The 131939-nt window shown below is 41.7% G+C and overlaps 4 protein-coding genes across 11 annotated transcripts; 2 read left to right on the forward strand and 2 right to left on the reverse strand.

Annotated features, from left to right (window-relative positions):
- The first annotated feature begins 6069 nt into the window (after positions 1-6069).
- Positions 6070-9470, forward strand: pts (6-pyruvoyltetrahydropterin synthase). Its single transcript, XM_029527919.1, has 6 exons — positions 6070-6172; positions 6964-7043; positions 7130-7152; positions 7710-7766; positions 8623-8693; positions 8792-9470. Exons 1-6 carry the CDS (start codon positions 6081-6083, stop codon positions 8913-8915), a joined length of 447 nt encoding a protein of 148 aa, XP_029383779.1. The 5' UTR covers positions 6070-6080; the 3' UTR covers positions 8916-9470.
- A 5432-nt stretch (positions 9471-14902) lies between these two features.
- On the forward strand, positions 14903-59755 carry LOC115060098 (myosin-16). 7 transcript variants are annotated; one of them, XM_029527927.1, is made up of 25 exons: positions 14903-15091; positions 15231-15311; positions 21742-21921; positions 30424-30651; positions 32080-32184; positions 33983-34066; positions 35621-35760; positions 37381-37471; positions 43704-43760; positions 48335-48421; positions 49203-49448; positions 49534-49651; positions 52054-52181; positions 52282-52478; positions 52574-52706; positions 52790-53006; positions 53400-53536; positions 54694-54797; positions 55045-55237; positions 55324-55527; positions 55621-55746; positions 55823-55993; positions 56965-57165; positions 57240-57386; positions 57755-59755. In XM_029527927.1, exons 1-25 carry the CDS (start codon positions 15008-15010, stop codon positions 57905-57907), a joined length of 3612 nt encoding a protein of 1203 aa, XP_029383787.1. In that variant the 5' UTR covers positions 14903-15007; the 3' UTR covers positions 57908-59755. The 7 variants fall into 7 exon arrangements, with proteins under 7 accessions (XP_029383787.1, XP_029383786.1, XP_029383790.1 ...); XM_029527926.1 differs by having other exon boundaries at positions 33980-34066; positions 57755-59754; XM_029527930.1 differs by lacking the exon at positions 21742-21921 and having other exon boundaries at positions 14904-15091; positions 33980-34066; positions 57755-59752.
- Positions 59756-59803: 48 nt separating this feature from the next.
- gas7b (growth arrest-specific 7b) lies at positions 59804-109607 on the reverse strand. 2 transcript variants are annotated; one of them, XM_029527934.1, is made up of 16 exons: positions 109236-109415; positions 99588-99602; positions 98578-98608; positions 91397-91471; positions 84679-84756; positions 83358-83446; positions 80851-80904; positions 77959-78048; positions 75847-75962; positions 75541-75615; positions 70612-70690; positions 68537-68665; positions 67876-67999; positions 63098-63177; positions 62366-62464; positions 59804-61391 (listed from the first exon to the last, which is right to left on the reverse strand). In XM_029527934.1, exons 1-16 carry the CDS (start codon positions 109413-109415, stop codon positions 61278-61280), a joined length of 1428 nt encoding a protein of 475 aa, XP_029383794.1. In that variant the 3' UTR covers positions 59804-61277. The 2 variants fall into 2 exon arrangements, with proteins under 2 accessions (XP_029383794.1, XP_029383793.1); XM_029527933.1 differs by lacking the exons at positions 98578-98608; positions 99588-99602 and having other exon boundaries at positions 91397-91514; positions 109236-109607.
- Positions 109608-115271: 5664 nt separating this feature from the next.
- Positions 115272-127993, reverse strand: LOC115060483 (myosin heavy chain, fast skeletal muscle-like). Its single transcript, XM_029528407.1, has 38 exons — positions 127790-127993; positions 127499-127642; positions 126403-126559; positions 126292-126319; positions 125678-125792; positions 125500-125592; positions 125335-125398; positions 125158-125256; positions 124972-125075; positions 124763-124901; positions 124527-124645; positions 124054-124203; positions 123802-123972; positions 123410-123716; positions 123197-123294; positions 123034-123121; positions 122832-122949; positions 122637-122760; positions 122300-122436; positions 121909-122164; positions 121576-121818; positions 121321-121497; positions 121097-121242; positions 120925-121015; positions 120440-120829; positions 120232-120358; positions 120035-120153; positions 119105-119301; positions 118836-119019; positions 118596-118761; positions 117882-118006; positions 117490-117798; positions 117205-117408; positions 116831-116956; positions 116530-116700; positions 116233-116433; positions 116015-116146; positions 115272-115289 (listed from the first exon to the last, which is right to left on the reverse strand). Exons 1-38 carry the CDS (start codon positions 127991-127993, stop codon positions 115272-115274), a joined length of 5841 nt encoding a protein of 1946 aa, XP_029384267.1.
- Positions 127994-131939: the final 3946 nt, after the last annotated feature.

Here is a 131939-nt window from a genome sequence, read left to right on the forward strand (position 1 = left end):
TAGCTAGCTTGCTAAGTGTCAGTTAACATATTAACTTGTTGTTCATGAATGACATGTATTAAATTGTCGTCTCATACCTCCCTAAAACCGGGCCCCTGTTGTAGAGGAGGATTAGGACAGTTAAAACAGAAATATATCGTCCATTTTGGATTCTCCGGTTCCCTCAAAAACCAGAGGGAAGTGCTGCCAGGATAATTACCCATCAGTCAAGATTTAATGAGGTAAATACACTAATAGCAGTGACTGTGTTGAAAAGAGTTGAATCAGCTACAAGAGAGTGTATTTAATGCTGACCCTTCAGGCCTCTGAGCCTGTGTGCTCATATTGCCAGTTGGAATTTGTTATCCAGTGAGAACATTCTACAAGTTGTATGAAGTTGTACGATATCAGCTCTTTACAGTGATGTATTTCCCGTCAAGTCATACCGACAAATAATTGATGTAATAATTTTACATCAGAGTTATATTGAGGAGGGCAGTTTGTGAAGATTCGCCTTTTGGGGTCAGAACTTTAACCTCTATGATGTCCTGCTAGTAAAAGCCGTCAAAGATGTGAAAGATCCTATTTCGTCTGATTTCTAACGGGAGCCGAGGCGCTGAGGAAGGAGTGGGAAGTGGCTAAGATCGGGCCAATGACAGCTTTTCCCCCTACGCCTCCCTTTGAAAAAAATGCACATGTACAATTTCTAGTACACTGTGCCAATCCCAGCTCACTCTGGGTGAGGGCAGGCTCCGCCCTGGACAGGTCACCAGTCCATCACAGGGCCAACACACAGAGACAGATAGAGACCAACAAACCTTGGCAGACACGGGGAAAGCATGCAAACTCCACACAGAAAGGCTCCAGGCCTGGGAACTGCACCCACAACCTTCTTATTGTGGGGCAACAGCACTATGCCCGAATGTATTTTGCATCGATTTGCCTGATTACTGAGACTAAGAAACACATTTTTAACAAAGGTTTACCAAAGAATCAGATTTAAAACTGAGAGTAAAGCATTCTCCAGGATTGAATATGATTTAAATTTACATGTGGTTCAGGATTAATAAAGTACAGCATCTATCTATTTATCTATCTAATCATTGCATTTTTCCGTAACCCAGGTCAATCATCTACAGAAGCTTTACTCTTAAGTTAAACTGTGAAAGTTCTCTACAGTTATACCATTAACATAAAGTACATCCATATAACAGACATTTAATATGCACTGTCCTTATTTACGAACAGTGAGCCTCAAGCTACACAAATTAAACAGTATCATCAAGACTTTATAGATTTGTGCGTTACTTTCCATGAAAACAAAAAACACAATACAACTTCCATCTAATACAACATCTGGACTGAATCATCTGAACTGAAAATATTTGTATAAATACAATGTATTTGTTGTCTAAATATGAATAATGAAGCTCTGTGTGCGTCAGAATTTGCAGGTGTTAAATGTTTTCTATTCTTATGAAGCTTAAAATGCATCCAATGTTTTGCTGTACAAACTTTCACAGAAGTTGTACATCAAGTCTCACAAAAAATGTATGTGCACAAATAAAAGAGATGTTTAACTGTAATCCTCCTCCTCCTTACACAGACTGGGATCTTACGGATCTCTTTGGATGAAGGCATCTGCCAAATGAGTGTATGAATGTAGCGTGAATGTAAATGTAATGAGTCCGGGTAGATCTCCTCTGAAACGGGTGTTGATCATATGCACCAACACGGCAAAAAATGATGAACCTCTGCAAACTACATCTGGATGCAGAGATTGCATTTACAGTTGTTTTTTTTTTTTTTTTTGGACAGATTTTTCTGTGGTGTTATTGTGGTTCAAACTGTTCACTGGCTGCTTTTCCAGATGGTAAAGTGTCCCTGGGGAAAAAGTGCCACCATTAACGGGCACATAAAAGACATTAAAGTAGAAAAGTACAATAAAAGTATAGTTTACATTTGCCTTTAAATGTATTAAAGAATTTTGTAATATCAGGTTGAAAACAATATTTCACTGTCCTTTTTTACGCCTTTTCCATTAAAATAAGCAGCATTATCTGTTCTCTATATTTTCTTAATCCAAGTGAAACCATTATTAAAAGCAATTTGATGGTGCCTAATCCCAAAATCAACACATCTCTCTCCCTTCGGCAGGGGCAATATTTTACACCTGGCTCACACTATAGGATTTAAAAAATCTTAGAAGCTTCTGAAATCGGGTTGTATCCCACACTTATGGGGAATCTTATAAGATTATATTATCCTATATCTTAAACATGCCCAGGCTGTGAAATTTGAAAATAATGACCAGCACACACTACAGGATTTCATCTAGATCAGCGGTCCCCAACCCCCGGGCCGCGGACCAGTACCGGTCCGTGGGTCTTTTGAACCGGGCCGCGCAGAAAGAATAAATAACATACATTATTTATGTTTTATTTATTATCTGAATCTGAGCTATGTTTTATTTTGAAAAATGACCGGATTCTCTCCGTTACATCCGTCTATGACTCGCTCTTGAGCTTGTCTCGGTCACGTGATAGGTTACCGCTAAAATTAAACCCACAAGCTAGCGAAATGATTAAGAAAGGATAGTTTCTTTGTGAAGGGGAAAAGGCCCAGTGAGGAGACAGAAGAAGAGCCTGTGACTTCCATGAAAAAGAAAGCTGCATTTAGGTTCGGGGTTAGGGGGCAGAGAGGATGTTACGATGACGCTGCTAATAAAGTTGCATACGAGTGCACAGTGGATTCACGTTTATTATGACATTTAGAAAATAGCACAGTTTTTATGCCGATCGTATAATTTTATTTTGTTGCATTTATACGCCACACCTTAAAGGCTGGTCCGTGGAAATATTGTCTGACATTAAGCCGGTCCGTGGCACAAAAAAGGTTGGGGACCGCTGATCTAGATGATCGGGCCGGAGAGCGACACATCACGTGATCTTACGTCATATCACATGGACGCGAATTTAGCAAAACCACAAAAAATGGAGCCTAGTGAGGTGCTGCTGGCTGTGGCAAATATTTGTAGTGGAAAAAGGAAATGGGCTAAAAGAATCTGGATGAAGAAGTGGTTGGGGGACATGGATTGTCCATTCTACTTCCGATTATCACTTCCGGTCCTTCTTAGGCGGCTCCCTGTGTTGTTCTCTCAGTTGGCTATTGTCGTCGTCAGCGAAAATGAAAGTCGTCATCGCCCCGATAAAATTCAAACGTGTTTGATCGTGTTGTTTAAAACACTACAGACACTACAAGATAATCTGGCCCGACAGTCGTGCCCGATCTTGGTACGAGTCCAAAATCGGGCCCGATTGTCGGTAGGGCCGAATCGGGGTCAAATCGGATGGGAATCCTGTAACTTGGTCCAGGTTAAGGAGAGGGATTAGTGCTGGAGTTTGTGTTCTCTCTGTAGTTACACCGGAGTGACACATGGTTGATTTGGGCTGAGCAAAGTTGCCCATCAGGGTGATGTGACATCACATTTTTCTGCTACTGAAAAAAATATACCCCGAAAACTTTCACGGTTTCAGAAAAGCATAACAGTAACGGTGGCATGTCTGCTGCACCATCTGGTATATTTACTGTCTGCAGGTGAAAAGCTTTAAAGGCACATTAGAGCAAAATGCTATGTCTCGGCAGCAGTGTGGAGCTACTGAACCAGACTCTGGAAAGTGTCAAAATAGATGGTATTTGACACTTTGTGACATGTTCAGTTATAGATAAATTAATTCTTGCCTTCAGCCACCAATAAACAATGTAAGATTATGTCTGAAAACTCAATATAATTGACATTTAGGAGCTCCAGCTCCTAATTAGTTTGCTTTCAGCAGAAAATCTAATTTGCGCATAATTTTCAACAGTGCTGCTCCAGTGATCACACAACTGGCTGGACTTCCAGCATCAGTCCTCCTCCCCCAACATCCCAGGAACACCAGATTATTCCCTCTAGCTATATGGCTATTGATTGTACTCTATGACCACCTCCGTCTTTGTCGTAAAATCTGACACGTCATATTTTTAGAGGTCCAACATATTTTTAGAGGTCATTTCTCCTCAGCGCACGCAATTCTGAAAGCAGCTTTTGTAAAACCACATTGATCATAGTTTATTACACCATAAAACAGCAGCGCAATTACATCTGTTACATGGTCCTCCTGTTCGTTCAGACAGGAAGGTGTGGACTCTGCGGGTGCAGATGGTGCTCTGAAGCTGACAGATCAATGTGTCACACGCTGTCCTTTGAGGAGGAATCCATTATTATTAAAAGAGAAAGAAAGAAGAGAAAGGATTTAAGTCTGTAAGATTACAGAGGTCCAGAGATAATGACAGAGGCCACGGCTCGCTGGTTGGCATGCTTACATCAGGCAGACAAGCTTTAACGTTGTTAGTTTCCACCTCGGGAGACAGATGTTGGTGTAAAGGAATGAATGTTTGATGTAGAATTCACAATGTCACTTCATTGTAATGGGATATAAACAGTTGCTAATGCTAATGTTAGCTATGGAGCTACTTGCAAACAGCTCATTTAAGGTTTCTCATTTTAATGACATTAAGTTTGTTTTTTGTTTTCTTTTTCGTCACATTGACATGCATGGTTATCCATATTACGCAGATACAGCAGCAGCTCCGATGTGCTGGAAGTTTAATTATAAAGATGTTGCATATCTTAAAGTGTGAGAATGTGAGATAAATACACGCGCACACACACAACGTTGAAGTCCCCTGCTATATTAGTGCAAAGCCTCAGTCAGTGATTTGTGTCGGATGTTTTAAGACATATCAGCACAGTGGGAGAGACACGCTGACAGTCATGTCGAATATCACTTTGTTTTACTGCCTACTATCTGAATGACATCACTGGTATTTTAAGTGGTTGTTTTGTTGACACATCCTCCATCATTTGGACACTTTAACGTGATGTTTCAAGGCTGCAAAGTTACACAAATGAGCCCAAACATGCTCAGAATGATCAGCAAATTCCTCAGGAAATCCAATTTGTTATCTTTCCATATGCTTCAGTGTTTCCTCATCAGAGCCTGTCAGGAGGAGCTGCACTGACTCTCAGATGATGTACATATGACCCCAATGACTGTCATGTGACTTTAAAGGTGATCAGCCCATCAGTCTGTCAGGGTCAAAGGGGCTGTAGGAGACTGGAACCTTCATCAGTAATGCTGTTGCTTACTCAGTTAGTTTGTTTTTCCGAAGATGACAATAAATCACTATGTATGTAAGAATATTTACTCCAGTATTAATGTTTCATTGCGTGTTCTTTTCACACAGGCCATCTGAGCCAAAGCACACAGTTTAATATCCATGCTACATGCACAGACACAATTTCTCTGCTTTTACTTTTACTTTTGATAACAGACCAACATGTTTTATGAATACATTTTACATATGTATTTTTTTAAGTGTCTGAAGTTTGCTTTTGAAATAACTAAATAATTTAGTGAGATAACAGCAAATTTGCTACTGAGACAACATTAATATTCATTTATTAATAAGTCACCAGTCAAATGGACATTTCATTGAGACCACACTTTCCTGAGGCCATGTTCATCTTCTATAACCTTTAGTATGACCAGAATGGTGGGTAAATTATTAATTTATTAATCATTTTAGAGCAATAACTTAACTGCTTGCACTTAAAAGTGTGAATAATTTATTCATAATGGCGCAGTTATAGTAATTAATACCATTATATCAAGTCTAACTTGATGTATTTCCACACCTGGGCAGATCCAGCTGTTATCCTCAAGTCCTGACAGCTGGAAGATCATCTGTGTGTGGAGCAGCATCTGATGATCGTCATGTTTTTGGGCAAAACTATGGACCAGCTGAATAATGCGCTCCCGGCATGAGCTGGCTTTTACTGTGTTTTCTGGTGATCTGACCGAATGCGTTGTCCGTTTCTTCCCGTTTCTCTTGGAAAAGAGTAACTCACATGTCACGCATCCAAACGGGCGAAACGAACAGCTGGGGCACATGTGAGTCGTGTTCACGCCCTGGTCTGAGCCAATGGCCGCGCAGCCTCAGTCAACGGGGCTGGAGCATTTAGCGGGAGTTCCGGGCTCGTCAGTCCCGACTCCACCATGGCAGGATCCGCCGCGAGTGACTGCGTTCCGGACCGCATCGGATACATCACCCGGGTCCAGAGCTTCAGCGCCTGTCACCGCCTCCACAGGTACGGACCACCAGCTCGGTCCCTGCCGGGCCGATGGCCGAGCGGCATTTGTCCCGGTCAGCGCGAACCCTCACCGGGCTGCAGCTGCAACGACTCGGCCTCTGTTTCCCGCTGGCTCACACAGGAATTAGATTTGAGGGATTAAAGGATGCAGATGGTGGGATTTGTAGTCCGTTCGAAGCAGCGAGTGGACTCCCTGTACACGCATCGCTGCTGCTTTCAAGTGCTGTCGTAAAAATACCCACTTTATTCTGTCTACAGTCCAATCCGCTGTTGTTGGTAACTAAACTCATAGAGGCATATAGGAGCGGCACAAATTCAAAGAACACTGGCTAAAAGTGTCAAGAATTATCAATAATAATATTGTTTGATATTATTACGGGAGTGATACATTATTTATGTTGCAGAAAGGCGAACTTTTTTTGTGAACTTATATTATCACATTACAGTTTGGCCTTTTTGTTGTTATGATAATAAAAAGAATAAGAATAAAAGAATAAAATAAAAAAGATAAAATTATCCTATTATAAACAAGGATGCTACTAAATGACAGCTCAAAACTGACAGAAATTATTTGACAAAATGAATTTGTTATTACCACAAAGTGGTAATAACAAATGTACAAATGTACAAATGTACAAATGTCAGTGCCTCATGTACCTGAAGGCAGCATTTGTCAATAAACCCATGGCACAGTTTTCTTATTTGGCTTATAAAGTCATGAACCCAAAGTGTAAATGAAAACAACTCAGGCCAGCACATTTTACAACTGTCTGTTGTATCTTTTTCAGTGTTCACCTGAATGATGAAGAAAATAAAGAAGTCTATGGAAAATGCAACAATCCCAATGGACACGGACACAACTACAAAGGTTTGTAAGAGCATTACAGAGTGAAAACGCTGCACAGCTGCTGTTTGTACGTATCCCATTCATTCATCTCTCATCTCTGTCCACAGTGGAGGTGACAGTACGGGGAAAGGTGAGTGTCTGACAGATACACCCAAATACCTTATTGATGGAAGAGTTCAGAGGAGAAAAAAACTGACAGAAAGGGAACAGTAACTGAAGTAACCACGTGTTATAACTGAGGTATGGAGCTCAGTGACAGGTGTAGCCTTGGAGCAGATGGGCTACAGCAGCAGAAGCCCACATCCGGTGCCATTCCTGTCTGCTAACAACAGGACACTGAGGCTACGATTTGTATGAATCCAGCTAAATTGGACAAAAGAAGAAAATCTTTGCCTGGTTTGCATAGTTGTGATTTCTGCTGTGTCATTCAGACGGTAGGGTTCAGGTTAGTGGTGGTGTAAAGGTGTGGGGGAGATCTTCACAGCACAGTTCAGGCCCTTTTGTACCAATCGTCAACCTGAGTATTGATGTTGACCATGCCCACCCCTTTATGACAGTGTACCATCTTCTGATGGCTACTTCCAGCTGGACAACACACTACTGTTGGCTGGTGAAAGATTTCGAAGCTTCCATTTTTATTTCACGCAGTACTTCACACTGAAACAGATCCTGTGCTTGTCCACACAGATTGATCGTCTCACTGGCATGGTCATGAACCTGACGGACCTGAAGAAATGTATTGAGGTAAGATCAGCACTGATCTCATGTCAAGTGACAATCTCTCACTGAAACTCGGGCATTGAATCAGTTATAAATAAGTTATCAGTTATGTGGTTTCTGTCCCCACACTGTCCTGCCACAATGTTAATCAAGGTGTGATGGGAAATGAAGCGATCAATAAAATTAACTGTGCAGCAATAATAAAGTAAAAATGATACATGCAAACACGTAAAAAGAAGAAGAAGAAGAAGAAGAAGAAGCTTAGTTTGGGAGCAAGGGTGCAGCCATTTTGCTGTCAGAACAGTGCGAGAGAGACCTTGAGGATAGAGACAGAGTCAGTGAGACGGAAATACATTGAGTAGACAGATTGAAGCAGCTAAATATGGAGTCCAAAGAGGCAGGAAATCAGAGAAGACAGCATTGGTTTTGTCCTGGGTGTAAAAATTACTTTTACAAGGTTAACGCCAAGGATAAAACAGTCCATTTTCTCAATTGCACCAATTGTGCTACAGCTCGTGGTCTAGTCACGTCATTCAGACCACAACACAAGAAACTATGATCTTCCTCAGATAACCATGCTATTACTTTTTTCAGCTTTTCAACCTTGTTGCTGTCTATAGCCGTTCTGCTGCAGTGAGATAGCTTGTATTTGAATGTACCTGCAGTGACTATTATATAGAGCTAATTACTTTTCAATATGAGGGCAACTGCAGAACTGGTGAACTGGTGAACTTCATTTAATATATCACCCTGTGAATTATGTTTTCTACATTTAATGTATCAGTTCTGTGCCATCTTATGTGTTTTAGTCCTTTCAACTCTGTTGTACTTGATGGTGTACTACAAGTTATCCTAATTATGAACTGATCCTGTCCTGCAGGACGTCATCATGACTCCACTGGACCATAAAAACCTGGATAAAGATGTCCCTTACTTTGCCAACGTTGTCAGGTGAGTGTCATCTCAGTTGCTTTGAACACCTGGATTACATGTGTGTCTTTGTTTGCTGTTTATTCTGTTATTGTTTTTTACTGTTTATTCTGTATCAGCACGACCGAAAACCTGGCAGTTTACATTTGGGACAACATGGTGAAGGCCCTGCCGCCAAAGCTGCTCTATGAAATTAAGATCCACGAGACAGACAAGAATATTGTCATTTATCGAGGAGAGTAGTCGTCTGCACCTGGTAACTTCAGTTTCTGCTCACAGATGAGTAGACTCCAGTTAGTTAGTCTGATGCTGGGCCACAAAGATGGATACTTTGGGGTCAATACAAAATTAAGATTTAGCTGTAAAACCTATATGTTCAGTATTTTTCTTGTAATGGTCAAAATGTATTTTATTTGGATCTTTTTCAAAAGTCCAAGGAAATTTAAAGACCAACAAAAAGTTACTTTAAAAAAAAAATCTATATATTTATTGCAAAAAATTTACCTTTTTGTAATTTTTCATCTGGGCAGCATGGCACCATAGTTGCTAGCATTGTTGACTGGGAGAACATGCAAACGCCAAATGGAAAGGAATCAAACCGATGACCTTCTTGCATGTGAGGCAACAGTGCTAAGCGCTATGCCTCTGCGCTGCCCTTCATTTGAAAAATTATTTTTTATTATTGAAAGTGATGGTGACATCTAGTGGTAGAAACTGCCTCAATAAAACCTGACTGTGAAGCATTGGTGTCTGTCAAATGGATTCTTGTAATAAAAATAAAAGATTTTTTTAAGTGAAGTGAGTGAATAAATGATCTGTTCTGAAGATCAACGAGTGAACAGTTGATTTTTGTGTGGCCATCTCTCATTATTAAACATTAAAGGGGACATCCAGGAGTTTACTGTTGGCTGTCTGTAAACTGAAGTCTCTGAAGAGACACAAAACTGTCCAAAAGGCCCAAAAGAGATATCTTTCAGTATGAAGTAAACTCCAAAATCACTGGATCCTACAGTTCCCATGGTGTGATTCTCATTATTCAGTTTTTATCCTCTTTCTACTCCATGATCATGCTATGTTTATGTTATTTGAATAGATCCAAGTCAAATCATCAGCATCTTCTGAATGTGATTGTCTGGTTAGTTTGTATTGCTGATACTCAACCACTAGATGGCGATCTGTAGCTTCTAGGTCAACACCACATTGACGTTTTGACTCCAGGCGTTATTGACAGAGGTGAACAGGGTTGACTCATTTTCTGAGTGAATCAAGTGTGAATACTGACAGAGCAGAGAGTGTTAAACAACAGAAATGTGCTTATTTCATTTCCCATTAGTCCCATCTCTTCCCACACACTCACATATTCCATCCTTGAGAGACAGACACATTTGATTTATGGGGTTAATTCTCATTGTAATGTTAAGCAGCAGGCAGATGCTCTGTCTTCCAGACATCATATAACATATGCAATCTGATTCATTACCCATGGTTCACTGCAGCGGATATTTACTCTGCTCCTGTCATCTCTGTGGAGTTTGACGAACACCAGTGACAAATCACAATGTAAATACAACTTATCATGGAGTGAAGGATGCGTTATAGGCAATGCCGTTCCACGTCACTCTGTGTGTTGTCTGGCTCTACCAAGTAAGATATCTTCATCAGTGAGTTTTAGAGATTCTGGTTACCTTTAGACAGAGCCACGCTAGCAGTTTTCCCTTTTCCACATCCTCTGCTAAGATAACCTGACTGGCTTCAGGCTGTAGCATCATAAGTGTACAATCAGAAAATCATCCTAAAAGTTCATGTTCAACAACCTGAAACCTGTGTGATGTCGACAAAATAGTCACGGCTCTCAGCTTCTGCCCCAAGCCAAGCTCACCTCCACCCACTATCCAACCTAGCAGGGCTGCTTATGTGAAATCTGTTATATTTTTAATTGGATCCCCCAGAAAACAAGAGGCCAATCAGAAGAGAAGTTCAGATCCTTTTGCTTCCAAAAATTATACATAAACGTTAAAATACTTTAGAATATGGGAAATTTAGCTTCAAGCACACCCTCATATCCTGGCTTACTGTTTATTAGTGTGAGCCCTTTAACACCTTTGTGAATTTAGACCACAGCATGTGTGAAATGCCACTGGTTGTGGGGGATGGTTGGTCCCTCGTTTTTGTGGCAAAGTTGTAATCTTTTTGTCAAGATTCACTTGCCAACTAAAACCTTTAATTAATCAAATTCCATAAACATGTGTGTCTTGCACAGACAGACAACCTGCTACGGACAAGCCAGAGCAAGACAGGCAGAGACTTAAAGATCTGATCCTAGATCAGAATCAGACTTATTTATTTCTTCATCATCCCCTCCTCAGGTTCCATTAAAGGTTGGCTGAACCAAGCCTAGCTATGTTGGCAGACTTCAGATTTGCTGGTAGATAAACTACAAATCAATCTCTATAATTACTCTCTGATAGGAGGCAGCTGAATTACTGCAATTAGCAGGTGAAAGCCAGTGATTATCCTGAAGGGAAAAGTATTCCTCGCTGCACCTTATGATCCCGAGTTAAGTTTGCTTTTATCTTCTGACAGAGGCAATTCTGTGCTATACTGTTTTATGTCTATTGCCCACAGCAAGACAGATGAGTCAGATTACATGCCCTAATTGTCTTGGCAAATGTCCCACCACAGGTACAAAGGGTAGTGCTTTTATTTGTAGTTGCAAGGATGGCCATTGGACGACTACTTGATGGCCTCTTTCAAACAACAGTAGGTGGCTTTCTCAGAAAAATGGCACTTTGCCAGAGTTAATCCCTGCCAAAGATGAGCTTTCCTGTTCTGCTAATGGTGCAACCCAAACGTCCTTCTCAAATTTGAAAATAACCTCACCATAAAAAAGAATGCTCTGTTGGGGGGGGGATTGGTATTCATTCTTTAGTCAAGGGAAGGTAGAGGAAAATGAGCATTTTAAGCTGTCAGCACTTTTTCTATGTCATGTTATAAGTACACCTGTTTTTTTCCACTTGTGATGTTTAAACAGAAGGTGAGAGTGTCTAGTTGTAGCGTGTGTAGTCAAGATCACATCTGGAATGAATGGTTGGTTTTTTGGGCCCCTCAGCAACATTAACATGACAAAATTTGCCTGAAAATTCTCTTGAATAAATATTTATAGTTTCAATTTTGAAGCTGCACTTTTTTGTCCAAGAGAAGGCAGAGCTTTAAATTTTATCCTACAAAGATTGAGTAATCCTAATACTGATTTACTTCAAACCGTAATCTTTTCCTTTACCTAATGCAGTTTTTGTGCCAAACATCAAAACAGATGTGGCCATTTGTAATCACAATCCTGGCAACATGATTCCAATACACTGCCATTGGTATTCTCCATGAATTACTGCCACTGTAGGTGTGCTGGGTCAGGACACACTTAGGTTAGAATGACTGAACTGTGAACTTGTTTTGATTAACATATGTTGCTGGAGCTCTAAATGTGTGCCTAATAAACTTCTGTTGTCCTTTGATTTTTTTTTTTTTGTGTGTGTGTGTGTGTTATTTAATCTCTTCCACTATAAGTCCATGCCAATTCAACAGAATCAATTTGCAGAAAGATGCCATAACTGTCAATAAAGGCAGGCTTGGATGCTATTCTCTGGTCTAGCCATTAGGAAGACCGCAGTAAAAGTAAACTCTGTTCTTTGAGCAATTATTTATATTAAAATATTGATTAATCAAGAAAACTGAGTACAAGTTGCAGTGATGTGGCACTGTTCGGGAAGATTCCATGCTGCACACTCAGGTAAAGAATGAATTAACTTTGACATACAGTACATTTTTCGTGAGCACAGGGTCAAATTCTTGAGCTCTGCACTTACACTAACATCCGCTTGCCTTGTTGCTCTGTGCGAAACACAAGCCAGAAACTGTCTGTCATCCGATCCCCTGTCATGAACAATAAGGCTGTGAAAACCCCAAGTTTCCACCACCAGCCTGATTAAAAATTAAATGACCTGTTCCCTTCATACCCCCAAGATGAAACAGGATAAATTACCCTCTGCTGTCATCTTCCCTCAGCTGTAAGGTAAACATATCATTTTGTGCATGATTTCCTCCTGCCTGCAGCCAGTGAACGCCACAGGTTTTCAGTGAGGAGATGATTGACTGACACATCGACACATGCAGGCAGACGGGCAAGGAAATTAAAAACACTGGAGCAGGGGCGGAACATTATTTGAAGACTCCACAAATTCCACATGAATAATTAGATTTTATGGGATTTAAGAAAATACTGCCTCTGAAAATTGACTGGTTGTGCAATTTATGGGGTGTTTTTATGATTTTATGAAATTTCTTTAAAACTACTGAATACATAGATTGATTCTGTGCATAACTCCGTCTATTTTCTTTTGAATGTAGTTGCTGTATGAACATAGTATAATGATGCCATTATTGTTCCAAAAACAACAATTACAATACATAATACAATTGTACTTTTATTTAAATAAGATTTTAAATGCAGTGTTCCGGTCTTTATTGTATCCTGCATGTTTAACAAAAGCTGTTCAATAAATGTAATGAAAGTGGAATTACTAAAATAGAAATACTTCAGTGAAATATAAATATATTTGAAGTAAAATTCAATAGCTTAACAAGGTAATATCTATCACAGACGCTAAAATCAAAAAGGTAAAAGATTAAGTAAACCAACAACAGCTTAAAATATATGAACTTCTCAAATGAAAAATTACAAGATAACACAAGCTCAGTGTTTTGCCAATTCATAATTTAGAAGAACGAGTTCAGCGTTCGATTTATACAGATTTAATGAACTAGTTGACGTTCATGTGTTTCATTTTCTAAATAAATCAACCAGTATTTTCTCAGTAATACCCCTTACTACCCATCCATCCATCACCAGCAGCCAATATTTTAACTTAAACAGATTGTGGCTGTTTAAGTCAGCAATCACACTCAAGAAAAAAAAAAAAAAAAACAACGTTGTGATTGATTATATTTTTACAACTTCAATGTGTCACCAAGACCATATGGAGATTGTATAGAGAAAAAATAAAAACGAGATGCAGTATATGCAATGGATTTTATTTAAGCAGCATTGACAAAATCATGGATTTAGCAGTTTTAAACAGTAAACACTAAATTTGTTTGCTCATAAAAATCCAAATCCGATGAGCAACCTGCTCCATCAGGACTGGCATCGATAGCATTAGCCATTCTGGACTTCGATGCTGGGCTAAAATAGTTGTAAAGCCTGAGCTTTGTCGCGAGAGTTTCCGAACGGTGTCCGAGAACAAGAACGCGAATGCCGTTCTCTCTCTCGCGAGAGTTAACTCGCGTTGTAAAAAAACGAACCATTCAGCCGGTCACAAATCTGTTAGTGTTGATTGAACGCGTTCTTGCTCAGCACTGCTAGCTAGCTAAAATAATCTGGAACTGTAAATTATCACAAAAAAAAAAAAAAAAAAAAAAAATCACACAAAACGAAACAGAAATTGGCACGCTTTGTTTTACGAAACCGTGACTTAAAGATGCCGTTAGTTAGCCAACAGAGTTAGATGCCGTACATTCTAATTCAGAAATTCCGACGAAATAAAAGTAAAGTTAAAGTGCATTAAACATCAGAAGAAGCACTGATGGAGGCTGGACGACATCAAGCTTTGTGCGGGTGTGTGAGATAGTTTTACAAGATTTTTCCAGGCACATATTGTAAATGTACTGTTTATTCAATACCAATCCCCCCTCACAGCTTGAGCGCTTTAATGAAGAAAAGTTTGTGAATTGATTTTGGTTCAACGAAGTTTTTTTTTTTTTTTTTAATGAGCAATTTTGAGGGTGGAATACTTAAAATGGAGTGTGTGTGCGCGTGCATGTGTATCAAAACCAGGAGGAGGAAGTACATTTTTTTTAGGCCTCATGGAGACCAAGGTGTTAGAGGGTTCAGAGTATGTTGAGATCAGTGTGTGTGAGTTTGAATAGGCTGGCAGTCTGTCTCCTGTGTTGTGAGACAGTTGTGTGGCTTGAGGCAGGACGGAGGTGTGTGTGTGTGTGGCTGTTCAAGCTCGCTCACGTTTTCTTTGTGTGCGTTACCTCCCTCTCTGCCCCCCTCCTGCTCATCAGGTAACAGGCGTAACACACTTTCACAGACACTCACACACCCTCTCCCTGTCTCTTTCCCCCTCTCTCTCTCTTTCTCTCTCTCTCCCTCTCTCTCTCTCTCAGACACACAAACAAACCCACAGCCTCAAGACAGCTCACACACATACACACGCTTTACTTCCTACCCAGAGTCATCTTGCTGAAGACAGTATGGACGCTTGTTAGCAGTGAGGATGGAGAAGAGAGTGTGTGTGATCCAGACTGACTTTCACCAGTACAGGCCCACCATCGCTCTGCACAGCAGACCATTGGCACATGTAAGGAACCTGCCTCTACTCCTCTGCCCCTCCTCTTCCCCTTTTTTTTTTTTTCCTGTCCCTGACGCTTTGCCTTTGACTGTCTCCATATTTACTCTTCAGCTCTGTACATGAGCTTTCACTCTCTTTCATTCTGCAGACCTGCTCTCTGTCTGTCTCCACCATGCTGCATGACTGTAACAGGAGCCGGGGCCCCTCCTCACTGCAGGCCCACACCTCTGTAAGTGTGGTGGTCTTCGCTCAACAGGGGGTGCTAGAGTGTATAAGAACATTGTTGACTGGTAGCTTTCGATCTTTGTGCAGCATCTACATTTTTGTTAGTTTCGTTCGTTTTTAGTTTCCTATTATTATTCACCATTTTTCTGTATCTGGATAAGAGCAGCTCTTCTAGCCAAAGAGTTTCAAAAGGTTGACCATGCCTAACAGACACAGACACGCACACATGCACATAGAAGAAGAATGCAAACGTAGACAATCATCAGATACACTGAAAAGACAAAAACAGAGTCTGGCAAAGTGAGTAAAGGTACAACTGACACATAGAGGTTATCCATAGCAAATGTTACACTAATTGGGCAGCACAGCAGCATAGTGGTTAGTGCTGTTGCTCCACAATAAGAAGGTTGCGGGTTCAGCAAAGCAAACGGATTTTGACTATCCAGGTTAAACACCTATGAGTACTGTTAAAAGTGCTTTATAGATTATATTGTTAATATAGTCTTTAAATAAACAGTACAGTCATAAGTGCTACCAACTGTTAGCATCTGTCAACTAACACTGTTTTACATGTTGTTAGAGAAGTTATTATATATCATAGGCTACACTTCACCTTTGACCCTGCATTGTTTTTATTTCAGTCTGTATAAGACTGAAATAACAGGGATAAGTTGCAAAGAATGAGGAACCACATAACAACAAACATCAACTTAGTTTACACAGTTGTGTTCTCTATACTTTATTTTGATTGGTTGCTGTCAAACTGTGTCACAGCTTGTTACCATAACTTAGCATGGGCTTGAGCTTTTTCTGGCACCCACTCTGCCAACAGGCATACCACCACTCTCCATCAAGACACGCTGGCTTAGATAGAAAATGAATGATTTAGTGTCACTTTGACAATCTCTGTCTGAACACAGTTACTGTGGATCAATTATTCATTTTTATCAGCTTTATTAACTTTTGTCACGTATTTCAGTTTGGAACGTCTTTCTTGACACTGGAATTAGTGATTTGACACAAGGAGAAATAAATCTCTCCGTTGCAAGTCCTGTTCTGGCCTTCTCTGAAGCTTTCAGCCTCATTTCACCAATAGTTGGATTTTGTTTAGTTGTCATGGAAATGGTTTCACAACTTTTGAACTTGGTCACTTGATATCAGTTGGTTGCATGTTGCTATCGGAGATGTTGGGGGTTGGTGCAACATGTTTATGCATGACCTTTTATATATATATATTTTGCATGAAAAAAATCTCAAACAATTAGTGAGTATCAGGAAGAAGTTGTTCTTAAAAAAACGTAAATATTTATCCCAGAAAGAACACTTTTTCCAAGTTTCCAAGTAATGCAGATGGGACTATACTGACTGGACCACCTTAAAAAAAAAGTTGCTCGGACTTCCCAACCTGGAGTCTCGTCCACAAAGAATCAAAATTTTCCTGAAATGATCTCTAGATTGGGACACAAGATTATCATTGCTTTATTATTTCATTATTTGTAACAAATAGGTTCATTTCAGCACTTTAGGTGGTTAAAAGAAAAGCACATACATATATTTGCAACCCATATATATTTCTTTGCAAGGGGTCACAAGACAAACATGTTGGTAGCTACTTTGAAAATAACCAATTGTATTCATTATTTTATTAAAATGTCCACTAGCCACTGCTGTAGACAGCATGTTTTTATCATCTGGCTGTTTATGATATTTTTGTGACGTTGAACTCCTTCTCTCTATCACAAATAATTTTTTAGGTGATGCTGGTATAACCTCTCGCTCTGTGTTTTCACACGCACGCACGCGCGCGCACACAGACTTGTAACAAACAAGAACATGAAAAATTGTGTGGTCTTCTCCTTTGAGGAATCTACATGTGGGTCATCATTGAACTTTGAACACGTTGTGTCTACATGTGTGTTTCATCTGATGATAAATTTGAAAGGTTCTAAATTTAAAGGAATCCTGCTGATGCACTGATAATGCTGAGTTTGTTCCCTCATTTGATCATAGTTCACATTGTCTTTGATCTGCTGGTACTGTCGTCCAGCTATGTCAGGCATTTCAATCATTCCCATCAGGACAATGACTGGCATTGAAACCCTCAACTGTGTTTATAATGTCAACAATCATCTCTTCCGTGTAATTACCTGACAACAATCACATCTCTGATATGATTTATAAGATAGTATTATTATTTTACCTGACCTGCAGCCAGTCGACCACAGCAGTCTAAGTGAGCTGTGATGTGCTTTGCTGATCAAAGCCCTGGTGTCTGCTCCTCCATGATCTGGATCCAGAGTTCAGCCAGAGGCCAGCCTTCACCCTGCCATCCCTTAACTGGGGAGCAGTGTGTTTAGTTTTAAAGTACAACACTGCTCCTCTATAGAAACACAGAGCAGAAATACAGTAATGATAAAGTAGCTGACACCAAGGCTCTGATGGAAAGATACTGGGTCAGCAGAGCCAGACAACAGTTCTGATTTCCAAACAGTTCCATTAATATGTGTGTTTGCTAATCTCTGGCATTGAAAATAAAAACTGCTGAAGTCACAAAAATTTGTGCCACCTGCAGTCAGTAAATCTTGCAGCTGCACTTTATATATTTTTAGAATTTGAGATGAGGTCACTCCCATTCCGACAATGTACATAAATTAAAGAAAACAAGCACAGCATACATACATTACACAATGTACAAGTAAGGAGTGTACTGTAAATGAAACTCTGTAGCAACAAAATGTATTTAAAGAATATTTGGAGGAATAGCAGCACATACTGTAATTTGTCTTCAGTTAAGTAAATAGGTTTTGTCCAGTGACCTAACTACTCTGCCAACACAGCCCATACTTGGGACACATGTTTGTATTCTGGGCCAGTATATCATTTCTACTGACTAAATCTTGCCCAGATACAGCTTTATTGTCAGATGCTACACACGCATCTGGATTAATTCTACCACATACGCAGATAATTGCGCTTTTAGTCAGCACCAGAAGGTAACAGCCAGGATCTGCCCAGATGTGCAAGTATATGGGCCAGACTATGATGAGGAGGCATATGAGGCATATGTTGGCATTTAGTGTTTCACTAATGATTGGTCACTAAGATTCAAATCTAAACAGAGGCTTTTTGTACTTGATTTGACAGCAGCTTTGTCTCTGAAAATCCTGTGCAAAAAATGTGCCAATACTTTGATGTGTGCTTTGGGCATACTTTGTCATTTGCGAGTTATTTGGGACTGAGGCTGCAGCCAGTAGCATCAGAACCACCTGCAGGTGTGAAGTGGAGCTGAGGTCGTGAGCAGCTGTTCAAATAAAAGAAAGGAATGGAGATCATGGGATTAATCTCTCAGATATCTCCTGGGGACATCAGGACTCAGAGGAAGAGGCAGTTACTTGGAAAACAGAAAGAAAAATCATCTTAAACTCTGTTTTTTACAGATCAGACATTAGGAAAGTTTTTTTGACTGTTTTTGCTCTGCAGGTTTGATCACTCAAAAATGTCTGCACTTCAAGTCAAGACATGAAAAGTCTGCTTATGTAACTTGTATTCATCAAGTAAAGAGGGATTGAGCTGCAATAAAAACGGTCTTTCATTTGTGCCTTCTTAACAATAGCACTGGCTTAAGTGGTTGAGCCCTGTGATCATGGTAAAGGTGAACCATTGATGTGTCACATTCATCTTCCTCTGCCTTTCTGGCATCAGTGTGCAGAGTGATCTTGAGTGCGGCGGTAAATCCTGCTGTGGCAGGTAAACATATTGCGTGTTTAAACTGACTGCAAGGAGAGGAAGTTCAGGTGTGTCAGCAAGCAGAGCCTCATGAAACACGTCCTAAATCTTATTTGGACAACATGGCAATTAAGAAGACACACGTAAGAAAGACGATACCACATTTCCCTGTCTAATTTCCCTTGGTGTGTCAGGTTTGAGTGGTAAAGTTGCTGTCAGGGTTCAGAGAGCTGAACTAATGACAGCTCTTTTTCCAATGGCACAGATACCTATATTCAAGCAGCAGCAGGTTTGTGTGTGTGTTCGTATGTGTGTATGTATGTGTATATGTCATTCAACTTGTCTTTCTATGACAGAGCTTTCCCTTTTGAACTGCTTATTCGTCTTCCTAAGTCTCACTGGAAAATTGGTTCACATCTGTTTTTCCAAGGAAGGAAACTGCACTCTGTGTTTTGGAAGCTAAAAGACAAGATTACTTGTAGGATCTTGTTGGTGTATATGTGGAGAGAAAATGATTCTGACTTTGACTCCAGCAGACAACTACTCTCTGCAAGATGCATTAGCTGCTTTGGATAGTGCATTCAGGTTAAGGGTGTTTGTAGTAGGTTTGGCAATTCAAAGCATATGAGCTCTTGAGGTGTAAAGAAATAAGTGACGCCTTGACATTAGGTCCGTTTCCATTACCCCCCCCCCCCCCAGTAATGTGCAAAACCTAAATATCACAATAAAAAACTGGTAATGGAAATGCCCAAATTTTGAAAAACCTCTGAAACGTCACAAAAAAGTTTTCACGCTTTCATTAGGTGGTTTTACAGACGTGCCACTATTTACAACTTGACAGACATGATGTAGAGGGTCACATGACCAGTTCACTGCAAATCATGGCCCCAAAACCATGAAATGGAAAATGCTTTCATTGATCTTCCTCAAATTTGAGATTTGTGGGAGGAGATTTAAAAAAAATTAGGGGATGTTGCAAGACTTGAGAGTTACGGCTCATTTGCGAAACACTCTTAAATGGAAACACCTGCAAGCTGCAATTGTACTTTGTCAGGACATTGCTCTGTCTGCATCGCTCTCAGAGCTTGACATCTGTTTTTCTTGAGAGTCTGCGTTGAAGTGGTCTGGTAAACTGGTGGCCTGGTGCTTATGATAGGGAGTGTTGGTATTAGACCTGTTCTTCCTTGCTACAAAGTAAAGCCCACATACCAACAACATTTTCACTTCACTCTCTGCCTCTGTTCAACTAAACACTGCTGTCTGAACCTTTGAGCTCTGGCCTCTGTACCATGTAGAGATCTGGCTGCAGTTCATAGTGTTTAAATGGGCATGAGGTACCAGAGAGGTGGAGGTGTCTAGAGCGTTTTTGTAGCAATCTGCTTTCAGACTCTCACAGGTGATTGATCAAACGCAATATTCATTGTATATGTCAGCCATAGTCATCTAGCACCTGTGTGTACTTTACAGTAAAATACACTATACTGAAAACCTAAGCCTGTCTTTGTCATGACAGTAGTTCTAAATGCTGGGTCGCAATGAATATCAGAAAACTGCAGCACGTGATGTTCATCTTTGACCTTCTGGATGCAAAATGTGTTTTCATGGTCACTTTTACCATTAATCCAAAATTTGCATACTTGCTTCCAAATAAGTGGGTCAAATTTGAAGCTCTTATTTCCCCTCATTGGCTTCTTGAATGTGATTTCCTTATCAAACCAATCATTATACCGTATACTTGGCACGTTTTTATGCTTCCTTTCCAACAACAATCAAGAATAGAGGAATAGTGTTTCCAGGTCAACCATCCAATTTCTTTCAGTGTGTTTCTCCAAATTGGCTCAAGTAGTCAGACTCAAACACAGGCAACTGTACTGAAATGTCTTTGAGGGTAAAATCAACAATTTTATATAAAAAAAAAAAAAAAAAAAGAAGGTCATTTTATTGTGACATCACTGTAACTTAGGAAGGAGTTATGTCTAGGCTGGTGTTTTCGGTTATCTGTTGCAACACAGCTAGAGGTACTGTAATGACAAAGACGAGCTTAGTTTTACAGTATGGTTTTATGTTAATTATACACAGGTGCTAGATGAATGTTGCTGGCAAATATGACAAATATTACATTTAATCAATTCATCCATGAGAGTCTGAAAGCCCCTCTGATGTATCTTTATCAGTAGCAGCCCCTGCATGTTGGATATTTAGTCTACAGACCATCCATCAGAACAAAGCCTTTCCCTGTGCATTTTATGAACTCCTCTCTGTTGTCATGTCAAAATGTAACAAGCTGACATTTGTTTTTATTCCGGTGCAGAGGTGTTTATTTGTAAGTGCAAGGGCCACAGTTTTAGCTTTAAAAATGTTGTCCCCATATTGCTCATAAGTCGGGGCTGAATGAAAGTGAAGTTAGTTTTGCTTTATGAGTCTTGAGCCCTGAGCAGCAGCAGAAAAGAGGTTCTACTTTGTCACTGAAGACAAGTGAGGAAATGGCTTCACACGTCTTCATGCATGCATATGGATATCTATTAGAGGACAAAGCACTTTGTGTGTGTGTGGATGAAGGAGAGAAGAGAGAGAGAGGTGAAGAAAAGTGAGACAGACTTAGTCAGGGAGTCAGCGATCCAGGCTGAAATATCAGGCTTTCTGTGTGTGTGTGTGTGTGTGTGTGTGTGTGTGTGTGTGTGTGTGTCTGTGTCTGTGTGTGGTTCCAGGTCGGGTCTCTGTCATTGCAGCAGCACATTCACACACATTCAGCAGGGATGAGGGAGAGAGAGGAGCTGAGCAGAGCCATAGAGCAGAGTGACCGGCTCCTGTCCAGGGTTCAGGAGCTGGAGGAGCAGAACTCTCAGCTCCACAAGGAGAAGAATGAGGTGTCCTCTAGATGCCAAGCTGTAAGTCTGCTCCTCTTTGCTTCTCCTTCTCTCAGTTTTTCCCCTTTGAACAAATCTTTCCTCTTTAGTTTCTCTCACTTGATACTTTAGAGCTCACATGATTTGTGAACATGTCTGAGTTTCTGCTCGATAAGGGATTTTGAACGTGGTCATTATACCAACCCTGGTTAGATGAAATTAAGTGGATAATGATACCCTAGCAGAGGGAGAGAGAGATGCAGACACCATGGCAGTTTCTGTGTACATCCCGCTTGTTTTAATGTTGCGGTTTTTTACTGCTGTGTTGACCATTTTGCAGCTGATCGTTTTATTGAGAGAGCAAGTCGAGTGTGTTTTTAACTCGCCTGCTGTCACGGTGTTGTGAGCCACTGTGCTGTGTCCTGGCCTGAGGCGTGCTCTGTGACTGGTTGGTTTACTGCAAAGATGACCATGTGTGTGGTGCACCCCCTTCTGCAGAGAGGAGGTGTTTCCACTAGTGAAAAATACAAATGGGCAGTCTTGTTTAAAAGTATACAAATTTCTGCACTACCCGATTTTTGCTATAGAACTCAACAGCAGACCAGTTATAGTTCTACTGTTTCACAGTCACAGCTCTCATGAACTACTGACAAGATGCTGGAAAAGCTTTGGTTAATTCACTGTGCACTTCAGACCAATGTGACCAGCTTTTAGCAGCTTCAGAGCGAAAGTCTTCCTCTGGAAGTGGTGGAGACAAACACAAAGCTCAAAGAAGAGTGCATATTATGCAATGGTGGTCCCTGTCTGCTAGAGTCAATGCAACTTCATGAGGTGATAATACAACCACCCCCCATTACTACCTCCATCCTTTCTCCTCTCAAACCCAACAGGTTGAGACCTATATGAATAAAAGTAAAATGAGTAGAATTAAAAAAAAAAAAAAAAAACTACAATGTCTAGCTGTTTTAATTTAATTTCAGAAGATTTAAAAAAATGAACTACAAATTTGTCAAAGTTTTATAAACTTATTTATTACTAGAACTGGGCTGCAGGTTTAGTGGCTCATGAAATTCTGTATTTTGGTGTAGACTTATGCCTTTTGGAAATGTAGAGGTTAGGTAGAACTTTGTTTGTCCCAAGAGAGGTGATGAGTTATACAGCAGTAGTAACTCAGGATCAAAAAATAAGCAAAAGGTGTTTTGTCGTATAGTAAGTGCTTTTGGTTTGATAGGAATAATTATGTTTGCCTCATTTTCCACAAGTGCAAGCATGAGAGAGCATGTTTTCCTGGAGGCAGAGGCTCTAGAATGAGAATGTGGAGCAGCACTGGTGTTGCCAGTGTTTGTGGAAAACACTGTAGGATGGCCCATGGGATTTGGTCATTACTGGCTCTGAGTGTCTTAGCAGACTGTTCAGACGACTTCCATGGAACACATCATAAACCAGCTCAAGGAGTTCAATTCCAGCTCTCATCACTCCTCATTTTCCTACTGCCTGGATGTGACAATTTCATGTGCCACGACTGTTCTTTATCTATGGTCAACTTTCAATACAGCAATCATCAGCAGGTGCTTTCTGCACATTCATGTCTTCTGGACAGCAACGATCATCCCTGAATCACTGCCTGTTCCTGATCTAAGTTACTGGAGAAAGTGGGTTACTGTGGCTTTTGATCTGTTTTTCCTCTGACCCACATTCTTCAATTTGAATAGAAGTAAAATATTTAGTCTATAATCCTTCGTTCTCTTTTTATTACCCTTATACAGACAAAAATAACTTTTTTATTGAAATCACCAGGTGTTCTGTTGCTCCAACTGCGTCCATTCTTCTGCTTCTGCTTAGATTAGTGGACCATAAACAATGAAGTTAATCTGTGGAGGAGACAGATCAGGCAGCATAATTCATACCTTGAAGCCCTTCTGATTTGACTGCAGTTGGAAATGTGACCCCCATGTCAGAGCTATTCAGTGCTGCTGCTTGCAGGACATTTTCCAGTTTTCCAGGGGAAGTTGGTCCAGTTCCTCATTATCCTCATTGTTTGGTGAGGCTGTACGGATATCTCACACATCTGCCATCAGGGTTTACACTTCAATCTTAGCTTCATTCTGAGATTTGGGAGTGTGTGTGTGTGTGTATATATGTGTGAGAGTGCATGTAGAGTGAAAAATGTGTAGTTTCCTTGAACCACAATCATCTAATGTGTCACTATGCTCACTGTAGCATCAGCTGTAACTGACAGGTGATCAACAGTTCATCCTTGGAGGGCCATGAATACCTGTATCAAACAACATGAAAATCTGTTCAATAGCCATTGAGACACTAAAAAACAAAAAAGGTAAACTTAATGGTGGCTTTAAAGGAACCGTTTTTGGCCAGTCGATCAGAAGATACTGGGATAATGAGAAGTCTGAACTGCTGTAGACGGATCAAGTTAATCAAAGGCACTGTCAATATGAAATAGCAATAGCAAATAAACTACAATTTAAAAAAATTTTTGTTAATTTCTTTTTTTACTAAAAATGTCCGAATCATCAAAAACACCAGGACTCATTCCCTGGGAACCATGAACCATAGCAATTCCTAGTAGTCGTTGAGATATTCCAGTGGTCTGCGGAGGAGAACTGACCAACCAGAACAGCCATCCACAGCCATGCCACTAACAGCGTACCAGTGCCATCAAGAGAAAAAACACCAGGGGAAAAATATGTGACAATACCAGCCAGTCTGAATGATTAACCACTTATATTCAGGAGCGCAGCACAAAAACGGCCATAAAAACAAACAATAAAACCAAATGAGGAATTTGAGGATGACCACTGAAAGTAAAAAAAAATTCTTTGCTTTCACTGTTGTTCCAACCATCTTCCGTACAAATGGATATAAACAGTGAAAAGTCCACTGATTACCGCTCAATTGCTGTTAATGGGAAATAAATGTGCAGCGTTCCTGGTAGAGCTATGCAGATGCCCCAGTTCTGCATCTGGAAAAACTTTCAGTTTGGACTGGCTCTGAAGTTTCTGGGGCCCAAGGCAAACTGTGGGACAAAAGACTGGCAGGGAGAGACAAATGAGGGTGGAGAGGGGAGGAGAGTGATGGGTGAAGAGAGGGTAGGCAATGGAGGATTGACTTAATGCTCACAGGAAAAGGTAAGGAAGCAAATGCATATATGAACTAATTGGTGAGGAGAGATAAACTGCAAGCAAGCCACTGACAGCTTCTTACTGGGCTTCTATTCACTGAAATTGTCATATTCTCTCTTCTGCTGCGCTGTCAGTTTTGGTTTTTTCTCTGTTATTGAAAAACATTCCCTGTGGAGCTTACATTTAGAAAGGACAGAAGCATATTGAACACTCGCGGCAGCCTTTCCAGCTCAATAACTACCAGATTGAATGGTAGATCATTTTCTATATATAAGTAAGACAGAATAATCGGATGATTAGTCATCCCTGTATTCCCATCACGAGGTGGCCATTTTTGTTGTAAACTGAAATGTCCCAACAATCATTTGATACAGAATCAATAGTACGTTTTTATCCTGCACCTTCAACAAAACAAAGTTGTGGTTTTTCCGGTGTTTGGTTTATGATCAAGTACAGTCAGAGCTTACAAAGATGTGCCACTACAACCACAATCTTTGACTACCAAAGTCTAATCAGTTTTGTCCTTGAGTTGGAGTTCTGTGAAGCATTACTGACAGATTGTTTCCATAAGAGTGGGACAGACAGAGGGACATCCCGAAAACCTGTTAAACATCAGTTTATTAACATCTTCATCACCGTTAGATATCAAAGAGACAGAGCTCATTGGTGAAATGGCAGGGTTTTCCTTTTGACTCTGTAATCTCTATTAAATGAATTAAGATCATTTGAATGACTGAATAAGACTTAGAAACAGCAGTGTTAACAGGAAAATGCCTGACCCCTCCCATTGTTCTTGGTTTGTTGCATCTGAGTTGGTATGAAGAAAATCTGGTATGTGTTTTGATTAACTGTATATCTCATTCACTGGCAGCCTTCTGGTCAGATATGAACGTGTTGGTGTTGGACATGACGTGGTGTCTGGAGAGGCAGCCTGGGCGAGCTCAGTGTCTCTGACATCTCCATGTCAAGTGGGAGTTACAGAAAGAGGTCTCTCTGTGCTGCCTCTCCGCACAAGAACCCAGACCGCATTGTCAAAATAAAACAATGTGAGTTCTCAGAAATCCTTTGTTTTCATGTGTTTTTGGTGGCTGGATGTCCTCCATAGTTCAGTGGCATTGGCACAGTGCTTATCCATGGTCGTATAACTGTGGGCACTTTTGGGCCATTTTAAAGCTAGTGTTATTCTAACTTTATGTAATTTAGAAAGGTTGCATTTCCAAGTTCTGGTGAGACCCGGTGTTGCTGTTCAGTTGGTCTCCTAGAAATGGCGCTGGCTTGATGTAGATTTTAGGCTTTGGCCAAGATATGATCATATGTGAAGATTGAATATGGCACCATTTGGCCAATCATTTGCAATATTTTTCACATATATATGCTCTAAATATATTTGTTTATTTTTTTGATTAATTTCATTAATTTTTTTTTTAAGATATATTATCATCTATATGTTTGGACAGTCTATCCCCATGCAACAGTTGTTTAGGGACAGCACTGGTTATACCTTAAAGGTAAAATACAGGTGCTGGACTGGAATTTTGGACATCACCCAAGCCTAGTAGATAATCATGTTTGACAAAATGACAGATTAAAAACAATTAAAGTGTATTTATCTTGAAGGTCAGGAATTTTAAAGGCCAAGTATATGAGTTTTAGACACTGTGGAGCTATGCATGTCATTAAAATGTAATCTTGATCTTCTTCTTTCGCTAATAGTGGATCTTCATTGTATCATTTCTACATGATTTCTTACTGGCCAATTCACAGTCATTTGGCTTGGCAATGCTACAGCTCTAACCTTTTTTTATACACTATTTATACACTTGTATCAACATTTTGCAGATCTTTAAACTACTTCTTAAGGTCTCAGGGGATGAAGGTTACTTTGGCTTGGTCACCCATTGGCTTGAAAACATGAGTTTGCCATTTGACTATTGGCTATCTTGGTTTTTTTGAAACCAGTAAAAACCATATTTGGAGAAGGAGGTGGAGCTGAAGAGGATTTAGGACTGGATCTGATCTGCTCTGTAGTCACACAGAAGCCACATTCTAATGCATCCACTGATTATGCTCTATTTTAGTCTTAGTGGGACCATCGATTAATGTGAAGTGACTTTTTGAAACCATTGGAATGATAACCCTGATGTTCCCTGATGAGAATCCAGGTTTAAGGTTTTTCAGAGTTCAGAATTGACTTTTATACTCTACACTGTTAATCTCAGTTAATCTCATTAAGTCAAAGATACTACATGATTTTTTATGAATTCTTGCATGTTTTGCAGATTAAATAATACATTATTAAATGCCCATCCTATTTTAGTAATCATCCCATCTTACAACACCATCTGATGTTAACTGTAGATTTGGTACATTTCTGGTCTATGTGTGTCTTCATTCAAGAGGAACACTTGAATCTATAGTACAATATGCCTCGTTGTTCTTGCCAAGATGAATGCCGTGGCATTGTGGGGGACCATGTGCATGTGGGCGGTTTATGTCAATTATAATGCGAGGAGAAAAGGCATTTTTGACTCTGGAATAGTGCCCTTGTTTTTTTGTCCTTTTGTGGTGTCGTTTTGATGGCTATGCTGAAAGCTGCATTTCTGTGGCAGAGCAACACAACATCACAGGCTTTTCTCCTGACCTGACATTCTACACCAACCACCAGCCCTGTGGGACACCTTTGGATCCCCCTGATAATCTGGACAGCCACCTGTTCCTGGGGAGGAGACAAGCAGAGAGGAGAGAAGAAGGGAGAGGTGGTTATTGCAGAAAAGTGTGGACTGAGCTGTGGTTACCTGCACGGGATTAGCAGAAGCAGACTTCAGTCTGGTTGGAGGCACGTATGCAGGCATGTTTGGATTTCAGTACAATACCAGCACACCCTAAAATGAAAGGATGAATGGGTGATTGAGAGGACAGAAAGAGAAAGAGAGAGAGGGAACAAAAAGCAGAGACTCACAGAAAAAAAGGCAAAGAAAGAGCAGAGCTGAAGATGTGAGACGATGTGAGACTGATCCTCCTTCTGAAGCCCACCTGGAGCAACCAGCCAACCAGCTGTGCAGCAAACGAAAGCAGAGAAAAAGAAGTGATTAAACCGCTTCACACGGTCATAGCAGGCGGGCAAGTTGCTGCATTTCCACACAGGTGAAGTTTCCACAGTAAGACAGTGAACAGACTGAAGGACACATCAACATGATATCTTTGAGACATCAACAGCACTGCTGCTCTGTGTCTGATAACTGCGAGGAGGCCAGTGGGAACCAGGTAGATTTTGGACCAGAACCAGAACCTGAAGACCTGGACTGGGATAGTTATAGCACCACACTGGAACACAGATTAGCAGCTGTGGGTAACTCCTGTTGGTTTTAATATATTGGTATCGTATGTGTGGCTGATGGGGGGAAAAAGAGGGCAAAGATCTCTGTTCAGAGCGGGAGTAGTTCAGATTTTTTTTCATGTTGAAGTTGATTTTTCCTTTTTCTTTTTTTAAACATTAATAGTTGTAGGGTAACAGTTTGTGGGAACATGGTAACTAATGTTCTGTCTTATTGTCAAACACGAACAATGTCAACATGTGTCAAATGTTTAACATGTAAGCTGGCGTGTGATGATCTGCATTCTGCAAATGGCCTCGTCAAATGGTCTGTGTGAGGCCCTGTGGAGACGACCACAGTAAAAAAAAGTCAAAATCTATTCATCAAGAGCAAAAAAAAATAGATCAGCTTAATCAAAGTTTTCTTGAAGCAAATCCCAATGGCCGTTTTTAACATGTGGGTTATTATTACAGTTTAACAGCATACAGGACGACTAACAGCTAGGACAACACAATATTCAGATAAGACCACTATACAGGGTGCTACATTCACTTGCTTTGAGGAAAAAAAAAATAAATCCAAACAACTTCATTCCTTTTTTCACTAACATCTTTTCTTCCAGTGAATTTAGAATGCTAACAAGCCAGCCAAATCCTGTCCAAATAGCCCTTTTACACATCAACTTTATACGGAAACTTTTACGTCACAACTGTGATACTAAGACTTTTACGTAACAACTGTGACACTCAGACTTTTACGTCACAACTGTGACATTAAGACTTTTACACTACAACCTCTACACAACGATTTTTGACAACTTTTACACAAAATAATTTACTCTACGACTTTCCACTACAACCATTACGCTAAGACATTTTTAATTAGACTTTTTCACTAAGACTTTAACACTACCTCTTTTGCACAAAAACATTTACGCAAAGACTCTTAACACTTGTGACAGATGTCAGACTTTAGATTTCTACACCCTACTTCGCTATATTTCGTATGCCGTGTCAGTCTCTGGTTATAATGTAAGGGCAATCTCTATTCATCTCTGCGCCTGAACACACTACTGTTCAGACACACAGATCACAGATCTACTGATCTGCTGTTGTGCTGCTCTCCCTTGACATTCATGCAGAGACTATGATAAGTGCAGCACCAATCTTTGCGGACCTACACATAAACATACCTGTGTGTACAGACCTGAATTTGCTTATACATGCTACTGAAGCTGTCATTTATCCCCTCTTCCACTTACTCGCTCTGTCCTCACTGGGGGAAAGTGTTAAAGGTGCAAACAGCTCAGCATAAAACAGAAAACTGCCAGTTTCAAAAAGCCACGGAGCAAACTCAAATCCAAGTACTTTTATGGAAATAAATGCAGATGGAAATGTGGTTGCCTGATCATTTCACAGATGCCCAGATATTTGGGTATGCTATTAGCTTGTTCCAAATGCCTTGCCCATGATGACTGGTCCATAAGTAACACTAACAACGGGAGCAGGCGCTCATTCAGGTCCTTTCCCTCCTGTTATGGATGGCTGTTGACTGGGTGATCTGGTTTTTGGTAGAGCTTGCTTATCAGGTTAGCACTGTACGTCACTGTGTTCAGCTCTGCTATATTAAGACAAATGCAGACTAATAAAGACAAAGTTTCTTCTGACTTGGGGAAGATAAGTGTGATCTCAGGCAGAACCTGTGGTAAGATACCCTTTTTGTATCAGTTCATTATCTTTGCTTCAGTTTCTTTCATAAAACGAATCCCTTTACGTTAATATTTTTTTCACTAATCTGTCACTAACTCTCTTTATTCCTGTCCTTACTTGACTCCTTTCCTTTCTCTTCTCTGAAAATGAATAATACTTTTATAGAATGTGGAAAATTTTAGATGTAATGTATCTTGATGATTGTTTATGGAGTGATAGAAGTGTAAGACACACTAGATTTGTCGTACATTTATTAGGATTCAAGACTTGACACATCAAAGTGTTACAGCAATTAAAAGGAATAACTATTCATAATTTATCCACAATCAGTAGTGCACATGCAGTGCTGTAAGTAACCAAGTCCTGTTTGCTGACCTCCAGGAGCAGGAGAGTGCCCAGGCCTCTGAGCAGCGTTGCATCCAGCTGGAGAAGGTGCAGCGCGAGCTGGAGCGGCAGCTTTCGGGTCTGTCAGACCGCCTGGACGAGGAGGAGGCCTGCTCGGCCCAGCTGGTACTGCACAGGGACAGGCTGGACGCTGAGTGCAGCAGCCTCAGGCGACACCTGGATGATCTTGAGAATGCCCTGGCTGCAGCTGACAAGGAGAAACAGGTAGGCCATTTGGGATCTCCACTACAGGACAGACCTCCGGTTCTGATGAGGCCTTGTTACTCTCATGGCTGTCAGTCTGTAAGTTCGACAGTCAATTTAAGGACACAAATGAAAATTGCAAGTAGATACTGATGATGGAGGTTGTTCTTTGATTCTTCATGTTTTGGATTTTGTGAGGGGCAGCTGTTGAAGCTTTGTGGCAACAGGCAAAGCACCTCAGGTTCCAACAACAGAAAGAAAGAAAGGAAAACAGGAGATGTTGGGGGCAGAATATGAAAGTAAGGAATGGTTGAGGTGTGGTCCTGCCTTTAAAAAAGTTGCTATGAGTTTCAATAAGTCAGTGTTAAACTTCGTCTTTGGCATCTCCAGGTTCCACATCTCTCTGTGCATACTGTCTGGTCTTGTCCTCTTTGCACTGTCATATGACCCACATAAATTTTTTTTTTTTGTTTGTTTTTTTTCCACACTATTTAAGCTTAAGGTGGACTGAAAGCATCCTCATCTAATGACAGAAAGGGATGTTGGGTAGATGATTCTATGGTGGTTTTACTAAATGTTACTGCCGTCATTCAGAAACAGAATGGTTCAAGTGGTAAAAAAAACCCCAAACACATTACATGTTGAAGGATGAAGTACTGTCTCCTCTGTGTAAATGGTAACAAAGTAGAGCCGCTGACATCTCCACTATAACCCCTCACCTAACCCATTTATCTGTCTCACTGGGGTGTATTAAGGGATTAAGATGTTATCTCAGCCGAGGAATGTCTGAGGAATGTACTGTACTCTCTGTATAGGAAGGTGGAAAAAAGAATTTTTACTGGAGCAGTTTGTTGTTCTCTGGTTAATTTGATGAGGATCATGAGGAGAACAACTTGATCCTGTAGTTTTATGAAGATTTTCTCAGCTGATTGGTCTCCCAGTGGTGAAGATACTGTATGAGAACAAGAACAGGCCTGTCTGAAAGTAAAGGTAACAGGGCTTTGGGGAAAAAAAAAAAAAAAAAAAACCCAGTCTAATATTTGTAGTTGTGCTCTCATAACAGTCATTGAGACTGGACATGATGTGTTTGATGTGAAGGAACAAACGCTCATCTGTCCGTTTTGCAGTTTATTGTGAGCTAACAAAGCTCCAACAGATTCTCAACTATTACACACGTCTGGCATGTCAACCTACAACAGCAGTAGCAAATTCCTCATGCTAATGTAAAATTGTGGTGTCAATGAGAAGGACGTAAGTGGCTGAAAAGTCAGAGCCTGCAAATATTCACAAGCTTTCATTACTGCCTAATAATAACTACAAGAAGAAAAATACATCTGTAAGTGCTGATAAATGTAAAAAAAAAAGCAAAAAAAAAAAACTTATTTACATGTTGGCATTGAGATTGACAATATGTATCATCCAATGACTTCTCTTTCTCTGTTTCTCCAGTCAACAGACAGTGAGGTGAGGAGGTTGTCTGAGCAGCTTCTTCAGAAAGACGAGCTGGTGCACAAACTCCAGAAGGAGAAAGACCATCTGTTGGACCTCAGCCAGGTGAGAGCGCAGGGAGTTTTGTAACAGGGCGCGGTCAGATATGGCCTTACTGTATTGCCATAGTGCTATAGGGCCAGGTAAGCAATATAATGTTGCACGGCTTTGGGGAGATAATATGAAGCAAGTGCCCACCCTGCCATGTTTTATTTTTAAATGTATCTCTCCTTGTAGATTCAGTTTCAAACTCATTTCTCTTTACGTTTTCATGAGCTTTCATCTCATAATTCAGAAAATTTTGAGAAACCGTTTTAATTTGAAAACTCTTGGGTTGTGTTGTGTCTGGACAGAGACAAACTGAGACAATGATGTAGACACACCCGGTCACACACTGCTGAATCTTATCAACCCCCGAATACCAGTGGGGAAGCTTATAACATAAAAATTTTGTTAATAAATCAAATGAGTCCGATTCCTTCAGCCTACCACCAGAAAAGTAAATCTGAAACTGCAACTCAAACTGGATCAAAGTCAATATTGTGCTTTTGTCTGATAACTACAACCCTGTCAGATGAACAGAGAGGATAAGCCATCACTAAAATTTGACCCAAACCCAAAAACATTTGTTTGGTTGGACTTAATTGAAATCATACTTTTTGAATAACTATTGTGATATAAACTTTAATTACAACTACATACACATATGCAGTAAACATTCAATGTTTCAGGTTTTACTTTTTTGGCATTTTGCAAGAAAATGATCTGATAAAAATTTATCAGCTTGTCTCCTTCAGTGACCTTACATTAATTTAAAGCAGTTTTTACTCCCATCTACACCCCACTGACTCATCTCCCTCAAAATAGTGGACACTCGTGGCCTTCTTACTTGATTTTCCTCCTGATTTCAAACATGTGCTGGCCAGGCTCTGGCATGTTGAAAATATTTTAGTTGTCATCACATAGCTTCAGTATGTAACTTCAAAGTTCCAGACTAACCACAGATGAAGACCATGACATGTGGCTGAAAACTCAAAGTTAGGAATGAGCTGTGGTTGTCTTCTGTACTGTACACCACAGGGACAGTGATGATAAAGATTTACGTTAGGCTCAGTGTAAGCTATACAGACTGTACTCAAACAGCATGTCAGCTTGTCTTATTTGTGATTGTATATTAGTCAACAAAGATAGCTCACTTTTCACCGAGACTGAAAAACAAGTTGAAGAAATCAGCCATAAACCATAAAGGAAAAAAACATAAGGCTGGAGGTCCGGCCCAGAAGTGGCACTCATGATGAATGTTCTCCCTATGACACACAACATCGCGCTCTCGAAGCAAAGCAGATGCTTTGAAATCTTCAGAAATCTTTATAAACCTCATCATGCTCTGTGGCAGCTATAAGAGGCTCTGCTCACTAATCCCTCTCAGATGCTTTGATGGTCAGTGGCTGCCTGCTTCGTTGTGTAATCTGTGGTAGCAATTTAGCATCAAACCTCATTATCTCCCTGCTGTTTGTTTAACATGTATCACATTATGGATGTAGTGTGGAATACAAAGAGAAATTTTTCAACTGTGGATTGTCTCTGCTTTTCCAGCTGTTTTACTGAGTTCAGGCTCAGAGTCACTGAATGTGGTTGTTCCAGGGCTTTTTTTCCCAGTTGATGGAAAGACAGGGAGAAAACCTCTGATCCATTAGATCAAACTGGTGACGACTTTTGGCATTTTCTTTGCAATCAAACAACTCCTATCTCTCCAAGCTGCCAATGTGGCAGACAGATGGATTTGGGGCAGTGTAGTGGAGGCTCAGTGATTGAGGGACACATGCACCCCAGATTTAGAAATCTTGTTTCATCCCAACAGCAGGCCATTGAGGACCTGCAGAGTGAAGAGGAGAAAGTTAACCTACTCACCAAAGAGAAAACCAAGATACAGATTCAAGCTGAGGATGTAAGTACATATGTTATATCTATATTTATCAGCAATTATGTATTTGTACAGTATTTGTTTTCATTCTACATTTTCAAGCCAAGCATTTCATTTACTATTGGCATAACTCATCTCAACATAAAGCTCTGCCCACCCCTGTTTTTCTGTAATTATGGTTCAAATGACTATCTTACATTTACAGCCACCCTTAGCACTATGGGCTGTTTTATCAATTTTCAGCTGAGGTTGAGCATTGCTTAAACTTTTTTTTTCACCCACAGTGGCAGTTGTTTTTAGCAAAAAGGCTCCTGTAAAATCAATGTACAAAACCTGTTTGGTTCCAAACAGCAAACAAATGAAGGAACTAGCTGGTTAATGTAGCAGAGGATTGAGCCAAAACCAAGTGAATGCCAAACATTGCTCTTTTAATGTAGATCAGTCAGGTACTGTTCCTAGGTGGCAATACCATCTATCAATACAACTTAACTTGAGGTGTGTTCACTGTGGGGATAAGAGCACTGAGATGTTTATCTTTGGTATGTAAATAGAGAATTTACAAAGTCAGCAAGTTTAGTGTAATGCCAGGTACTCTACAATATCTATCTGTAATTTTGTCCCCTTGGAATTAGAAGCGTCTATTTTTTCTTTTTTCTCTCACCCACATCGCAGCTAGAAAAATCTATTAAACTGCAGTCTTAATAGATTTAATCTCCTCCAGTGTTATCTTAAGTGTTGATCCAAATCCATAAAAAAAAGATATATTTGGAGTTTTAAGAGCAAACAACCAACTCAGTACATATCCTCTCTTGTGATTGACTCACCAACTTGATCAGCCAAATTAGAAAACAAGATCCTGCAAGGATGGGTGGTGGGTCCAGGTGTGCTGGGCTTGTAGAAGGCAGTAACTGCTTTGCTGTGGTATCACAAAGGTTGAGTAAGTAAGGCTCTTCTGAATACATGCTGTGAGCATTTCTCTGTGGAGTAAGAACTTAACCTGGTTTAACTAAAGACCACATGGATGATATGATATATGTATGTGACTGACTCAATCTATTGTTGTAATCAAAAGGAATATAAATAGACTTCATGTAATATAACTTTAATTATATATCGTAGTCTTTTAAAAAGACTAGAAAAAGAGAATAGCAAAAATAGTAACAACAGCTTTTCAACTATATTTTTGTGCAAGTTGCACACTAAATGTACTCTCCTGATTTTTAATCAAAGGCCAATGTCAGCCCAATATATTGGTCTGTACCCAACAGAAACACACATGCTGCACATGTTAAATGCTGTAGTAATATGAAGGCTAAGAACTGACTCTTTGACAGTAATATGAGAAGCGGAAACTTAAGGTTATTTGACTTAATTGTAACCTTGGTAGCCAATAGGCCGGGGGAAACACTGAAGACATGTAATTTTACACATTAAAATGGTCAAGCATAATGACTGGTCGACATAAAGGATATTGATCAATGACACAAAATATTTTAACTACTGGAAATTACATTTAAATAATATTAGTGTCCATTTCAGTCTTCAGTTGAACCCTAGTTTAAATCGTTTACACTGCAGTTGGAGTATCAGCTGGAGCGCCTTCAGCGTGGAGAGCTGGAGAAGAGCCGCAGGAAACTGGAGGGCGACGGCAGATATACACATGACAGTTTGGGGGAGATGGAGAAGATGCGGAGTGGTCTGGAAGATCTCCTCAAAAGGCCAGTCAAAGACACACGCACGACTGATGTCACACAGTGTATGCTGTGTGGAAAAAGCCTGAATCACAAAATGAATCAGTAGAATGTCCCATCCAGACAAACCAATTGACACAGGAAACACTTCTGCCGGTCAATAGCTATAGGTCTGTTTCAGCCATGTTGGCAATGTGGCTGTAGGTCTGACTGGAAACATCAGCCCATCACTTTTCTTCAGGGCGAACTCTTTTACATACATTCATGGTTCCCAGAGGATTACATCTTAAGACTTTAACAATCATTTGACTTTTACTGTAGAGACACCATGGTGTTGACATTTTTATGTTTTAAAAATGTTTTTAAATGAGTCTGATTTTGAATAAGAACAATCTGATATGTTGTTATTAAATTGGTTTATAACGTCATCGGTCCCCGAGGATAAGACCTGAACATTTTTCTCAAATACCTCAATGAATACTGAACGGATGAACATCAAATATTGGGTTGCTCTAAAATTTATTTGAAGTTCATGGTCCCTGTCAGGATAACCACTTAGCTTTTCATCAGATTCATTTTTTTATTACTTTATTCTTTGGTTTTTGCCGAAGATCTGCAAAACTAATGGATCTCCTATCAGCCTTAGCTGGACTTTTCATTTAGTGCAAACTAGCTAACATGCTAAACTGAGATGGGGCAATTAAATGTGATAAATGAAATAAGGACACACCACTCATAAATGTTTGAAATATATTTATGTTTGTAGCTTTACCTCATAGTTGGCCTAAATACTTATATATGCTATAAACTAAGCTCATAAACATTCATGGTCAGAGTGGATACATGTGACAGCAGGTCTGATGCACAGCTGCCTGTGGGCCAAATAGAAGCTGCTCTTATCGGATCCCATACCAAAAAAGAAACAAACTGATGGACACCATAGCTAGAGAGTTAGAAATATGTTCTATTCCTACCCCTTCCCCCTAAACTCCCCCCTCACCTCTTACCTCCACCTTCCCTTCTCCTTGCTGCCACTCTCACCTCCACCATGTTCATTTACTAAAATCCCAACATGTTGCTTTCTGCCCTGGAATCACTAACTGTATTTCACCTCGCAGCAACAATCAAATGAAGACAAGAACTGGCAGTGAACACCCACACACGTGTACAGTGGGGAACAATATGACCTCAGAGGTTAATACTTGTACTCTTTGGCATCATGAATCTCTCCAACATCAATAAAGACAATGACTCACCTTGTTGCTAATGTGCTGTTTTTCCAACAGTATATCAAGAGGCTGTCACTCACTTTATATTCAATAAATCTTTATTAGCATGATGCTTTCACAATAGGTATTTTGGCACAACTTATACACAAACACAGTAATACATTATATGTGTGTATAGTAAATGGAATGGAACAACAGAAAGGAAAAGGGACAGTTCTTTCCATCACAGTGGAAACAATTCAAGTTAAATATACTGCTTCCATTTTACAAAGTTAAAGCTCAGAGTTAACCTTGTTGATTCCACCTCTTCACTGATATTACTGTAAACATGTGGCTAAGTTAAATGGCCTGTGTAACACTTCAAGGGACTGGAATCCATCTGCTTTTTTTCATAGTCTCTCTCTCTGTCCTGCTGCAGGAAGGATCTGGAGATCAGCAGCACCAACTCCAAGCTGGAAGCAGAAGAGGCCCTGAACATTGGACTGCAGAGGAAGAGCAAGGAGCTGCAGGTCAGAGAACAGAGAAAAATTTTTGGTGTGTGTGTGACAATAGCACAGCAGAGAATCTGCAACAGCAAACAAGCTACAGGCTGCAGGCACAATGCAAGATTAATCCCATGGATTGGGATAAACTGGTTTATGCTGGTTGCTGAGAGCCTTCAGCAGTCCCGTGTAATCTTCAAAGTTGTGTAATATCTTAATTATGTTGGGCTTGTTTGATTATTTTTTTATCAAGTCTAATTTCCTCATTACAAAGACAGAATGTACATCATGTAAAGTCCTTCCCTGTCATCTGCGTAAAAGCAGGAGTGGTATGTTCCTTCTGTCTACAGCCTCTAATTTGAAAAATATGGTCACAACCTACAGCTGAATTTCAAGACTGATCATGAAAAACACTGACTGTGGCATCTTCAGTATAGGAGCTAATTCTATAACTTGAAGCTGCTGGGGTGTTCAACCCTGGGGTGCCTTGACTGATGCTGATTGTTTGTGGGGTGATGTGCATAGCATAAGGGTCCAAACTGCCAACAAAATATCTTGTTTGGTTCCAACACTCATGATACAAAGAAGAGGAAAACTCCACAGAAATGCAGCAGGAAAAGATACACAAGGAACACACGAAGTGACAAACTGTGATTTCCTTTAAAACTCCTTTAACCATAAAGGATGAATTAATCAGTATTACTGTGACAATATTTGGTCAGAATGGCTGGAAATCAGGGACCTCAGCTGTAGCTTTGAGATACATTCCTGCCTTTCAACAGAGCTTCTGGGATCTGCTCTGTGATTGGACGGGTTGGCTGTCAGGAGGAGGTTAAAGCTCACCGCCTACATCCAAGTTGATAACAATCTCCTCCCTCATGGTGTCACTAGATGCAGATGGGGGGAGTTCAAGTAAGCAACGCTTTCCTCTCTTTGGAAGGCCAAGCATAAGCTCACAAACCAATGGATGATGTCAGGGCGGGTTGCCAAAATCAATGATGTTCCCATCAGTCTCAACTTTATTGTGTTAAGTGTTGATGTTGAGTTACAAATATGGGATTACATCTCTGAAAAGATCACATGGCACATCTTCATTCACTATTTAGAGTCACCAGTTTACATGCATGTCTTTGAACTGATTGAAGAAGTCAGAGTAGCCAGAGGAAATGCATGCAAGCATGGGGAGAACATGCGAACTCCACACATAAAGTTCTGAACCTGTGACCTTCCTGTTGTGGGACGACAACACTAACCACAATGTCACTGTGCTTCCCATGTAGCACACAATCACTGTAAAATTATGATTAAGAGCCTTTAATGTGTTTGGATTACATTGGTTTTCGTTGCTCTATTTACTCCAGTGTTTAGTCTGCCTCTATAAAGAAGTCAGTAAAGTTTACACTGAAGCTTTTCATGTGAACTCACTGTGGCTTCCTGATGGAATCAAGGAAGTTTGAGGGTTTTTATCTGTGTCATTGGAGCATGCAATAGATAATGTGTTTTGTCTGTGTCTGTCCCTTCGATGGAGCAAAAGCAGTGGAGGGGGGGTGAGAGAGAAAGAGATGCATCAGGTAATGGTAATGGTACTTTTAAAGTTGAGGTGTCTGTGCCTATGCCTCTGAGAGCCTGATGTTTTCTCCAGAGGTTCACCAGGGAAAGAATAATGACTGTCTTTGTTGAGTGAAAGGCGATCTGTGTCTTTGAGGTCGGACATGTTTTCACATCTCCAGTAGCCTATCTCACAATGAAGCTTTTATGTGTGTATCTGTGCCTAGGTGTGTGTGTATGTGTAAAGATGTAGGTGTCCGGCCAGCTGAGAGGACTCAGTCTTGCTTTGACGTAAAGGTCACATGACTGTATCCACACACTTCAGCAGAATGACAGAGATGCTTTGTCTGTCTTTAATGATGACATCACTCACCCCCCCCTCTTCTCGCTGTGATGTAACTCAACTTGGGGGGAGGTAATGGGGGTTAGTCTGCAGTTCTGGATTCTTAGAACGGCCCTGTGCTTCTTAGTGGTTTTATTACATGGTTGTTAAGCAGTTATCGTTAGTGCTGTAAAGTGTCATCACAATCTGAGGAGCTGAATCTCAGTCGTGCCCCGAGGTTTGTTTGCTATATACCAGATGTTTCACTGGAGGTGTTTCGTCACACTGGTGATAACAGTCTAACCTTCAGGTGAAGCTTTTCATACTTTCTCGTTAAGCACTCTTTTGTTTTCAAATATCGGTGGTTTTGACTTTCACCAGTACAAATGGAGACAAATAAAATTTAATTTAATTTGATGGAAGTGAAGAAATACAACACAACACAACGAAACTCAGAAGCTGAGACAAAATTTCTTTCCTGAAACTGAGCATGCTCTCTCATGTGGGGGATGGGGCTATAATAAACAACAACTGAGGGCAAATTCTAATTTAAAATTAAATTTGTCATGCATGCCACTGAGCACAGACCTCAGTATTTTATAGAAAATGAACATGGTGTGGGAGCAGCATGGTAACATAGTGGTTAGCACTGCTGCCTAACAAGAAGGTTGCTGGTTCAGTTCCTGGCCTGATGCCTTTCTGTGCAGAGATGTTCTCCCCATTCTCTCCCTGTACTCCCAATCCCTCTGGGTACTCTGGTTTCCTCCTACAGTCCAAAGACATACATGTTCGGGCCAGTTGGTAACTCTAAATGTTCTGTAGGTCTGAGAGTGAGTGGTTGTTTATCTCGGTCTCTCTGTGTGTTGGCCCTGTGATGGACTGGTGACCTGTCCAGGGTGTACCCTTCCCTCACTCAATGTGAGGTGGGATTGGCTCCAGCACCACACAGCGACCTGGAAATGAATAAGCGGTACAAGATGGATGAATGAATTAATTAATGTACATGCTGTGAACATAAAAATAGACTGTCAGAATGAGTGACAGTGGGCAGTGGACAGTGAAAGTCCAGTTTCTGGGAGCATTTCTGGGCCCAGTGGTTAGGAAGTCATGGTGGGCTAGAGTAGACTCCACTATTATTATCAAATAAAGACATAAAAACATCAAAAGAAAGTCAGACAGTTAACAATGCAGCCGGTCAGCACAGCAGAAAAAGCCCCATTTAGAAATATAGATTAACTTGCACGCCAGGAGGATGGTAGCCTAGCTTAGCATAAAGACTGGCATGCCCATCCATACAGGCGCTATACAAACTGTACAGTGACACCAGAAAAGAGACTGAAAATACACCTCAGGTTGCTGTCATACAATAAACACACACCCTCCTCTGTACTCTGTGTAGTTAGACCTTTATACCTCACTGAAGGGAGATTAACCAAATCCAGTTAAGCTCGTCCCAGATGAGCAGCTTCACTCCCACGTCACTGTCATCAGCTGAGTTTTAAAGCAGCAGCAAACTGAGAAGAAAGTTTGGGGATCTGAACTCAACAGTATGGGGCATTGTAAGAAAATCAGGGCGTGTATGTTATTGATGCATTTCCTGTAGCTATGACAGTAACACGATAATAATGTCATGGTTTTATATCTGACTAAGTTGTAAATAGAGAAAGTGATGCCATCACCTACACATGAACAGAACCAATCATCAGTTAGACAATCAAACAACCATAACCTCTGCTGTTTGAGGCTGCCATCTGAAGGCATTTAGGGGAGAAAGCTGCCTCACCGCAGGGACCTGAATTACCATGTAGCATGTGGACAGTAGTGTGGACCCTTCAGCAGGTGGTGCAGGGGCTGGGCTTCCACTCGTTTGGCTCTTGTTTTTCTCTTTGACTGACCTAACGTGGGGGGGGGGGGGGTTCTCACAGGATGTTACCTCCCACTCGCCTGTACATCCCCTCAAACACAGCCTCAGGGGAGATATCAGCCGTGAGGCCACATCTGATTGCAATTTATGGATAATTATTAAAGTCTGAGAGTGCAGCGGAAAAAAGAAAACTTTAAGCTCAAACAATTATCACATGCAACTCTGGAGGAGCCTTTGACCACTCTCAGCAGCGATGGACTAATTGCTCAAAGTCAAAATGTTGGCATGGGATAATGTCATCCAGGAAAGGGAATGCAATTGATGAGTAAACTCACTCTGCCTCAGATAAACAGCCCAGCATAAGTTGATCCATGTTGGCCGGCTGGAACATCCTGACACTGTTTTCTACAACTGTATTAGAGCCATAGTCATTGTTCTGAGGCCGTGGAAAGAAGAAATTTAACAAGAAACAGATATGTGAGTGGGGAACTCTAAGACAGAAACAGGCTGTGCATGCATGAGGGGGTGTGGACAGTAAAATGCCAGAGGGGATCAACAGCAGTGTGTGTGTGTGTGTGTGTGTGGGACAGTCAGTCAGTCAGTCAGTTAGGCTGCTGCTGCCTCACCATGGCTGTTCTCTCTGCAGACGTCCTGCGCTGGCATGTGAGTTTTTATTTTACCTTGTTTAAGTTTTTGCAAAAGCAGGGCAAGATGCTGCTTTATGAACTTGACCTACATTTATCTTCTCCTGAAGTATTTATCTGAACTTTGTCTGCATTCAAATGAATTCAGAAGTACAAGATGCTTCCTCCTGTGTGTTTATTTTGCGGTGCAATATGTGATAGTTTAATGTTTTAGACACTTTGCTTGCTGTGTCACAGGCAAGCAGCTTTCACCACATCAGCTTGTTGAGATTGTTGGCCCCGGGGCCACACGCTATGTCAAACATGTTTCCTGACACTGAGACGTAGATAGAAACTGGAGATAGCACAGAACATGACACAACTTGGAAGGATGCGGCTACACTGGGAAAGAAGCAATACTTTTTTAGTAGCGGCTTTGGCTCAGGTTGAGTGGAACAGTTTGATTCTGCTGCTGATTTATTTTTGTTGGACTGCTGTGATTGTTTTACGTGTTGGGGCAGACTCAAATAAAATGAAAGGCTTGCTTTTTAAATGTGACTTAATTATGAAGTATTATCATCAAAATGAACCCACAGACTCTTAAACTATAATGTATGCTCACCATCACAAATACAGCAAAATGTGAGTAGCAATTTCCTGTGGTTTGTCTTTGTGGAATTTGAAGGATTTGTCACTTAAAAACCAAACTAAGCTTCACGTTTGTGTGTAAAATTAATTTGAAGGAGCAGGGTGATTTCAGTCATACCTGTTAAAATAGTTCACTTAATTTTAAGTTTTACCTTTTTTTTTTCAATTAGTTTTTCAATAATTTCAGTTAGCTTTTTTTTTTATATGGGTGATTTCATAAAAATATATATCCAACAATTAACACAATATACAAACCAGCTCAACCTGAACTACTTGTAGCAGCTGCAGCTCATTAATACAATAGATGCTGAGGCCAATTTAAGGTCACATGTACTGGTCGTACACTGGGAGCCAATCAGCTTTGAGCTATAGCTCCATGTGATACTGTGAAGATTTCATATCCAAATAAAACAGGCTGATCCAAAACAAATAACTTTTTTCATATTCAACAAATGATAATTTTTACAATTGTTTTACATTATATTTTTTAATCAATGACAATAACCTTGGTACTTATTTTCCACCACAAACTATATGCACCAGTTTTATTTGTTTTTTATAAGTTGAGCAAACTGTGTTCAACTTCACATTAAAAATGTCGATATAGGAAGGTTTATGTTGCGAAAATTTGATGTTGAACTTCCAGTTTGCTCCAGTTTAAAAAGGAAATGACCTCACTTGAATTGGCATATTAGAGTGTATCCTCACCAGAATAAAAGCACAAGCACACTCTATGTAGAGGTGAGAAAAAGAGAACTTCCAGACTGACTGAATTAGATCAGATCACAGTCTTTGTGGCTCCTACACTGTGTTTTTGGTCATTGGTTTCCGCTTGGTAAAGAAAGCATCACTTATCTTCCATTCAGTACTGTAAAACCAAGTGAAAGTAAAAACATAAAGCAAATTCCTTGAATGTCATGAAAATGGCACCGTTGCTTTCTGGTGGTGCAGACTGGACATAGCAGACCCAGCCCTGGGTCAGAATACAGATAATGATGGTGGCCAGAGACATTCTTGCTCTAAATTGCTACCTGAGGAAAAAGCCAGAGGCACATTGACTCCCTAGAATGAGGACAGAATATATATCTGAGACAACCTCACCACACACAAGTGTCGCCCTGAAATAGCAAACAATCTGGGGAGGTGACGCCCCGTTTGTTTTGTGAAACCAGACCATCTTTGCTTCAGATATTCTGCTCAGATTTATTTATTTTATTATATATTTCAGTCAAACTTTTGTGTCTCTGTCCTCAGGCTCGCATCGAGGAGCTGGAAGAGGAGCTGGAGGCAGAGCGTGCCATAAGAGTCAAGGTACAGTACATTGACACAATTTTAAGTCTGAACACCCCCCCCCCCCTCTCTCCCAGAATGAAACACAGAACAGATGAGCATTGAGTGTGCTGCAGGGCAGATAAGAAGATGCCAAGCAACTCTGGGATCAGCTTCAGGTTCAGGCCGGTGGTTCTGAGAGCAGTTTGAGGGTTGATGTGTTGGCAGCCGTTGAGGTACATAGGTTGGTGCTGTGCCTCTGGTCACTTCAAACTATCAGCACCTGTGATAATAAACGTGGTGGGAGAGGCCTTGTGTTTTTGATTAACATACAGGGTGACCCCAGAGGCAGAGAGGGACCCCAACATCCTCTTTCTTCCGCCTTACTTCTTATTTTGCCTTGTCTCTCTCTTTCCATTCCGCTCACACACACAAACATCAGTGCACCCTCTGTTTCTTGTAATTCCTTCATCGTTCTCTTGAGATGTAAATCGGGGGGATCAGGACAGGGTTTTTTCCTTCCCAAGACCTCTCTGTAGTGTCAAGAGTTTGGTCTATACCTGGTTTGCCTGTGTAAAGTGCCTTGATGTACCTTTGTTATGATTGGACGCTGTATAAATAAATTTGATTTGATTTGATTTAATTTAACAGGGTTTCAAAACAGCGCGCCTGGTTCATATGAAGCCAATCTGCCAAGGTGGGCGCTTTGAATGCTTGTTGTTTCAGTCCAGACGCTCTTAAAGCCTGTGTATGTTTAAGCCACAGAACCAGATTGTCCCTCTTAAGACCTTACTCCAACTCCCATGTTACAGTAGGTGAAGGCAGATATGTAAAATGGTGCATATTTCACTCTGAGTGTTGAATGGAGTGACAGCCAGGCCCAAGGGCGTGTTTTGCACACTTCTCCCCAATCTGGGTGGTATTCTTAATGGCACTAGCTGGGTCTCCCCTCCCCAATCCCCCCCACCGGCCTCCAGAGCCAAAGAGGCAGGCAGAAACACGCAGGTCTTTATCTCTTCCTGAGAAGCTGGAATTGAACATACCTCTGCTCCACACAGGCTCACTATTGTTAGGATCTGCTCCTCAGGTCACCCAGGGGGAGAGATCACCAGGAGATAGAGGCTGACAGACAGCAACATTTTCCATTGCATTGTCCTCCAGCTGGAAAGACAGTCCATCTCACACACGTCTTCTAACCCATTAATCCACACAGTCATTTTCAGGATGAATACAGACACCAACATAGTTGAAATTATATTCTTGTTAGAATGAAGGAGAATTTATCTGATCACTTTAAAGTCTCAGTTCAAACTAACTTATTTTTTGAATATGAAGATATGAAACTTCTTGTAATATTATGGAGGCTAGAACGCATTCATCCGAACTATCAAATAATAATAATAATGTCTGCCCTGCTGGGTCATTGGGTGGAATGCCGGCACAAAATCTTTGTCCTAATCACATTTACTGCAAGCGATCACCCCTGCGTCTCCCCAACTCTCTCTCACTGTGACTGTCAACATTTTGACAGTCTCAGTTTTTTTACTTCTTCTATTCATCGAGCTCTGATTTTAAAAGCTTTGGGTGAGAAATGGTCTTTCAATGTTGTGATGAAAATTTCACTGGTTCGTCTCCATCACTTACATAACCCTAACCCCAAGACAAGTTTGGGTACTGTATATACAATCTACCTTAACTTACCATAGCCTACAATATCATAACTTACCTACCTGTCCCTTAACGTACATATACCTTAGCTTATCTAACCGTTAATTTACTTACCTGTACCTTAGCTTATCCTCTTCTACCATTACTACATAAACACAAACTACCTTTACCTGAATTTAGCCCAACAAATTTTTGTGATTTGAATGAATCGACCCTTTTAGCCATTACACCATCATGTTACAATACAAACACAATGCTGTGGTTTCACCTTCTGACGGAATGGCGTCTGTTTCATTTGTGAAAATACAGGTCACTTTCTCCATTAACAAAGTTTTAGATCTTACCAACTGTTCTGCCTCTGAACATTGCAGCTGTGTAGATGAGGAGTGAACCATAATGTGCTCAGTTGGAAGAGACTTTTACTGGACATGTTGTTAGCTAGCAAATGGATGTGAAAACAAAGAACCCCATTAAGGAGTCTTAAAGTCTGATAGTTAACTGGTATCCCCCTGTCAAAGCAGTCTAAAGTGTGGTGTACGTTGTGTTGTGTGTATTGAAAGACACACTCCTACTCTTTCACACTCTTGTGCAAATGAAGCTGAAGATGAATCATCCTCCCCCAGCAGGCGACTTGGAAGAGCCCTCACCTTCCATTAGCATGTGAATGGGAGTGAGTGGTGTCAGGTGGTGCTGATCCAGAGTAGCTGTTGACTCAGTGCACAGCGTGGAGGAGAGCGATGAGTGAGCCGAGTGCTCTGAGCCAGGTTGTAGACACAAAGGGTGGGGCTGGAGGGGGTTGGGTGGTGGAGTAGGACCCCCAGTGTCATCTGTTTTCCCTTTCTCTGCCTGAGGTGGGTCTATAGCTGTGGCTTATTGCTGCTATCAGGGAGGCCTTTTACAGACCAGCTCCAGTCTTTAAATCAGCTATAAAAGATCACTGTAAAACAACTAGTTTTCCTGTGTAATAGCCCTGCATTCTAATCTTACTCCCTGTCTGCTGCACCACCTTTCAACATTTCTGCAGCTTTAAAAATGTATTTGTTCTTAACAAAAAATGAATTTTTAAATTTCATTTGATTTTAGGTTTTATTATAGTGCTGGAGCCTGTATGGGTTGTTTTATGATTGTATGCCAGATTCTTGTAGGGGTGTAACTGCATGCTAAGGTCACCGTTTAGTATGGTATGGTATCAGTTTTGAAATCAAGGTTTGGTACATTTGTGGTACAGAAATGGTAGGAAAAGAAAATAAGCAATAAAATAAAGATTAATTAAAGGTCAGCATGTAGAAAATAAAGACTGGGTCATTAGATTGATTAAGTAATTTATTTTGGTAGCTCAAGCTCAGTTAGGCTGATCTGTGCTTCGTGCTAAACAAGGTTGCTAGGATGGCTCGACAACAACATATGGGGCTTTGGGATAGTGTTCCATCACCCGGCGGAAACAAGGAGTTAAGTAGTTACACTAGTTTCACCACTGCTTTAGTGTAGTAGTATTTTTGGTATGTTCAGTACACATGTATTCATACCAAGCACCCTGTAACGAACGGTTCAGGACAAATACAAGTACCATTACATACCTAGTTTCTTGGTTTATTTTATCTGATAATAAGTATTGAGTTCATCAGATATAAGAACATTTATAAGATTCCCATATTCTACATCCAGACCCATCACTCTGCAGTAGACAGTTATTTATTGGCTCTGAACTCATCACCACTGATTTCAGCAAAACACCTGAGTGAATACACAAATCTTTGCCTTTTCCTCTGCTGTAACCTTATACTTTTTCAGTGCTGTTAGTTGTCAGCTGCAGCCAAAATGCCTCAAAATCCCACAATCATCACTCAAAGTATATCAAACAGAAACACCAACATATTGTGTGTTACATGCTCACAGTTTACATGGTGGCTGACAGCTCACAGGTGTGTGTCTGTGTGTATCTGGTGATACTGTTCCAGGCAGTTGAGTGTATCCTCGAGTGGAAATGGAAAATGGCCAGTAAAAGCAGTTTAGTTTATGTCTTATGATACCCATCAGACACACTCAATCTGAACTTTGAAATGAAATCTGAATAAAGCAGACAGCTAGCCTGTACTGGGATAGTCTATTCAGCAAAATGTTCACTTGCTGCGGTCCTCAGTCTCAGTATTTCAGTATTTTGAGCTTCAACAGGCTCGCTAGAGGACAACCCTGCTGTTCCTCTGGTAGAGCAAAGAGTGTTTATTTGTCCGTGGTCCTTGGTCTTGGTTTCAGAAATACTGCTTCAAGGTGTGTAGCTTTAAGGTTCGTATCTCTCATCTGTGTGACTTCCAGAGAGCTCGAAGTGTTTTCTGTTAAATCCACTGTACCCTCCTGCAGCTCCACCTCTAGTTCCACATCCACCTCCATCTGTAGCTCTACCCATCAAACATAGACAGTTACTAGTAAAACAGGGTACAGTGTCATATTTTACCATACACTGTATTAATGGCACCAAAATTGGACCAGTTTATCTTAATGTTGGGGATGTTCAGCAGTGGAAACGGAGTTGGGTAACCTCAAAGGAAACAGGAGTTCACCCATAATATTTAGATTGTGTCACAGCAGCTAACCACTGCATTGCTCTGATTGGATGCCAGCTATTCTCCTGACTTCTGACCTCAGGAAAGATCATTTCCTGTTGTGGACTGTCAGTCATACAGATGTCCCTGGGTGGTTAGACATTCTGTTTCAGCGCAAGACCAGAAGAAGTGTGGCGGATCAAATATTGAAGGTTCATCTTTAATTCATGCATTTAAGTTGTTTTAGATGGTTTTTAATTCACTGATCACTCAAAAGCATTGGTTTGAAGTTCAGACTTCAATCTCAATTTTCTGTAACTTACCCTGTAGTGGATATTTATTTTACCGCAGTTCTAAATCCGGGATCATGTTTCCTGGACACTTCATTATGGTTTCTATGTTTCTCAGGTGGAGAAGCAGAGAGCAGATCTTACCAGAGAACTGGACGATCTCACCGACCGACTGGAGGAAGCAGGGGGGGTCACTGCCTCACAGGTGAAACCCAGATGTTGGTGGTCCAAAATAAGCATGAAGAGAACATTGGTATCACAGTGATTCACTATAGCATGAGCAAAAAATATAGTATATAGTATATAGTGTATATAGCTACAAATTCCAAGTGTTAATATCAGTTATAATGCCTCCAGTTTGTAATTTGGCTGTAGGCATCTTGTTTTTTGAAGCCATTAGAAACCATATTTGGAGAAGAAGGTGGAACTGAGCAGAAGTGAGGGCTGGATCTGACCTGATCCAGTGTTGTACAATCTGTCATCTCACTGTAGCCACATCCTAATACGTACCCTGCTTTATGATCTTTTTTACTCTAAATGATACCATCATTTTGGAAAATTTTATACATTTTATGTTATTACATCCAGGGGAAGTAGTAGTCTTCCCATAGACTTCAATACAATCTGACTTCTTTTTCTGACCATCAGGCGCCCCCTGATGGTTATTAGATATAATGAAGGTTTTACCATTAGCTTTGCTTTACAGGCCCAGAGTGAACATCCACTTTTATTTAAAAAAAAAAAAGAAAAAGTGTAACAAATTTAATGGTCCAGTACAAATCCAGTCCTAACCACCCATTCACAGTGTGCAGATAATAAGACAGTGTTTTAGCAGAGATTAAAGTTGCATGATCAAATTCTGACATGGAAAAATGATGATGATCACATAAGATGGAAACACTTTGTGTAGAACAATCATTCTAGTGAGTGATCAGCAACTATTTACATCAAGACGGTGCATGTTTTTATCTGTGTGTGATCAACAGGTGGAAGTGAACAAGAAGCGAGAGGCAGAGCTACAGCGTCTCAGAAGGGACCTGGAGGAGACCTCTGTCCAGTCTGAAGCTCTGGCTGTGTCTCTGAGGAAACGGCACAATGATTCCATGGCTGAGCTGAGCGAGCAGTGTGAGGCTCTCCAGCGGGCCAGAGCCAAGCTGGAGAAGGAGAAGCAGAATCTCAGGATGGAGGTGGACGAACTGGCGGCGTCATTGGATAGTCTGCAGAAAGCTAAGGTCAGACTCCGCTTGCTCTCACGGTCACTGGATTTGAATTTATAGCAAGCCCATGTGACATGACAGGTGTCGGTGTTGTCAGCAGATGTCCTCAGACAGCCAAATGAAGAAGCTGGAGGAGCAGCTGACTGAAGCCAACAGGAGAGGAGACGACCTGCAGAGGATGCTCACTGACCTCAGTCTGGCCAAGAACAGACTCACAGGTACGCTAACCCCTTCAAGCAATGCCAGGGAGGAAGACTCATATTTAAGATTTAATGAAATCACTCAACAGTTGAAGCTTAAGAGAATAAATCTGGAAAAACACTGCTAGATAAAGCATGACATTAACATATGGGAGGAAAAACAGACTGATGTTGTTGATGTGACACAAAGTGCATAGCCCTTTAAACACAACATAAACACAGTAAATCATTTTTTTGTTTTCTGAGGGGGTACATGGCATCCAAGTTGAACATGTCATGGTAAATCTTTAATGGCAGCAAATCCCAGTATATTAATCCAGTAAAAATAAAAACAGTGGAAACAGTGAAACAGTGGAACAACTGTGGAAAAGCAGGTCACACATCTGGAGTCATACTAGTCATACTCACATGTTCACAGAGGAGTGTGATCATCTAGATAGACCTGACTCCCATTTGTGAGCCATGAACCAGATCCAGGAGGACACTCGTTGTCCTGATCATGTTATTCTAATGAGCATAGGTTCATAAGATGCTTTTTCCACAAATGCACTGACCTTTTCTTTCATTCCCAAGAGCCTTTGTGTCCTTACAATGTCTTAGATAGCCTAAAAGATTGTCATCAAACCCACAATAATAGAGAATACAAATCTGTGTAATTTTAGTTTTTGTTTGTTTTTTATGCCCTTGTGAAAGCACATGCTGAGTGCATCTAATACCACGGACCCAAACACAATGGCAATGTTGTTAAAGTTTGTGTGTTAGTGTTGGTTTGTTATGCATATAGCAGGGTTCTGGCGGGTCCTTAGAAAGTCTTAAATTGTCTTAAATTTAGCATAAATTTGTTATAGGTATTAAATCTCCAGACGGTGTGTTTAATGCCGATGGGAAAACACAGCGGCTGACTGTAAAATATAGCGTGTAGCCTATTTGTTTGATTAACTTCGTACAAAGTCCGTGTAGTAAATGAGAGACTCGGCGAATAACAGCCGCTTTACGGTACATCAGCGTGCTGCGTGCTGACATTATGCGCCGCGGTTGTGGTTGAAGTCATAGACACGTTTCTATGTTTACGGCCGAAGTGCTCAGACCTGGGACACACTGTCTGCGTGAGCTTTGCGTCATTGAAAATGAACTGTTCAGAGTCATATAGACATCATACCATCAACAATCCATAATGTTTATTGATGTTGTAGTTATATTACTTCCGGTGTGTTTCACTGTAAAATAATGTGTTTTTTTAACTGTTGTGACATTGACCGGAACGTGTATTGTACCTTGAACTGCTCCATAGTGGAAACCTGCTTGTTTTTGCTGGCTTTTGTTTTAGAAACTTGTCATACATAATCAGTAGTGTATTTTGCTTTTTTGTAGTGGGTATACCTTACTTCAACATGCAAAGGTGGGGCCGTGCAAGTTTAACAACAAAGGGATTGAAGAGGATGCATTTAGGATGTGGTTGGCGTCGGCTGAAACAATAATGAGCACGTTTAAATGCACAGTTAAGTCGAGCGACGGTTATAGCTTGATAAAGGACTTGTGTTTGTCCCAGTATTCATGCACAACCACTATGATAGGTGGAGGTATGCACTCTGTCAGCTTGTGGGTAATGGGCCACTACCGACTGACTTATGACGTCACAGAAAACAACAGAGGTGGAAAGAAAAAGGCCGGTGAGCTAGCAAGTTAGCTACTCAGAGGTAAACTGGAAGGATGTTCTATGCGTTAACAGACAAGAGGTTGTCTTTGTCTAACCTCCTACATTCACGTTTAAGCTTTAAATGTCGCTCGGCTTCCGGGTCATAGCTTGGCAAGAAACCTTAACACATGCGCAAATCAGCTCCTCCCGACTCCAGGCTGATTGTCTGTATACATGCAACAGCTCAGCTTCATTCACATTATCTAGGGGTGTTAGCTCGATCATGATAACTACTGAGCTAACACAATAAATCAAATTTTTTAAGTGTCATGTAAACCTACTCAATGAGGCAATGGGCAAATTATGCAAAAAGACATTTTTGTTAGGGACCTCAAAGGGGTCTCAAAGCCGTCGAGTTGCATATGAAAGGAGGAAAACACTAGCTGTATGTGGCAGCAGCTAGACACAGCTGGGCCAGTCTTAAATTGTCTTAAAGTAAAAGAAAAAAAGGTCTTGAAAAGCATTAAATTTGACTCTTAAAATTGTGCAAGAACCCTGTATAGGCAGTAGCAAGAAAACCCCAAACACACTTGCACACACATGCACATTTATGCGGACACACACACACATCATTTTGTTGTGTGTTTGTGTGTGGGGGGGATTTGCTAGTTATTACAAAGGTAAGATGATGCATACTGGGGCCCAAGGATGCAGTTGATATGCTCCTGCTGAGGTGTCATTCAATGATGCTTCACTATGTTGACGGACAATATTCCCATGTCAGCCGATAACGCAGATGTGAGTCGCCAGATGGAGGAGGCGGAGTCCAGGGCCAGTCAGCTGACACGCTCCAAGACTCTGCTCCAAAGCCAACTTGAGGAGCTGAAGAAACAGCTGGACGAAGAGGTCAAGGTCTGTGTTTCCAGCTCACTGTGGACATGTCCGTTTTTATGATGATGCGTTTTTTTCCACTTAGTCGTGTGTTCACTGGTGTCTCTGGTGCTGGCGTCAGTGTAAGCAGGCGGTGAGCAGCAGCCTGAGCTCAGTGCGGCAGGAGTGCGAGGTGCTGAAGGAGCAGCTAGAGGAGGAGCAGGAGAGCAAGCAGGAGCTGCAGCGCCTTGTTTCCAAGCTCAACAGCGAGGTGACTCACTGGAGGACCAGACATGAGTCTGACGGCATCCAGCACGCTGACGAGCTGGAAGAGACCAAGTGTGTGGGGTTGACACTGGCAGTAACTAGTATCAGTATATCACATTGGACTCTTGAATGTGTGTCAGTGCTTTAACTAAGTGCATGTGTCACAGGAAGAAGCTGGCAACCAGACTCCAGGAGGCTGAGGAGGCTGTGGAAGCCACCCAGGCCAAATGTTCCTCACTAGAGAAAACAAAGCAAAGGCTGCAGGGGGAGGTGGAGGAACTCTGCATGGACCTGGAGAAGGTATAGTACTCGCTGTGTGAGCCCTGCAGCGCCACAAGCCACTTTACAGTCAACCCTGAAGGTTTTTCCATTTGCTGTCCCAGGCCAGCGGTTGCGGCCAAGCTCTGGATAAGAAGCAGCGGATCCTGGAGAAGCAGCTCGGAGAATGGAGGCAAAAGTGTGACGAGTTGGTGGCCGAGTTGGAGGGCTGCCAGAAAGAGAGTAGGCTACATGCCAGTGAGCTGTTCAAACTCAAGACGGCACACGAGGAGTCTCTGGAGCAGCTGGAGGCTCTACGCAGGGAGAACAAGGCCTACCAGGGTACGACTGGACACAAGAAGGAATGGGGTGGGGGGGTAGTTGAGAACATGGACTGCCTGTAAAAGTCTCCCATCATTTTTTAGCTCTGAAAACAGCAGCTAACTAACCAACACGTGACATTAGAGTGGTTGACGGTATTGATTGATTCGAGATTGATACCATCATGCAGTCTGTATTATGTAGCTGTTAACTTAGATCCTATAGTTCAAAAATATGGCTCCCTGTAAGTCTCACTAGTAATCATAATGCATTTCACAACTCCAGCTTCATACATAAACCACAGCAAAAATCTAACATTCAGTAGTAAAAACAAATCTGCATATTCTGACACAACTGCTCCTTTAAGGGACTAACATTAAGCCCTGTGGTCTGTGTTTGTTCTTTCTGTGACAGAGGAAGTTGCCGACCTCACAGACCAGCTGTCAGATGGAGGTAAAAGTGTCCATGAACTGCAGAAAGCAAAGAAGAAGATTGAGATGGAGAAGGAGGAATTACAGGCCTCCCTGGAGGAATCTGAGGCAGCTCTGGAGGTACATTGGTTTACGCTGTCAGCTATTAACAATCATTAGTTAAAACATTTTCCGTAGCATCTTTATAACATGTGTCTGAAAAACTCTGAATCAGAATCCAAAAGCTGAGGGTTTCCTGTACACACAACCACAAGGAGACCAGATCCTGTCTAACATTTAAACTTCAGTTTTTCCTCCCTAATTGCTAAAACACATTTCTTGAAACCTCCCCCCATTTTTTTAAAACCTAAAACACAAATCCAAAAATTCAAACTACAGTCACAAGACCCCAGATTTTTATATCACAATGAAAGTATCAGTTATCCTGTGTTCAGATCATACACACAGCAAATTCCACCATGCTGACCAGTAACGTCTGCAAATGCAAGCTGACACTCTACAGTATGATCATCGGTGAAAATGTATTCATGGGGCATTTCCATGGAATCCAGATCAAACACTCAAATGAAATCAGATTCATTTATATAACATCAAATCATAACAAAGTTACATCAAGGTACTTTACATATAGAACAGGTCTAGACCTAACTCTTAATAAAATGATTTAAAGAGACACAACAAATCCCCCGATGAGCAAGCACAGTGGGAAGGAAAAGCTTCCTTTAAGAGGCAGAAACCTCGGACAGACCCAGGCCATCTGCCTCGACTAGTTGGGTTGAGAGAGAGAGAGAGTGAGAGGGAGAGAATACCATATATAAAATTTATCAACTTTTGATCTATTTCTATAGAGTGTTTGAACTCTCTAGTACATTAAGTGATACAGAAAGAGAGACTTCTGCAACAGTGTATTTACAGTGTGCACGCGAGAAGTATTTGTGTACATCACAATGTTTTTTACAGGACTGTAAAAGTAGCAACTGTAACTACTAGCCTACACTAACAGTTGATCTATGAGCATAGTTTAGGCCACTGAGAATTTGGTTCAGAGAATCAGCTTTACTGTTTTAACAATTGTGAAAAACTGTAAAGACTGTAGTAATTTGTGTTTAGTGATGGGGTGGGATGACTGGCCCGATTGGATTATTTAAACACTTTTCAACAGGTTTTTTATTTATTTATTTTTTTGTGTTTTTTGTGAGTAGAAATACAATGAATACAGACCTTTAATATCCATTGATGTTTATATATTAATCAGCAGCTCATTCCTGTTCCTCCAGGCCGAGGAAACCAAGGTGCTGAGACTTCAGCTGGAGCTGTCTCAGGCTAAAGGAGACCTGGAGCGACGGCTGCAGGAGAAGGAAGAAGAGGCTGAAGCTGCAAGGTACTTTGTCTGACAGTCACTTCTTCTATAGCTCTAATCCTCTTTAGTACAGTCACAATATTTTTCAACCTGTCCTCTATCTCCTTTCACTCCCTCTGCAAAGTCATATGGCTTTATATCTGGAGGTAAGACCTTCTTCTTTAAACTGTTCTGACCTTTGAACCTGCTTCACTGTCTCTGCCACCACACACACAGATTTTTTTAACACCTGTAATATCTGTCTGTTAATCGCTCTGTCCACTGTCAGAAAAAGCCACCAGAGAGCGTTAGAGTCTGTCCAAGCCAGTCTGGACGTGGAGGTGAAAGGCAGAGCAGAAGGACTGAAGCTGAAGAAGAAGCTGGAGGCCGACATCAATGAGCTGGAGTTGCAAGTTGACCTGCTAACCAAGAACAATACAGAGCTCAGCAAGAGCAACAAGAAGATGCAGCAGCAGATCAAGGTGTGATAGTCATGTGTTTTTTCTTCTACAGCTGCAGCTGGCAGCAGCCTGAGACTCACAGAGCTTCTCTCTCTCCCCTGTCCCAGGACCTGCAGGCTCAGCTGGAGGAGGAGGTGCGGAGCCACGAGGAGCAGCGGGAGGAGCAGGCAGCTGTAGAACGACGCTGTGGTCTGCTGGTCAGTGAGGGAGAAGAGACTCGTGCAGCCTTGGAAAGCACAGAGAGGGTCCGCAAGACCCTAGAAACTGAGCTACAGGAGGCCAATGAGAAGTATGGCGACCTCAGCAATCAGGTGAGATGAAGCGTCTTTGGGTCAGGGCCCTACACACACTGAATCGCTGAGCTCATGATGTTTGTTGTGTTGTGTTTTCTCTTGTGTGTTCAGCTCCAGGCGGCTTTGAGTGGGAGGAGGAAACTTGAAGTGGATCTCCAGACTCTGCAGCAGGAACATGAGGAGCTACAGGGAGAGCTGAGAGGATTCACAGACAAGGCCAAAAAGGCCAGCTGTGAGGTAAACACCCAAAAACAAACAATATCCATGCAGATAATACAGTCAGAGTTTAACACATTTTATGTTATTTGATCAGTTGGCACGGGTCGGGGAGGAGCTGCGTTTGGAGCAGGAGCACACGCTGCACCTGGAGAGGGTGAAGAAGGGTCTGGAGGCTCAGACCAAGGACATGAGCGGGCGGCTGGAGGAGGCAGAGCAGATGGCTCTGAAAGGAGGGAAAAAGATCATTCAGAAGCTGGAGGGAAAGGTATGGAGGCACAAACAAAATGTATCAAAATTATCAATCGTCCCACAGTGACGGGTTGGGGAGCTGCCATTTTGAAGTCTCCAGTATGCAATTTAACCATCAGTGGTCTTGGTTTTTTCAAACAGGAAAAATCAATCTGACTTTATTTATGTAGCACCTGTTATACAAGAATTTGTAGCTGAGTTCTGTACATCGGGAAAAAAGGTGAAGCTGAGGAGGAGAGAGAACTGGCTCTAACCTGCTCTGTATTCTATCTTGATTGTGTAATATGATCTGTCAAGCACACATTAGCCACGTCCCCTATTGTATCCCCTGCTTTATGGACTGTTTTCCTCTAAATGGGACCATACCTTAAACTGTAAAAGTCCCCACAAACTCAGTTGTAGCTCTCTGTCACAACGCTATTTTTTAAAGGTCACAGGAAGCACAGTCTAGGTGTCAAACTGAAATCTTCGATATACCGTAAAAATGTAGGAAAAAAAACTCAACTCATTTCAAGTTCTAAATACAGAAATAACTTCGGAAAAAACTAAATGAAGTCTTATGAGCTATCTACGATGATGTCGTGATTACAAAACGAGATTGGCCCAAACATTTTAGACCTAACTCTGTCATCTGTCACCTGTCACTAAAGGTGGAGCTAGGGGAGCCTTGCAAAACAATGAACATCATGTTTTGAACACGAACATAAACTCAGAGGAAAGCACTTACTGAGCTAGGAAATCAAGTGAGAGCTAGAACCAGTGGAGTGGCCCTCTGATGGCCATTTAACAGACTGCGGGTTTTAGGCTCTTCAGCATTGATTGAGAGTTTATGGTTACAACATAGAGTATCTGGGGAGCTGACATTTAAAATTGAAAAAAAATCGTCCATTCAACGCGTGAAGTCAAATTGGCGGTGAGACTTACAGGAAGGATGTGAATGTGATGTAAAGCTGCTGCCGTCTCAGCCTGTGGTTTGTGGCTGTGCAGGTGAAGGAGCTGGAGCTGGAGCTGGACTCAGAGCAGAAACGCCATGCCGAGACCGTGAAGACACTGAGGAAGAACGAGCGTCGGCTGAAGGAGTTGCTGTTCCAGTCGGAGGAGGACCAGAAGAACCAGCAGAGGATGCAGGAGCTGGTGGAGAGGCTGCAGAACAAGATGAGGGCCTACAAGAGACAAGTGGAGGAGGCTGTACGTCACCTCAATGCAACATAACCTAGAGTTCATCAAGTATTTCCTCATCTCACCTGGTGTTGTTTTTGCAGGAGGAACAAGCTAACATGAATTTGGCGAAGTACAGGAAGACTGTCCATGAGCTGGATGATGCTGAGGAGCGGGCTGACATCGCTGAGTCAGCACTCACCAAGATCAGGACCAAGAACAGAGGCAGCTTTGGCAAAGGATACTCTTCTGTGAGCAACTTCATTCTGATTCTACCTCTCTCAAGTCTGGTTGTTGGTGTTGTTTCTGCTGTCATGGCAACAAAGCATGAATTTGAAACAGGTACTGTAGCATGGCTGTGAGCAGAGCGAGCACACAGTTGTGCGGCCTCTCCATTGCATCTCATTTCAGACAAGGACAAGGATCTCAGAGCAAAACTAGAATAACATCAGAAGAGTAACATTAAACATAACTGAGACGACCCACTGTAGTCTCTATGTTTAGGCTGAATGTGAATATCGCAGTTGTCAAATGTATTAGTTGCTGAATAAGGAGACAATAACATTTTTTTTAACTGCTGTTGTTCTGAATAATGACTGAGTTGCCTGCGCCCCACCAGGGTTACAGCACGCCGTACCCGGGACGCGTCAGGTCACCCAGCTCGGTGGGCTCTGAGGGCAGAGGGGAGAAGATCCTCAATGATGACAATGAGTCCGTCAGCTCCCTCATCCCGGCATATCTCAACTCCCTGAAGAAGCTGATGATCGATTAGAGCTGTGATGTCCCCAAGGTTGGTTCTGACTGTCATGGAGAGTGTAGAACACAGTATGAAACATCAGGGAGGCCGTGAAACTACAGTTTCACAACACTTTCAGGTCTTATACAAATCATTGAAGTTTATCTGAAATAATACTAATTCCAACTGTTCTCTAAGTACACTCTGGAAAAGTCATGTATCATGTAAATTCATGAACATTATCAACAAATATGGAAACAGCAGAAATTTTCATCTCATGTTACTCAACTATTGTTGGCCATGACAGAGTATAAAATATTCAAAACACAATTAGTAAATGTGGTGAAATAATAAAGCCAGACAAAAATGTTATGAATTTAATCTATTTATTCAGTCATATCTTGATTGAATCAAATTACACCTCATTGGTATGGTAGCTAGATGTTTTTAGCAAATGCTATGGCCCGATGAAAAGTACACACCACAATCTGTAACTTTAAATAACCAGAAAAGTTATTTCTAACATTGTTTACTTGGCGCAATAGCCCATGAATGTTAAACATACAGAAAGCCAACACAAGATTTCTAAAGTGTATTGGTGTCAGTGACGCTCCATAGATCTGTGTTCACAACACCAGTAGGAGGAGACAAAAAAACATCCCTCTGCAGAACGCAGCCTCCTAAGACTGAAGTGAAAAGCCTGCTGTGAAAATAAAAAGGGACAGCTTTTTATTTTAACTTTAAAGGTCCTATACAGTATAAAGTCAGATGTCCATTTTTCCTTTGGTTATAAATCAGGTGTAGGGTCTACATTAATACAGTAAGTATAAAAGGTCCAGTCCGCAGAGAAATGCTCACAGTCTGTATACAGAAACTGAGCCTTAAAACCAGCTGTCAGGACTTGTTGAACTTTGCGATATGAGAATAAAACAGTCACCTTCAAAGTCACACCCCAAGATCCCACCATCCAGCATTGTAGGGTTCAGCTTTTCTGGGCGTTTACCTGAAATCTGTTACATTTGTATGGATCACTGAGTCTCTTCTGACTGGCTCACTGACCTGTTATTTATAGAGCTGTAGAGGAGATGAAAAACTACATTGAGATGATTCTTTGTTCTTTACTTTCAGACATATTTGTCTTCTTATTGATCATCAACACATTATTTGAAACACATTAGATTATCATCATGAACTAGAGTTAGTTACTGCCCAATGACCTTCAATGGGGTCAGAGGTGCTTTTGTCGAGCATTATGACGTCACTGTGAAGTTGACCTTCAACCTTTTAGATATGAAAATGTGATCAATTGTATGAAATGATTTCATAACTGCAGCATGAATTTTGGAGTTGTGGCTAATACTGATTTTTGGGGTCTCATTGATTAAAGTTAGGCTAACAGATTAGCAAATTAGCAGATTAGTAAAACGCCTCATTCCACATGCCTCCCTGCTAAATACTTTGTTACATGAGTAAACCTGAAGTGGTGAGATCATCCCTCGCTCAATCATCTCACTTGGGGCGCCACAGCTGTAGCAATGTAAAGTGCACAAAAATTACATACCAATAATGATTATACATGAATATACTAGCAAAATGATTGGCAAATGATTAGCTCATAACACCATGGTTTATAAATCACTTACAACCGTCATCATGTGTTACCAGGAAATATAATCACTAAGGTGCCATCAACACTTTGGCTGAGTAATATGAAACTCAGTGTCAGCGTATTTTAACTCTTTGAATAAGTGTATCGCTGTCTGAACTTATCCACATTATTATCACTGTTTCAACTTGTAACATTTTATTGTTGAATGTGAAAATATGCTTTTTAGGAAATTAAAGACTTTTTTCATTTATTATGTTTTTATCTTCTTTCCATTTTGTTATTAACAGAAAAGGGAAATCAAACGACAAAGATTAGTTATGACATATGATACATATTTTCACTTTTATTAATGAAAAATTCCAACCTTCAGCTGTTAATGTACAAAAGCCTCTCAGTCCTTGTGTCTCAGTTGTCAGCAGCAACTCTGGACAAGACCTTCCAGTAAAGAGCTGTTTGTACATGAAGCTTCTGCAGCAGCTCTGACACAAAGACCTGTCATTTCTCTTGCATATAAAACACTCAGAATTCATATATTATCAGTACCAAATGTCTGTATATTTATCATATGTCTATGTATTTTACACATCACTCCACTGGGTCCTTTCATAGCAAATCACACGTCATATATTTACATCGGGCCACGCTGAACAGAAAACACTTTCACTTAGTATTAAGATGTGGAACAATTAAGCTCTTCCATATGAACAGTGACTTACGGTTGATTAAAAAAAAAATCATTTGGGAATAAAGTGCAGTTGGCTGATTTTTTTTTAATTCTTGGAAAAACACTAAAACATGATTTAGAGATGCTGAGATTAGCTGGATTTGTGCTAACTGTTCACTCATCCCTGCTGCAGCAGGCCTATCAAGCTTGAACAGTCCTCCACATGGACGACCAGCAGGTGACTGCTGGCTTGTTGGCTTAGGCCTTTGATTTACTGACTATGTCCTTAGGCTTCATATTTTTTAACAAGACAATAAAATCTGCTGGCTGCAGTGACCTGACAACAGATGAGAAATTTACTTCTGTTTACTTCTCTGTGACACAGAGGACCCCTCATTTCCAAAATGGCTTCTACGTTTTTTGGCCTTTATTTTAGTCAGTGTTTTGGCAGAGAGGCCAACAGGAAACGGGGATAGAAAGATGGGGACTGGGGGCGGGACGGGGGGGTGGTGGTGCTGTGTTTACGTGGCACTAACCCCTCAACCACCAGACCTGCCAAATGGCTGTAAGGTTCTAAAGGATGGGGGGGTTGAACACTTTTGGTTGTGGCATTCAGCTTGACAGGGTAAAGAAACGGCAGGTAAGAGGGGCGGGGCTTAGAAAAATGTCAATTCTCTGTCAATACTATATGGTTGATATTAATAATAAAATACTTATTTGGACACAGTCAAATAACACTCGTTTAGCTCAGCAGCATCTGTTATATCATTTTGTGTGAACCAGAGAATCACCTCACAGAGCAAAAGCACAAACAAGCTGGAGCTGCGGCACATAAACTGCTCAACATTTACATGGTCAAACCTCTGTTGCTGCCTCTTCCAACGGCCGCCTCAGCTGAGTGTCGTCACTCACAGTCGGACGTCAGCTCGTCAGAAAATGACCAGCCGCACTCTGGTAACAACCTCCGCAGGCAGAGCCAGTGTCTGCTGGGAGTCGCACTTGGATCAGTGGGGGGGCTGTGGGGGCTGATCCTGCACGGGCAGTCCTCAGGCATTTAGGCTGGGGGTCAGTGTGTGTTTGTGTGTGTGTGTGTGTGTGTGTGTGTGTGTGTGTGCGCTCAAGCAGCACTGGGATCAGATCTCGACGTCCACTGGTCTGACCTCTCCAGTCTTATTCTCCTGCACCCACAGCTCTCTGTCTCTGGCAGGGTCCACACACTGCAAGAGCTGGTCCACTGGCTCCATCGTCTGGACACACAAGGACACGCAATGACTGGATTTACACACAAAGTCTTTTCTCAGCATTTTGGAACATGATACCTGTTGTGAGCTACACCTTTACTCCCCTCTGCCTTCAGTTCAAACTTCAAACTATGTGAAATGAAGTGTCTGTGCAGCAGTCACAGTACGAGCTCTCTAACTGATCAGGATTAGGGGCCGTCGTGAAAAATAAGCATATTGGTTTTTCTCGTTAAACATTATCATCAGAAGTTGAAAGTCAATACTTGAGTTAAACCTGATGTACTTGTGTCTGAGTAGAAGTTATTTTGACCTCCAGCTCAGTTTATTATTTTTAATTCATGAAGAAGGGCATCTGGCGTAAAAACAGTAGTCAAGTCAATCATGCAAGTCAAAGGGCTGACTTGGTGTGACGACCCCAAATAGGGAAGAGAGGAAAATTATTTTAATGGATTGACTTTGTCTGCTTCTATGCTCCTTTCCTGTATGTGTTACAAATGAAGGTAGCGGTCAGATTCTGTCAGCCTCTGAATAACGTGGTGGCAGGTGTGAAGTTTTGCTGTCAGCTCACAGTCAAATCCACACAGTGTTCAATGATTTCAGCATTGCTTGTTTAGTTAAATACTGAATTGGATAAAAGGGTTATTTAATACTCATAATAATTTTTTTTAGGGCTTTAAAGCTGCACTTATCAAATTGGCCCCCAGGGGACACGGCCACAAAGCAAGATGAACATAGGACAAACCAGCATTTTCGGTTTCTGCCAAGTTCTCCACTCACTTTGTCTGAAATAGATGTGATTTACAGATACAAAACCAACAAAACACACATACTGTGAATACTCAAAACAACAACATGTAGTGTTTTCTATTAGCCACTGCCCACTACAACCTGCAGCTTGTTATTGTCTGAGTAAATCACGCCGCTCTGACTCTGATCAACACTACGATGAAGACGGTGTACTGAGCTGATGTCCTACTCACGCTTTGGTTGAACATGTCCGTCTCGTGCCGCAGGGTGGTGTACTGACACAGATGCTGCCTGATCATCTCCACCCGCTCCACCTCCAGACGCTCCAGCTCCTGAGACGACAAAACAAAAACAAGCTCTGCACTTCAGTCTGAGCTGAGCAGAAACGGACAGACAGACACACCTTTCCAATCATTTCAAACATATAACCCTGTGTGTTTACAAAGCACGAACTGGTTCAGTTGAGTCATAATAGGATACGCTTTGTTGTGATCTGTGTATGAGGAAAGACCATCTAGTCAAATCAGCCATCAAGAACTTGTATTATATGCAAAACATCAACATTCTGCTTTGTTTTTGGAAACCTAATATTTGACAATAGCTACATAATGTAATATATTTTCTTCTTATTTCGTTGTGCTATTGTATCAAATCCTGATTTTCAATGTTTATTAATTTCCACCTGGAGTTTCTAATGGCCTGCATAAGTGTAACGACTTCACCTGCAATCTGTAATCTTACTTTAATTGCTTTGGTTTCCATTTGTAAATGTTGAACATGTCATTTCAGCTTCCAGCTTCAAAATGTGACACTAGCTCAGAAAATATAAACATCTGTATCGCATTAAGCAGCACATCGGTGATGAAGTCAGTCTGGATATTTGCATGCATGTGGCAGAAACCACAGAAAAATACTGAAACATTGCATTGTGATTAAAGCCAGACATCAAACACATGATCTCTTACCAAGCTTGTTGTGACAATCTCTTCAAACCACTTGGACTGAGACTGGTTATAGAGGTCGACGCAGCGCATCAGGTCATCTCCTGTCACGGGGAACAGAAACATGGTGATCACACCTGACACACTGTCTCCTCTAGGCGGTGCTGCAGGCCGGCTGGTCTCTTCCCATCACAGCACAGAGCCTTCTGGAGTCAGAAGCTGTGTCTTCCTGATCACTGATCACACAGGGAATCACACTGAACACTGAAGATGACACTGAACTCCTGTGTCATATTCCTATGAATGTTGTGTTCTCCTTTTGTGTAATGGTTACACTTTATTATAATATTGTGATGTCGCATTGCTTGCATGATTGATTTGGCCTTCCTGCCCCAACCCTCCCCTTTTGCCTGCGCTTATATCTCAGTTTGTGTAGAGCTGTTTGTGTCTCTTTAAGTGGACTTGTGGTCCATAAGAGATCCTGATGGATTCCAACACAAAATGATGTGAAGTTGATGCAGGTTTAGTTGGTCAGCCAATGTATCTCCACTAAACATTTGTTACTCGATGTGGACTACAGAGGTAGCTGGAGAAAAAAGGTGTTCTGTGTGGGTAAGTTGGATGTAGCATTATAGGTTGCTGGGAAACCAGATACAGGAACTCCTCATTAGCATATGTAGTCAATGATCACAAAACATGTTGCCAAGACGCCTAGCAACAGCTCACAACTCAAAAACAAAACACAACAAGACAATCCTGTCTGCAATCACACATCTGGTGTGAGCATGACATGTCTGGACACAGACAGAGAGACTAATCGCCTCATTCCACCAATGACCACGCTAGAACAGAAACAGGATATAAAGACAACATCAACATATTCAATAAGGAGTATTTGGTGAAAAAAAAAACCTTTTATTATTAACTACTTCTTTCCTTTTAGGTTTTTTCACCCTTTTTTCAATCACCAATGCAAAAACTATTTTAGAAAATAACCTAATGACGCGGTGTTGCAAGAAAAATGAAAAAGTGCTCTGAAAGATGCTGAGACGTTCAGTCCATCCGAGGCCCACTTGGCTCCTCTGACCCAGTCTTGGCCATATTCTGTACTCTGAGGGGGGGGCCTCGGGGGGGGGGGGGCCACAATCATAAGATTGTGTGTGTGTCAGAGCTGGTCCAGATGTGGAAGAAGCATCTGACAGCCATACTGTTCATGGGACAGATTAAGGCCACGGAACTGGGCATATCACAGGTCGGACTGGAACAAGTATGGGCCAGATTTGTTTGTCCTTGAGTTGGAATTCACCATAAAGAAACGTTCATCTGAGAATATCTGCATCAGTTTGTTGTTGAAGCAGCAGGAGGGATCAAGAGAGGATCTCATGGAGCCGTTCACACCAAAGCGGGCCCACATGATTCCATTTAGTTTTTTTATGATGCAAGAATGTGCAGAAATAGTCAACGATATGTGTCAAATCACAGTCTATCACAGTGCACATAGTCGTGGCCTGTTTCACTGCTGGATTAATATTACTTATTTATTAGTAAGGGAACTCCTGAGAGACACTTCCAAGTTGAATTGTTCTGAATCTTGGAAACTTGACTGTCTTGAAGCACGTAGCAATATAAATCTGGGCTGAACTATCCTTTGCAGCTGAAATAATTCAATTTATTAGCAATTTTTGAGTAGAGTCCTTTCTATAATAACAAAGTAATTACCATCTATGTCATATAATGTGATATAATGGTGGTGAGGAAGCTGGCCAGCAGTGGCACCGAAACCAAGTACATTGCTCAAGTATGGTTCAGATTTATGTAGTTGGGAGTTGTGTGAGAAGCTAAATCACCTTACCTTTGGCAGAAAATATTATTCCACGATCTAACATTGTTCTAAACATCATCAGTTTGATGAATTTACTGAATTTGAGTAACAGGTACTGGCTGCAAACTTTTTCTTCCGGAGGAAAGATTCTGGATGTCTTGTCTTTGGAAACTTTGACAGTTTTAAAATCTGGTACTTTTGAATGTTTGGTTGCACGGTGCAAGTTTATAATGACTCATAAACAGTTCTATTTGAATTTGTATTTGGAATAAATGATCAAACTGAGTAAGAACATGTAGTTTTTTCCTGCTGCAGGGCAGTTTACTGTAAACAGAGGCAGCTTCAGGTCAGCTATGAAAAACCCTCCAAAGAGAAACTGAAGAAAAAAATGTGAGGAAGCCGCTGCTGATTGTGCGGCAGACGGGCCTTAAATCACAAACTTACTGCTCACAAACAACAGACGTAATGAGTTCCATAAAAAGATGATCCTATCCTCAGGTGGGGGAAATGAAAACATTAGGAAATCCCTGGAATGAGGAGCCACAAATGAGCTGGCGCTTTATGTAATCCGCCGCAGTGATAATGAGTCTTTGTTATGAGTAGACAGATGCTGAGCTTTAGTTGTTTTGGCATCAGTCTCCTCTCTGCTTGCCTCACAAGGCAGTCATCATAACTGGCAGCCCGACGCCACCAGCTCCATCAACAACCGCTGCTGTTTTTCCTCACTGGTTACATAACTAGTACAGAGTGTGTGTGTGTGTGTGTGTGTGTGTGTGTGACGGCGTGCGGTTGTGCCTGGTGAAGTCATGACATCACACTCATTCTACATCTGTTCACTGTCGGTCACTTTCCTCAGGTCGTTCACCTTTTACAGACCCACCGCTCACTGCCGATGCTGTGCCTTCGCCTTCACCTGCCCCTGTCTTAAACTCTCCAGTTTGTAGTTTTGATTCTGGCCATCTTGTTTGTTTTCTCAACCAGATGAAACCATATTTGGTGGAGAAGAGAAGAAGGATCTGAGGATGAGTGAGTACAATCTCAGTCATATAGTAGCCGCACCCTGATGCATCCCCTGCATAGAGTCAATCTATTTTCCTTCAGATAGGACCATCATTTAAAAAATGAACATCATGTTGTATCGAAGAAGACTTGAAACTGGAGACTGAGACCATAAACCAGTGTGCTGAGCTACTAGTAGGGCCATTTTCACATTGACTTCAATACAATCTGACATCATTTTAGTGTGCTGATGGTCCTGAGATAGAATGCAGGTTTAAGACACTTCAGCCCTTGCTTCTCTCTTTATCCCTGATGTTGACATCCATTTTTTTCATACACACAATGAACGTTTGAGCCAAATTTGAAGACGCTCCCTGCCCCAACAAATGCTTGAGACACGGAGGTTTCCCGGTTCTGTACACCGCAGCAACGACGATCATATTAATCATTATCAGTCCAACCATATCTATCAGTGACAGCAGGTTTCCATAAACACAGCTCTATTCCAGCTGTTTGGTTAAAAACTACACACTCTGCTACACTTGCCGTGAAACGACTTTCAGCGTTCATGTGCTCCTCTGTAACATTAAATTCACAAAAGCAACACTTAAGTTTAAAACTATGTTAAGCATTAGTTTAACTCTTGTAAATATATCTGCTTACTTTGAACGGACCTCGCCTTGAAAGAGAAGAGAAAAGTTTGAAAACTCGGTTTTGCACCATTTCACCCTTCAGTCCAAACTACATGTTGTGTATGGAGGAAATTAGAATTTCAAGTTGCCCACCAAAGATCAGAAATGGGGCAGTTAAGCCAGAGCAACCTGTAGTTGCCCCTGACCTCCTCCGGTCAAACACCCAGCTCCTGCTACAGGATAAGCAAGATTTGATCTGCAGAGCAGCAGCTTCAGGCTGACTCCAGCTTAACAGGCTGAGACTAAATAACTGTTTCACACTCGTTTAGCCGTGACACCAAAACCAGAAAAAGTATGTTAATGGGAGATTGAACAACTTCAGCAGCAGGAATAGTCAAAAGTGAGCTCTGGGTCCTAGCAGACCACATGAAATCCTGCAAAAAGGATCCATTCTTAATATCTCATATTCACAGCAAATAACTGATCTTTGTGGGATGTGAAAGATGCTTTACACTGGATTTAATCAGTAAACCTAAGGAAAATAATATTTACACTCCGTATAATCTGAAGTGACTGTGTGGGTTGGAATGTTTGTACTGATATTATTATCTTGCATGTACAGTGTCTATGTGTGTGTGGCGCTCCAGTGCCTGTGGAGTTAGTCAATGCCAACGCCTTTCTGTCAGTCTGGTGTGAACCTCAGTCTGGCTGAAGTGCTGATGAAGCGCCAGACAAACCCAGCAGCTGAATTCAGAGCTGGACCAGCGAAGAAACACTGAGGCATGTCCAGTAATCAACTCTGAAGTCTGCTGTCAGTGCATTTGTGTCTGACCTGTAGTCAGGGCTGACACTAATCTCCACTGAGCATGCTCAGATGATCAGTGAGCAATGGAATCCTGCCCCATTGCTCTGATGTAAGGAAAACCTCCATATTATATCTACAAACTCAAGCCAGCAGACACTTTTGCTCAGACATCTAAAGAACAGAATATACATCTCAGCCGCAGTTGATCAAGTGAAGTCAAAGACGAAAGTGAATGAGCCCCAAAACGCAAAGGCCCGTTCATATCTGCTCACAGAGGTTCACGACTGTTCTATAGGTGAGCCTATACAGTATATATCTGCTGGTGATCGGACACTTGAAATAGACTTTGGGTGCATGTCTGTTTCTTGTGTAGTGATGTCCATGGTTCATGTGTGACAGACAAACTCAGCTGATTACAGTTCTACAAGAAAACACCCTGTTGTTACACTGACATTCCCCCTTAAGAAACTGAGCAGCTCTCCCTCCAGTGGAACAAAACGGAGTGGAGTGACCTGTGGTTTGACCCTTGACATCAGACTCTCACCAGCTTGTGTGGATTTCCTGCGGGCCTTCTTGATATCCTCTTCGATCTTGTTACTGAGTTTGATCTCCAGCTGCTGAGTCTTCAGCTCCAGCTCCTTCTGACGGTCAGCCAGAGCTTTTCTGGCCTGTTGGCGACACAGAGAGAAAACCAGGGACAAGCTCAGATGTCGCAGCTGCACATAAAACTTCAGTCGCTGTTCTGACAAAACGCTCTGCTAGAAACTTTTGGCACTAATATTTTTCTTTACTGCAGTTTGGGAACAAATGTTAGAATTAAACCAGTGAAAGTGTGCAGCTGTGATAATGTTTCTATTCATCAGTGACTCTCTTTCATTCGTCAGCCTGTGTTAAAGCTGCTTTACATTAGCAACCTGGCTGCCATTTTATTTCCCGAGCAGCTTTAAAAGCACAGTTCTCCACCAGATGAGTTTATCAGAGAGAAGAGTGTGTGTTGTCCGTTCTCAGATGACAGATGATGTGGGACAGCTAACTGCTCCTCATTGTACATATACAAAAAGCAGGAAGCATCCCCTGCACAGGAAACAGCCGTCTGCTTATGGAGGAGATGTGGAATTTTAATCACCAGAAAAATGATTCCTGAAAATCTGCTGCCAAACATGACAACACAAGTGTTGCTATTTCTGTGTTTTTTGTGCGTATACCTTCTCCACGGCTGCGTAGCGACCGACCAGCTGTTTCCGCAGGTCTGCGATGTGATGGTCAAACCTCTTTATGTCTTTCTTGAAGTTCTCCCTGAAGCTCAGCAGAGGCTTCTCCACCTCGCTCTGGAGCTGCTCAAAGCAGAAAACAGCAGGAGACGATCAGAGGCTTGTCGTGAGACTGATGGTTAAATGAAATGGGTCAGGGCTGTGTCTGGCTTGTCAAATTCAGCTGCTCTGAGTCATGTGAGGACAGGGAGTTTACAACAGGACAGCAGTCACTTTCTTAGCACTAAAGTATTTTCTTAAAATAAGCCTGCTGTGGGACAGAGAGGAAATCTGAAGCCCAGTCCGATCCTCATAGTGTGTCATGTTCACTGTCCAAAGGCATGTGGGAAACACCACGAATTTGGGCGCAGATGGAGGAACTCTTCATGCATATAGAGCGGTGCTGAAGCAGCAGCGAGTCATGAAAAGATTTATACTGTTTAAATCCTGAAAGCCTGAAAACCAGAATTAGCTCCTGGCTCTCTGCATGATGTCATCACCCCCCTTCGCTGAGCTGCTGCCTCAGATGAGAAATGTTTGGTTTCCTGGAGTGAAACAGCAAACATAACTTTGGATGTAAACACTGCTGAGTTTCAAGTTTTAACAGACTTCTGAAGGTTGAGTTTGTGTAAATGACACAGTCTGAAAACTTGCTGTTTTTGAACTTCTAGTTAGTTACGTGAGCGTAAGAAGAAGCAAAGCATTTTTGTCCAGCTGTCTAAAACATATCACATCTAGAACTCCCTCCTGCATCCACATTGAAAGTCATATTTCAAAGTTCACTTCCACTCTCCAATCTATCCCTCTTATCCAAAAAACCTGGAACAGAGCTGCACATCTGGAGGATCACATCACTGACTCCATTTCCTCCATCAGTCCAGCTGTGATCCTGCCCTCCCCCCACAGTCGCAGCGCAAGCAAAGTTCTCCTCAAAGGATGAAAGACAAACTCAAACCTTCAGGATATTCTTCATGTTTATTCATTTTGTGTGAGTGGAACTCACTCAAAGCAGCCAACAGCAGTCAAAAGTAAGATGGCGGCTGATCGATGATGATTCAGAGCCGGTAAAATAAATGTTAATCTGGGAAAAAAAAATCTCTGCGAGAGAGCATTGCATGGGCACAGGAAGAGACAGGTTATTTTGTTTAGTTTTCATTTCATCAGACTTCAGTTTGGTATCTGTGATACTTTTAACTCTGGCTACAAGACGTTTACTACGTGTGATTGACATATATGTCAATACCACACAGTCAATCAGCCCTCACTCCTCCTCACTTTCTCCTCCAAATATTCATTCATCTTCTACCGCTTATCCATTTCAGTGTTGCTGGAGCCGATCCCAGCTCACACTGGGCAAGGGCAGGGTAAACCGGAGAACCTGGAGGAAACGCACGCAGGCTAGGGGAGAACATGGAAACTGCACAGAAAGGCTCCAGGCCAGGAACCGAACCCACAACCTTCTTATTGTGGGGCAACAGCGCTAAGCACTATGGTGCCGTGTCGCCCCCTCCAAATATGTGTTCTTGAGAAAAGCCAAGATGTTGACAACCAAATTACAAACTTGAGGCTTCAAACCGGTAGTCCACAGCGAGTGACGTTATCCTAATTACAGCAACACATTGTTAAGAGGAAATAACCGGCAAAGACTGCAAAGGCCAAAATAAAATGAGAGGAGACTCAGATACTGTTGAAACTGTCGAACTGAACTGAACTTCTCTGGCACCCTGTTGATGTTGTTCTCTGCAAAATTATTTTCATCATCACAAAACCCAAAGAAGGTTTGGGCCTTTCATCTGATGGCTGCTCAAACAGTATATGAATGTGAGCACAGAACGGTTTATATGTGGCCTTTTCTTAGTTGCTTATTAACCTTCTCATCAGAGCCCAAGTTTAGTTGTGCTCATTCCACCTATTTTTGGGCCCAGTTAATGACATACAAGTAAATTGTTTTAAAATCCACCTCATCAGTTCCAGCTCAGGTATGAAAAAGGTTCTAGCTAATTAGTCATGAGTTGAACTGTGCAGAATACCTTTGAGGAGAACTTCAGGTGAACTTCAGCCTCATCTGACAGACTCTTCTTCAGCTGATCCCAGGCCTCCCCCAGAGTGCTGAGAACAGATAAGACAGAGGGAGAGAGTTGTGTCTGATATCTTTAGGACCACACACACTTTTACAGGCAGACGCAGAGGGAATGGCAGATGATGTCAGGGGAGAGAGGGAGTGAGCGAGCGAGTGAGAGGAGAGGAGGCACAGTGTATGCTCACACGCATACACACCCACATAAGAGTGGGGTTCAGCTCCACAGTCAGAGCAAAAGTTCACAGATATACAAGAACCAGTAAATCTGCAGAGCCGGGCTGAGATCCACAGCCAGTTCAGCAGATGATTAGGATGTAATGGACATGAGATACGGCTCAGTTCTGGGTTCAGCTGGTGCCTGTCACACTGAGACAGATACTATTGTTCTCAAGAGAAGCGTTAAAATTAAGTTAGCTGCTGCACATTATACGACGTCTACAGGACAGACATTTGTTTTGATTTAAAGAGGGTGAATGTGGGAGAAGACAAAAAAAAAAAAAACCTCTTCAGACTGAGGACTCTGAATCAACCAGAGTCACAGCCAGAGGCTGCAGGTCCAGGAGTGACCAGGTCACTTCAAAGCCTCGCTCTGAGCGAAGACATGTGTGGAATTCCTTCAGACTGCCGTCCAACACATTCCAGACACGATCTGAGTGAAGTTTGGCACCTGCAGCTCCACAGCAACAAAAGAGAGTCTAAATCATCCTGAGCCTTTTTCAAATCGTTTCCTGCCGATACTCAACTAGACCATTATGTAAAATGTGAAAATAACAGACAGTGAGCTTTACGGTTCATTTAGACTAAATCATCTGTTCTGTCCAGGCTGTCTTAAGTTTTCTCTGCTGCTGCTGGTTTCCTGTCAGCAGCAGGTGGTGATGACTGTCACCTCCAGCCATCTTTGCAGTCACAAGACAAAAGGTTGGAAGGCATCCTCTGAGAAGCTTCGTCCTCAGGGCAGACTGAAGGCGACGGACAGCTGCTATCCGAAAGTGAAGTCGTGGGCCATGGCTCGCCGGTTGGCATGCTTATTTCAGTGGAAGATGCTATACAGACAAGGGGTTAGTTTCCACATCTGGAGACAGATGTTGGTGGCTAAAGAAATGGAACTTGATGCTGATCGCACAATGTTTCTTTAAGCTGGTATGTAAAAAGCTTCCAGTGCCAACTAAGATGTGTAGCAAGAGTAAAACGTAAAAATAGCTAACTAAAACAGTTGAAATGCTGCGTAAACATTGTTGATATTACGCTGCTGATTGTGCGACGGTGATGCAATAAGAATGGGAGATAAAGTTTTAAGTTTTTGTTGTTTTAGTTGAAATCTGCTATTACATTCATGGTTATAAAATAGGAATCTTCCCAGCCGTTGCTTTTCACATGTTACTGCCACATGTAGATCAGTGGAATGATGGGAAACCATGAACCACATTACTCGCATGCTTGTGCCACTGCATATTCCGGAGGAGAAAAGTTCTCTAGTTTTACTAGTGAACAAAAATTCCACTTGGTAACTTTAATGAAAAGAACATCCAAGTAAATAGGCAAGCGCAGAGCCGTTAGCAACTCTTCGTAACTCTTGATCCATCTTGTAATTTTTGAACAGCTGCATCATTTGGTTTGTGCAGGCAACATCACTTTACCCATTGCTTCTCATAGAGGAGACTGCAGTAGAATTGGATTACATTTATTATCTAATCTGAGTCATTCTGGTTTATGTCATAGTAAATGGACCGCTGAGTATGTCAGTCCGTAATAAAATGTCCAACAGCACAAATACATGTTTACAGCCTGGGGTTGTGCCGTCTGTGAGTGACAGGGGTTCTTGTTGCAGCCGCTTTCATAGATTTTTTTCATTCAAACCACTTGATGTTGACCTAACGGATACAACATTAGAAAATCTGAGCTGCTGTTTTTCAAGGTGAGCGATTAATATGTGAAGAGTGCTTAGCAGCAAACGTCACCACAGTTTACTTTAGCTTTGTCTTAGCCTGTGAGGGTTAGTGGGGTTAGGGATGCTGCTAATGCACTCCAAGCTTCAAACCTCTCTTCGGAAGCCTGTGGATGATGTCATGGAGGCTACGTCTATGAACTTAACTGAACTGTGAGCAGGTTCTGCCTCACAGTGATGTCACACTGTACCAGCCCACCCTGGTAAACACTTGTTTCCCACACAGAGGTGGCAAAAGTTTCACACCTCCAATGTAATTAAACAGCTTTCCCTTCTTTTATTAATAATACTGCCCATGGCTGAGACGTGTGCATCCCAAACATTTTCTTCCAACAGGACAAAAGGAGTTTGTACCTTTAATGTGGGTAAAATGTCAGGACTCACAGACTAAGAGCTCCCACAGCTACAGATTGTTCTGCACCTTAAAAACACAGGAGAAGCTGCAGGAAACAACAGCCTTTTATTCATGGACGTTTTCACCTCCCAAAATGTTCTCCATTCTCAATAAATTACACCTGCCAAGTCCCTGAAGCTGCATCACTCACCAACAACACGCTATATCTGTGGAATAAAATGGATCTCCTGCCATGTTCTCCCTCCATTCAGCAGAGCTGATACAGAGCGTGATGATGGGTGGCAATGAGGAGCGGTCACATGCCCCGCAGTCACATCTCTACCAAACAAATGGTAAATTCAGGAATAAATAGTCGCCTGGTTCATGGCTGCGACCGGTCGGATGCTAGGAACTGACCAACAAAACAACGATTGTCCTGCTCGACAACAGAGCGGCCTGAGGGAGAGAATAATGGCAGTATTGTGCTACACTTTTCTGGGTGTGGGCAGACTTAGCGGCCTGGCATAATCTGGATTCTATATAGGACAATCACATCCCACCCAGCCCTCCATTACCATGTTAAGATGAAGACGGCTTATCTTAAACACATGTAAACACTGCAGAGGAGGCAAAGTCTGGCTAAACCCTGCTTCCAGTCTCTGATTAGTTTGCCCACTCTCTCTTGTCCAGATACAAAAACTTTTAATACAAAATAAACTGCACAGTCCATTTGGATGAGGTAACTTCAGCAGGGGAGAGAGAAACATACCGAAAGAGAAAGAGTAAACGCACCAGATAGAGCTGGAAAGGAAGACAACTTCAGTAATGAGCAGTATCCATCTATATCTGCTAACATCAGCTAGCATTTGCTAAGGCCACCGGGTATGCCAGGGAATGTGAGCCTAGCAGCATCACCCTTGACACGGCTGATTAGGACACGAAAACATGAGAATTTTTTATTCCTTATGAATTCAACTTTTCATTTTTGCATCAGCTGCCGAATTCCCCAAAGAAACGTTAGCCTAAATAACATTCAAAGGTCACCAGTTTACCATTAAACGGGAACAATTACAGCAATTTAACGAAGTTAAAACACATTTCAGTTTTCTCATTTGTTGTTTTGTTGGAAAAAACGCTGCAGTCCAAATACCTGGTCAGTCAGTAGTGCAGAACACCTATGTGCCACAAACAAACCCACTGTCAAAGTGGAAAGTTGCCAACAATGGGGCATGAAAAAAGAAAGTCGGAGTAAACAGAGAACAGTTTCATGTGTTAAATTTGTTGTAAAAAAAAGGATCTGTCTCCCTCGCTCTTTCTCTCTCTGGTGGTCTGCTCATTAATAGCAACTGCCGGCTTTAATGCTTTAACTTTGAATACTTTGACTTTGAAACATTTGCTCTGTCATTTTAGATAAACTGCTGGTGTAGCTGGTCCATGTTCCCCTCCTTATGTAACAGCAGGAGAGAACTAAATTACTGAGACCGCGAGCTGTAGCTTCATGTTCTTGTGTCTCCTCGGTGAATCAGACAAAGAGGTTCCCTCAGCAGGAGCTGCTCTCTGTCAGGCCGGAAAAAAGAAGAGCGGCTGCAAACTCTCTCTCCCTGCAGGACTTCCCTGGACCCCCCCCCCCCCCTCCCATTTTCCCTTCCAACCCCCAATACACACAAACTAAATGTCTGTCTCCTCAAATCTTCACGCTTTCTGCCCCTCCTTCACTACTGTATTTCTCTCCTCCTCCTTTCTCCCCATAGCTGCAGGACAGAGATCAAAGCATCCAGTGATTTCCAAGAAGACCATACTGTTTAACAGCATCGCTGACACACTCCAGATCCAGATCCAGACCCAGAGCCAGACAGCCTGATCTCAGAAAGGTTCTGATATTAGGGTTTCTAAGGCTTAATTACAGTCAACAACAATCATTTCAATCCTGTTCCATCAGCACTAAACCAAGCTAACGCTGGCACGACTACAGCAGCAGCTCAATCTAGAACAACAACACTGGTCCACACCAACAACCACAAACAAGCCTAGTTCATACTATCTGGTTGTATTTTTTTCTGGTCATAGCACATCACAAGTGGACACACGAGCAAATCTCACATTGATAAAAGATAAGGGGGACAACTGACAAAGCAAGACTGGTTTACGAACCAGCCGGAGGGCTCAGACCTCCAGGGGCCATTTTATGTTGAGTTGTTCTAATTTCTACTGAACTAAGTTGTAATTTATCAACTTTTGACAAGTATCTAGCGCAGAACTCGACCCATTCTCTCTGTCAGGAGGGGCCCAACAACTCATTTTTCCCAAAAGGAGGATGTTAATCATGCAATTGGACCATGCCCTTTGACCTTGGATGAAACATGCCTTCACAGTCACAGTAAGTAGCATATCATTATGAAAGTAAAAAAATATAGAAGTGGAAGTGGAAGGAACATATCATTTACAGCCCCTGCCGCTCTGCTTTACAACCACTGACTTAAATATTGATTCTTGCAGCTGCATGTGTGTTGTGTGTGTGTGTGTGTGTGTGTGTGTGTGTGTGCGTGTGCGTGTCCAGCTTCACTACTGTGATGAAGAGGGGGTCGGTCTGTCTAACTCACCCCTCCTCCTGGCCTGCAAGAGAGATCTGGGAGAGCTTGGAGAGGTTCTTGGCGTAATCCTCTTCTATCTTTATCCTGAGGAGGAAGTAGAAAGTTTCAATACCACACAGCTTTTATGCAACTTTGACTGTTTCCATGCATGTTTTCTGTCTTGTGCAACTCAGTGATGTACATGAATGAGCATTAAAAAAGGGAACTAGTTTTGTTATTGAAACAGTGTGGTTTTCATGGCAACCTGAAGGTGAAGACAGAAAAACTGAGGAGAGGAGGAGGATGAAGAGAGAGAGCTGATGAAGATACAGATACCTCTCTCGGATGAACTCGGCCATCTCTTTCTGCATCTGTTTCCCCTTCAGCTGTTTCTGCAGCAAGATCTCAAATCCTGTGATGCAGCCGTTGCCTTGGGGATCCTTCTTATCAGCCTGTGAGATAAACACACAGAGCACACGAGAAACGCTCAATCAAAACTGAGAATATCAAACCCTGACTGACCAGCTGGGAGAAATAATCACCTGCTTCAGATACAAACAGGCAACAGGTCTGCAGCCGCCGGGTCTTTATCAGACACTCGGTCCCCTCTCAGAGCATGACTGTGATAATAACTATCTATGAATTTAATACTGAATATTTACATACGCTGCCAGAATCAGTTATTGCTGTTGCCGCATTCCAGGATGCTCACCACAGGAACCAGCAACAGGAGCTTATCACAGAAACTGGGTTACAAAGTGGAAGGGAGGGGCCTGGGGTCTTTTTGTGTGGTGTTCTCCCTGAGAAGGTTCCAGGTTCTCCAGCTTTCTCCCACAGTTTAAAACAATGCAGGGAAATAGGTGTCTCTAAGTCGCCTACAGATGTGAATGTTGTTTCTCTCTATATGTTAGAGCAGTGGCACACCATGACCAGTGCTGACCCTGATCCTTACTCTGCTGTAAAGACGATGAGATCATAATGGGGTCTGATCATATCTCTTATTTTATTCCCTTGTTTTGCTCGTTGTAGTAAAAGTCAGTTCATTGACTCAGTGAAGTCCTGATACTGGATCCACTGTTTATTATTCAGTTTATGAGATATTTCAGAAAACAGACCACTGCAGTAAAACACACTGGATTTAAATGTTGTAAACGCAACATACAGAGAACGAAGGCCAAACTGCAGGCCTGGTTCATAAACTGAACTTTTCTCCTCCATCACTCTGGCTTCAACTTCCTCTCTTTCCACTGTGTTGTCACCTCTACATTGTGTTGGCCCTACACCTGGTAGAGATTACCCTGCAGGGGGTGAGGGATGGTGTCCAAACAGAGCATAAGATGCAAGCAGACGAACCATCCTACTGCGCTGTCAGTTGGATCTGACTAAAGGTGATACAGGTTCTCAGCAGGCGGCACAGCTTGTCTGAGACAAATATGGAGTCACGTTCAGAGATGAAAAGAGTTCACTGTTGTTCTTGTCCACATGGACTTTGGGGATTTTCATGTAATGATTCGCTGTGAGGAGCAGCAGCGTCAGGAAAGGCAGGACTGTTGGGTCATCTTCTACTCTCCTCTGTTTGGTCACCTCCCTCCTGGTCTGAACCATCCAATCAGCAAATCTCTCTTCAACATCATCAGTCACCATGTAAAGCACTGACATAAAAACTCTCTGACACCGGCTGTTGGATCAATGTGGAGAGCTCCTGATCCAGAAGTAAACACAGACTGAAAAAAAGTTTGCAAAGCCAAATCCTTCACTACAAGTCTCATCAATCTAAAAAAACTGTTTTGCCTCTGTTGGGTCTCTTTAAATAATTATATAAATGGTTTGGTCTAGACCTGCTCTATATGTAAAGTGCCTTGATGTAACTTTGTTATGATTTGGCACTATACAAATAAATCTGATTTGATTTGATGTTGCCAGCACAGATTACGCTTCAAAATATCATATGAAATAAACCATCCATTCAGATAGGAGTAAGAGTAAAACTGATTAACCAACTGTGAAGCACAGATCAGGGCCTGGACTTTGTGACAGGAAAGCTTTTGAACACGTTTACAATTTATTTTAACATGACAAGATGATAAAGATAATGACAAAATATTTATCAAGTCTTTTAAAAAGGACTTGGGTGTGTGTGTGTGTGTGTGTGTGTGTATCACTGGCTCTGTCTGAACTTGCTAACAATTCCACTTTGGGGAATAGGGATCATTGGAAATTTTTGCCATTCAGCCAACAACCAGGTGGAATGAATGTAAATATTAAAATCCAAGGAGCCGGTTCAACACAGTGCAGAGATGAGTCGTACTATCTGGAGCAGCAGGGGAGAAAAGAGTCTTTGGGTGCTGAGGGTTAAAACTTACTGGTCTCCATTGACCCTTCTCCGACATTTTACAACCGGTTTGTGTAGAAAATTTTACAGCATCTTAAATGTTGAAATATATTTACCCAGAAGTAGTCACAGTAACTCCATTCGCTGGGTTTCAGCAGCTGCTGCTCCGACATGCAGGCAGGGGATGGGAACGTCACGCAGTTAATCTGGGTGGGGGGGGGGGGGGGGGGGGGGGGGGGGCAGAGAGAGGGGGTGAAAACTGGGGCAGTTTACTGTATCACAGCAGGCAACTTCACTTTGATAGCACAGAATTGTACAGCAGCAACACACACACACACACACACACTCCTCTGGTATTACAGGTAGTTTACGCTCTGTTGCTGTGGTAATACTGGCAGATGCAAAGGACAGAAGACATATCTGATTGTCCACAGAGCGCAAATGTCCACACACAACCTCATCTTCCACACTCCTGAACTTGTCCTTTAGCTCAGAAAAATGATTTGGGCTGACTCACAGTTAGACTGTATACAGCACGTCCTCAGTCTGGTAATTTGGATCCATGTGTGAGACACTTCAGTGATTGCCTGTCTTTTTAGACATCAGAGGAAGGTGCAGCAGCTGTGTCTGATTTAAGTGCACCTTGCTGGACAGGTGAAAGTGAGACGATGCAGGAGTTTCACATGAGTGAACACTGGTTCTGGCTCTTCACACAGACTGTAGCAGGTTTTCTGAGTAGCCTGCTCAGCACCAGCCCCTGGCTGTCTGGGAGCTGGTGCTGTGCTTCAAGTAAAAGTTGAGTAATCTGTCTCCATGTTGTCCCAGCAGCAGAGATGTTGCACCCCGCGGCTTTAGAACTCCCCGGTGTGAGCTGCTTTGTTTTGCTCCAAGGTGAGGATTCAGCCCACAACACCCTGGTTATCTCTGTGCTCAGGGGCCTAATGCTGTTACATTTTCTCTTTAAGGCTCCAGGGTGGCAGGAGGGGTAGAAGACCCATCTCCCCTCTAACCTTTTCAGTTTGTCAAACACACGGTAATAAAGCTGTGTGGAATCATGCTGCTTTCTGTTCAACTGCAGGGTCAGGACATCACAGGCACAAAAGATCTGGTTACCACCAGAAATGTAGGACTAGCTCTGCAGCTTCCTTACTTCAATTTAAGTCAAAGTAAAGAAACAACGTGTTTTGAAAAGAAAATAGAGCGACAAACAGACACCAGGTGTAGCAAAGACTCCAGGAAGCACCGATGTGAGTTTTATCTCCTCTCACATTCATTCTAATTAACCTCAGGAGGTAAACACCCTGCAGAGCGACACACTGTTTCAATATGACTAAACTTAGGCGGCACCAGAGAGCACCCATGTCTGAAGCCACAGCATCGCCTCCCAAAGCAAATCGACAAACACAGTTTCACTGATGACTTTTCCAGAGCCAATACTCCAGATTGAACTGGAGAGAAGGGAAAAGGCCTGTAATTCAACCTTATCTTGGCTTATGAAGCTTATAATTTGCTTGAGGGAACAGTTTCTTATTTAATAAGTTATGAGATCCAGAGGTTAACAGTCAGAAGGGATTTAAACTGAACCCCGCTTCTTTTGGTCGGGCCACCTCCAGTTTGTTTGCATCCACGACCTTAAGTGAACTCAACAAACACACTTTTAATTAAACCCCTCACCCTAAATGTTACTGTCCACTCTCAGCTTCACAGCTGTAGCTAAGCTGGTCATTGAAAGTTTGGAGTCTTCCAAAATTAACTTGGGTGTCATATCATGCAGTTTGACAGCTTTTCCAATAGAAACCAATGAAAAATAAACAGTAGAAAACATTCTAATGTTGCAGGGATTGGAATATATCAAAGGGCTAAATCAGCGCTACTTCCTGAGGTGGGGACATCATAACCTAACATCTTTATTCTGTACACTTAAAAATCTCCACTGTCTGGGAGCTGGTCCTATCAGACTAACCCTTTCACACCTTAGTAACTTTTCATATTGATCAGTCTACATTACACAAATGAGAAAAGCATCGATTGAGAAAAACTTTAAAAAATGCAAAAAACTGTATATGTACATTATATGTGATATTATCAACGGAATACAGCCAGTAAACTAAGTCACAACAGCTTGATGAATCTATTGTTGCTAGTTAGAAATGACACATGTTCAAGTACTCTCATGTACTTTTGGCATTAGCATCATATTCTGATTCATAGATTCTGAGTCTGGAAAAAAAAAAAGCATGTGCTGAAGAGTCTTAAACCTGCATTCTATCTAATGACCATCAGGGGGGCACTCTACTGGCTGGAAAAAGAAGTCAGATTGTATTGAAGTCTAAGGGAAAAAGATCCTACTTCATGCTTGATTTATTATATAGACTGCAACCCTACTGACCATTAGGATAGTGTACATAGCAGTCCAGATCCTCCTCAAATGGGATGCTTCAAAATGGCAGCTCACAAAGCAGTTTGTGATGTTATAGTGGGTTCATTCAAGATAGATTTTTTTACATTTACATTTGTTTGGGAGCATTTTTGCCTTTTTTCTGACAGCCAGAGTGAGAGAGACAGGTAGGTCAGAGAGAAGATAACATGCAACAAAGGACCATGGGGTTATTAAAGATTATTCTCAAGGCCCCTCAAGTCTCTTTATTTTTACAAACGAGTGGAATTCAAATCGAGCATTAATGCAAACACAAAGAAGCATCAACAGTTGTTGTCTAAACATGAGAAGCTGCTTTTATCTGAAGTCAAGGAGCTGATGTTTCAATAATTACAATAACTAAGAAGAAGAAATCCACCCTTTCTGCATGTTGAAGGAAACGGGAGTAAGCAAAGGGTAATTTCGGTCTTGACCTAATTTGGTCTCAAGTGTGGATGCAACCCCTGTTCCAGCAGTGAAATCTATCCCCTGAGCCCCCCACTGGTATCAGACCCAGTCCTGCAGGGCTCCTGTAGAGACCTGAGGTGAGTTCACGGTTACATTAAGACTTCCCCCGAGTTCACCCACTCACCGTGACCGTGGTCTCCTTGTTCTGCTTCCTGGTGGGCGATGTTGATCCCGGGCTCTGCAGAGAGAAGGGCGCTCCATCAAAACCTGCATCCTCTGTGTCAGACATGACCGCTCAACACACACACTATGTCACTCGCACACGCATACAAACACAGCTGTTTTCCTGGCGAGCGCTGTTAGCGTCTGCCTGGTGCTCGCTCTGCTGCTGCTGTTGTTGTTGGTAGGTGTGTGTGTATGTGTGTGTGTGTGTGTGTGTGTGTGTGTGTGTGTGTTGCTGTGCAGAGTAGGGATGACAGTTCTGCAGAGCAAAGCAAAGCAAGGTTAGCACTTTCTCTTTGTTTGAGTGTGGATGTATTGTGTATGTGATTTCTAACACTTAGACTAGAGTAATTTGCAGTCTCTTGGATGAGCCAATAGTGTCCCTGTGACTAAGAGAGAGTCTGTAAGTGTGTGAGTGTATGTTTGTGTGTGTGTTTGTAGAGGACAGAAATAAATATGCACAGGTAAATCTAAACGTCTTTTTTTTTTCTTATTGTTATTTTTTGAACAGCTGTTTACGTGTTTGTGTTTGTGTGTGTGCCACATGAAGGGAAGTAGAGCGATGAGGAGACAGAGGGAAGAAGTGGTGGGTGTATCCTGTGTAAATTAGCTGCCTGCTTAATTATGATCAACAGAGTCGATACAGTAGGAGGGATTAATCTGCGCTAACTGCCACCAGCCTCTCCACTAATGATGAGGGGTTGGTGCTCATGCAAGATGTTGACATACGACAGCATATATCATGATAATAACTGGGTTATTATCTGCATCTGTTTAATGATGCCATGAGAGGTGGACTGATACTCTGCAGTTTCATTTGCTGCATGCTGATTAGTTCAGAGCCAGGCTGTATTAAACTGATCCATGCAGATATCAGACTGTTTGGAGTTTCCCTGTCAGCGCTGTATTTGACCAAACTGCATGAAAAGAACAGCAGCTGCTACCACTGCTGATTACTTGATTGATAATTGAATACATTTTCTGATCATGATGTAGCGATGATGATGATGTAAACTAAAGTGAGGTAAAGTCGTGCTTTGGTTTGGATTTTTAGTCTATCAATTAAAGGCCGATATTTTACACTTCTCCCGAGTTGGTATCCATTAGAAGACATATTTTTGGTTTTCAGAAGCAAAAAGCCATCTCAGTATAATTTTGAATCTCCTCTCTCTAGCTTCTCTCTGGAGCTCTAGTGACATTATTGTCAGTGAGTTGGACATTTTCTCCATGAACAAATCAAAATATCGCAGATTTCAGGTGGTCTGCTCTTTGGGTGGGACTGAGGGGGGAGACTGCTTTGTTGTGACAGAGGTCTGGTTTCGAGACTTAACTTTTGAACACAGGCTGTGAGCATTTCTCTGTGGACTGAGCACTTTGATCCTTTCATAGTATTAACATAAACCTAGACCAGATTTTTCAGGAAGAACCACATAGACATCTACCATTAGCGTAGATGGACCTTTAACAAATGACCTAAAGCCTCTCTCCAACCATGCTCCAGCCTCAGGTGTTAATTCACCTGATTATGCCTCCTCACCTCTCCTTCCTTCCTGTAATTCTGTTCTGTTAAACTCGAGACATCACATCTATTTCAAAGTTGAATTCACACATACAAAGTTCACAGCTCTGAACTTTGAAGCTAAAGAAATGAATTATTTCATGTTCATTTCCTGTTCTTTTAATGAGCTGCTCTGATCTTTTCCTCTTCAGTAGACCCTCTTCCCATCATCGCTACACTTTTAAATCCAAGACGCACAAATGCAGCTTTCCATTTCACCACATGAACAATGTGTCATAGAGCTGAACGGCTCAAGAAAGATCAGTTTATAAATCTAATTCAGCCCTTTACAATTTTTGGAGAAAATGAAGAGCGGTGAAGCGGTGACCATAGATGCTGTTTAGCCTGCAAACAACAAAAACAAAAACAAATGATGCAGCAGTTCAGCAGATCACAGGCCAGTACTGCTCCACTGGTCCCTGAAAGATGCGATATTTCGCTTGTACTTCTTCTGGTGTTTTTTGGGCCTGAAAGAGCCTGCACACGCACAACAATGGCTAGCAACATCTGTGACTCATGAGACACATGACAGCACGTGATAGAAGTGAATCATATTATCCTGTGTGTTTTCAGACTGACTGAAGCTGACGGTCCTGATAAGCAGAGGAAGATGGCGTGGATTTAAGGGAGGAGGTTCCACAGGTTGTAAGAAAATGAAACCAAGACTTGGTCACTGGTTTTAAGGCTTTGTCTGACTGTGTATTTCCAAATTATACACGAGTTATACAAATAAAACACCACAAAAATCTGTGTAGCTGTTTACATCTTTATCATTTCAGAGTCAAAATCTAATGCAGGTTTGGTTCTTTAATAAAGTTAATGTTTTGTCTGATTAAATGACTGAAAGCAGTTTATGCTCAGAGATGAGATGTGTGTCATGCTGTTGAAACAACAGTGAGCAGCAGTTTTACCTGTGGCTCTGTACTGCTCTTCCTCACCAGACTGTTGTGCGAATGCTCAGCTTGATGCAAAGGACTCCCACCTGAGTGAAATCCATTGACTAGAGAGAGAGAGAGAGAGAGAGAGAGAGAGAGAGAGAGAGAGAGAGAGAGACTTCATCAGTTCCTGTGCTGATCCAGGAGTAATTTAGTTGACTTTCTTATTCTTCATCTTCTGGCCAACTGTTTCTAAAAGAATACAGGTTTGGGGTGACCTGAATATGTGGGCATAAGTCCTCAGCAGGTATCTCTGGTTCAAAGCCTGTTGTGACATTTCCCGTGATCATTCTACCCTGCCTTTGGTTTGGCACACGCTGGGCAGGCTAGCCCAATTAAACTAACCTGTAATTGGCCATTTGGTTTAATGTCTATTAGTAGAATGACAGACTGCTGGGATGGTGGATTTTTGGACTCTAACCCTGAAGTCTTCCTCACCGGGTTCCCTCCGGAAAGAGTTGATGGGTTCCCGAAAGATTTACATCAGCAGGATCATCTTGACTCATAATTAAATATAATTTGCAGGAAAGAAAGACTAATCTTTGGCCATAGACCAAAGATGCCATGGTCACACGATTACGGCGCCACCATTAAACTTCACCTTGCAGTTACATTCAGGTCTGATCTCTTCTCCAAAGGTCTTCCCTCTGACAAAGTTAGTAACAGAGTCTACAAACAAACTGAAGCGGTCGAGGTGGACTGGAGAGTAGATCAGCTTTCATGTTCAATGTCGCCCGCTTCAAGTATTGCAGAATTGAATAAATTAGGGAAAAGGGAGGAATGAAATGCTAAATACTGTGTTTGATTTGTAATTTGAGGATCATTGAAAAATGTTAGTTAGTGTAATTCACAGTAATATTAAAGAAGATTTTCTAATTCAGACGGTCCATACTCCATAACTACCTCCTGCCTTTACAGTGCCATGCACGAGCAAGCTAAGCGAAGGAACACTTGTAACACTTTGTGTTTGGATTCGAGGTGAACTAGATGCGGCTGACTGAGGGCTGCTCCCAACATTTGAACACTTAAGTGCAGGAAATGTCCCACAAACCTGACTGTCCCTTCTGTTTGTCTGCCTGTGCGAGCAGGGCCAGAAAAAAGACAGAGAGGGCCTCAGTTCTGCGGTGGAGGCTACAGATAAAATTAGTCACAGGAAGTGTCTGTGTGTGTGTGTGTGGTGTGCATGAGAGGGTGCTTTGTCCCGCTGTGAAAGTTGAGAATTCACAGCCCTGGGGCACTAAAACAAGAGGAAGTTGAAGTGACAGTATTCAGATGGGCAAAGACACATTTTTATTACCTGCCGGCAGAGAGTTCTTGTGTCGGATTGAGGCTTTGGGGGTCCCAGGTACGCTGGACGGTCTCTCCCATGTCGTCTCTGATGGACATTCGGGAGAAGAGGAATCATCAGCAGAGTACAGTGAAACGACACTCACAACCAAATTGAAGTGGTATTTTCTCTCAGTTTTCATGTTCGGCAGTGAGGTCTTTGCCTTTCTTACTAACCCACCAAGTCATTTGTTGTCAGATTTCATTTACATTTACTCATCCATCAATCAACTTAATCCAGTGAGGGACATCAGTGCAGCTTCAGAGCAGTGTGAGACCTTTGTGTGAGGACTAATTCCCACATCCCACACACAGAAGACTGGGTAAGGGAGTGAACTGTATATTAAAATCAGAACTGATTAGACATGTGAAGGTGTTGGAGGTGCTAGAAGAGCCCTGGTGCATGCTGAGTGAACATGTGTCTCTACAGGGATGGTGACAGACTACATTCATTAGAGGAAAACAGCATCTGAGAAAGAGCAGGAGGCTAAATGATTGAGTTCTCGTGGATGGTGCAGACCCATCCTTTAAAGCTTTTTTTGCACCTCCCCACCTTTTATCTTTACCTATGCTCTGAGATAAGTAGTTCGTTTTGCAGGAGTGTAACCTTGCACATGTCAATCTCCTGCTGCATTGGTCCAGCATCAGCACTAAAGTAGGTGTTGTACTGGACTTTAATGTAAGGGAGGACAGGCTACAATAAGAACCTCTCAATTTGCCATTCAATTAATCGTTCTGACCCTCACCATGACTGAAAAAAATAAGATCAAGGATACCAATGGTTTGAATGAGTTTTCTATGTGTCTGGGCTCAACTTCAGAGATAGATTGAGGAGCGTTGACATCAAAGAAAGCTCAGAAATGAGTTGCTGCTCCTTTGATTCAAAAGGAACCAGTTCAGGGATTTTTAGTTAGGATGGCCCCTCAACACCTTCCACTTTTTTCCCTGATGCACAGACTTTTATTGCATCATTATTTCAAGTCTGAAATACTGGCTGTGGGTGGAAAGGCAGCCTCATAGTTTGAACTATGCTTTATACAACAGGATTAACCTCAGTCATTTGAACTGACTAAATGAAATCAACCATGTGTTATTTGCAAAAGATAACAGATAGTTCATTTCTTAATCCAACAGCATTTTTTAACTGAACTCAACAGAGGCAGTGACACATCGTCCCATTTCACTTCTGCCCGTAAAGAAGCAGAGAGTGAGGACACAAAAAGAATGATGACAAAAATAAGTATAAAAGAGCCCTCTTTGATTTTGACCCCCTCACATCCATTCTCACCAGAGCACTGGGCTCAATTAGCTTTTTACTGTCAGCACAGAGTGAAAAGGCACAGACATGTAAAGAGCTCTTATTTCACATGAGTGTCTCCGGCTGGCTCTGTTCTATCTGGCGCTGCTTAGCAGAGGAGACAACTGAGCCAAGCCCATCAGCTCAAATGACATGCATGGAGGGGATAAGTGGCAGCAGGCTCATGGAGAGACACTGCGCCCTCATGTTTGATGTACGGCACAAGTACAGAGCCCTCACTCACTGGGACTAAATACCTCGATTTCTCTCAGTTAGCTTGTCATAAACAAATCAATACTGTAAGAAATATAGGATACTAATGCAGGAAAACACAGACTAATCTACTTACCCCAGGGTAATAGTTTATTACTCAAGGATAAATAGAAGTCAAAATCCAATTTCAAAAGAAGAATGATAACCTGTGTGACATCTGTGGGTGTGGGTGAGAAATCCTACATGTTTACAAAGATGTTTGGTGACCAAGTGGAACAGGTTGAGTTTCTAGGCAACTGGCTCTTGAAATGTAAATTGCAAATCAGTTCTCTCATACTGGGTTTTAGAAAAATGATGGATCGGTGTTGTCACCTGCCAGATTCGTACCTCCAGACTCAGTGACATAGCAGTAGCGCTCATCAGCTGCCTTGTCACAGATGAGCTGAGGTCTAAAGTGTTGCCTGAATGACTTTGATAGACTTGATTGTAGACTGAAAACCTGAATCAGCTCACTTTTATATTGGGGAAATTATGCATCCGTTCCTTCCTGACTCTTTGTGGATCCTAATGATGTGAATTCATTTTACCAATAACAGCGTGTGGCAACGACTGACATCAAGAGGATTTGGACTTTTATGAAACATAAAAGTATCAATTTTTTTGGGGGGGGATTCTCTTGAGGCAGCCACATGTTCGTTCCGCATACATCACTGCTTCAGGCTCAGCAGAGTGTAGCTTTCAGCAGAGTGAGACTGACAGCAGAAGACAGAAGCTGCACCGCAACAGATGTATCAATGAAAACCGTAAAAAGCAGATTTTAAAACAAAACTGACCCTCGCCATGAGTGATGAGAGACTTCAATGGCTCTTAACAGGGAGCAGGAGAATTGGCCTAGTTAGCTCTACAATAATTAATTCATTACTATATGTCACTGGTCCCTGATGATTAACTAGCTGTCTCTGGTTTTTATCAATCAAAGCAGCTCATTCATTCTCTCGTGCCCCACTGAGGACAGACAGTGGTTTATAAAGACATTGTCTCTTTGTAGTAAGGCAAACAAGGAAATAATAATAATAACAGCAGTTAGCAAAAATATTTTCAAATTTTATATGTTCGATTGAACTGCTTGACAGCAGAGATAAACTCAGCTGGAAAGGAGGGGTTGAGCATGAACAGGCTCTCTTTATGAATGGTGCTTAACACAGGGGGAAGGACCGCTGTTTTTCAGAAATCCAGTCCATTGTATAGTCCTTGTGACCTCTGACCGTTAATCACAAAGATGGCTCACAGTGAGCTTTAGGACTGATTTTCAGATCTGGTGAGCCTATGTCTCTGCTACACAGAGGTGTGGCAGTGGATTTACCCTGCGTGAATCAGGTGATTTATTGAGAAGTCTTAGGAGTCATAGTGCTGACCATCAGACGGATCTGAACATCTTTCTGGATGGAAATAACTGAAACGAATGTACAGTGTGCTAAAGTTCAGACGCGGAAGGTACAAACTGGTAACAGCAGCTGCGGTAAAACAACTGATGAGTGAATTGTTTGGCGTGGGCAGAGCGAGCCGAGCCGCCGCGGACTGGTAACTGGATTGTTGGATCTTTTTTTAATGCAACGCTTTTGAATACATCCTGTACAACCACTTTTAATGTTGATTGTAGATGTGTCGTGTCCACGTTTGCTGAGCCATGCTGTGAAGCCTGAAAGGCAGTTGAACTCTCAAATTGGTGAGTTCCTTGGTGAGAATCTCCTTGTGACTGACTTTTAGACTTTTGAGACTTTTTTGGTATTCATGGACTCTTTTCGTGCTTTGCTTTGTTGGTTGGAGTTGAACAACATTGTAATCTGTGTCGGAGGTATTAACTGAGTGACAGAGATCTAATTTGGGGTTGTATTGATTAGTTGTTAATGCTAAGTGAATGAACTGAACTAATTGCTGGTATTTTCAGATCTCAAAGTAACAATGTTAATGTGAGAACAATCTGGATCATACTTGAAATTTGTCTATGGCCATTCTCTAATTTTCTTTTTGGTTTGTTTATTTATTTGTTTATTTATTTTCAATTTCTCTAAATACATTGGCACCATTTCTGCATAACCTTCGTTTCCTGAGTCTCATTTAATTCTGTGCATCAGTTTAATCATTCCCCCTCACTAAAGAAACTTAGAATCTTCTAGCCGTGACTTTCTTAATCATTTACCAACCTGTGAAGCATATGCTACAATAAGACAATTCCCTGGGCATACCTGGATCTAGGTAAGAAAATAAAAATAAATAAACGGCGACTGTCTGTATGTATTAAACTGGCAGTGTGTGTCCTGAATCAGCCCACTGGTCAGACAGGGATGAGTGGAGAGTCTTTAGAGACGACTGGTACAAACCACAGCACCCAGCGCCATGCACCCAGCAACACAGGAAGGAAAAACAGCTCTGACACAAGGACGTTCAGCCCTCACCCACGCACGCTGCACTGTTACTATGGCAATGCAGAAACACACAACACACACGCACAAACAGGATGGTATCTAATCTAGCTGAACTTTAGTGTAAAGAAAGGGAGGCGTGGCAAAAATAGCAGAGATGCTATAAATACCAATTGTTTGAGGAAAAATGTTATCAGATGGGTTTGTTTGGAAACAGTTGCTGGGGTGGTGAATGTGGGAGAGCTTCAGGCCCGCAGTGTGAGAGGACTAAGCGCTCTCTTTCATTTACTCATCCTGAAGCAAAGACACAGAAAATAGGTCCTGGAGGTATTCTGTGTCCCCACAGGAGAGTCTCACAACAGCGCTTTTATTTTGAGCTGGGAAACAGATACAGATTTATTACATGGAAAACAAATGATGAAAAATTAATAACTTTCTCTCTTAGGAAATATTGTGAGGCTGTTTTGTTCCTCTTGTCATTTCTGACTGAAATAAAAGATGAGCTTCCAAACCCCGTCACATGAAGACTTAACAGATCTGCCACAGCCCCACAGGTCCATAATGTGGACCACAGAGAAGAGTAGGAAGTTTTCAGGTTCTCTTAACTCTTAAAGGAAACTTTAATAAACATCAGAAGAAACGTGTAGAGAGCCTGGTTTGTTTCCGCTTTTTTGACATTGGCATATTTAAAATAATCTCAATGGAGAAGGAGAGGAGGTCTTTGAGGTTGGGTGGAGCTCTCAGATATATTTAGATCCCTTTTCAGCAACAACCTGACCACTGCGACCACGATCGGAGATGTACATGATTAGAGCAGCTCTAATGTGGAGAGGATTACGCTCCTAAGTGACTGTGAACCACAGTTACAGGTTCACCCAGTAACATCACTCATCGTATAAAATCCCATCTTTAGTGGCGCTTTTAACACCACAAGCAAACCAAGAGCGGTCTATCTTAGCTAATGTGGAGCGGCAGGCGACATGTTCACTGGACGGTATCATCAGGACAATGTGGACAGCTCTGACAGGCAGCACTCTATTTGGATTTACCGCACAGAGAACAACAAGAAACATTTTCACACTTTCAAATGATTAGGGAAAACCCCTGTACTCATGCTGACATAAACGCAGCGTGCTACCATGGTTACCGAGCGATCTCACATAAACATAGGCAATCTATTCTCCTCGAGGCTGGATTTAATGGTAATTCAGCTTTTGAATTTATGCTGCGATCACATGTCCAAGATCATGAAATCATGTAATTGGCTTCAAACCACCAATGAACGGCACCAAAGTTTCTCGGAGGACTTGCCATCAGTTTCCTGCCTTCAGTCGACAACTTCCACACCAGTCCAACCAAACGAAACAAGTTACATGTGAAAAAGTAATCCCCCCTGCATGTACAGTACGTGAAGTTCTAGCCACAGATTGCCAGTATAGAGGGCGGAGCTTCAGCGGCATCACCCTCAGGCAGATTTCTGAAGGTTTGAGGGAGCTGCTCCACTAGTGCTGAACCAAAAATATCCAAAGATGGTGGGCATGTGTGGCGTTTCCCCCTTCTTTGCCAATTTGTCTCTTGACAACAATTCAAAAATGCAATCCTTACTAAGAATGTGAATAGGTGAGTTATATGAATATTGGCTTATAATATCTGTTGCGACCAAAAAAGTTTTTTGTTGTTTTTGCACCAGGCAGTATATGTTTGGAATGGAAACCGACTCAACCCTGAGCCCAAAACAAGGGTCACTGGGACAATTTTTTCTTATATACTATAAATTTAGCTGTCCTAATTCCTTCGAAGGACACCATCCACAGAGCCCAACCAAATGACACCTGGCCGACGGACAGTTTCAACTTTGTTTCAGAAATGAATATCATGGTGTATGAAAGAAGACTTGACTCTAGAGTATGAGGCATTAAACTCATTTGAAAAATATTTACTGAAAGGATAAATCAAGTGAAAAAAAGGATGATATTCACTTAGAGTTCAATAAAATCTGATTTCTTTTTACGAAGAGGCCCCTGACGATCATTAGACAGAATAAAGTTTTAAGGCCCTTCAGCATTAAGTTCACTTTACAGCTTTTCTGCTGCAAAGTGCTCAGTCTGTTACCTAGCAACCATGACAACAGGAAACGTTTCTTCACAAGGCTTCGAGGCTCATGGTTTAACTGTTAAACTGAGCGGAAACACAATTCTCATCTTTGATGGCATGATCCTCAGACTCAGGTGATGCCATGCGTAAGGAGGAGATCACAGCTTTCATGATCATATCAGCGACCGAGCTAACTGTGGAAGCAGATCAGAGAGAATGTCGTTCTGGTCACCCATTGTCTGTATCACTGCTGAGCACAAACCTGCACTTTGTCACCTTTATTACACTCGCAAGTCAGAGGCTCATGAGAGTTACCACCATGCCGTTGCCAGATATTAGCACCATCCGTCAGGTTTTACAGTGTGCTCGTTCCCGGGACAGTAAAAGCAGCCGGCGTTGCTCCCTGAGCTAGCTGTGGATAATAAAGTGTGTGCTCAGGGAGAGGCTGAACGCTGACTCTGTGGAAGTAAAGTTAGCTCTACCAACATATCTTAACACATACTATCTCTTTCCATTGACTGATCTAGACTGGTTAGGGCCAGACTAAATCTGGCTAGCCGTTTCACTAACCTTCTCTTATCAATACGAAGCTAAACAAAGTTTTCCTGGCTCCAGGTGTGTGCAACATGGACCCTCTGCTTCATTTTGAATTGTCTCCTTACCGTTGCTTGTAGTGTTGACATAGTATCGCCGCCCTTGTGGAGACATGTAGCATCTCCAGTGTGGAGGCAGGGGGTCTCTGAGGTCTTCCACAGGAAGCTGACTCAGAGATGCCGTCCTCTGTCGGAACAGGAAACACAAAGGCAAAGATTTATTTCTCAATCGTGGTCATCTCTGGATACAAACAGCTTCGAGAGCAGAAAAAGCAAATCGCTGGCGATCTGCGTTGACCAAGAGAAATTTGCAACACTCAGCTCGGGTTCAACGAGGTTCTCATTTCCTCAAGTATTTCACAACCAGCTACCAATGACGACAAAACAGAGCATACTGAACACAACAAACTGTTGTAACTCTGCAGTTTGGCCTGAGCCCAAGATCTTCAGTCATTGTAAGACACACTGCATTCAGCTGAGGGACATGGGAGAGCATGTAAGCAATCTGCACACATCTGCTTCTGATTAGCAAGAGAATAACAGGCTGAGACCATTGTAACACACTTTGGAGATACAGTTTGGAGCCAGATGAAATTCCAGTTAGCTTATTGGGGTCCATGCCAAGTCATTCAGGCATCTATAAGGGTTTTAGTACCGAAAATGTAAACTCATTCCAGCTTTTCCACAATGGATACACTCAGCGAATACAGTAGGAGAAGCTTTGGAGCAATTAAGGATACAACTGACCGCTCACTAGTTCGCCTCCATCCATAGCTTTACACCCGAAACTGGAGAGGTAAGACCTGCCAAGCGCTGGATTTCACTCTATGGACTGAGAGACACACCTGCTATTTAAAGATTGAGAACGTTTTTTTCTTCTTTTTTTTTCCAGTTATTCTCCAAAACCAACACTACGAGAGTAATGACTGTTTGTCTTCCCTAATGTGAGAAACATAAATATGTCCAGATAATGAACCTTCTATAAGCAACATGATACAGCAACATAATGTATGATAAAATAGTACTATAGGTATTACTATACTGACTGGCACTCAGTAGCTCTACACAGCCAAGGTCAACACTTCCTTAACTACATGTTTTCAACACAGGTAATCCATAGACTGGGCCTGATGTTCATCATCATTTAATTTCTCACAATATTTTATTTCGTTTTTTACAGTTTTTCTCAGTCTGAGTATTATTCATCTCACAAATTAATGTCATGAATACATTTTGTTTCTTGGCTGCATCTTTTATATCTAAAAGCCTAAATTACCATCTAGTTATTTTTATTGTTATAGTCATATTAAAAACATATTAACATGTTATAATATAGCTTAAATTGCCCAAGGTTGTAGCTCAGTGTGTGCTTTGCATGCAGAGGCCCCGGGTTCAAACCCCCAGCCACAACCAGTTCTTGGGCTGGCCCTAAGCCCAGATGAAGGGGGAGGGTTTCAACGGGAAGGGCATCCTGTGCCGAATCAATCATGCAAGTCACGGAGCTCACTTGCTGTGGCGACCCCAAACAGGGAAAAACAGAAACAATAATAATAACAACAATATGGATTACATTAAAATAAATATACTGTAAATGTGCTATATTGCGATATTTTGGATGGACACCCACATAGAGATACCATTTAGCTAGAGCCATCAGGTGGATATTACGACTTTTTGTCTGAAGTAGATGGCGTTTTTACAGTCAACTCGTGGAGCTAACGTTAGCTTCATGAGTTAACTGGTTAAAGCTGAAAAAAGGAAGTGGCCTCTGTGGAAACATGTTTAAATCCATGTGGGTGCGGGAAAACAGGACTGGTAATAACCACATTAGCTGCTGCCACACACCAACAGCCTTTTCATCAACATCTACTATCTCATTGGCCATTTTTACTGGTAATCAGTATTGATTGAAGAACAATCCGTTGTGGAGATGAAAGCTGCACTACCTCAGAGAAACATTTCGTTACATGTAACTGCCTCTCTGGAGGAGGCAAAGGGAGGAGACTTAGAGCTCTCAGGATGAGAGTATGCATCTATGTCAGCCTTGAGTGACTTATGGTTGCTTATAATTACAGTTACACAGCATCAGAGTTATGCTTTCTCTTTCATGGTCTTAGTGGTCACCGGTTTTGTCCTTCATGTGCCTTTGAAAAGCAGCTCAGCTTCATTACTCCAGTAATTTGCTGAAGCAATGTAAAGTCGCCATTGATGGTAGAGTGGATAAACAACGTGCCATGGGAGAAAATCTAAGCCATCTCCTGTTGTGTCAGCAGAGTGACAGAGAGATACAAGGAGCCATGGCCAAACCACAGATACGGCTACAGCAGAGCTCAATATTTCAGGACGTGAATATGAGCAGAGTTCAGTTGTTCCACATGTTCTTCAGTCAAACAACACAGCTTCTCATATGTTTGTTCTCATTGTGCATGGTTCTACAGAGCAAACGCGACCAAAGTGAAAAAAACATAAATACTGTAATCACTATTTGGTATTGTTTCATCTTTACAAGAAAATAACTCACTGTTTTCTGCGTACATTTCCAATTATTTTTACATGTAGGTATGAAACTATAGAAATAATCATACTTACAGTGAAAGAGATAGCGGAACTCTTTCCACTTGCTTTCAGTCTTAACACTAAATCAAATATCTTGATCCAATAATTGTGCTGTAAATTCCATTAGCAGATGGTTTAACATGACTGCGATGTACTGTGCTCTATATGTTCTTAGTCTGGATATGTCCCAAGTATAATCTCTCAAGCCAGTTCAGTCTGAACATCACAATATGGGACTGTTTTATTATTTAAATGATTGCATATGGTGGTAATATTTTCAAATATTGTCCTAATCCTGGTATTAACAACTGAATTCTCTGCATTCATTTTATTTGTTACGCTATTCCTCTGTGGTGGATGGCAAACTTGTTACTAATAGGCAGGAGTCTTCACTTCATTTTTTTAAAACAAGGAGCACTTCAAAGTATAAAAAAATATTAGTTTCATAATGAAAAAAATGTGAAATGATAGCTTTTGTCATCATTTAAAGCATTAGAATTAAAATCATGAATGTAGATAGCATAATTATTATGTCAATGTGTCAATGTGAATGTGCTGGAATTCTAAATAAATAAATGTTTTCATCTAAAACATAGATTGTAAACACAGATAATATTAATGCCTTTGAATAATCAGTGGTAAGTTTCCACCAATATCAACACACAAGGCGAAATATATCTTCAGGTTATACAATACAGAACATACGCAAGGTTTTTAATTATAACTTCATGGAGTAATTAATGACTGGCTGAATTGCATTACATGGGAAAATACTATCCTTACTTTACATGACACATGCCTGTATGCAATTTGTTAAGTTGTGGTTTTTGTAGTGGTGTAACGGAGTAGAGATTCTTCCATTTCACATAATTTCTGAAATGCTCGAGCCCTGATTCTGTCCCTGATGTCATTTCAGAACGGCTAAACAGTCCCGCTGCAGAAATGACATTACTAAGCGAGACTGCAAAGAGCTCCGCATCTCCACCAGCGGACAAAATACTACTGTCTCCCAGCTCATTTGCCCCAGTTCCTTTTTCTGCCAGCTTCCTTCAAACTGCCGTTCGATACCACAGTATTGTACTAATGCTTAGTACACATGACTAAAGCAAACAGAGGCCGATGGGAGTGGGGCACTGTGGTCAGGAGGACACAGATAACATGCAAAAAAGTCAAACACATAGAGAATATTGAGGTGCTCTTTAAAGTTCCCACTCATGATGGATCTGAAGCCGCGATGCCTCGAACAATCAGCAGCCGCAAGTGAAAGAATGGGAGCACCTTGGTGGTGAGAAGCGTGATGAATCTCTGAGCCAGCTTGTCTCGGCATATGCAGCGTTAAATAATGCACCATTCCAGATGGTTAACCTAGCAAACCCCAGACTGCCTTTGGCTCCACATTCACAGCTTGCCAAAAGAGCCTCCGGCAGGAGGATTCATCTCGGGCTGCGATGACTGAACAGAGACCACAACTGTCACTTCTGTCTGAGAGCTGGACTTTTAGCTGACCATGCATTAGTCACTACAGCTGCCATTTGATAAACGCTTTTAGTGCGTTTAACACTGTACTTTATTTAAAATATGATCAATGTCATTTTTTTCCAGATCTGCCTTTCTTCTATTTTTTTTTCCTCGTTGTTGTTGTTATTTCCACCCTCCCCGAAAAAGGGCAATCTGTGAGCTTTGTAACTGTAGACTTCAAACAGGTTGGCTATTTCCCCTCTTATTAGCCCAATGCTAAGCTAAGCTAAGCTATCCACTGCTAGTTCCAGCATGACATGAATGAATGAATGAATGAAGTTCAAATCTCTCTATTCAACCTGTCCAGCACCAAACAGCAATCAGACAAAGTTGGCTTCTAGTTTACAACTAACACTGTTAGAAGCTTTCACACCAAACAGAAGAGTGTGGAGACAAAAACAAAATTTTGTCTAAACTAAAATATGTTAGCAATTACATCTACAGCTAATTGTTCATTGTTCAGGTAAAATCTAATTTAAGCAGGCTAAAATAAAATGAAAATGTTCCAATTAGATCGCTACAATTAAAATATAAAGACAGTATTATTCTAAAGTAAATAAACTACTGAAGGCAAGTCTTGAATCCAGATACTTTTCAATTTACTGTGGAGCCAACATGACTGATGGTAAAGCTGAGAGGGATATTTGCATTCTGCTTTAATCAGATTTTAAACTGTTGTAAACAAAAAAAGAAAAAAAAAAGAGAGAGAGAGAAAAATGACTACTACCAAATACTACACCGGTTCTCCTGGTATTATAAACATCCCTGTGTTTTCTTCTTCAGATTACAGACATTTCCCACACACCCTCAAACACAAGCAGCATTTCTTAGTATGGAAAACAAAATACCTCATGGTCTCTCTATTTCAGTGACACTGGCTCCCTGCCTGGAAAACTGAGAATAATTTCTTCAATTCCCCTGGAAAATGCAGAGAAATAAATATCCAGCCTGTTTTATTTTTTTCTTGGGTAAGTTGGACCTAATAACAGTGTAGTATACGCTGTCATTTGCGTTTTATTCTGCTTGTACCTCATTAATAGAATTTTAAGGAAGTTCAAAGCCTGGATTTTCTGCCTTCTAGTAATTTTGTGGTTTATTTGATATAATTTACTGAACGACTGGAGTTTGAAGGGCGAAGCAGAATGCTAACTGATCTCAAGAAAATAGAAGAGGGAAAATAAGAAAAATCCATGCCATGATATAAATTAATTTAATTTTCCAACTGACGTCAGAGAGACAATTATTAATAGCCATGAAGCTTGTGAGCAGTTTCATTATTGAGCAACTACTAAACGCAGTCTTGATTTTCAAAGTGCGTAACACACTCGCCCGTCAGCGTTCAGCAGGTTAGCAGCCTTTCAACACACACATTGTCTGTTCTGAAAAAGGTGACTCATCAGATGCAACTGTCACCCACTCAGTGTCTGTGTGGAGGAGGATGGATCTGCAGCCACAGAGGTCCAGAGTTTCAACAGACTGGATACTGAACAGGACTGACGCTCAGTTGTCCTCATATAGGCTTGAGTGACTCATTGCCTCCTGACTTGTGACAGGGTGTGCGTACGTAGGGTATGCTGTGTATCATAGGTAAGTGTGAAAAAGAGTTTTTGCCGCGTCCAGTGTGTGTAAGCAAAACCTGACCTCTGCTAATTCCTGTGGAAAAATTTGGATCTGGGAAGAGGAGGGTCAAGGTTTGTCCAAGCAGCTGTTCAGTTTCCAGCTGAGAGTGTCCTGAGCATGGACGTGAGGCCTCATTTGTAAAAATGTTTTATACAGACCGAGAGCTCTGACTGCAAAACCACAATAATTTGTTCGGATGGCAATATCCAGGAACTCCAGTTTGGACCAGGATCACACTTTAAAGCCGTTCATAATGCAGCAATGTACAAACCAGATTGTATCACTGCAACTAGCTCTTTAAATCCAACCACAGTTTCTCTTGTCATTAACCTCTCAGCAGGATGGCCCACTTCGTCTTCCATGAAGTTGCCAACATGGAGATCGAAGCTTCATCTTCAACTATGCTGCCGAACTAACATCTTTGCGGTGCCTCTGCTGCGTTGACATAGAGAGGAATTAGTCTCTGGACTAAGTGGGCTGACAGTTCTGGTTTTGTTCTGAGCTCTGATCCTTCCTGGCTGTGTCATGTCATATTACTGGGTTTCTTCATGCATTAAAAATTGTATCCAACAATGACATCATCCTGTGTCACCTGTGATTGCTGTTCCATGAACAGAGACCCCTTGCAAACTAAATGTTGATAACCTCATCCTTGCGTCACCTCAAGCCTCCTGTTCTGTTTGAGGTGCTAAATGCCAGATCATGATTTCATGGTACCAGAGAAGTTCTACTTCTGCTCTCTGAGACATGTTTACGTGACGGTCAATGAAGCTTGTCCTCCTGGTTCTAATTATTTTCAGCAGCCGGGGATTTCAGGTTGAGTAGGTTGACTGGCTTCAAATGTTCCTCTGCTCTCACTTGGAAATTTCTCCACATTTGAGTTACTTGTTGTTTGTTTGTTTTTTTGTTTTTGTTTTTTGTTTTCCATAAAGGACCACACTAATTTGTGTTAAGTCTACAGATGCCTTTGGTTCTAACTGAAGTCTCAGTCTCAATCCGTTTATATTTTGACAGAGGCTTGTTTCTTGGTTGATTTCAACACACACTGATTCCTCTTTCGCTCTTTCAGTAACTGATCAACCCTCTGGTTTTCTTCTTGATCGTGTTGTTTATTGCAGCTCCTGTAAATCTGACCAACTTGCTATTATTATCAAGTCCATTCTTTCATTTCTAGTTCTGAGAAGAGCTTCTTATATTTCTTCTTCTGTGCTCAAAACAAACCATGCAAATAGATTTCAAAAGGCCTGGCTCAATAACTTGACAAAACCGCCAAACCCACGCCTCCATCAAGTCCCTTAGAATTTATGCTTGCCAGATCTTTGAAAGGGGTTTGGTCCTCTTATTCTATTGATTGCTAGCTGTGTAAATGTCTGTGCTCCCTCCAGTCAGTGCCAACTTATTGTGAAACTAAGCTTTGATGCTGCTGATTGCAAAACATTTCTAAAAGAACAATTTCATGAAATCCTCTGTTGAGGCAGTCAACATGATGACTCATCATAATTATATTTTTGACAAATTTCGATCGGATTCAGTGTTACAACAACAAAACTATGCACCTAGAAGGACATCATCTACTCTCTGTTGATGCTAATGGTTGTTTTATTTTAATTCATCTTCTAGATTTGACACTGTGGATCACTCTGTGAATCATACCAGCAACAGTTTGGATTATAAAAACAAAGTGCTGGAAAATGAAAAACTAAGGTTTATCAAACAGAGCCTGTTCAGTAGTCAAGCCTCCTCCTCTGTGGTGCCTATGACAGGTGGGGTTCCCTAAGGTCCTTTTTTTTGGCCCTTTAATGTTTTTTGATATACATGCTACTACTGGGACAAATCGTATATAAAAACACAAAATACAACTAGTGGTAGAAAGAACAAAAACTGCTACTAATACATTTTCCTTTGCTTCTGTCCAAAGACATCTAGGCTCACTAGAAGTCACCTAGCAACAACAACAACAAAACTATGGTTCAGAGTAACATATAACCTGTAAGGTAATTTTTTTTCCCTGGACAGTTTGGAAATGTATGTTCCATTAAAAACCAGTGAAGAATAAATAAAAACAGGGCGTATTTTTTATGTAGCAGAAGATCAAAGCAAAATGTGGGATCTAATTTTAGCTCTCTATTCTTTTGTCTAGTTTGAAAAAACCTCTTTATTGTGTACGGACATGCTCTGACTGGTAAGCGAGTACTGAGTCACACCCAAGCCAGAACAATTTAATAATCTAATAATGTCTATGCTCAATTAGAGAGTAATTTTTAAAGCGGATGTAAACTGTGATGGATAAGAAAAGACCATCAGACCATAATGACCATCAAGGGGTGACTCCACTGGTCTATGTAAAATTGTCCCTACTTCTTTTTTGACTTTCTGCAGTACAATATGATGTAAAATTCTTAGACGATGGTCCCATTCAGAAGAAAATAGGCCACAAAACAGGGCATTTAATAGGGTGTAGCTAGAGACTGTACCACACACAACAGCTAAGTCTGCCAATCAGGAGATTGTACAGAGAGACTCAGATACAGCCCTCACTCCTCAGCTGCACCCCCTACCCACCAACTTCCAAATCTGGTTTCTTCTACTTCCAAAAAAAAAAAAAAAAAAAAGTGCAATGGACAAATTACAAACTTGAGGCTTCAAAACAGGAATTCACAAACCAGTGGGTGATGTCATGGTGGGTTGATACTAAAAACAAAACTACATATCGACATGATCTCAAGCTAAAATGTTTGAAAGTCTCTTAGGGTTTAGAGGACCTAATCTTTGTCTTCACTTCTCTCCAAATAGTCCTTCGTGGAAAGAAAGAGTACCATGCTTGTGTGTACTATGTTCAAGCAGACAAACAGAGTCCAGCTGTGTTGAGCTGTCGACAGCCGCAAACATAAAGCCTTCTTCGTGATGAGATGCAGTAACGAGGTGCGTTCCCTCCCCGCTCACTCCCTCTCCTATGTTGCTGTGTCAGAGGAACATGGGCACAGAGGTGTGACAGGCGGGGGAAGTGTCTGTTTCCTATTATTCACTCATAAATACCTCCACCTTCTCTTTTGGGGGCAATACTGTCATATCGGCACACATGGGTTAGCAGGAAGTTCACACAAATGCTGACACTACTGTCAGTGGGAAAGTAGACATTATTTTTATGACACTTTTTCCTTAATTTTTTTTTGTCAGTGACAGGGTACTTGAGGGAAGTTTGGATGTCAAACTTGGAGCCTGTTTAAAAAAAAAAAAAAAAATTATTTTATAACTACATATACACTATAGGCATAGTAGACAAAGTGGTTAGCACTGTTGCCTCACAATAAGAAGATTGTGGGTTTGGTTCCTCGGTTTCCTCCCACCATCCAAAGACATGCATGTTTGGGTTAACTGTTGACTCTAAATAGTCCGTAGGTCGGAGTGTGAGTGTGAGTGGTGTTGGCCCTGTGATGGGCTGGCGACCTGTCCAGGGTGACCCCGCCCTCACCCAGATTGAGCTGGGATTGGCTCCAACACCGCCCGCGAGCCGGAAACAGATAAGCGGTAGAAGATGAACGAGTGAGTGATATATACTACATTTATAATTGTCAGTATTTTGATCCTTTTGACCCAAAGCACAGTCACTAGTGGTTGTATGTCCAAACGCTAACGGACAGAGCAGAGTATCAGCATTCTGGCAACATCAGAATTGTTTCATACATGTGACCTGCTTGACGATTTAATGTTACAAAGAGCAAGCGTATTTAACGTGATGAAAATCAAGCGCTTAATCGTGTTAGAAACCATATGAGTTTTTATTATATATTCATAAGTACACACATTATGGGTGAAATAATCAGCCACAACATGACTGACTATTTCCACTATGAACTGCAATTCATTAATGCAATCTCATAACACCAGACCCAGACAGTCAGGGATTCACACGAAATCCTCAATTACCGATCCTATCAACTTGTGGGGGCAAGGGGGCTGAATAAAGCAGGAACCTTGTCAGTACAGAGTGACGAGGTCAATGGCCAGATGAGAGCTGTAGTTAGCATTAGTGTCAGCTACTACAGGTTACAAACTAGCATACAGCATAAACAAATAAAAGACGATAACTAGGCTAACTGCTCTTACTCCGGTCTCAAAAAGACCCAGATCTGAGTCATGGTCCTCTCTTCCACTGGTCAAAAATCCCATTAAGACCCACCTACATAAGGCTTTTGTTATAGTCGACGCCGGTATTTCCCATCCGCTTGATGTAAACACAACACCTGAGTGAACAAATCTGTTCAGAGCTCAGACAGTATTAAAGCCAAGACACCACAGCCACACCTTCCTCTCAGTGAGCTCAGTGAACTTGGAGCATGGAGGCGGTGGGCGGGGTCCAGGCCTTAGATGGGCTTCAGATGCAATTTTTACGCGGGGCACAACATGTCTGGAGAAACCTCGGTTTCAGCCTATAAAACATTTATTGCCATTAGTTTGTGAGGTGTACTTTATTGAATTGTGTTGCCTTTCCACTTTTACAAGAAGATGTTGGATCTTTTTTTCCAATGTAACTATAGCATAGTCAACAGAAAGATCGGCATCTGTACTGGAGTCAAATTTCCTCCAAGTATAAACATAAAACAAACTGATTCCCACACAACTGCTTCAGGCCAGTGCGACCAAATCTCATCACCTCTGTTCCTGATGGGCCTCAGCGGAGACTATAACACTGACCTCCTGCGCCGGAGAGTTCCCGACACCCTGGGATCCCCGGAGGGCGTTTCTACAGTGGGAGAAATTTCTCACATGTGCGCTAGGCTGCTGGCTGTTATACCAGGAGAGAGGAATTTGTGCTGTTATGGAGTGAATGGAGGAGGAGGAGAGAGCGCGTGAAAAGGTCCTTGGAGAGAGAGACGGGCGAGGGGACGGGATATGGGGGCTGTGGACCGTATTTTTATTTGGGAGACATTGTTTTGGTTTGGGCAGATTTGGGAGCCTAAAGTGAAGCCACATTCCCATACAGAGACACTTCAGATGCTCAGGGGGAGGAGGAGAAGGAGAGAGAAGGGAGCACACATCTACAAACATGTACTCAGTCACTCATAGATGCTATACATGCACACATGGTAACACAAACTGTCACCACTGTGCAGAGTGTAGCGGTCCATGCAGCCAGCAGAGCCAGTGTTGTTGATGTGAACTTCTTCAGTCTGACAGACAACGCAACTGGGACCAGAGCCCACCGACACACACTGAGCTCAGCCTGCTTGTGTTCTCAGGATATGATACAGCAGCATGTCGACTTACTTCAGGACTGAACTCACTGAGCTCGCCACAGCGCCTGATGGATTGCTCACAGTAAAACCGGACTTCTGCAGGTTTTAGTCCCGTTTATGTCCACGTGAATCAATTCAGCAATAAGTCCTTTGCACACCGTCCTCTGCTTTAAACAGTTGCAGCCTCAGCTTTGAATGTGCATGCCAGTGGTTCAGACTGTGTATACACTGTTGGGAAATATTGAATGGGGGTCTGGTCTGTGGTTTGACTGATCTGGGTTTCTACCGCCTGATCTCGATTTCCCCTCTAAACATTAACATACTCCCAAAGCAAAGACCTGTTGTCAGTTATGAGTAACATGTTTGAATGCATGTAATCTTAAGATTAATGTTGCCTGTAGATCCCCATATGGCTGCATGATTTTAGCCGCTGATGCAGCTCTGCGTGGACGTGTGAACTGCTGGACCCGTTTACAGGCCAGTGTGAAGCAGCTACACTGAGGGTCAGCAGCATCGTGTCTGAGTTTAGCACCGCTGTCCAAGATCGCAGGCCGTTCGCCCTGCAGTCAACGATGATCACCTAAAGCCCCTTCCAGTCTGAGTCCTAGCCCAGTGACAGGAAGTTCTGGACTTCAGGTTTGGAAGGTTTTTGGGGCATTTTCTCCGGCTTTGTGGATCACTTTGTCTCATGAATCTGTGAGAATCAACAAATTACAGTGAAGTGTATTTCTTTAAGGACATTAATTTGTCACTCTTTCTTTCTGTTTCAGATTTCCTGGATAATAAACCCCATTTTGGCTGTTTTGAGTCTGAGTTCAACAAAGAGTCAGTTCATCTAGCTCAGCATCTGATCAGGAAGCATCACAACCACCGCCACCGTCGGTATTCCAGGCATCTCCAACTGGAAGGAAGATCCTGGGTTTGACTGAGAAAAAACTGGAGCAAAAATATAGCCCATCTGTACTGGAGATGCCTGAGGATCCCCCAGGAAAATATTCAGGATGTGGTTCTGGGTCAGTGTGCTTATTGTGCTACTAACAAGCCAAGACCTATATGTTTGGACATGTGCTCTCCAAATGAAGCATTCAAAATTTCTTTATCTTAATTGTGCTTTTGTTTGCATTTAATTTAGTTTATTTTAGAAAATGCGAACCACTCAGATCCAGTGAGCAGGTAAGCACTCATTGCTGAATTTCCCTACTAGCTCGGATTCCCATCATAAAGAAAACATTCACCAAATTTTGGCCAAATTCCACATGTTGGGAAAAACCAAGAAAAAGAGGCATGGGGTGAAAATAACTGTGATTATTCTCTAATGTTTCTCAAGCCGTAACTCAAAATAGACTGGAGCAGACCAGAACAAGAGGGGCGAGGGATTAAAATAGCTCCCTCTGAGACCATGACCAATGTCTGAGCAATGAACCTCACATGAATCATATTAATGTGAAAGATCCTTCACCCACAAGCAGGTAGTGAGGCAAGATCCTCCAGCCAAACCCTTAAAACCTCAAACCTGGTCTTCAGAGACTAAAGGAGACGGTGGTTACCAGGGTGCGTTCAGAGGAGGTGCCAGTGGAGCTATCGTCATGCAGTTCCTGTTTCTGAGACAGCTTCATGACATCAAATGACCTGATGTCAGTGCAGGGGTTGGGGGGTTTTCCAGAGTGCAGGGGGAAACACCTGGCCATGAGCTGGAGGCCGTTTAGAACTGGTACAACTCCCCTGTTCCCACTGGAGGAACACTCACCCCCCCCAACACCCTCAACTCTCCAGTTTCATAATAAACACAGCTGACAGGAGAAGCTTTTGAGACAGTGGTTCTCCATATTTCACAGCTTAGTGGAAATTGCTCACAGTTACCCCAACCGACTCATCCTCCCCTTCACAGGGAAATGATGACAGTGATTCACACTGAGCACAGAAATGTGAACTGAAATATGAATTTGATTGAATCAACATCACCTCATCCTCACATCACTGGCTTCCTCAAGTGGAGGGAAAAAGTTTTGTTTTACTGTAGAATAACGTGGCTGAGAAGGAGGTGGGGGTTGGGGTAGTCTCCCTCCAGATGCCCCAGCTGCTGGGCCTCTACTACATGTTAATTGACTGTGTTCACATTTCAGTACATGCTCTAGATGAAGACTGAGGCTGCCGTATGAATTTAACTCTTTTGTTTTGTTTTGTTTTTTTTTTTTTTCCAGGACTGCCTGGTCCGACTTTCAATCCCACCAACCTAGCACCATCAAGAATGAGTAATAAATAAACAGACTAAAATTAAATTTAGATTTTGATATAAAGAATATGCTTCTTTATATAAAAAAAAAATCTTTTATTTAATTAATCACATTTATCCTATTATCAGATTTGCTCTTATTTCACATCAGAATTCTTTTATATCCTGCACATGCTTGACAATACTTTCTGTCTGACCACCATCATCAGACCAGCATGTATCTGAACCAGCTGGGGCAGCCACAGTATAAACAGAATCTAATTCTTGTTTGAAGTTGTGAATCTCTAAGAACCTGCCACTGTTGATCCAAACATCTGCATCTGGTGCTTCACCCAAACAACACACACTGATGTACACCAAACAGCCATAACATTATGGCCACCTACCTAATAATGTGTCCAGGCCAGACCTCTTTGAGTTGTGCTCTCTGAACCAGGACACAGAAACTTTAGGTACTGGAAGTTGCTTCCATGGGGCCGAAATGTGCTGGCCTGGATTGAGATCTGGAGAATTTGGAGCCAAGTCAACACATTGAACTGATTGTTGTTCCTCAGATCATTCCTGAACGTTGAACATTGCCGCAGTGAGGCAGGGGCTCTATCCTGGTTAAAGAGGCCACTGACATTAGAGAACATGAACATCCACATGAATGAAGGACCCAAGGTTTCCCAGCAGAACATTGTCCAAAGCACCACACTGTCTCCACCCCATCCCATAATGCATACCAGTGCCACATCTTACCCCAGTAAGAGACGCACATGTCCCTGACCATCCACATGTTGCAAAAGAAAACCTAGTCCGGTTCTGATGCTCATGTGTCCATTGTAGGTGGTGGAAAGAGGTCAGCAAGGAAACCCTGCCTGGTCTGCAGCTACTCAACTAGCTGTGATGCTTTGTGCGTTCTGATACCTTTCTATCAGAACCAAGCATGAACTTTTTCTGCAGCATGAGCTATATTAGCTCTTCTTTTGGATCAGAACACACGGTCCGGCCTTCGCCTCTCACGAACGTCAGGGAGTCTTGTCACCGGTTCATCAGTTTCCCTTCCTTGGGCTGTTTTTTGGTACATATAGGTGCTGACCAATGCAGACTGGGAAAATCCCACAGAAGGACAAAATGTTCAACTGATGCCTAATGTATCCCACCAAGTCCACTGTAAATGAGAAAACCATTTTTTTAAAACGTGATTAGATGTATCTCTTAAGAACAATATAACGACCTTCACATCTGTCTGAAAAATGTGATGACAGCTCACAGCTGGATAGGTCCAATTAATCAATATTTGAACAGTGTCTTCCCATCATGCTCTGGGTGACATGCTGGAACCAGTCACTTCGTTTTTCATGGTCTTCTGTTCATTTCCTCCTTGTTAGGTGTGCAGTGACACTAATGAACCACATTCTGATATGACTCACTGTCACTGTGACTCACGGTGCCCCAGACCCACAATCACTACACAAATGCAACAAGTCTGACATTCACTGAAAACTTGACACCGACACTGAACAATCACCTGTTCCCACCAGACAGACAACAGACTCCTGACTGAGCTCAGAAGAAAGAAGCTGTTTGTAGAACAAAGACACACGTGACATCGACAAAGGTCCACTGTCACTGCACCGCAGTTAAAAATGTTGGTGTGACATTAACCGACATCATTCTAGTCCAGTATTACTGAGAGACCCGGCTAATTGAGCCCCCGCCTGACAGCCAGAGTCCACTTCACCAAATGAAGAAAACAGAAGTGGCTTTTTGTTTCACCATCAGTCATTTTGGCGTCACTTTGTTTCATTTTGAGCAATTCATCCCACAGGATCAGGATCAGCTGGAAAGGGGTGTCAATGTCAATACCTTAACATTAATTATATTTTCATTTTCTGAAAGCACTCTCTACATCGACACTTGTTAAAAATGCCACGCTGTTCTAAATGTGCAGCTAACTCTCTAACTGTTGGTGAGATCTTTGATTATAAAGTTTTTTTTAAACTTCCGATCAACTTTACTTCATCGCAAAATGTTATCTTGCATGGTGTTTTTATGATGAAGACTACTCTCACTCTAGCCGGCACAACTGGTCTTCAAACGCAGCCTCTGAAGCACATGTCCAATGTGTGGCTAATGTTGTCCTTTTTGAGTGTTTTGTGAGGTGAATGAAACGAGAGGTGAATGTCTGCCACTACACTTTCTGTGTCACGGTCTTGTTCTTCCTTCTGCCTCTAATATTGACCCACATGCTGATTTTCTGTCTGAATGGCATGCGTTGATTATAACACGCTGTTATATGTTCACTACTTGTTTCCATACTTGAGGTAGTTTGTCCCCTCAGACTTGCCATAAGGCAGGATTTGTCATCAAGGCTCACTTGAAATGTGTGTTTGTGAAAATAAACTTTCTGCCCTACATCGTCTACATCTCAAGGCCCTGCTTATTACTTTATTCCTTTCGTGGTTCATTCTCTTTTTGACCGACAGACTAATCAAAAGATTTGTTGGACCATCGGGAGGCAGCCCTGCTCGCATCAAACCGTCACCGCCTCAGACGAGGTGTCTGAGGTGCAGATGACTTGGTTCAGCAGACAGAACTGACGGTTCAACACCAAGTTGCAACGTATCAATGACTGACCACGGTGTTTCCTCCCTTCTCTATGAGTCTGGTTATTTTTAGTCAGCTACACAGTACAGGATTGGTGACAGGAGGTAGGTGGTGAGAAGCCACAACACCACAAGCTGCAGATCACAGAAATAAAACAGAGCCCAGATCAAATTAGCATGTGGCTATGTTCAGCGCTAAGCCGGTATCCTATTTTGCATCAATGCTTTATTAAAGGCAGTGCTCAGTTTTCTCAGTTGTCATGGTGATTAGAGCGCAACCTCCATTGAATTTAAAAGAAAAAAAAAACAACTATCAAATCAAACAGTTTTAGTTTTAGTTTCCTATTGGAAGACTGATGCATCTGCTCGTTCGGAGTGTTTATGCTTCAGTTTCACTTTCATGCAGGTGCAGCTCCAATCAGCTGATGGTGGTTGATTCACTGCAGCATGTGCATTCATTCAGGTGGAGCTTGTTGTTTTGCCACTACGCACTGTCACTCAGAACACTTCCTTGACCAATCAAATACCTTCCAGCTCAGATTCCAGGGAAGACTTGGTAATATTCAATGTTTTAAGCCTCTGTTTCCATGACAGCCAACCAACCAGTGATGTGCTCATAGACAGATAGATGGATTTAACTTTATTAATCCCCAAGGGGTAATTCACCTAGTCAGGAGTTCATCAATATAAAAAAAAAAAACAAAACAAACAAAAAACCCGTTATCCATTCAAAATATAAAAAACAAAACATTATCCAGTTAGCAGGGGTTGAAATCAGTGATGTGATGTGCTCATGGAACCTCTTCATGTTCACTGATACTGAAGGATGAGATGATAAAATCTTTGTCAATGGTTAAAGTGAGTTCATAAAACCTGATGAGTTTGGGTTTTTAAACAAAATATCTTAAGAACTGGGCAAACGATTCGCATTCAGCACAAATGGTCACTGGGTATGAAGGATGACATGATTATATTTTGTAGGTCACAGGTCAAAGGTCACCTCACAGAGCAACAACTGAATACCATACGTAGTTTCTAGTTCTTATGACTCTGGACAAACATGGATGTAACGAGAAAGGGGTTCAAGTGAAGGAGGGACACAACCACAAGGCGCTAATTCTACTTCCTTTGTCGTTCCACTGTTTGCCTCACAATCACCACAACTGTGCAGTGTCTGCATCTGATGCACCTTCAAACCTATAGATGTGTTTGGCCAGCTGTATCCTGCATCAAGGTTCATGTCTCACTCACACTTTCTGCCACACCCCTTAATCAGCAGTGGTGAAAGTCAGAGGACAGGCTCGCTGAACAAATCACAGGTGATGTTTCAGATTAGAACCAGACTAATCCATTAATGACCGACTTGCAGACCAGACAGGTCAGGGGTCAAAGAAAGTGAAGGTCCTGCTGTTAAAGACCTTTCTGTTTACAGCCCCTCCCAGCTTCCTCGCCCATCATTATAAACTGGTCTGAGAATAGATAACACATTAGGCTCCAGCCATCTGGGGTTACAGGTTTACACCCAGCCCAGAATCAGGACACATCACTTTGGTATCACTGGGCCACAAATCACTCTGCCGTATCCTTTCTCATTCAGAGCGGAGATGCGTTAAAATACCACAGCAAAGAATATTGGCTCAATGCCCCCCCCATGGTTATGACAAACAGTTAGGATTGTGGGTGGTGTCTCTGCCTCGACCACAAACTCAGTCCTCTGTAATATTGCGCATCCAGAGAAGACTAAAAAAGCTGAGGCGAGAGAAAGAAATATGTTTTCTAAGTTGCATTTCTGAATTCTCTTGGGTGTAAAGAAGGTGGCGGGGCGGGTGTTGGGTAGGGAGGAGGGGGGGTGGGGGGGGGGGGCAGCATGTGAATTGAACTGAGCAGACCTGAGTATTTGAGAGGAATGTGTGTGGAATGAGGAAATGTGCTCAGTCAGGCAGGAGCTGCTGCAGCTGGACATGTTAGAGTTAATCTGGTCATCTCAGCACGGGAAAACTATTTATTACAGCATCCCTCAATTTATCTTCAAGTGTGTGTGCGTACTATCTGCCCTTAACTTAAGTTCATTTTCAAATGTCTAAACTTAACTCAAAGTCACTAAACAACAGTCAGAGCAGTTCATCAGCTGTAAAGCAGAAGAGGAGCCTCACCTCCAGCACCTGGACGTAGCTGGACGGGAACCAGCCCCGGGCTCCATCCTTCTCTCCCTCCCACCAGCCTCCGGGCAGAGCCTGCACCACCTTGATGATCTCCCCGGCCTCGAAGCTCAGTCCCTGCTGATGCTGCTCCCCGGTGAACGGGTACAAACTTCTGCAGTACGATCCAGACATCGCCGGAGTGAGCAGACGGAGGTGGTGGTGGTGGTGGTGGTGATGATGATGGTGGTGGTGGTGGTCCTCCAGCCACTCTGAGCGATGAAGAAAAAACCAAAGCACTTCTTAGTCCGGCGAGGCGCAGGGAAAGTTGAGTGAAGTCGGCGGACAGGTTCTCCTCCTCCGGCTGTCAGCGCGGCCGCTCTCCGCTCTGCCTGCACAGTCTGAGGACACTCCGGCCGGCGTGAAGCCACACACTCAGAGGCAGGCGGGACAGGAAGCCGGGACGCTGCCCCTTCAAAGTAAAATACATTTCCGCCAGAAACAGTTGACTCTTTGGAAAAGCTTGGACCTGGAGTAGCAGTAGTGGTTGTTTTTAACTGTGTGTACTCACTACCTTTATTATTATTATTACAAATATTATACATTTTGAAGTTGCTTTCAAGAAAAAGGGCATTTGGCACTAAATTCAGCAGTAACTGCTACCAAAGTCAAACCCAACTTTATCACAATTATTTATAAATAATATTAGTTACTGTCAGCAGTAGACTATCATCATGTCTTTTGTGCTACCACTGATTGTCAACTTTCAATGAATGTCTAGTTGTCATAAATATCAGGGCCATCGAGTATGAATAATGCTCTTTAGATTTTTCTTTCATCGTTTCTATTGTGCTTCGCATAAATTATCTGCCTTCACGATCATTGGCCTTTTGGAGAGTGACCATTGGTGATTTTAGTAAGAAACTGATTTATTTTCGCCTACTTGAACAGTCTGGGTACTTGCACAGTCACTCAAGTTTTACTTTGAAAATTTCAGTCGGAAGTCTTGTCCAAAATCAGCCACATTGTGTTATTTCAATAGTTCACTGAATTGTGTTATAACTATAGGAAGAAGTTTGTTGAAAAGAGACACTAAAAAGATGGAGGCCTGTAAGGCTCATCACATTTTAATATAAATTACCGTGAGTCATTACTTTTGCGTTTGAGTTTCATTATGAAGTTTTTTGGTAATATTTTAAATTTGAATATTTTAGAACAGAATCAACTGTGCTGCTATAAGACACTCCATCCACCAGCTCCACCTCTGCCACCTCAGCAGCAGCCTGGATGTCCCTACATTCACCCTACTCAGAGGCCCCCCATAGTGCAAAACAGCACACAGGGATTAATAAAGTATTTCTGATTCTGACAGGTGCTTTTTTCCATTTCTCCTTTTATTTACTTTGAACTTACTTGATAGTTCTCTCTTTTTCTTTATTTACTTTGGTTTATTCCTTTTACACACAGAGACGCACAATCTCACTTCTGCTTTCTACCAGTAAAATCTGTATTTATTTATTTATTTCAATATTGAACATGAAGTAATGTTTGCAATGGCTGGACCTTTCCCATCAGCTATTTGGTGAGGCCCTACTTAGGGTTTGATAAAGCAGATAATGTGATTAGTATAAAGTGTTGCGGCAGTAACACTGTGAGGCCTGCCTCTTAGTGAGTGAGAGTCCTGTAAGGTTGGTTCAAATGATGCTTTTCCATCAAGTCATCGCTAACAGCAGCATCCACCTTAAATTCTAGGCTGTTGCGTTCTTCAACACCCTCTATTAAAGTGTGTGTTGTGCAAAAGTGGGTTTTGACTGCTTACTGTCTCTCTACAGGAGCTTGACCACTGTTCAGTATGGACACTGATGCTATCTTTAAGCAAATTCAACACGACACCATCTTTCTCAGCAAGAGAGCACCCGCGTTATCAAGCGCTGGGGGTCAGTGTCACCGCCATGACGCTATGTGGTGCCTCCGAGTCAGCTGATTGGTTGGTTGTGTCTTGCAGAAGATGCTCATGAGGCAGTTCATGCTCATGAAGCAGACATATCAAATTCCCATTTATTTATCTGCGAGCCACATGAAAGCTTGGCTGCTGGCTGAGAGATGCTCTCTGGAGGAGTGAGTTCTTGGTGACAAATCAGAACTAGACATCACAGATGACACAATTTTTCTGACAATCACAGGTCCCAGGAAGAGGCAAAGAAGGCAGAAGCAAGAGAGTTCCTCATGGCTGAACTGGTACAAACAACACTGGCACTGTAAATGTACCTTTACATTCAGCAGAACTCCAAATAAAGGCGTGCTCTGGAGCCTATTAGATATTTATAGAAATGTCACATTCATCAACAGAAATATGAATGTGAAAGAGGACAGATAAGCAGGAGTTGGGGAGCCACATGGTAGAGCGGCTCATTTGTTTCATGTCACCCCATCTTTCCGTTCCTGCCTTTCTGCCTGTGTTTGTCAGAATAAAACGATGGAAACATTTTTAAAAGGAAAAGGTACACCTGGAAGTAATGGCACTGACTAAAAAAGTAAAATTTTTCCTCTGAAAATGCCTCAGTGTGTTCTGTATAGGAAGGTAATTAGAGCATCACAATGCTATTTAAAATGAGCAAACCCTGCTTTTTGCATGATAATTCAGGAATAATTTCCCCCAAATACACCAAAAGACCCCTGAAGTTTGGCACGATATCTTACTGAGCGGATTGCAGCTTTTTCTGAAGTCAAATTTGAAAACTAAAATACATCTTTATAGGAGACATCGTCTGAATTAACCATGCCTTTAAAATAAAGTTTCTTACACAACATGACTATTTTCACAGGCCTCGACTTCAGTGAGGCGCCACTGTCTAAATCAGATGGAGGAACTTGACAGGGAGACAACTCTCACTGCTGCTCAGAAGAAAGGTAAATAAAACACCCAGCACTTTGAGTTGAGACCTTCAAACTGTACCTCACTCTTCCTTCTCTCTCTCTGTCCTCCTGCCATATGAAGGTCATGCTAGAGGGCCTTCAAATGTTTCTCTCTGCAATTCGCCCTACAGCAGAAAAGGATGTATTGATCTCCCTCCACCACCTGTTCAACAAGCTGCTCCGTTCTTTTACTGGCTCTCCAACCAGCAAGCAGTCCAAGCTAGCACTGCTCACCAAGCTGGTCCGTATAAGCACAGCTTCAGCTGCACAGATAGTGGACACCCCTCTGACGTTTCTCCTGGATCAACCAGAGCCACCTGTTGAGGTCAGGCCCTCGCAGACTGACAGCTTGGCCAAGAGCGGAGATTTCACTTTACCCTCGGCTCTGAGAAACAGGTCTGAAGCCACCAGCACAGAGATTGGCAAACTGCTGGCTGACACAGCGGCCACTTGTTCCTGTCTGAATACGTCATTCACTGCAGCTTGTCTTCCGTGTGTCTGCGCATCAGTGGCCCGGGACGTGGTCAAAGCCATTTACAGAACATTTGTCAACTGCTTGAAAACCTTCCACCTCATGAACTTTGATGAAAGCTTATTTGCTGCGAGATGGGGTGTTGTCTGTGCTGTCCCAGTCATGGATGACAGAGTGCAGAGAGCTGCCTACAGATCTCTCCATACGCTCTATGCTGACAAGGGCCCTGAGGTAACCCTAGCTCTCCTTTTATATGAAGAAGTACGAACAAAACATTTTCAATTAAGATGAGACTCGGGAGGTGAGCTGTGTGGTGGCACAGGGAGGACTGCTAAGCCGTTGAAAATGCTGAGTTTCCTCAAGGTTTCCCAAACCTACTTTTCATTTGGAACTCCGGTTCTTTGTAAATATGTAGAAACATAAGTACTTCTAAATACTTCTAAATGTATACGTTTTCTTCTTCCTCTGCAGATGAAGAGGAGGACAGCAAAGAAGTGTTGGGCCTCTTCAGTCGAATGTCAATTCTAACATCAGCGGAAGAAAAAGCATTATAGACGCAACTTCACTTTTGATTCCATTTCTGAAGCGACAAGTGTAATGCTGAACTCACAATGTTTGTTCTGGCCTGATAACTTAATGTGAAAAAGGGGTTCGTTGACAAATCATCAAACTCTGCAGCTCTGAGAAACCGTTTGGGACCTTTGGTTTAGCTATCTGTAGATTTATTGGTTGGGTCTGAGCAGTCTCATCAAGCTGGTGAACATAAATTTACATTTTGTAGTTGAACATCTTCATATTGTCCTCAGGAATAGATGAAAAGCAAAACACAGAGAACAATAGATGGATGATTATTAAATGGACATATTGAAGAACTGGGGAAGACCTGGGGCTCCAGAATCCACTGAGATTCATCAGAGAACTACATTGACTGGTTTTAGAACTCCAAAGTCAGACTCTGTTCTGACAAGAAAAGTCAAGAGGAAGCTAGAGGAACTGCATCAGTTTTCTCCCTGTAACCTACAGCCATAAGAAGGCTTTATCCCCTGTTCAATAGAGCCCTCTCGTGGCAGATATAGCATTGCACATGGAACCAGAGCAGTAAGGAAACTATAACGCTGCCAAATATCCTTCAGGAACTGAACATTTTACACTTGTACCTGTAACAACCAATGGATCAGACACCGAACCTGTGCTGCTATCCTTCAACACGCAGGGTTAAAATGGGATTTGTCAGGAGAAGCCTTTGTCACGGGGGTCTAGGTAAGGGTGGCAGAATGGTGGACCACATATCATTTGCAAAACTTAACAATTTTATATATAAAATAACTAATTGTAATGTTTTTTTAATTAAATAAATGTTAAAATTATACATTAAAGCTTCTTTTACTTTCATTGATTTTTGTATCGTGGTATTTATCTTGTACTAACAAGATAAACTGGGGGATTTAAAAATAGAATTGTAAGAACATGTTCCATTTGGATGCATAGGAAGAGGTTTGGGTCTTCATTTAAAACGATAAATTTAGTATTTATCCATTTCTTTGAATTTTTAAATAAAAGGGGCTCCAGGAAACCACTTCATGGTACAGACCTTTTGACCACACCGCTTAGCTCAAAGTTAAATTGCTGCTTTAACTTAAACTCCAGTGAAAGGTTCTTTTCAGAAGAGTTAGTCTATAAATTCAGTTGTATGAGTGCAAAGAGAGGTAAGATGAAAGTGAAAGAGATGACCTCTGGGACCTTTGAAATCCCACCAAGCAGTTTCTGGTATCGTCCAGGTGAGGGGAAAAAAAAAATCCTTACTAATTTGTGAATGTGATTATGATTAACTATTAATTAAAATTCAATTTATTGAATAAGCTGTTATATTTGTTAGAAATGATTTTGGTTGCTACACAACAAAACAGTTTGAGGCTATGTGGGAGCATGGAGGCTGATCCCTCTGAAATGAACAGGCATGTTCATCACGGAGAAGTATTGAGAATCAGAAAAAGGGTATTTGAAGCAAACTGGGGAAATTGAACATTTTATTGCTCTTATGTTATTCTGTTGTGTTCTTGATACTGTTTTGTCTATGTCGGGAAAATTAAAGAAAAATCTGAGCGAGGAAAAAAAAGAAATGATTTAGGAGATTTTGACAGAAATCCATTTAACTAATCTGAGTCTAAAATGATTTAATTCCTGTATTGATGAAGACTTCAAGACCTTCAATCACAGTTAATCCACTGACCTCAAACTGGTATTAGGCGTTATCTGTACATGAGTGACAGGCTATTTTAGTTCAGTAACATAAATGCCAGCAGACATCCATCTGGGATCTGCCCTGATCTTTGCAAACAGTTTCTCAATTTAGACACTAACTGCTCAAACAGAAGAGGACTTGCATGAAGTACACAAATTTAATTGGCACCACGAAGCTTACACCAGTCTGCTAATTCAGCAAGGGCTATGATAAAAACTATCTCTCCATTCATCTGTGTTCATATTCAGAGAGATGGATATGGACAAAAATTTCAGTGACTGTCAGGAACAGACAGACAAAGAAGCCTCTGCTTCACACAGTTTTATTTCGCTAAAGTTTCACTGCACAACAATAAGGTATGTTATTTTACTGAGTTTCTACTGAAAACTTGCAATAAAGGGATGTGACATCACTGCCAGGTCTATTCTGATTCCGCAGCCTGAGAGAGGAGGAGACAGGACAGGACAGAAGGAAGGACAGAGGACAGGAAAGATTTGGTTAAATCGTAAAAAAAAAAAAAAAAAAAAAGTAGAAAAAACTGTACATAGAAAGCTACCAAAACCTGAAGCGCCTATGCCTGGTTTACATCACACCCCAGTAAGAGGGAGTGTGTAGTCAGGATGTTTCCTGGGCACCTTCCATTGGTGGGAAAAGGACCCTGGGGTGACCCAGAATAAATTGGACTGATTATATATCACTTACACTTCAGAGCACCTCTAGGAGGAGCTGGAAACCTGCTACCCAGACCTGATCTCAGAGGAGCAGCAGAAAATGGAATAAATAAGATTTTTTTCTGGAGTGATTATTTCAATGAATCAGTCAGGATGGTCTCATTCACAGACATGTGCACATTGACCTCAAATCGCTTCAAGTGTCCCTGTCAGTGTAAGGACTGCTGCTGTAATTTGTGTTGTGATCAGATCTACAGAAGGTCACCCACACAACAGGGGTAATAGTGGGTTTGTCTGTACAAACCTAATCATTTAGTGTGCATTAAATATGAGAAAAAAAGTGCGTTATGTTCAGTTCACTGCTGTGAATCCATTTAAATATCCATGGAGCTGGTTCAGAAGGTTTTCTAATGTTGCAACAGAAATCATTTAAATGTTTGGCACAAAAATCAAAAGCCGAATCGGACCCAAATGAACCATAAACCAGCGTTACCTTCGCAAATTCTCTGCTTTTGCTTCTCAACTTGTTGACCTGTGACTCAGCAATGTCGGCCCGCTCCTGTGCCTCCTCCAGCTCATGCTGCACCTTCCTGAGCTTTGCCAGATGAGTGCTGGCCTGCTCCTCCTGTGGAAATAGAAACAAGCTACAGCACATTCAGGAGTTGGGAAAAAAAAAAAAAAAAACTTCCTGGTTTGAAGAGAAGATCTTACAGCTTCTTCATTTTGCCGCTTGTAAGCCTTGACTTTGAGCTGCAACTTGGCCACCAGGTCCTGCAGTCTCAGGACGGTCTTCTTGTCTTCCTCAGTCTGGTAGGTGAGCTCTTTGACCCTCCTCTCATATTTACGTATTCCCTTGATGGCATCACTTGCTGTTCTCTGCTCACTCTCCACCTCACCCTCCAGTTCACGCACCTTACAAGAGAAAGATCCCAAAAACAACATAACTAGCTGTGATGGTTTTCTCAGTGACTCTGCAGAAAGCTCCTCTCATATGACAGTGTGTGATACCCGAGCTTCCAGTTTCTGGAGCTGCTTCTTGCCCCCTTTCAGAGCCATATTCTCAGCTTCATCCAGACGGTGCTGCAGGTCCTTAAGAGACGCCTCCAGGTTCCTCCTCATCCTCTCCAGGTGGCTGCTGGTGTCCTGCTCTTTCTTCAGCTCTTCTGCCATCATGGCTGCCTGGATTTACATTTTCATTTATAATTGTTACTAATGCTGGACCTGACAAAAGCACAGCCTGTTATATGCTATAAGTTTCTAAGCACACCATACAAAGTTTAAATTAGTGAATAAGGTTTTTCAGATTTACATCAGTGATGGCCTTTTTAGCCTTTTCCTCTGCATTGCGCGCCTCTTGCATTGCATCCTCCGCCTCGGCCTGCAGCTGGCTGACATCAGCATCCAGCTTCCTCTTGGAGTTAAGCAGACTGGTGTTCTGCAGCAGAACAACCGAATTCACCCATCAGCTTAACGGTTCACACAGAAGAGCAAAGTCGATACAGATTTTTTTGGTCGTCAAATAATAAAATCAGCTGAATCTACTTTGTCTTATCATGTTTGTCCAGTGAAGAAGAAATAACATCGCTTACACACTGTAGTAACAACACTGTCCTTTACTGCTTCCGTTTAGAAAAAGCATCTTATGTTACTAAAAAGCAACAGGTTCACAGACTGACAGCTCACCTGAGAGTGCAGCAGCCCCACTCTCTCGCAGGCATCAGTCACTTCCTGCTCAGCTAGTTTGCGGCTTCTTTCCGACTGTTCGAGAGCAGCCCTGAGCTCCTCCACTTCCGCCTGCATCAGGCTGCTCCTGCGCTCCTGAATGGCTACTTGCTCCTTCAGGTCCTCCTGGCTACGCAGTGCCTCATCCAGGTGAAGGGTTTGTTCCTGCAGGAAATAATGGATGAATGATTTATACAAAGATTTAAAAAGCTGCTCTGAATAAATACATAGTGAGCAGATATTCACTTTGATATGGGCTTGCATGTTCCTCAGCTGCTTCTGGGCTTCAGCGGCCTGCCGGTTTGCATGGCTCAATTGGATCTCCATCTCATTGAGATCAGTCTCCATCTTCTTCCTGATTCGTATACTGTCGTTTTTGCTGCGTGTCTCTGCGTCTAAGGCAGACTGCATGGTTTCCACAATGCGCTGGTGGTTGCGTTTCATCTGCTCAAGCTCCTCGTCCCTCTCGGCCAGCCTGCGCTCCACCTCTCCCTTGGCCTGAGTGAGCTCAAGTTGAATACGGAGAATTTTGGATTCCTCATGTTCCAGAGATGCCTGGAGGACAGATAAGGAATAAAATTAAGTTGGGAAAAAACACATTCGAGCACAACAAGTATGAAATGCTGTGTGTCAGTTACTTCAGCCTCCTCCAGAGCAGTCTGAATCTCAGTCTTCTCAGTCTCAGTTTGTTTCTTAGTTTTCTCCAGCTCATGGATGGCTTTACTACTCTCTCCAAGTTGTTCAGTCAGATCAGAGATTTCCTCTAAAAAGAAAAGAAAATAAAAACACAAAAATAACACAATCACAAATCTAATGGAAATTAATAAAATATTTACTTTCCAATGGTGGTAAATACAAACTATTTCTGTTTTCTTCATCCTTACAAACTCATCCTCAGCACCATTAGCTTTTAAGAAAACTCATTTAATTATTAATATCAATAAGAATAATTCAGACCAGGTGAAATGACGAGATACTGGTATTTATCAACACTGGCTACAATCAGCCTTGCTGTAAACACCACCAGGGTCATCTGCTAATTTGCTCGCCTCCTCCCAGATGCATGCCTGTCATATGTCCAGGAAATGTTCAAACAGAAACACAGAAGCTACATCATCCTGAGACTGTTACAGGAGCACCAACCCAGAGATGACACACGACAGGTCTGTTTGTACAGCAGCTAGAAGCTCCCTCCTCTGACTCTGCTCCACAAAGTTGTCTGTGTCCTCAGTCCAAGCATAGAGCTAACTCTTGCAGTGGAAAGCTGACCGATTAGCTTTTTTAGCTAATTTAATTTAAAATAACCCAGGAATACCCGATCATTTTTGAGGAAAAAGTTTTAATATACAAACGTTGCAGGTTTTTATTCTCTCGTTTGAGGACTTCGAGGTGCTCCAGAGCTTCCTCGTAAGAGTTCTTCAATTTGAAGAGCTCAGTGCTGAGGGAGCGAGACTCCTTCTGTGATCCTTCTAATTCAGCCTGGCTCTCTTCATACTTCTGCTTCCACTCTGATATAATCTGAGTCAGATGAAAAAAATATTCAGGTAACAGGCCCCAGAAATTTAGCATGTTTAGCTCTGTGTCTTTGTTACCTTATCAAAGCTTCTCTGCTTTTTATCCAGGCTAGAAGCTTGTGCATTTGCTCTCTCTACATCAGTCATAAGGTCCTCCACCTCTCCCTGCAGTCTCTGCTTCGTCTTCTCCAAAGATGAGCACTTGGCATTGATGGCCTCCATGGCCTCCTCTGCTTCCTGTAAACGTTGGGCGAGTTTTTTCCTGCCAATCATGAAATGAAATGTCAATAAAAGGTTTTCATTTATTATGTTGAAATATGTAAACATCTAAATATTCTCCCTCTCACTTGGCCTCTTCCAGTTCATCGTTGCGCTGGATTGCATCAGTCTCATATTTGGTTCTCCACTGGGCGACCTCGCTGTTGGCCTTGGACATCGCCCTCTGCAGCTCAGCCTTAGCCTCCTGCTCCTCCTCAAACTGCTCCCTCAGGAGATCACAGTCGTGACGGGCAGAGTGGACAGCATGACCGAGAGCATTCTTAGCCTGACAGGGAAGCAGAGAAAAGTCCAAGTAGTCCTTCACCCTGACACAGACCTGCCAATGCAACATGAGAACTTGGACTGCACCACATGCAAAAATAATACTTGATTTTTTAAAAAGCAGTGGCTATGATTTTGTTGGCACGTAGAACAAATAAACAAAAAGTACCTGTGCAACACGAGAATGATTTGTCTTTAGGGGAAGGTCTGTTGCACAATAACGCTTATGGTGCCAACAATGAACAGCATTTATTTTCATCATAAAATGGCAGATCCTGCTATCTGGATATTGGACTTGGCCATATTTGCAATTTTGATTGTATTTACATAAATTGAGCATTTCTACTTCAATGACATGTCAAGTCTATTAATTTCTGCTGACTGATAAAATGTGAGAATGATTGCAAGATTTTTTTTCTAGTGAATATGAGTTGTAATTTGGGGTGTCTGTTTCACACCACAATGCTCATGATGCTAATCACGTTGTCATGATATTTCAATACCTTGTGTGACTGTCTTAACATTCATCTGAGTAATGGAGCAACTTTTTTTGGACTTAAGTGTGGAAAAAAAATAGTAACAGTGTGCTTCGATGTCAAAATATGTTGCTGCAAAATGGCAGAATTGTTGTCCTCCCCCAGTGGAAGGAATATTTTCGTTGAGTTTTGAAATAAGACTAAGCTGAGATATATTTAGTTATGGCCCAGCAGAGAACTGGACCTCACACACATACTGACCTTAGCCTCTTCCTCGACCTGCCTTTTCAGTTCCTCAAATTGCTGAGTAAAGGCAAGTTTAGCCCTGGACATCTGAGACACAATTGCTTCTTTCTCTTCAAGAAGACGAGATAATTCTCCTGCCCGAGAGATGTCAAGATAAAAAAAATGAGCAAAGACCAAAGCAGAAGAAGGGGCGAGATCTCTCCAGTGCCTACCATTTTCATTCTGAAGTCGTGCCCTTTGAACATTTATTTCAGCGATCAAACGAGTGTTCTCATCATGTTTCGTCTTGTATTCACTCAGCTGGTCTTCCAGACAGTGGCACAACTTCTCACAACTGATCTGTTATTGAAAAAATAATGTAATGAAACAGTTTACTGTTACATTTTGATTACATATAGCTACCGCACTGCTGTAGCTCACCTTGGCCTTGACCATGACTTCTACGTTGCCAGACAGATCATCAATTTCCATCTTGTACTCGCTCTTCTCCTTCTCCAGCTTCTGTTTAACTCTCTGCAGGTTATCAATTTGCTCTCCCAGTTCGGCCACGCTGTCAGCATGTTTTTTCCTTAAGGATGCAGCGGTGGCCTCATGGTGGAGTGTTGATTCTTCAAGGTCGCGTTTCAGTTTTTGAAACTCAGCCTCCCGTTTCTTATTCATCTCTATCTGCGTTGTGGTGGCTCCTCCAGCCTCCTCCAGCCTCTCGCTGATCTCCTCCAGCTCCCTCGACAGATCAGACCTTTGTTTTTCTATTTTAGCCCTGGCAACACGCTCTGCTTCAATCTCCTCCTCCAACTCTTCAATGCGGGCCTAGGTAGTCCAACCAAAACCGAAAGTCATCCTTTCACTTTCTGGAGTATGTACAGTATGTATGGAGTATTACATTTTCAATTGTCTCCAAGTACCTGAAGTTCCTTGATCTTCTTTTGACATTGCATGGTCACATTCTGCTCATCTTCAATTTTGGCAGCAAGATGGCTGAACTCAAGGTCTTTCCTGTTTTGTCAAATGACACCATGTGATTAGATGATATGTTAAGTACTTATTACTTTTGAGCACTGCTGTATACATACATACTTTTTAAGGCGTTCCTCCAGCTGTTGTTTGTCATTTTCCAAATCCATTATGGATTCCTGACTTAGTTTCAAATCTCCTTCGAGTTTCCTTTTTGCCCTCTCCACATCCATCCGGACCTTCTTCTCTTGTTCCAGAGACCCCTCCAGCTAACACATGCACATATTTTGAGCAAACACCTAAAGTCACAGTGTTATGTTTCCTAAAGGTAAGTGCCATGGACTTACATCATCAACTTGTTGCTCCAGCTTGATCTTAGCTTTGGTCAGAGAGTTGACTTTGTCCTCTTCTGCTTGCAGGTCATCCAGTGTCTGCTGGTGGGCCTCCTGCAGGGCCAACTTTTCCTTTGATAGCTTGGCAACAGTGTCATCAAGAGCTGACATTTCTTCAGTGAGATTCTTCACCTGAATGTGTAACCAAATGCAAATGTTTTAGAACATGTATTTGATGGTCAAAAGGCCATTGAAAAGACACAATAGTACCTTGTTCTCAGTGGCATGTTTTTCCTTTTCTACTTTGGCCAGCGTGAGCTCCAAATCATCAATGTCTTTCTTCAGCTCAGAGCACTCATCCTCCAGCTTCCTTTTCTTGGCTGTCAATTCAGCATTTACCTCCTCCTCATCTTCTAGTCTCTCGCTGAGCTCTTTGGCTTTGGCTTCTAACAAGATCTTGTTCTTAATCAGTCCTTCACACCTTTCTTCAGCATCTGCCAGACTCTCACTTTCCTATTTAATTAGATATCCATTATTAATTTAAGTAGCATAAAGGTCTTCTAACATTTGACTTTAACAACCATGTGTCTTTTCTCCACTCACAGATTGAATCTGCAGACACAGGTCATTCTTCTCCTGAAGCAATGAAACCATTTTGGCTTCCAGCTCCTTCCTCTTAGCCTCAGCTTTAGTTAAATCCTCCTTACACTTGGTGAACTCCACTTTCATAATGGCCATCTCCTTCTCAGTCTCAGCACTCCTCAGAAGAGGTTTGATCTTGAAGTAGAGCTTCATCCATGGCCAGTGTTTTACATTCATGAAAGAGCGAATGTTGTACTGAATAGTGTAAATGGATTCTCTGCAAGGTGGTGGAGTTCTTTCTCAGTTATTGGGTTTGACATGTTTCAGAAAACATGCAACATCTAAAGACCTGTATCCTCAGATGAACATCAAATGGAGTATATAGGATCTAATCTGTGATAATTCTCATTACCTCCTCTCCATCATTTTCTGAAATTCCTTCCTTCTGAGAAAACCGTGACACAAGGCTTGAGTAATGGTGATGAGAGAGGCCAGTTTTTCATCCCTCATTTCTTCAAGTAAACCCAAGAGTCCTGCTTTGAAGAATACCTAGAGAAAATTTTACATTTGGATATGCCATCAGATACATAATACCTTTTGGAACAAGGTATATCATAGTATGCTTTCAACTAAATAATGATGTGTCATCCACAAAATGATTGTTGCTATGAAAGGTTGTGCTTGAGGGCTGAGGAAAAAAACATGTCATTGCACCTGTCTGTCAGCCAGTCACAAGGACATCAACTCACCTTGGTGTGCCCAAATTTGTACTGGGTGTGATCCACATCTATTGACCCCAGGAGCTTCTCAGCAGCTTTCTTGTTGTCAATAAATTGCCCCTCAGGAATCACACTAGCATTCAGTACTTTGTACCTACAAGAAAATGAAACAGGAGATGGTTGTTTTCTAATGTCATACAAACCACGTTTTTGTTACTTTTTTACCTCTGCTTGAAATCCCCATACAGTATCCGACTGGGGAAGCCCTTCCTGCAGATCCTGATTCCTTCCAGCACGCCATTACATCGCAGCTGATGGATGACCAGATGGTGTTCCATAATCCCTAAAAATCAACCATAAAAATGTTAAAATGAAGTTGACCGAGATGCTCCTCAAGTCTGACATAGGTTGAATGTTTGTAAAATACCTGGAGTTTTAGTTTCATTGGGAATAAGACACCTGACAAAGTGAGGATGCGTGCTCCTGAGATTTGTCATTAATTTCCCCAGGTTCTCCTGTAGGGATTATCAGTGCCATTAGTTTGTTACAGGACACACAATCATTGATGGGATTATTTTAGATGCCTTTACCCTGAAGAGGGCTGACACAGTCTGGAAGGATGAACCCTTCTTCTTTGTTGCTTTCTTAGCAGCAACCACGGCCCCCCCGCTTCCTCCTCCAGTGGTCTCTAAAAGAAAAATACATTTTTATTTTCAATGTAAGGTTGAAGGAAGAACTTCAATGTAACTAAATTATTAAAATATTAAAATAAATGTAAATATTTTAATCATAACAGTTCTTACCATCAGATGAAGAATAGGTAGAGTAGAGGAAGGCCAGCAGCTTGAGGCTGGCTTTCTGGTAGAGCTGGACCACAGTCTCATTGAGTGGGTCCTTGTTCTTGTCCAACCAGCCTGTGATACTGTAGTCTACGGTGCCAGCGTAGTGCACCAGGGAGAAGTGAGCTTCAGCCTTGCCTTTGACAGGCTTGGGTTTCTGAAAGTTGTTAGATTTTCCAAGATGTTGGTCATACAGCTTGTTTTTGAAGGTGATGTCTGACGCCTTGGGAAACATACACTCCTCTTCGAGGATGGAAAAGATGCCCATTGGCTGTGGAAGTTGGTCAAAACACATTAACAAATAATTCAAACTAGTACTAGGCACAGTGAAAAGTGTAACATTTCAATATACCAACCTTTTCAATTAGCTCTATACACGCAGCCAGGTCCATTCCAAAGTCAATGAACTCCCATTCTATTCCCTCTTTCTTATACTCCTCTTGCTCCAGCACAAACATGTGGTGGTTGAAAAACTGCTGCAGTTTCTCATTAGTGAAATTGATACACAGCTGTTCCAGGCTGTTGTACTGCAAGACAAACCACTGGGAGTATAACCACAGTCCTCAATATGTAGAGTCCAGTAAATACATGGCATAATATGGACTTACATCAAAAATTTCAAATCCAGCGATGTCCAGGACTCCAATAAAGAACTGTCTGGGTTGTTTGGTGTCCAGCATCTGATTAATTCGAAGGACCATCCACAGAAACATCTTCTCATACACCGATTTGGCCAAAGCACCAATGGAGTTGTAGACCTGCGCAATAGCATGATAACATTTGGGGGAGTAAACCGTCTAAACAATATAAAATATGATGTGACCTATTTTAGAGTGTTTTCATGCTAAATCTAAAAAAGAAATCTTAAATCTGAATGAATTCAGTTTTTGGTCAAAATGGTAGCAAAGAACTAACACAACAAGGTAAAAATGTCATAACCAAACCAATCTCCAGACTGTAGTTATATATTTGATGGAAAACCATTTTGCTGCTCACAAACGTATAGTAAAAATATTGACAGGTGCAGTTTTGAGGTTATTATTACAGGAGTAATATTTAATTCAAAATGCTTTCTACAGACCTGCTGAACAGTCTGCCCTTTGGTCACATACTCATTTCCAACCTTCACTCTTGGGTAACACAGTGCTTTTAGCAGGTCTGCAGAATTCAGACCCATCAGGTACGCTGCTTTGTCAGCCACTGTTAAAAACACAAAAAACAAAAACAGAAAATAAAGAGCAGAATGTGATAAGACATTCTAAATGACATACTAAACATTCTAAATGAAAAAAGATGCTCATCATAAACAGTATTTACCCTCTGTTCCATCTGGCTCTGCCTGCTCCTCTCTCTGCTTCTGCTTGAACTTCATATTCCCAAAATGCATCACAGCACCAGTTAGCTTATAGATGCCAGTTCGCTCTTCTCCAGTGAAGCCCAGGATCTTGATAGCGCTCTGAAAGCACACGAGAGCTGATGTGTGAACCACGCTAATGGAAATGACTGAAGCGGTGAAAAAGTCTTACATCAGTGGCCAGTAACTCGTCACTGTCGTCAATACTGGCCACACTGATCTCCCCCTGGCTGATGAAGGGAAAATCGTAGGGGTTGGTAGTGATCAGGAGAGTCTCTGGAAGGACAAAGAACACAAGATTTGCCACATACTTGGCCTAGAACAAACCGGCTGTGACAGATATGTCTCCAGATTTTACCTATTAGCTCAGGCTTCTTGTTGGACATGATCTGGTAGAAAATGTGGTAACTTCTCTCTGAAGCCAGCTGAAACGTTACTCTGGATTTTTCCAACAAATCTGGCAAAAAAAAACAAGACTGAATGTAGCAAAAGAGTGAAGATAATTATTAGCTGTCTCTTTTGAATTCTAACATACAAGTTTCAATATCAGCAGAGGCCAATTTTCCTGTGGTTCCAAAATGGATCCTGATGAATTTCCCCTGAAAGACAAAAAAAATAAATAAATACAAAACTAATCAATAATCTACAACTCAAAAAGACTTGTCATGGATGTTAATAAAGCTTCCAACTTCTCACTCACAAAACGCGAAGAATTGTCATTTCTGACTGTTTTGGCGTTTCCAAAAGCCTCTAGCAGTGGGTTAGCAGAGATGATCTGGTCCTCCAGATTCCCCTACAGCAGCAGAGAGGAGATAAAACTGGCTATTATCTATCTATTAGTTTTATTGTATTGCCGGAGCATAAGAACACAATATCACCTGCAGTTTTCCAGCGTGGCTAGCATCTTTTTTCCTGTCTCCAGACCCTGCAATTGTTGCAAAGTACTGGATGACACGTTTGGTGTTGACAGTCTTTCCTGCACCAGATTCTCCACTGCAGAGGGGAAAAGGACACACTAGAGATGACTTACTTCCTCTTTGGTCAATGTATATTAAAGATAAGCTGCATCTATGGCTCTGTCCCATTTCAGGGGTCTCATCCTTCATCAGTTGTTCATCAAGACTGTCCCGTTTCAAAATCACCTTCATGTGTGGCCAACAAAGTGCCCTTCTTTTCCTGAGCCTAGTCTATGGCATCATTAAATTTCACCAATAAACTAATATGTCAGCAAACACCACAGATGGAGAGCCTGAATGTCACAAAAAATGTTGTGTAAATGTTTGAGCAAATGTTTCAGCCCAGTTTAACAGCAACCAGTACAAATGCTAAAAGCAATAACCTTAAAACTTCAATTTAGTGTGAAAAATCAGTGATGTTTGTGGCTACAGTTGCCTGGCATCAGTAAGGAGACAGGTACGACCCTTTGTAACCTGTGTCCCCTGAAGGATGGAGCTCTGAATGTGGATAAAGCTTATATTTAGCCTCGGCTTACGTGATCAAGATGGACTGGTTTTCTCTATCTAGAATGGAAAAAAAGCACAACAGTCAATAAACAACTGCTATAGAAAACTGAATACAACACATTTACTCAGTTTCAGCCAACCGGTGAGCATGAACTGGTAGGCGTTGTCAGAGATAGAGAAGATGTGCGGTGGGGCCTCCTGGCGCTTTTTGCCCCTGTAGGCCACCACCACTTCTTGGTTGTACACTGGGAGCCACTTGTAAGGGTTCACAGTGACACAGAAGAGCCCAGAGTAGGTCTACAATAAAAGAAAATAAGAGACTTCAGTAAAGGTTTGTAGGTGAAACAAAGCAGAAGCTAACCTGGAGCTCTCAGTGAGTGGATATGCACATTCCTCCAGGTCTCTGAACTCTATTAGAGGACAAACAATATTTCCTCATTTGGTGTTTGGAGAGGATTTGAAGTGAAATATGTAGTTTCTCGTGCAGTTTACCACACAATATATTTTTAAAGGTATTGTACGTAAAAAGGACGTACAAAGTCATTTACATATTAACTTTGGAGGAGTCAGATCAAAATATTTGAAAGCTGGCTGCAGTGCAGGTCATAACTCTGCCTCTTACATATTAGTAAATAGAATAAGTGCAAAAAAAATAAATAATGATACACTTGTTTTCGATCATATTGTTAACACCTCTGAAAACCGATTTATTTTAGATTTATCTATCTATTTTAGTAGTCGTAGTATTTTAGTAAATACTCAGGACTTCATTAAACAACATTAGAGTTAAATGTCAGCAATGAAAAACACACTCATGTGTTAGTGTGATTCGTTCAGCCTGTCATCACTATCTACTATACTATTTCATTAGCTCCAAACTCACATACACGCACCTCTATTGTGCATCTCTGTGCTGTTGTTTGCTGTTTAAATGTTTGTACATTATGTGTATCATTTGTTTCACTTCGTAATTCGTAATGAAAACAATAAAACCATTTAAAAAAACTGTGAAAAGGAAAAGTAATTGCTGAAGTAGAGCAGCTGCATAAACAGTGAAAACAAGAATGGAGGATGGTATCAATGTCACAGTGAAGTAATCACCTGGACCTCTGACTTAAAAGACTCATCACAGACCCATCCCAGCTCTTATGCTGGTCTACATGGTGTCCGTGGAGCAGCAGCTCCTCTGAGACTGGGTGAGAATGACCCTCAGCAACTAAATGCAGCATCACTCACGTAGATCATCCACACTGCATAACGCTCTTTGAGGTTATAGAGCACGGCGGCCTCGTTCAGGTGGGTCATCATGGCCATGTCCTCAATTTTGTCGAACTTGGGCGGGTTCATGGGGAAGATTTGGTCATCCCTCACTGTTACAGTCTGTGATGGTGAAGAAATGCGACCTTCATCAGCAGTACAAAATGGAGAACACCAACAACAATGCCTAATTTTTATATCAAAAGTGTATCATATTCATTTGAGTAAGCATTGAATGTTTTTATTTTTCTTCAGAAAAGCAACACTCACCTGACCCCCCTCAGTCTTAACAGTTGCTTTGCCTCCGTCTTTGCTTTGGAGAGTGCCTTTAACAAACAGCTCCTTTGGATCGACCACAAACACTGCCGTTTTGGCATCAAAGGGCCTGTTTTGAGCTTCAATCCTCTCTCGTTCAGGTCTTCTAAGGTACGGCGCAGCCTCCCCAAACACACTCATTTCACTGTCCGAACTCATCTCTGGTTCTCTAACCTGAGGGGCCCGAAAGCTCCAGTGTTAAAGGTGAGAACAATGGTGACAATGGGACTGAGGTCAGCCAATCTAGTCAATATCTTACCTGTTTGGACCACCAAAGATCTGCTTATGCGTCCTCCACCTACAAACACCTGGATCAAATACTAGAGGAAACCCAGCCAGCAGAGCAAGTCCGTCACACAACAATAAATCAGGGCAATGCCCTCCCCAAGAAGCTTCCCTGCTGAAACATGTGGACAGTTTTGACCCTTCCCGCTTTTATAAGGTCCCTCTTGTTGCATTAGAAGAGACAGCAAATACCTATAATTAGGTCAAAGCCTCAAATGAATGTGGGTGGGGAGGAATGATTAGTCTGGCATGTGATATCACCAAGATGTTCCTGAGCTTTTGTTATAAATCCATGGCAGGGAGCAACGGCAGCTCAAGAAAAGAATGAAAGCAAAGGGCGAGTGTGACCTCTGTGAGACACACAGCGCTCACATGGATGGTTCAATGCTCCAGGCACAGAGACAAAAAGAACAACACTAATACTAAACCATTTAGTCTTGCGCTGTCCAAGACTTTGTGTTTTAAGTTACTCAGAAGGATGGACTCTGAGATCCATCTCACAGCTGAACCCTGCCTTCAGAACTGAGGTCAGGACGTGTTCAACCCCTGGAGATAGATGGAAAAAAGGCTAAAAATATTTCTGGAATGATTTGGTTTTAATGTGTAGCTTCCCCTTAAAGCTCTTAGGGTGCTAATTTTCATACTTCTATGGATTAAACAAATCAAGCAAATGTTTTAATAATTTAATTCAAATTTAGAGGAATTTATACAATTTTAAAATCTTAAAGTGTGTTATTTTATTATTGGACCTGATACTGTACATTATGGTTTGTTGTCATTGTTTTCAGGATTAAAATCACTTACATGATAGGAGAAACTTTCCTGTTCTGACTCTGCTCTTCATGTGTTATGTTGATGGGTTTGACTTTAAAAAAAAAAATCAAAATCAAAACCACAATTTAAAAATCCGATACAAATGATTTGATTAATTTGGATAGTTACCATGAATACAAACCTTTCCTTTCTGAAGTCCATCATGAGCTCCATGGCTTATGGACTGTTTTGAAATATTAAAAATACACCATGACCCTTGGCATCGCTTTAGGAAGCTTATAAATGAAAGCATAGCTGATGGATCCCTCAGCAGGAATCCTTTTAGAGATTACATTGGGATGATTAGAGACTATTTTCTTCTGCCATCATCTCCTAAAGAATCAGCTCTGAGGGACACCAAGGGTCACCACAAGACTGAAGATGGTTGGCATGACGCAGGCAAAAGAGTAAAACCAACATTTATGCAATTCATTATATTTAAAAAATGTATTCCAAATAATGCTTATTATATAATTCATTAACATAAATGATTCAAGATTTTTGCGCGTTCTGCGCGTGAGCATTACAGCTTCAGATTGTGGTTAGCCTAGCTTGGCATAAGGAATGAAGCCCCCCCTCCTGCAACTGTTTAATCACAACAAAAACTATGAAACAAAAGTGAAGTCATCTTGAGCTACAGTACTTGCTTTGGCCATTGTTATTTTTCAAATAAAATATATACACATATATAAAATGCAATACATACGGTTGAAAATATTGCATGATTAGATACTATGAAATACCGGCCCAAGCAGTGTCTTTATTTAATGGTACTGACAAAAATGCCTCTACATTCAGGCAGATGCTGCTAACCAGATGTTACAGGCCAATAGGTGTAAACAAGGTGACAGGACATTACTGTGGACTGAAGTCTTCAAACTGCCACTCATGTTAAATCAGCTGTCAGTGTCATGAGAGGAGGATTAGATGGCTGTAAACTGACAAGAGAGGTGCTAAATCATAAACAAACATCCAATGAACCTATGACTTACACTGTGAGTCCCTTCAGGACATTCAGCAGGAGTGAGATATTCTTAGTGAATGTCCTCAAAAGGACAACGATCAGTCAGTTTGAAGATAATGATGCAATGCAGATTATCGCTGCTGCTTTTCACCTGCCTTTTTTTATAACCAATAACACTTGCCCTGGTAGTAACTGGGTGAATAACTGCTTCAGACATTTTGATTCACCTCCTCAGAGCAGCCAAAGTCAATGCAGTGGATTTCAGCTACAGTTCGTTATAATCTTTAATGCAACAGATGGTTAAAGCTCATGGCTTATGAGTTAATGTCAAGTCAAGTTCAAGTCGTCTAAATTAAGGGCTGCTAAGCAGAGGTCACTCAGTTTATCTGTCAGTGATGCAGTGATGGGCAATTTCTGCTGCATTAATAATATATTAAAGTAACTCATTTTGATCATTTGAATGTATTTTAATATATTCAGTCTTTGGAGAAATCAATTTGCTATTGTCAGTGCCTGTTGACCACTTGAGGTTTTAGATACTATGTGGTTTAACTTTTAAATGTAAAAGACGAAAACTGAAGCGCAGTGTTGTGTTTTTTCCTTTCGTACTAAGTCCACTGATCATGAGGGAGTGTTACAATTGAACGTTCCCTTATCAGTTAACCACAGTGCCCTCACGTGTGTGAAAAACCAGGAACTTGAGTCTAATGTTTGCAAACATCATGGCCATTATGTGGAGATTTAGTGCTTTGCTGAAGCTACAGTTGTTTTTAAATACATACACTAATAAAAGGAGAATAAATATGTTTTGTATTTCTATTTTTGTGTGTCTGTATGTATTTATCACTCATCAGGAGGTGAATTACTTGAACATTTCCACTTTGTACACTCAGTCCATTCTCTCACAGGAAAACATAATTCATATTGTAAACCAATCACAAACAAATAGAATAATGATATAATGGTGCATATTGAACTATCCAGCAGCATTTTAAAGCAAATAAAACTAAGCACACTTTAGCAAAAGCTTAACATAAATCTGAGGAAATTTGTATTAATACTGTATATTAAAATCTGCATGGTATTGAACATTTACCTAAATAAATATGAGCCATTGTCAATACTAGCTTTCTCATTTAGAAATAGTCATGAAGAGCCATTTCCTAGTGGCTCAAAATCACAAAAGTATGTTGCTTTCTTTCTTTTCCTCAATTCTGTAAGCATTAAGCCAAATTGGACTGTGATTTGTGTCATCCCAATGGAATAAATCATCATGCTAAGCTTGAAAATGATGGTTTCTCTAGTTTATCTGGACACTTGCCCGCTTCAAACTAACTAAATGTAAATACAGGATGTAAATGTATTTGCAACAACAGCTTCCTCGTGTGGCCTGCTGCTCCCCTTTGCCACTTCAACAGTACCTGACACAAATTAAGTTCTGGCTCATCCAAAGTAGAAAAAAAAAAAAAAACTACACCATTGCAAAGACATGTGGCCAAAAAACAAACTCAACTGCCATACTGATGCAACAAAACTAATGGTTCAAATTTGGAGCACAAATCCTCCAAAGTGGCCTGGGACCAAGGGCTCTTCATCACCGGCTTTGGGCCTTCTAACTATTGTACATGTGGGTGCCTAAATATACACTTTAATGATGCTACCTGTGGTGATGGTCTACTCACGGTGTGTTTATAATCTATCCCGAATAACCAACAGGACGCCTTCGCTGCAACTCTGTAGCTCCGCTGCTTTGTATTTCCTGTCTCCCTGTTAACAGTACAGAGTGCTACATTGGTATTTCACAATAAAAACATTGGTGCATGGAACATCATAAAAACATTACGCTACCTAATACATAGTTATGATATGTACCCTTTATTTTAACTATATGTATATGTATATACATTTCTTAACTGCAGTGCGGAATATTTATTTAAATTGCAACTCACGACATGACATCATTGTGCGGTTTTCCGGCAGGTGTGGGCGGTAAGTCACTACGTTTACGTGACACCTTAAAAAAAACTAACAGTGGCGTTAGTC

This window comes from Echeneis naucrates, chromosome 19, assembly GCF_900963305.1.
Source record: "Echeneis naucrates chromosome 19, fEcheNa1.1, whole genome shotgun sequence".
Lineage (NCBI taxonomy): Eukaryota > Metazoa > Chordata > Actinopteri > Carangiformes > Echeneidae > Echeneis > Echeneis naucrates.

Bases quoted from the DNA above. Each gene is read 5' to 3' on its own strand.
- pts (XM_029527919.1), top strand. From the start codon at position 6,081: ATGGCAGGATCCGCCGCGAGTGACTGCGTTCCGGACCGCATCGGATAC. The intron at 7,044-7,129 runs GTTTGTAAGAGC...CTCTGTCCACAG, and splicing joins ACACGGACACAACTACAAAG to TGGAGGTGACAGTACGGGGA. The intron at 7,153-7,709 runs GTGAGTGTCTGA...TTGTCCACACAG, and splicing joins AGGTGACAGTACGGGGAAAG to ATTGATCGTCTCACTGGCAT.
- LOC115060098 (XM_029527926.1), top strand. From the start codon at position 15,008: ATGGAGAAGAGAGTGTGTGTGATCCAGACTGACTTTCACCAGTACAGG. The intron at 30,652-32,079 runs GTAGGCCATTTG...CTGTTTCTCCAG, and splicing joins CAGCTGACAAGGAGAAACAG to TCAACAGACAGTGAGGTGAG. The intron at 52,707-52,789 runs GTATAGTACTCG...TTGCTGTCCCAG, and splicing joins TCTGCATGGACCTGGAGAAG to GCCAGCGGTTGCGGCCAAGC.
- gas7b (XM_029527934.1), bottom strand. From the start codon at position 109,415: ATGTCTGGATCGTACTGCAGAAGTTTGTACCCGTTCACCGGGGAGCAG. The intron at 83,447-84,678 runs GTAATAAAAATG...CTCTCTCTCTAG, and splicing joins CAAGAACTCTCTGCCGGCAG to TCAATGGATTTCACTCAGGT. The intron at 68,666-70,611 runs GTATTCTGCACA...TGCTTTGAGCAG, and splicing joins ACCTGAAGTTCTCCTCAAAG to CTCCAGAGCGAGGTGGAGAA.
- LOC115060483 (XM_029528407.1), bottom strand. From the start codon at position 127,993: ATGAGTTCGGACAGTGAAATGAGTGTGTTTGGGGAGGCTGCGCCGTAC. The intron at 122,761-122,831 runs GTAAAAAAGTAA...ATTTTCTTGTAG, and splicing joins TATGGGGATTTCAAGCAGAG to GTACAAAGTACTGAATGCTA. The intron at 121,016-121,096 runs GTATGTATGTAT...TTGACAAAACAG, and splicing joins CTGGAGGAACGCCTTAAAAA to GAAAGACCTTGAGTTCAGCC.